Genomic DNA, 142,533 nt, shown 5'->3' with positions numbered 1-142,533 from the left:
ACACTTAGAGGAATTATTCATAAAATGTTCATAAAGATACATGCCATTTGTTTATTTACTTCTTCATCCAACAAATTTTTATTGAGCATTTTCTCTCAGCCAGTTGATGTAATGCCCAGGAGGCTTATTTGTGTGTCTATGCCTTAACCAAAACTAGAGATATAAAACCTGTTCCTAAGATATACCAGCAGAGCTGGAAGAAATAAGCCTACGTTTCTAAGATGCATGTTGGAGAGCTATACCACTAGAAACCTAACCATGTACCAGTGCATCCCAAGCTGGGAGTGCCCAAAGCTATGTGCCATGTCAGCTTTACAGCCATTTCAGTATTTTGAAAACTGTTTCAGCTATTTTAAAGGCTAGATGGTTAAATAAAATCTGGGCTTCCTTTTTTAAGGGGGCCAAACCTTGAACAGTCAGCACAGTAACGGGGATGGTTATTCTCTTTTTCATCTGAAGCTGAGGTTATCGGGGTTGTCTTTTAAGAAGTAGGAAACATAATTAGTACATAAAGTTTAGCAGATAAAAGATTTTAAAACATGAGGATCATAAGGTAAAAACTTAAAACAGAGCCTAAAGCAAAACCCACCTGACCAAATATGGCTTTCTTACATTGCTTCCAATTTAAGGAGCAGAGTAGGCAGCCCTGAAAATAAGAACCCTTTCTCTTAAGGCAGAGAGACCTTGTGTGGAGTGGGAGTGAGGAAGAAGGAAGCAAGTGCTTCCAGCCAGACCTTCATTCCAGTGAGCCTATCAGGGCCGATCACTGGCAGTGGAGAGCACAAAGAGTTCCAGTGGTCAGGTTACAACAGATGCCCCTTCCCCTCCCTGATGACAGAGGAGCCATGCCAATTAATTTATCATGATAAGATTTTTCAAAGAATCACTCTGAGCACAAGGGGGCCAGGGGCCAGTTGTCTTGTCTATAGATACAAGTGCCTATTGTGGATGAGAGGAGGCTGGATTGGGCAGAGGCCAGAGGCTTTCAATGGTCCCTTTTGCTCAACAGGAAGCTCAATCCAATAGCTGACAGAGAGTGACTGCTTTATGGCCTTGGTTGGAGTTATCTGATCAACGTACAAGGAAACATTGTGTTCCTTGTCTCCACCCTGGCCTTGAGGTAACCACCCAAAACGTGTGGACTCCCAGCTTTAAGAGAGGAAAAGTTCTCTTGGCACCTTTTGTCTCTTTGGGGAAGCACATCAGTCTGTGCCCTTTATACTATGGCTCTGCGGACCAGGAGAAAATGTCAGTAGCCAATCCATGGGCTTAGCAGAATCTGGGGGGGTCCTCAGAGAGGTCTCCTCACTTGGTTTCATCCCAGTGTTCATCCTGATTCTCTTTGACATTCTTGTAGGAAGTTGTCACTGATGTTCTGAATATACCAGGCACTCAGGGCCAGTGCCTCATGCATTTTTGTATTATTGGTGTCCCACAGAGTGACTGGCCTGAAGAAGGTGTCAGTGAATGTTTTATGAATGAATGCAGAAACAGGGCATCAGGGCATCACTGATGCTTTATACTTCTAGCTCTCTTCCCCTTTGCTGTCACCACATTGGCCAGAAGAAAGGGATATGGTGGAGTGCATTCACCAGCATAAAATCATTCATTGTATTCAATATTCTCTCTCCATCACCAGATCTCCTGTACTTCCTATGGGAAGTCATTCCAGAACCTCTCTGGGGAAACAGTGCTTCTGCCAGCTCCATCCCTCCTCCCTATTAAAAAAAAAGAAAGAAAGAAAGAAACAACTTTACTAATCTATGTCACTGATGACCTTAGATTACTGGGATGAAGGTCTTTTTGTTCTTACTAGAGAAGAAAGCCCCCAGTAGATACACTGAGCTAGCTGAGAATGAGCTGGCTGAATTTACAGATCTCCTCCATGTCAGTGGATGTCCAGTGCCTTAGATAGATGAGCAAAAAGAGAGAAGTGTCTCTGCACTTTCTCTGTAGGAAGACACATTCCCTGTCTGAGCCCCCTCGCCTGCCACAACATTATCAGGAAGCACTCCTGATCCACTTGGTTTATTTGTAGCCAAAGAGACCAAGGTCACAAAAACGTCCCAGAGTGGGCATGTTAGCTTCATGCTGTTCAGTCTTGACCAGTACTCCAAAAATACATATCCTTGGTCAAAACAGGGAATTGATGAGAAAGTATAAGTTTATTGATAGAATACCCCAAAAAAGGTCTTTTAAAATAGGTCCTGCACTCAAGTGTATGTTGAACACTTGCTATGTGCCAAGCCTCTTGCCAATTATTTGCATTAGTGTAATCGTATTAAATTCCAAAGGTTCTACAGTATCACATGTATGTACAAATAGCAACACTAATAATATAAAGAATTTTACATTTGGAAAGAACCTTTAGAGATCTTTGGCCTGTTGTCCTATATAACATAGAAATTCCCTTTATAGTCTCCCTGACAGTCATGAACCTCTACTTGAATACCTCACTGCTTCTCACGGCATCTCTTACATTGTGGGTCGTTTCTGACCTAGTAGAGCATTGTCTTTTATGACTGATTTAGGATAACTAAGTCAGATACTCATACCAACACTAGCAGGTGCTTTTCTGCTTTCTGTTATAGAGCCAACAAATTAGGACCTGGCAGCACAGCAGTTCTCACCCTAAGGCTTCTTATTCAGAGAACAAACAGATTTTGACTAGGAAACAGTCTTTTTATAAACCATTCTGCTAACACAATGTATGTATCTGGGGAGGAGCTGAGATCCTTAGCCAAGTTTAGAACCAATTGGAGCCTGGTGGATCCTGAAGAAAAATTGAGTCTTTTGGGGTTCAAGTTTGTTTATTGTTGGCAAAGCACGACTTCCTGTTTTTCAGAAGAAGTTTTTTTAAAGACTCATAAAAAGGTTCCTGAGGCTTCTTGGACATCAAATGGCTCTTACAAAACAATATTTTGATGAGTTAAGTGTAAATGAATCAGAAACATGTGGATTAAATTTCCCTTAAAATACACAGGGGCTTTGAAATTGGGAAAAAGATGTTTGGCAAAACATGGCCTGACTGTTACCGAACCCAAAAACTTTGAATTAGATTTGGAGAAAATGGACCAATCCAGTTTTCAAATACGTAGACTTTCACTGGAAATGGACATGGATTTCAAAGCATCATCCTCCCTTCCCTTTCCTAGTCTCCCAGCTTCACTGGAAATATTTCTAGAACAGGGACTGTTTTTCATCTATAAGTCAAGAGGCACCTCCCAATATGACACCCCTCACCTCTTACATCCATGATATTCCAATTCCAGCCCCCATCCTGACTCACTTCCTCCTCCTCCCATGGCAACACGGAGATGTCAGGCCGCAAAAGAACAGCCGGAAAGATGAACTCCAGATACAGGCCTTTTCTGCTAGTGAAAAAGTCTCACTGTGAGTGAGACATGGAGCAAGAGATGTTCTACCAGATAGAAAGGGGCATTAACGAGGAGAACCAAAAGCCACCTGGACTTGACGACATTAGAAGGTCAGCAATTGCCTCCAGGCCACACCTTCAATAAGACCCCATTTTCTTAGCGAGCAGATACTCCTCCAAGATTATTTTTCTGTCGGCAGAGAATGGAGATTCTTCAGGAATCTGGATTCTCAACATAGTACTTTCAGGTTGGTGCTGCATTCCCCAGCCAAGAATGTGTCTTCACAGCCAAAAGGCCTCTGCTTAATGTCCTTGCCCACCAGCCAAGCAGCAAAAAGGAATGACTGAGGGAGGTCTTCAGTGTCAGGTCCTCCCTGAGGAGGCTCCGTGAACCCTATGGGAGCCTCTGCGAGTTGGTATCTGAGCTGGCTTTCAGTGCTGGTTTGTCTCCCCCAGGGAACGATGGAAATGGAAATCAGACCACTGCCAAGCAGCTTGAAAAGATAGCTTTCCCTGAAGCAATGCTGTGATTTCAGGTCTCCCTCCTAACCAACACTTCCCCACATCCTGCCCTTCTCCTCTGTGGTCTCCAAGGGCTCATTCTGCCCTAACCCTGCAGAGGAGAAACTCATAAATGCAAGCATGCAGCTCTCTCCTCCTGGGCTGCTGGCCTTTGAGAAGGTTGTCTGATGATAGTTAGCAGAAGAGTTTACCACAGTCTGTGAAAATTGGTACCCTTACATGCCTATTTTCGCTCACACTTTAAAGCCTAGTTAATGGTGTCTTCCTCAGTTTTGCACACAACTTAAAGCCCACCAATGAAAATAGTTTGTGTTTTTTTAATGATGGTGGTAACAGCTTTCCTGATAGCTCAGTTGGTAAAGAATGCACCTGCAATGCAGGAGACCCTGGTCCAATTCCTGGGTCGGGAAGATCTGCTGGAGAAGGGATAGGCTACCCACTCCAGTCTTCTTGGGCTTCCCTCGCGGCTCAACTGGTAAAGAATCTGCCCGCAATGTGGGAGACCTGGGTTCTATCCCTGGTTTGGGAGGATCCCATGGAGAAGAGAAAGGCAACCCACTCCAGTATTCTGGCCTGGAGAATTCCATGGACTATGTAGTCCATGGGGTCACAAAGAGTCGAATACAATGCGACTTTCAATTTCAATAATGGTAAATGCTGACATCGTCTAGCACCATCTTTCTTCAGGTCTCTGATGACACAAGTCCACTCAAAATGAATTGGCATTTTCTTCTGATTGAATTCATTTGGCTCCAAAAGTTGGCTCACATGAGAAGAAGGACCAGAGGAGAAAAGACTAAATAGAAGGGTCATTTAATAATTTATCACTTAATAATTTTTCAGAATATCAGTGCATGCATCCAAAAAGCCTTGAATGCAATAATGTACCCTCCTACAGATGCAAGAAAAATCATCAGACACACAGCCAAAAGGATATACATTGGTAATTACTCTAGGCAAGTGGTTCCCAAACCAAACTCATCTGCCAAATATACTGAGAATTTTTTTTAAAAATATCGATTCTCAGACACAATCACAAATGGATTAAATAATGGAATGGGCCCTGAAAACTGAATTTTTTTAAATCTAAGTTATTGTGTTAACCTGATGTTGGTCACTCAACTCTTAATTAGCACCTTTAGAGGCACAGATGAGTGACTCAGGGGCTGAGGTGTGCTCTTTCTACAGAGAATGATATTTTCCTCTGGGCTCAGTTGACTTTGAGTTTCTTGGAACTCCTTCTTTGAAGGCAGGACCAGGCCATTTTTTCTATTTTCTCTCATTAACCCATCCAGAAGGGGACCTAAGGGACCCCTTAGAAACAAAGTCCTTTTTCCTACAAGAGAGAAGAAAATCATTGCAGTCTTGTTGATAATGCTAAAGGCTGTTGTGTACAAGCATGTATTTCCCTCAGGCTTCTGTACTGATTTAAAAGGATTCTGAAACAGTGAATAGTTTTATAATCATGGAGTAGATAAAACAGCAAAAGTAGAAATCAAAAAGGTCAATAAATTTGACTACCTAAATGTTTTTAATTTTTATACATCAGGGTGCAATGTAAACAAACTGAACTAGTCAAAGAAAACTGGGGGAAATTTTTCAATATACCTGAAAACAAAGGATCATTATCTTTAATAAATAAATAGTTTTTAAAAATCAATAGAAAAACAAGCAAAGGGCATGAACAGTCGGTTCACAAAGGAAGAAATGAAATGGCAAAGAGGCAAATAAGAAAAATACTGTGCCTCAGTGTGAATTTTTTAAAAATACAAATTAATACAACATTGAAATCCCATTATCACCTCTTGAGTTTGAGAGGTGATATTTTAAACCTTAAACTGTAACCTTTTAAAAGGTTATTATTAATATCTGATGTTCTTAGGAATATGTGGAAATGGGTGCTCTCACGCATAGGTGATCAGAGCAAATTGATGCAAGCTTTCTAGATAATATCAGTATTGTCAAAATGTATTAGTCAGGATAGGTGAGGTTATGCTGTGATAACAAAGGACCTGCAAATCTCCATGGCTTTCACTAAGAAAATGTATTTCTCTTGCACACTACTCATCTGTCACGGCTCAGCTGTAGCTCTGCTCCATTATCATCCTCATTCCAGATCAATAGAGCAGCCTTAATCAAGAACATTGTCAGACTTCTGGCAGAGGGAAGAGACATGGCAAAATATGAACTGCTTACTAAAGCCTCTGCCCAGAGGTTTTAACATGTCCACCCACGTTGCATTGACCAACACCAATCATGTGATCACTCAAGGCTCAACAGAGCAGGGACAAAAAAATCTTCCCACAGGGAGGAGCCCACACTGAGAATGAAGCAGCAGATTTGATGAGGAATCATGCACTGCATTCCCTTTGCCCTAGTGTTTGCAACTTCCAGTACTTTATCTATCTGAAATAATCATAATGTCCAAAAAGTTTATGTAAATAAAGTTCTTCATCACATAATTTATAATAGCAAAAAAATCAAAAACAACTATGTCCCCAAAGGAGGAGGCTAGTTAAAAAAATTTCTACGAATGAAGAACTTAGCATTCTTTTGTAAGTAGAAGAATATATAATACAATAACATGGCAGCATGTTGAATATGTTCATGAACTAAAAAAAAAAAATGCTAACAATGTGATCCCAATTATGTAAAAACTGAGAAATATATATGTATGTGTCAAAGAACTCAGTAAATATTTGTCAAATTATTAAACTAAAAATACTGGAAGGTTGTCAACCAAAATGTTATCATATTTTAAAACACTTGGATTATGGGGGACTTTTCTTTTTCTTCTCTGTGTTTCTCTATATTTTTCCTTTTTTTCCCAGTCAGCCTTCCATATTCAGAAAAAGATACTTTGTTTTCTAGAATTATTGTAATATATTTAAGCAAAAACAAAAGGCCTATGGTGGGAAGTGGGTATCTTCTTTGCAGGAAACCACAGTAGCAAGGCCCTTCTGTCTTTCAAAGTCCAGGATGGCCAAGAATCATGAAGTAAATGCCCTTTCCTGGGGTAGTCCTGTTCTGTGCAGCCCATAAATGATTTAGAAGCATCTAACAGACCACTGTTTTCATCTTTCCCTCTCTCTCTCTGGATATCAGCCACAACTATGTTCGAGGGTCCATTACACTTTTTATCATCAACTTGCACCGATCAAGAAAGAAAATCAAACTGGCCGGGACTCTCAGGGACAAGCTCGTGCATCAGTATCTGCTGCAGCCCTATGGACAGGAGGGCCTGAAGTCCAAGTAAGTGCCAGCCCAGAAACAGCTTAGGAGGGAGTGCAGTAGGAGCTGGGTGTGGAGGGAGTTGGATGGCCACTTTGCTGAGGGCACCAAGGTTGCTGCTAATTCACTCAGGGACTGCTTACTCCCTTTAGCACCCTGGACAAGCCCTTCCCAGCCCCTCCAGGCTTGGGGTCCCCAACAATAAACTCAAATGATGGACTAAATATATCTCAACAAGGGCATTCTTGGAATCTGGACTAGAGGACTCTGCATTATGCCAGATGATCACATTGCAAGCTATTTAGAATGCTTGGTCCCTACCCAATAAAAGCTAATAGTGCCCCCAGCCATGTAACAACCAGAAACAGTGGTAGTTAAGAACCACGTCCCTTCCAGGGGTAGCATTCTGTACTACTATAACTAATAGTCAACATCTACAAATCTTGTGGAGTAGAGCACCTCTAAAGGATAGAGCACTGGACAAAAATCAGAAGTTCAGAGATCAGGAGTCAGTTCTAATAAATTAAAAATTTGGATTTAACTAAAAGATTTATTTGGGGTTAATTTGGATTAATTTTTAATTTAATAAAAAATAAATGTGAATAAAAACCTGGAGAAAGAAATAAAATACTGTAAGAAAAAATAAAAGCCAGTTCTGCCCCAACTTTATAACTTTGGGCACTTCTCCTCTCTGGAACTGTTTCCTTATCTATTCTGGGAGCTCGGTAGTCTCTTCAAACTCTGTAATTATATGATTCTGTGACACTCTCTACTGCCTTCAGTCTCACCTAGAGACTCTGGCCTCTACCAACAGAAAGCAGCTCTAGGCCACCCCATCCTGGAGGGAGGCCTCCCAGGACGGACGTGAGTGCTGTACAGACTGGGAGCGCTCCCCATTCCACTTTTACTGTTTACCAAGTTTAACAAAGCTGTAAACTTGGAGCAGGTGGCTTGGACTCCCACAGCTGCCCACAACTATTTGCGCTGTAATTGTTCGCCATTTCACTGCAACCTTGGTGGCGTGCATTTGGTTTCCAACTGTATGGGATGGGAGCAAAACACAATCTGGGAAGTCACTTACTGAGTCTCTTAGCCCACCCTGCATTTGTTATTTGCAGTCTTGGTTCACAGACTGGCTCTCTTCTCTGGCTGCATGTTCATTACTCTCAAGCCTAACCTATCCCAGCAGAACTCTCGAGTATTTCATCCCCTCTCTCCATTTCCCAGTGGTTCACAACTGGTGTGCTGAGTTTCTGGTCTTCATTCTAGGCAGAAGACGCTGTTCTGGTTCACTTAATAACCTGGGCAAATCCTTTAGTCCTAATCCCTAGGCCTCAGTTTTCTCATCTGCAAAATTCAAGAGTTATATATATGGTAAAGTCCGTTCCAGCTCTGAAATTCTCATCCTGGTCTGATCTTCTGAGGCCTGTGTGCTTAAATCTTGCACTGCCTCATGACCTGCAAAGTCACATCCGCAGACAGGTGACTCCACAACAGTGACTGTGATAGTTCAAGGTCCTTTAGAACCCAAGATGATTAGGAGCTGAGCCTGCCCCGTGTCCGGAAGACCACGTGTACCGCATGGAAGAAACTAACCAAAGGCCTTAGTCTAACAGGCTAAGGTGTCAATCCCTGCTCTGCCACTTGCTGGCTGTATGTCCTGAGGCAAGTTACTTGATCTCTGTGAGCCTCAGTTTCTTGAGCTGTAAAACTTTTTCTGTGGAGAGGAGCAAGTGAAGTCTTCTATATAAATTTCGTGACACATGGTAAATGCTGAGTAAATACTCATTGCCTTCCTTTTCCTCACCTCAGACCTCTAGCCAGTTGAGGATGAAGAGAAGAATAACTGCTCTAAGGATGTTCTTCAAAAGTGGTATCGTCTTAGACTTTTAAGATAATATGTGGATAAGACATTTGTTAAGATTATGATTAAAAAAGAAACACAAAACCATGAAACATGAAGAAATGATGGCAAGTGGCATCATTTTTACGAGCTTGTTTCTCCATCACCCAAGGGCACAAACCTCTAACCCTATTTGCCCAACTCTACATTCCTGCCTCCAGGATTACAGCTCTGATGTTTGAACTGCCCACATCCTGGCTTCTGTCCTGCTTCTGTCTTTAAAGTGACTGAAGTGACTCTCAGTGGCTACTGATATGCTGCATTCCCAGTTATGCTGTCTTGTGCCTCACCTTGTCATCATATTGTTGAGGAGCTATGTAATGGCTTTATTAGATTGTCAGAGAGGGACAGGAAAAAGAGAATTTCATTACACAGAGGTCCTGAAGAGGAATTTGGTAACATCAACTGAAATTAAATAGTAGTGTCATGCAACTGGAAGAGGAGGGAGTTGGAACCAGGAAGTCTGGCTATAAATACAGCTGCTACCATTTACCTGTGTGACCTCAGCTTGCTCACCTGTCAGACGAGGTTATTGTGAGAATCAAGTTAGAGCATATGGGTGAAATGAAGCCTTCTACAAATAAAAATTTCACACATCCATGCATACAGATACATATATAACCACAGACACTCACATGATTATACATATATTGTATTGAAGAGAGTTTGGGATTGAAAGTCTACAGAACTGGATTCCAGCCCTAATCCTGCCACTGCTTCACTGTGGGACTTTGGGCCCTTCACTCACGTCTCCAAGCAGGTTCCTCTTCCCGTGAGCTACTGCTCATTTAACTCCTCTCTGATTCTAGAGAGAACATGCTGCACCATCTCTGACTGTAGGCGGCCAGACAGGGACTGCTGTGTACATGCTCAGGACCCACACCCTACTGTCCTGCTCAGTAACTGCTAATAAGAGCAGGAGCCCTCCGTGGTTCTGGGATGTGGGTCTCACAGGAAAGGTGCCGTTTAATTGCAGCAAGCTCTGCAGGAAAGGATGAAAGGAAATGCTAGGAAGTGATTTCAGCTCTTTGGTGTCTCCTTCTCTGTTTTATAAGCCTCTGGGGCCAGATTCTGTGTTCTTGGCCTGCTGATTCCTGCTGTCGCCTGAAGCCATGTTAGTTCAGAGCAGGGATGGAAAGCTCTGGGAGCCTGTAGCTGCTCCTGTCGGTAGCAACCAGGAAAAGGATATAAAGCAAAGCAGTGTGCCAGTCAGGCTACCAGTGGGGCCTTCTGGCCTGGGGCTTTAGGAGCAGGGAGATACTGGCAAACTTTTTCAATTAGTAGAGAACATGGGGTAATTCTCCTTCTCTTGGAATTGCCATCAAGGCTGGAAGTAGTTCAGATATTTGAAAGCATAGTGGCATGTGAACTTGGGGCACTGGGACGTCAGGTATTCTATAGGTAACACCCTTGAGGCCACTCAAAATGTGTAGTCCAGGCATCCAGGTTCTTAGCGAAGGTTCCTGTTTCTCATCTCTGTGAGCAAAGTAGTCAAGAGACCCACCACTCAAATCTCAACTCTTTAGGTAAGAGATTTTTCTCACTCTAGGAACCAGACAAAAAGTGAGTGCCCTGTACCCTATGGGATAGAAGCAGGGAAACTTAGAAAACTGTGGTGTGGATCAGAAAAGGGTGTTCTGTGTTTGGAGTATATATTCTTCAAGGATGACTGAAGAAAATGGGGAGATTTGATTTAGATAAGAAAAATAAGGTAACTTGTGAGGACTTTCTTTGGATATTCAAAGGACTGCTGAGTGAAAGGAAACAGATTTGGCCGAGGATCCTCTAAAATGACAGAAAACCAGGGACTACAATTTAAAAAAGAAAGAGCTCACCGCAAAATGAGCTCATTTTTCAAAGGCTTGCCTGGTTTAACTGGGGACAAGAGAGGCTTCCTTAGGAGGTAGACTATTAATCAAAGAAAGAGCAACATGGCCATCTCAGGGGTGCTTTAAGATTCCTTACTCAGTGGGAGGTTGAGGTGAAAGATTACTGCTTCCCATCAAACTCTAAGATTCTATTATTCTCTTCCATTCCCCTCCCCTCAACTCCCACTTCACTTTTGGAGCCTATATGGTCACCAGGAGAGTAGCTTCTTCAAGCCATCAAAAAGGCCACACAAAGAAACGATGCTATGAGAGAAAGAGGTGGTAATACCAGGCCAGTTCTTTTCATAAAAATCTCCAGCTGCAGGTCCTTCCCCTGTCATTTTCACTGCTTTCTCATCTTTCTGAAGGAAGGATTAGCCATTATACCTAAGACAGTAATAGTTCCCCCGCTAGGTAAGTCTAACAGCACCTTTGGCGCAGCTCTACCATCCACTAGGGAATCTGCCCAATGCCTCATGTGATCACAAATCAATGAACATCATCCTCTAGGGAATCATCTCTCCCAAGACATAAATATCTCCAATGCCTTTCAATAAACAGGAAGGCAACATAAAGTTGGGCCAAAGAAGGCAAGTTGTATCAAAAAACAGGAGGACTCAAACCAGGACTCTGTAACAACCTAGAGGAAGTAGGAAGAGGTGGGAGGTGGGGGTAGTTTCAAGAGGGAGGGGACATATGTATACCTATGGCTGATTCATGTTGATGTTTGGCAGAAACCAACACAATTCTGTAAAGCAATTATCCTTCAATTAAAAAGTAAATTAATTAAAAAAACAACAACAACAGGAGGACTCACTTTGTAGGGGAAAGTCAAACCAGGAACAGGTGTTTGGTCAGATCCCAGCATTTTTCCCTATGTGTCATATTCAGTTCCATTTGAAGGGAGAATGATCCAAAAATTGGAAAAGAAGGAAACAACTTTCATCACTCTGGCTCTTCTATTCTGACACATTGATGCTAAGAAACCTGGGGTGGGATAACATTTTGAGGTGGTCTGGTTTACTCCCCTGCCCTCAGTCTGTGACTAGGACATCTGGACCAGAAGATGCCCTATGTCTAAAGACCCCTAGGAAAGGAGTGCCCACAGTTTCAATCCTGTCTGAACATTTAATTTTATAAGAACACTGGGGCCATCTGTGCCTGTGACTGGGACTTTATAGATAATAAACAGCACCATGAAGCATTTTAGAGTTGAAGAAACTGAATTTTAGGGCCTTAAGTGATTTACTGAAGAGTGACACAACTAGTAACTGATAGAGCTAGAAAGTACCTCGTGTCCAGTTCTCCTGAGTCAACTGTACTTTCTTCAACACTGCACTACCGCAAAAGTCAAGTAGTGTAAAATTATAATGATATTGACAAATATACATCATTTACAAATATATCTATTTGTATATAAATATACAAATATATATACATGTACATTGACTAGCCAATCTCTGTCATGACACTGAGGTCATTCCATCTTTGACTTATGAATATAATATATTATGTATTCATGATACATTATGAGTTGATTCGAAAAGTGTTTGGTGAGCCATCAGTTTTCTCTCCTTTAGGCTAACTCATCCCAGTTCCATTCACTTTTCTTCAAAAATCCTAACTTCAGATCCTCATCAAAAGTTCTTCTCTGAGCTGTTTTTAAGATTCCATTTCCAAGTCACAAAATTTTAGAGAAAACCATTTTTTTCTCAACTAGATGGAAGAATTCCTTCTGTTTCTTCTGTGCTCTTCTCAAACAAAGATTACTGAATACCAGGAGTGACTGTAAGTTGGCTGGATTTGAGGTCTCTAAAAATCACTCTCAGCTTATTGTATTCTGACCCAGAGCACACAGACACTGCCAGCTCTCCTAAACCTAATGGAGCCCCTCCTCAGAGGGAAAGAAGCTGTCAGAGGAGGCTTCCCAGGGAAATGAGAGTACCTGTCCTCATCCACTCATCAATTTGGTTGAGATCCTACTTGTGCCAGACATAGCTGTCTCTCTTCAGCACTCTAACTTGCAGTGGCAACTAATCTGGCTAAATTCTTAATGAATGTGGTCCCATAACTAATAAGAACTGAGGAAACCCAAGTAGACAAATTAGAGGGAAAGTCTGAATGTAAAGTTTAATGTGATATTTCAGAATGGATTGTCTCTTGATTGCCTTAATGCCAGGCCACGTCATCACCTGACCTTCAAGAGCTGTTTAATAGGGACATTTGAGGGGAAGGGATTAAAGTTCAGCTCTATTATTAGAAACAAAAAACTAACAGGAAGCAGACTGTGGTGGTGCCATGAGAGAGGTACAGAATATTTCTGCTTTGAGGCTAATAAGTTTCATGTTAAATGATTAAATTTCATACCTGCATAAGCCTCTCCTTCAGCTGCCATAATTTTTAAATGAAAGAATTTCGAGCCTCCTTTTATGAACCAAGAATCTTTTTGCCTATTCTGCGAAGAGATGAACATACTTTTTTTCCTTTTTCTACATACTGCAATTTTTTCCATCTCTCTGGGATATAACTTATGCTTTGATTTCACCCTCATTAAATCCTATATCAAAGGAAAACATTGGCATCTAACCGCATGCCTTTAGAGAGGTGTCATTTGATGTTAGCCAAACAGAGTGGTTCTGAAAATACTGAAGTAACTCCCAGGTGCTAAGACGTTAAGAATATCCTCATGTCCCTGTTGGAACAGACCACATTAAGATACTTCATCTCTAAATTCAGAGTTTGGCTAGTATGAAAAGTCCTAAGGGCTGAACTGGCCACCGCCAGACCCACCACAGTTAACAGGAAGCATCACATTTATTTTGGGACGTGGACAGATATGGCAAAAGGAGCTTTGTGAAAAACCTCACCTTTAAGAATTCTCACTCAGAAACAAAACACAAAAACCTGTTTTCTGGGACTGAAGGGCCATTACTCCATACATCTCAGCAGACTCAAGACGTCTAAGTGTTTAAGTACTAGACTGCTGATATTAGTTGGTACTTGGAAATTTTGAACACTGGTCGACCAAATGTACTCCCTGCAGGTTTCCATTATCTTCATTTGTCTGGAATCATTTAGTTTCTTCTTGAAATAAACTATTCTGTGAAAGTTCTGCTGTTATTAAAAGATGACTTTAGAAAGGGGAATTCTGAAAGTACTCAGAGTACCAATTCTATAGCATCCCTGACAAAAAGCCTATCAGTTTCTGCTTTATGATACACTTCATCTCATGAATTGAGTTGAAAATGAGTTGGCCCACTTTAGAACTAGACAAGTCTGATTATAGGAAAGATCTTCCTTCAGTTCAGTTCAGTCGCTCAGTCACGTCCGACTCTTTGCAACCCCATGAATCACAGCACGCCAGTCCTCCCTGTCCGTCACCAGCTCCTGGAGTCTACCCAAACCCATGTCCATCAAGTCAATAATGCCATCCAGCCATCTCATCCTCTGTCGTCCCCTTCTCCTCCTGCCCCCAATCCTTCCCAGCATTAGGGTCTTTTCCAATGAGTCAACTCTTCGCATGAGGTGACCAAAGTATTGGAGTTTCAACTTCAACATCAGTCCTTCCAATGAACACCCAGGACCAATCTCCTTTGCTTGTGACCAAAGCTCATTTTCTTTCCATTTCTACCTTGCTTTAGAAAAATTAAGCATAGTAAATCTATGTCATCCTTATAACAATTTTCCATTATGTCTTCCCTTAGAGTTCGAGTCTCTCAGCTTTTTAACCATTCCTCAATGCATGTGTCCCAATCACTACTGTCTGTTCACCTTGGAATCCATTGAGTTATAGAACCTCAGTGTGTTAGTCGCTCAGTCATGTCCAACTCTTTGCAACCCAGTGGACTGTAACCTGCCAGGATCCTCTGTCCATGGGATTCTCCAGGCAAGAAAACTGGAGTGGGTTGTCATTTCCTCCTCCATACAGAACCTTATGTCTTATAATTAACTGTTCAATTTTCTTACCTCATACAAGCTTAGTTGTAGAGGTCTGAAAAGTAGGAAATATGAACATTATATTATTATAATTTACCTCAGCAATGCAGAACAGTAATATTCTAAAATCTTTTCCAACTTCATAATGAATAGTATTATTTTAAGTTGTATTCTTTAAGGATTAGTAAGGTTAAAATTTTTGTGTCTATTACTATTTTCTTGCTCTTGTGAATTTTCTACATCCCGTTTACTTATTTTTCTATTGAACTGTTATCCATTTTATTAATGATTTGCACATTTTTTCTAACCATGTATATCATGTGTTAACATATCTTCTTCAGCGTTTTGTTATTTTTCCAACTACTTCATTTTTAAGGTATTATCTTGACATGCAGAAGGTTCCCTTTTTATATAGTTAAATTTATCTTTTTCTTTTTGCTTCCTTCTGTTCCATTTATATGTTTATCTATTTATATTCCTGAAATCAGAAAAATATATATCTTTACCTTCTGTAGTTTCTTTTTTGTTTCATTTGTTATATTCATTTCTTTAATGCATTTGGAATTTGCTTTGATGGTTCTGTAAGAGGTAAGGAGCAACAATAGTGCTGTTGAAGCTAAGAGTATGTGAGGAAATCTGTTAACCTCTGCAGGGCTTCAGGTGCCAGTTTTAAAATGTCAGGGGAAAAAAAAAGAGGATAGAGACCTCTGTTTCCTGGAGGAAAAGGCCCTGCTGTTACAGATGGAACCACGTCGCCTGTAGCCCTTCTGAAAGGCCACTCAGAGGCCCTCGGGAAAACAGAGGAGACTCAGAGACAGGAGCACAGAGTGGTAAGAGAGACGCCTGGGGCTGGGGAGATTCATGAAATGGCTCTGAGTGAACAGAAAGGTAGTACTTCTAACCAGCAAAGTCCAAGCAGTGTTCCAGTTCAGGAAGTCTGAAACAGATGCTGCGAAAGTATAAATATAAATACACATGATATATGTAAGCCTCAGGGTCAGTCTGTAGAAAAAATAAAGAGAAGTAAATATACAGAGAAATAAGCCTTCCAAATTTTACTTAGTGAAAGCTTACTCATCAAAACAGAGGAGTTTGGATTCTTTTCACCCTTGTGCTCATTTGAGGGTGTTTGATGGCTCTTAAAGAGTTAGTAACTATAGCCAGTGGACACAGCATTATCTAAGTAAATCATTATATACATATCTGGAAAATACAGTGAGGGTACTGAATGATATATTTAACCCCCTTAATTCCTTCTACCTGAAGAGAGCTTGAGCCCACTCTTGGTCTGTGTGGAGTTCTCTGTGACACAGTCCAAGACCTGAGAGAAATCTAAATGACTTTAGAGACTTTGTCCTTCAAGCAGAGCAGTTTTTCTTTTCAGTGCTAAAGAAATGCAGTTTGTTATCTGTGCAAATGCTCCATCGGCTTTGGTCCTGAATTCCTGCTGTAAAGTCACACACGCATTTCCCTGGTCCATGCTGCGGAGCACGTTCATCCCACCAGAGAACTCACTACAGGGAAGACATTCAAATGAGGCTGTTCCGCAGAAATAGCAAAAGTGCCCACTTCAGACTATTCAACAAGAAATTTGCCTTTGAAAAGTTCACATCTTTGTTTTAGTTTTTAAAATGAGGCCTCTTACATGGTACTCCAAAAGAGTAAGAAAAGATCTGTTTATTCAAAATAAATTCAGAATGTAATGGTTAGAAAGCTATTTGATTCCCTGCCCCCCGCCAAACCCTGCCCCAGCTGGAAACATATTCCCACTGTTTCTTCATCAGCTCCTGCTGCTCAACCATGGCTGCGCTTTGAATTACCTGGGGAGCTTTAAAAACCCCAGTGCCCAAGCCGTCCCCAAGACCAATTAAACCAAAGTCTCTGGGCTGGGACCCAGACACCAGTATTTTTTTAAAGCTCCCAAGTTAATTCAAATATGTGGCCAAAGTTGAGAACTATTGTCCCTCTAGAAAATGCTGGAACAAGATTCCAACTGATTTGCATCTTTGATTTCACCCAGATTCTATTCTTCATTCAGGCACTAAGCCATTTTGCCAAAGGTGTGAACATGCCAGGAGGCCCTGGGAGCTTTCTATGACTAAGTGGAAAGATGTGTACGGCTCCCAAAGGTTTTACTGTTTGTTTTAACTCCTAGATTAGTAGTGTACAGATCACTGTGCAGATTAGAGGATTATAAAATGCTTTTATATTTTACAGTGACTTGACATCTTAAACCAAGATGCTTAGGAATCCAGTGTCTTCACTGTTGTTTTCTGAGAGATTTCATTTGTTCTCAGCTCCAGAACACATCTTCTTCCAGATCATTCCCAGCATCTGGAATCTCTCCACATAGCTGACTATCAATACTGTGGTGTCCCCACCCCAGCTCCACTCACGTGGGCACCCTCGTTGCAGGCAGAGATTTCCACTCTGTTCCGGATGACCCAAATGAAATCCTGGTGGATGAGCACTTCAGAGCAAAGCTAACATGTTTCTGAGCACTTGGTTCTACACTGAGGGGCAGGGAAGCGGAATACATAGGCAGTTCTGGTGGGCAGAGAAGTAAAGGTCCTTGTCTTCTCCTTTCTCCTCATCTTCCAGAGGCTCTGATTTAGGTGATAGACAAACATAAGCCTCAAGGAACTGAAAAGTCCTAAGCTACCTCATCCCTATGGCAGGACCAGGGCCTTGAGTCAGCATTTCTTTGGCTGCCAAGCATCAGGAGTCCACAACAGGATCTGGTTCATTCCAGACAAGGGGCTGGAGCACCAAGCTGTGGACCAGTTACCAAACACCAGCAAACACTTGGCAGCCTACATCTTCCCCAATGACCTTCTCAAGAATGACTCAGAGTCACCACACTCCTTGCACACTGACGTCCATGGGCCCTGGAGCAGAACACGTGCCACCTGAGACATCTTATTTTTCCCTTTTGAGGGTACGCCAGTGCACCTCATGCGCACTGAGGGAACACTGTCAAAATCTGATAAAACCGAGGTATTTATCCCGTTGGTTTAATATATTTGAATAGGTATCCAGGAAGCCGTGACTTTACAGTGTTGCTGTTGTTGTTGTCTAGTCACTAAGCTGTGTCCGACTCTCTGTGACTCCATGAGTCACAGAGACAGACTGCCAGGCTCCTCTGTCCATGGGATTTCCCAGGCAAGAATACTGGAGTGGGTTGCCATTTCCTTCTCCAAGGGATCTTCCCAACCCAGGGATTGAACCCACGTCTCCTTCTAGTGTTTGTGGCTCAGATGGTAAAACATCTGCCTGCAATGCAGGAGACCCGGGTTCGATCCCTAGGTCAGGAAGATACCCTGGAGAAGGAAACGGCAACCCACTCCAGTACTCCTGCCTGGAAAATTCCATGGATGGAGGATCTTGGTGCGATACAGTCCATGGGGTTGCAGAGTCAGACACGACTGAGTGACTTCACTTTCACTCTCCTGCTTGGAAGGCAGATTCTTTACCCCTGTGCCACCTGGGAAGCCCCCATGGTTTTTGTAGCTGGTTTCTCTCGTGGTTTGAGTGTGATATACCTATGATGTGGAGCTCTGAGATGGTCGCAAAATCAAACTTTCTTCCCGAAGTGCCCCCAAATGACTCCTTCTCATCTGATGGAAATGAACACTATCAGTATAAATCCAAGTTCCTTAGCTAGACTCTCATCTTCTCTGCCAAGTATGCTAAGTCATTTTAAACCACTAGAAGCAGATGGTAGGATCCCATGATGGTTTAGACCATTATTACACAGACTTGGATAAAACACAGATCAAATCATGACCCCCAAACCTAACTGCCAACAGGAAAAGCTTATATCCCTGACAACCTGCCTATAAAATCCTCAGCTCTGCTTGCATAAAGGAATCCGAGTGTTTTCCCTGTTCAGCGATATAAGAAGTTAGATCAACATTTCTCATTTCAATATGCTCTCAAAGAGTAGGACATAGGGAAAGTAATCTTATCAACATTAAACTGTTTAAGTGGCCAGGAATTTCATATATGATGAGGGCTTTTCGAGGGGTAAGGGGAACAGGAAGCATTCACCCCCATTTTTCACTTAGTCTCCTCTCTTTAACAACATCAGAGGAAGGGACTGGAGTGTCCAAGCAGCCACATGAGAATAGAGAGGCTGACTGAGTGGAACTGGACAAGAATTCATTTAAACTACTATCCTGGGCAAGAAGGCACTGAACCACGTGCCACTGAAGATTAAAAAAAAAAGAACAATTAGTTTAGCAGGTGAAATGACCGCAGCACAGAAAATAAATTTGAGATGTTGCATACTGAAAAGAAGCTGCCAAAAACGTGCCCCTCTTCCAGCTGGGGCTCTCAGATTAGGTTGGGGTGGAGGAGGCCACATCCAAGGGGGCCTGGAAGGAACATCAGGCTTTTTGACAGTCTACCAGATTTCAGGCAGAGCAAAAAGCACATAAGTCACCCTTGGGAGGAAATCATCTTCCCTGTGACCCCTGAGGAGTAGGCGCTCTCAGAGAGGGTCATGAGCATCCTGCTGCCTTTGCTCCAGCTGGGCAAGTGGGGACCAGGAGACACTAGGCTGCTGCAGCCACTTGTGAGCAGTCCTCCTCAGCGGGTAGCCTCTCACGGCCATTTCAAAGGAACCTCCCTCCTGTCTAAGCTACTCCAGATGCACAGCCTCTCCCGGAGAAGCAGGGGCACGGAGCGGAGCAAGGCCCCTTTGTCCTCAAACCCGGCCGAGCTCCCTCCCGGCTCTAACCTGCCCCTGACCTGGAGAAGGGCAGGGCAGCTGCACACACCAGCTTCCTAACTCAGCGAGGGGGCGTCCAAGGGCAGCGGGGCCTCGGGGCGGGGGGGTCTGTAAAGAGCACACAGGTGCGGCCGGCGGGAGGGCGGAGCGCCAGGACCCGGGCTGGAGAGCGGGGCGCCGGCAGCCCCGCACCTACGCGGACCTCTCCCTGCATGCCGGCGAGGAAGCCGCTCCCCCGGCAGGAATCGCTGCGGACTTCGCATGGTTCCTTAATATTAGCCACATGGCGGCACTGGGGGGTGGGGGGCGGTCAATGGACCGCAACGAAGTTTTTGCCGGGATTGGACTGATCCTGAGGTTTGTTGCTCCAAGAGGCCAAGCGCCGGGCCCGTCTCCGGGACTCCCCGGGACTGGAGAGCGGGCTGGAGGGGCAGAGGCAGGAGCTCCGCTGCCTGGGAGCCGCTGCGCGGGATCTCGGCACCGTTGTGAAGAGCAAGAGTGCCCTCTAGTGGCATGCGGGAGAGCACGCTGGCGCTAGAACTAGGAGGTTGTACGGGTTTTGCCCTCCAGGGTCCCCACCACCACTCAGATTCTTACACCTTCTCCTTTCTCTCCTCCTTCCTCCCTCTCTTCTGCTCCCTACTCCGTCTTTCCCCTCCTTCTCTCCCTGTCTCTCACTTAACAATCTAGAAACCCGAAACCAGAGTCAACTGTGACATTGCTAGACCTTCACGTGTCATGCTCAGAGTGTGAACTGTAACTCGAGTCTCTGTCCTCCCACCCTAGTGTCTTTTCCTTCCAGATTGTGATCATCTACCCACATATTTACATCTAGCCCTTCTTTTACTGAGCACCTACTGTGTGAATTGGTGAACGGGAGAGCGCAGGATGAGCAGGACCAACACAGGGTCTTCCTAACTAGGGGAGAGGCTGATAGGCAGTCAGCAATCCTGATACTGTGATGTGCGTGGAGACAGAGAAGTGCTCGGTGATCGGGAGTACTTTGCGGGTACCTGACCTGAAAGACAAGTAGGAGTTAGTAGGGAAAAGGAGGCTGGAAGCGGGGCGGGAGTACAGAGAAAGTTCCAGGCAAAATGACAACATGAACAAAAGCCCTGAGAGTAGAGTTTGTGACTGGAGGAAGCGTAACACATAATGAAAGGAGGGGGTGGATGGTCAGGAGCTTCAGTGGGCAGGAGCTCCAGGTTGCCTCTAAGGGCTGGGTAAGTAGGTAAATGGGCTCGCTTATGAGGTCTCGTAAGGCCCTTGGAGAATGTTCTAAGGCTAGCAGGAAATTACTGAACATTTAGACAGGTGAATATCATGATCATATTTCTACCTGTGCAGGATCACTGAATTTGGATTTAAACTCTGCTTCAAGCTAGCTATTAGACTGTGGGCAACCCACCTGAAAAGTATGGGAACTAGAAAGAATCTTAGGCTTCACCTAGTTTATCTTACAGACAGAGAAACCCAAGTTTAGAGAAAGCACATCACTTTCTTAAAGTGGTGGAGATGGAACTAGTTATCTCTGAGACCTTTCACCTCCCATTCAAGGCCCCAGATATACCAGCAGAAACCAGTCACTAGCTCCCCGGGCTGCTCCCGATAATACACAGGCTTCCCTTGCCTTTGCCCCTGCAAACGTCCACCCAGGGCCAGACCAACAAGTTATCTTCAAGACTGGCAGAGAACATGCTCACTAGACTTGCTTCCCTGAAACATCAGAAGAGCTGAAAGCTTACTTCAGTATCCACAGCTAGCAAGAACCTTAATGAGACCAGAGATTGCAGACAGGTGGTTGGGGGAGGATGTGACCCAGCCAAGGGGATCCCACAGAGACCCAGGGAGCAGAGGGCTTGACTCCAAATTGAGACACGGAATCCCATTTCAAATAGCATGCAGTGTAAAGAAAACAAGTTTAGGAATTGCAAAGCAACTCAGACTTTGAAAAAACAGATGGTGATAAAAAAAAAAAAAAAAAAAAAACGCAGTTGTCCTAATATTTGGATAATTTAAAAGCCCTCAGCAGCTAGGGAATTAAGAAAAATAGCTCCACGTAGGCTGGATCATTTAGCATCTGGTTTGAAAAGTCACAGGCTGGGAAAGAGGTCCCAGAATGTGATGAAAATATGATAAGAAAGGTTTTCAAAGAAAGAAACATGATCCTAGTGAGTGCCATGTGGAATTGGGGAACAACACAAATAGTAGAAACAGGTGTTAGGAGACCTGAATCCAAGACTAAGCTTAGCCACCTATTAGATGTGTGACCTTGCCCAGGCCGCCTAACCTCTCTGACCTCATCTCAACGGTGAAGTTAAAATAATAATAATACTTGCATATGTACCTCACTGGGCTCTTTAGCAGTCACAAGGGAGGCCAGATAGGACTGTGGTATAAGGCTGCAGGCACATCTCAGCTCCACCACTTAATGGCTGCATGACTTGGGTGAATCTTAGATCCCTCTAAATGTCGATGTCTTCATCTGCAGGGATGCTAACACCTGCCTCGGCTGGTAGTTGTGAGGACTTCATGCGATAGAGTAAATCACAGCATCTTGCCTTTGGCATAAACAGTGCTCAGTAATCAGTGATTTTTATCATTCACATGATATGTTTGCAAATTGTTCAGTGCATAAAAGTGAAAGATAATTGTGATATTTAGTGTGATATGACTTAACTGGGTAATAGGATAAATATTACAAAAAAAAAACATAAGCAGGAAAAATAGAATGGAAGTGGTATAGCAAACTGTCCATCATTATAATGAAGGAACTTTGTAAATAAGGATGTGTGAGGACTTAAAGTCTCACAAAATTAGCTCATGTTGGCTTAGCTAAGAGATGGTCATATAGATCTTTTTTAAGAATGAAAAGCCCTAGTGATGATCAATGGTCTGTGTCTGATCGGGATAAGGTATCTAGTGAGTGACTGTGAGAATCAGCGATAATTCAGGTCTTATCTAACATCTCCATAGCCATTGAGAGCAAGAGTAATTGGTACGTTAATGAAATCTGTAAAGACACTCAGCAAACCTCCAAGGGAGCCTCTTTGGAATTGGAGAAAATCAGCCCAGGAATACCAGAAATAATATGAAAGGGCCTCAAAAGTCCACTTGCTCATTCAGAAAATATCCCACCCCAGTTCTATGCCAAGAGCCTTGTTAGACACTGAGTATTCAGTGTGAAAAGCACCATTCCTTTCCTCACCAGCTCACAGCCCAGTGAGGGGTACAGGGGTAAGTCCTACCATTCAGTGAGGTGGTTGAGGGAAGTTTTGGGAACAAGAGAGCCCATAGTTGGGGCTGCTAACCCAGGGTTCAGAGAAGGTTCCCCCGGAGGGAACAACAAAAGAGCAGGCTTGGCAGGGACCCAGAACAGTTGACCCACAGAGGAGGAAGACTGACTGTGCTCCAGGTGGAGGGAGCACCACTCACAGTGACCCAGATCACACAGGGGCAAAAGGCATCCTCAAGTTCTGGGAATCCTTTGTGATGTCAACAGATGTCTATGGCCCTCCCACATTATATTAATTGTCCCTTTAATAATCTCTTGCTTGATAAAAGCACATGATGCCCCCTTCTTCCCAAAATACCTATTAGGAATTTGACAACAGTTTTAATTGAACTCATCCCTTATCCCAACAGTGTCTACAGGCATTTGCATTTGAAAAATATTTACTGTTCTTTTAAATGAACGCGTGTATTTTATTCCCAATAGGATCTACTGACATTTTCACTTGAGAAAGATCTACCTCATTTATGTACAAAGCTTAACTGTTTTTCATCAGGAACAGTCTGTTCATGCATACACTGATGATGTCCTTACAATAACTGCCAGCTCAGCCCAAACCCCCCAAGGTCTGTGATCTACAGTTAGCCCTGGAGTAAGGGGCAGCAGCAGCATCTGAAACTGGGGAGGTGGCCAGAGCTCGGCTTCATCATCCGGATTAAGGAAAGGGATGGCGTTGTTGGAGAGTTTGAAGCATGGACAGCCGCAGATGGCTTTCTCAGCAGTGTGGCCAGCATAGGGGATGAAGGCGAGGCCAGAGGCCAGAGACAGGTCACGGGGATGTTCTGAACTAAATAATAGCACTAAAGAAAGAGAAAGAAGCAGATTTGAAAAATATTAAAAGGTAGAATTGGTTGGATTTAGCAACTTCCCAGGTGGCTCAATGGTAAAGAATCCTCCTGCAATGCTAGAGACACAGGTGATGCAGGTTTGATCCCGGGGTCGGGAAGATCCCCTGGAGGAGGGAATGGCAACCCACTCCAGTGTTCTTGCCTGGAAAATTCCATGGACAGAGGAAGCTGGTGGGTTATAGTTCATAAGGTTGCAAAGAGTATAACACAACTTAGCAACGGAGCATGCATGCAGCAACTCCAGACCTGAGACCTGGAAGAGAAGACCCAGATGACTCTCAGCTTTCTGGCTTAGGTAATCCGATAGATGGTAGGACCAGCCCAGAGATTACAAAGTCAGAGATTTGAGGCGATCTTGATTTTGGACTCAATGACTTTTGAAGTTCCTTTGGGACAGTTAAGCAGAGATATGTAAATCCGAAGAAAGATGCAGGCTTCAGATACAGATTTGGATAGCATCATTGTGCAGATAGTAATTCAAGTCCTGTGTGTGGGTAACAGTATCCAGTGGAAATATGTAGTATGGAAAGCAGAGAGGTCCAAGGACCAAGCGCCAGGAACCCCAGCATCTGAGAGGCAGGTGTAAGGGAATAGTCCCCCTGAAAAGGAAATGACATGCAAAAATGAAGGAGAGAAACAGGAAGAGGGAGACACACAGACAGACGGGCTGCTACCGTGAGAGCCAAGTGAAGAGAGTTTTAGGAGAGGAGCCGTGAAACTCGCCATGTCACCGTACAAGGACCAAAAAGTTCACCTGCCCGGCATGACAATGAAAAGAATAACAACAGAAAACACTGTCTCCCACTTAATGGCTCACTATGCTTTCAAAGCCCTTTGACATTTATATTTCATTTCAATTCGTTCTACAGCCCATATAGCCTGTCTTCTCACAGATGCAAAACCGCAGGAAATGTGATGAAGAGATTTGCCACCGCCATCTAGGAAGTTAGTGGTCGGCTCCTGGAGTTAGAGATCAGTCCAGAATCTAGGTCATGCTCCCTGGTTCTGCTCACACCTGAGTCAGCTTTTTAACCAACCAATAAACCTGGTGGCTCATACAGTAAAGAATACGCTGTCTTCACCAGAGAGGGTTATAGAAAGTTCTTGCATTCTGATGAGGTCAACACTGCCCTTTATATCTCGATTCTCACACCCCTGCATCTTCCAGATGCAAGCCTGGCTCTCCATGCAGGAGATCCCTGTTTGTTCATTCATTCCTCAGTCATACCAACAAGAGGCGGGGCTGCCCCTGGCCCATCAGATCTGGACCAGGCCGGAACTGGTCCATATCAGGCTGGGCCTGGAGCTGCCACTCTGCCCAGCTCTTCCTGGGAGCAGTTTACATTGCACTTACGTCAGGGAGTTCACGGCTCTACTGAGCGGGGGGGTCTGATCATGAACCTCTAAACCCATCTGTTGTTCAGAGCACAGAAGGAATGCTAAACCAAGACCTCGTATCAGTTTCTACAGTTTTACTCTCTTCACAGCTCAGATGAAACCACTGCAATGTCACCACACTAGAGGCTGGGCAAGGCCCAAAGACAGTCGACACTATCATGTTGATTTTCTAAAAGTCACTTGCAGCCTTTATTTACAGCTAGTGGCCTGGTTCTGGCCTTTTCTACTTACCCAAAGAGCTGAGCTTTAGTCTGGGTGTGTGGCTTCCCAAGTCACATCAGAAACAGCTGGGAGCTTGTCTGGATTCTGTACCACAGACCCCAGATGGGTGATGAGCCATCTCCCTTTGCTGTCTAAGTCCTTCTCAGGGCCGAAGATGGCTGACACACAGGAGGGATGAAAGCAAACAGGATAGGTGAACTGGGGTCACAGTGCCTGCTTTATCACTTACTTCATGGTGTCCCTAAAGTGGAAACATCTTTTAAATATTAGACATGGAAACTCACGCTCAGAGTAGAGGAAGGTAGGTGGTTACATAGCCACTGTCCTCCTTTAGAACTGCCGGAGACAAGTGGCACAATGTCAGTTCTCTCATCTCTCAAGTAAACTAATGAAGATGCAGTTAAATAGGAACTTCTGAAGCCATCTTCAGCCTGTGTGTTATTTGACACTTCAGGTAGAAAAGTCCAGTTCAGTTCAGTTCAGTTCAATTGCTCAGTTGTGTCCAACTCTTTCCGACCCCATTGACTGCATGCAGCATGCCAGGCTTCCCCGTCCATCACCAACTCCCGGAGTTTACTCAAACTCATGTCCATTGAGTCGGTGATGCCATCCAACCATCTCATACTCTGTCATCCCCTTCTCCTCCCACCTTCAATCTTTCCCAGCATCAGGGTCTTTTCAAATGAGTCAGCTCTTCGCATCAGGTGGCCAAAGTACTGGAGTTTCAGCTTCAGCATCAGTTCTTCCAATGAATATTCAGGACTGATTTCTTTTAGGATAGGTTGGTTAGATCTCCTTGCAGTCCAAGAGATTCTCAAGAGACTTCTTCAACACCACCAACTGGACTGCTATTGTGGTTTTAAAACAATAGGCACCAGACACTTCCTCTTCTGCCTCAGAGACTTTTTATTTGCCTGAATAAATGATGCGTCTCTGGAACTGGACTACCTGTGTTCAAATCCTGGCTCCCAGGACTACAAGCTGTATAGCCTTGGGCAAGTCACTTAACCACACTAGGGGGAATGGGACAGGGACCATCTCTTCCTCAGAGCATTGCTGGGGTGTTCGCGTGCGTTGTGTGAGTGAAGCACCAGCTGAGATGCTGGGCAGAGCTGGTGTCAGTGAGTAGTCACTAGCGGGGCACGGTCAGCGGACAGGGGCAAGTTGAGGCTGCCAGGCTCCGCTGCCATGGCTTCCTTTCAAGGCATAACAAGTCCTGTGCTGTCTCTCCTCCCCGTAGGTCAGTGCAGCTGAACGGCCAGCCCCTGGTGATGGTGGACGATGGGACCCTCCCAGAACTGAAGCCCCGCCCCCTGCGGGCCGGCCGGACATTGGTCATCCCTCCAGTCACCATGGGCTTTTATGTGGTCAAGAACGTCAACGCTTTGGCCTGCCGCTACCGATAAATCCCCTTACACTCGCAAGTCACCAGCAGGCCTGCCAGACTACTTTCCACTCTTCTGCCCTAATGGTATCAGTATTTTTTCAGGCATCTTCTGAGCAACCAACCAGTCTCTGCCAGCCCATCCTGCTGGAATCAACACTGGCACACTCTCCAAAGAGACAAATACCCTAGCATGAGCTTAGCCTAGGTAGGTCACTCCCGCCCCAAGGGAAGAGGTGGACATCAGCGGTACCTGTGTTAGCACGAAGGCGTGTGTAAAGCTGTGTGCAGCCTTGTACATGCACCATGAGAACAAGCCGACGGTGCATGCCCAGAACAGATACAACAGCTCCCCACATCCTGCTCACATAGCAGTGTAACTACAGACCTTGGCCTGTGGCTGCTGCCCTCAGCAGATGAGGAAGGAGAAAACCCTGTGGACCTTCGGCAGCCCAGTCCTGCCTAACTCCTTTCCTTTGTCTGTTCCCTGCTGTTGCCTTGGGTTTCATGTCACCTCTCCTCCCGTAGGGGAGCAAGCGGGTGAGTCCGTGCTGGCCTGCTGGGCGAGCTGTTTATGTAATTTCCTGGCTGATGTATGAGTGTGTGCATCTGGGTTTCTGACAGTGGCATCAATCACTAGCTATTCCTCTGGGAAGCGGGTGCTTCTAAAGTAAAATTGCAATCATACTCCAGATTTTGTAAGAAGGTTCTATTCCTTTGTGAATCCAGATTCCCCCAGGGTTAGGACGGGAGTCAGGTAACAGTATTCATTGAGTGGAGAGCAATGTATTAGGCACCACGGAAAGCAATCATCATCTGTCATGTGGCTGCGAGGGAGAGTTTTAGAAAGAGAAAGCACACCCATCCACCAAACACAGACACAGACACAGACACACACACACACACACACACACACATATCCCCCAACTGAGCAAAGAAAATAGTTAGACCTATCTCAACTTTGAGAGAATATTAAGGGCTTGATAGGGTAAGCCCTTAATGGTTTGGTTGACCAAAACCATCTTTAAAAAAGGTACAAATCAAAGGTCATCAGAGCTGTAAGACATAACTGAATCTAACAACTTTCCACTGCTTCCCAAGTAGCTGTGTGCTCTCAAAGGCTTGTATTAGGCAGAAAACTAATGTGCTCATAAAAGATGACCAGGTCCATGCTCTTCAAGACCAGCTTATCTGAGCACTGAAAAACACTTTCAGGTCACCATGTTGGGGAAGGGAGATCTGGAGGCTGAGGTCTGGTGGGAAAACTGTGGAGGAACGGGAGATGGAAGATCCTCTGGGTTGGGCATTGGGGAGTGGAGTGGTTTAAATTTCACGATGAGGACCTTCTGTATGGTTCAAGAAGTCTGTGTGGGTCTTTGCAAACAAGTTACAACTGAAATGATTTTCTTTTCTGTGGATGTGATTTTCTTTTGCAGGATAAATGACACAAAGGATTTTTTTTAAGGAGGAGGTATTAGACAATGTTATAGGATTCCAATAGAGAGAGATACAACTTCTGCTGATGTGGAAGGATAGAAATTGAGGAGGGGGCAAGGTGGCTGAGGCCAGAGGTTGCAGAAACTGCCTGAGGAAGAGTTAAGGAGCAGGGCCAAGTCTTCAGAGTGAATGATTAAGGAAGATTAGACAAGAGAGGAGGAAGCAGACTCTCAGCGTGGAGAGCTGGAAATTGGGAGAGGGAGTGGAATTAGTTTCAACAAGCTTATTGTTAGGTAAGGAGGAACAGCACCAGGAGGTGTGAAGTGGGAAAGGGGAGACCGAGGACCAGGCTGGACCCGGTCAGGGCTGGTGGTGGCTGAGTGGTAGCTCAGGGCATCCCACTGATGCTTCAGATGTGGGAGCAGGAGAGAGAGAAGTCCCAACACTGGGGGTAGAAAGGCAGGGAAGAAGCAGCCAAGAAAAGTGAAGAAAAAGGAAAAGAGGAGTAAGAGACAAAGAGGTTGTTTCCCCCAGTTTAAAAAACTTGGTGCAAATATCACAGTCTTTTCTTTAATATATACTGGTGCAGGTACAGCTGCAAGCCCTCATAATAACAGGAGTGACCAGAGGTCCCTGTGGGCCAGCCCTGAGCTAGCTTGCTTTACTAACATAGCAGCCCTTCAGGGAGATACTATTCATATCTCCACTTTTCCTGTGAGGCCTGGAGTGGGCCTGTAGCTGCCCAGGGTCACCCAGGGAATGGGTTGCTGTGCTCAGAATAGTCCAGAGCCTGTTCATTTAAGCACCCAGCTCAGTGGCTGCCTGATTCACAGACTTACCTCTTTCCCTTTTCATAGGTTCCACTAAATCAATACAGCCAGGACCTCTGAAGCTCCACTCAGACACGCTTTCTGTAAATAAGTGTTGATTTTTCACTAAGACTCTAAATGTTGCAGGATACAGGCAGTCTCTGCTTATTTTGTCTTTATATATTAAATATTGCTCCTAAATTTTGGTTTGGGTTTTTTTCTTCTTTTTTAATTAATAAAAAGGGAGGAGGGAATCAACAGAGTTTATCTTTGGAGTCCTGCAATGCTAACTTTGCAACTGCCTCCTGGAAGAAGTATTTGCATAGTTCAAAATATACCAAGAAACTCACTATAACATCACATTCCATAGGGATTTTAGTGCAGGGCATCTGTCCTGGCTTTCTCATTTAGGAGTGAAGGGTAATTACTAAATCACTAGGGAGCCTCCTAATAAGGGATTTTCCTACTACACTCACCACAAAAGATGGATTGTGGCAGAACTCAGCATCACCCTGCACATTGACAGCTTGCACCCAGCTTGCCAGGCTGGGCCTGAGGACAAAAGAGCTCATCTACCAGCTTCCTCCCATCATTTTTTTCCTTCCCAAACAAGACATGGCCAAGACAGTCTTTTAAGACTTAAGAGCCGTTTTATTTTAAACCAAAGAATGGGCTTGCACAAATGCTTATTAGAAAGCATAATAATGTATAATGAGAAGTTTGTGCCTTTTGCTGAGATAATTTTCCGCCCCCCTCTCCTGCCTCTAGGAATGATTTTCTTTCTCCTTTCTTATCACAAAGGCTCAGAACAAATTCTCATTGTTCCTTGAAGAGAAAGTCTCAATTCTTCTAGTGCCCTGAAAAAGCTGCAAGTGTGCGATATTAATGTTATTTCCAGCTGGAGACAAGCTGGAGAACACCAGACCTGCGCTCCTGTGAGCCTGTGCCCGGGACCCCCAGAACCGCCAATCCCGAGGCCCGCTCGCCCTCTGTAGCCCTAGCCCCCGCCCCCAGTGAAAGCAGTCCCTGGGCAGATGAGCCCCAGCCTTGCACCCTCCAACATGGCAGAGGGTGTCGGCAGGTTCTGCCTGAGAGGCCTCCCCCACTCTGGCTCTCAACAGCAAGGACCCTCAGCAGTGGGGAGGATCCCCCAGGCCTATGAACTGCTGAGCGGCCATGGGGGCCGGGCCAGCCCAGCACTTGCACGTTCACCCTGCTACCTGTACCCAAGGCCCCTGTATGTGGGCTGGATGCAGCTGCAGGATTCACTTTGGAGACACAGTGAGAGCAGCTTCACATTGGTAAACAAAATGGAAAGTGTTTCATCTCTGCAAAAGCCAAGGCAAACCAGGTGTGTCACTCTGACCATAAAAACAATGGGACACAGAAAGACTCTAAACTTTTGAATTATCAATAGAGCAAACAAAAATAATAAAGCTGTGTATTGGAGAAGGCAAGGGAAGAGGGGGTGTAAACACGTCCCTGTCTCCAACCTCAGCACCACTGCCCACTGCTCTTTTCCACTACCTTCTATCCAGTTCCACAGCCTCACCTCTGCCAGCCACTCTATCTCCTATCCAGAGCCCAGGGAAATCCACTGTACTGAAAGGGAATTACATTTTGATAGTAGAATAGTCCACACGGTCTTTTCTTAAGAATTACCAGAATTACAAGTAAGAAGGTAAGGAATACTCAAAGAGAGGCAGTTATTATAAAGCTCAAGAGTATTAAAATCACTGCCTCTGAGTTCCACTAGCAGTCTCTGTAACTGCTATGCCCACTCCTGGTGGTGGTGACTAGTTAGGGTGTTTGGAAGGACCAGAGTGGCATAACTAGGACTTGAACCCAGATCGGTCAGAGTCCAAATTCTGCTCTCATTGTACTCTGCTCACTCTTGCTGGACTGGCTGTGGCCAACTTCCTCTCAAAAGGAAGTTTTTTTTCCTCTGCTGCCCACAGCTAGCTCTCTTAAGGTCCTTTGTGTGTCCACTCAGAACACTGGTGGTGCCTTCGCCCAGGAGAGTCGATCTCGGGGCGTGGAGGAACTGACCAGTAGCTCTGCTGAGTGGCGAGTTGAAGTGTGACCAACCTTGGATGTAGAATTTTGAATCCAGGCTCACCTTGGCCCTCCCGATGTGCTCCTCTTCTGTCTTTTCTGGAGAACAATTTAAAGGGCCATTTCTGCCACTGCTACCCACCGCAGGTGATGGCTTGGCATACTGAAGTCATGGAGGTAAGTGGCAGAGCTAGTCAGCACCTACACAGGTACTGCCTCAGCACTGCTCCTCCCCACCACCCAGAGCTTTGGAAGTTTCTCTTCACCTTCCCAGACTAAATAATAAATGCAGTAACTATAGCCCTCGGAGCAGTATTTGCAAATATCACTGTAAAACAAAAAAAGCCAAAATACACCAAACCAGCTGCTCTGGCATCCACTTCCTTCTAAACACCAGAGTAGCCCCAGGAGCCCAGGAAGCATTAGGGAGGAGCTGAGCAAGTTTCACAGGACTTGTTCGAGGGTGCATCCCACTGTCCTTTGCATCCAGCAGAGAAATGGGCCTCTGTACAGACCACCTCACGCATGCTATTTTCTAATTACTATTCATGAAAATACTCTCAGATGCTTTTCTCCTTGTAAATGTTATATAGTAAATTATACTTTTGGAAGAAGCAAAAAGAAGTCTTAGTTTTATTCATCTGGAAATAACAAAATAAGTGCAGGAACACCTCCCGGGGAAATGTTCTCTGTGTAGGGGGTTTGAACAGGGATTAATATTTTCTTCCAGGGAACAGATTATATTAAGGTTTGTATGAGCCTAGAAATGGCAGAGAGTTTGATTCCACAAGGTAGTTTATATTTTGAGGTAATGTTTTGTAAGTAATAAAATGTGGCTACTCTAACTTTCTGTTCTCAGGGTCTCAGGGTGTTCTGTGGGGAAAGGGAGGCCGATATTGTTCACGCTGCACCTTGACCTGAAGACTGATTGCTGATGAACTCAGATATGCTGGGGATCTTTGGTTTCATGCCGTGCTACCTTCCTCTACTTTTTTCCCCATAAATATTGCTTCATGCACTCCAAGTGGAAATTCAATTTTATTATTCCAATTAGATGTCATCGACTATGTTAAAGTAACTGTTAGCTGCAAACAGGTAAACCCTAACCTGTCAGAGGCCTAACACAATTAAAGTTTATTTCTTGCTAATAGATCATGTAAAGCTCAGTTGGTGGCGATGGATAAAGTGGGCAGTGTTTCTCTTCTCTGTAGTCCTTTAGAGATCCAGATTGACATAGGCTCTGTCATTTTCACTTGGCCTCCAAGGTCGCTATGGCATCAGTATGCAGTTGGAAGTCAAGGAAAGAGAGTATGCAGATCATATGAGAGTATTATGAGGGGTCTCACCTGGCATAAACTCCTCCCCCTGAATTCTTTAGGTCATAAGTCAGTCACATAGTCCCATCGGATGGGGGTCTAGAAAATGAAGTCCCTGGCTGGGCAGCCACTTCCCCACAACAATTATGTTTTGTTCCTATAGATTGGTTAAATCTCTATGTCCCTCCAGAATTCACAGGCTGAAATCTAATCCCCAACATGATAGTACTTGGAGGAAGGGCCTCTGGGAAGTGATTAGCTCATAAGGATGGAGCCCTCATGAATGGGAGTATAAAAGAGACCCCAGAGGGCCCCTCTGCACCTTCCACCATGTGAGGACATATCCAAAGAACACAGCCTATGAACCAGGAAGTAGGCTTTCACCAGACACTGAATCTGCCAGAACCTTGGTCTTGGACTTCCCAGCCTCCAGAACTATGAGGAATAAACTTCTGTTGTTTACAAGCCATCCAGTCTATAGTATTTTTGTTATAGCAGACTGAATGGACTAAAACATTTGTGAAAAAAGAGCACAAAACTTCGATGGACAGCTAGGAGGCCAGAGAATAAATCAACAATATTGGGTCCTTCCAGGTGATTTGCCATCAAGTGAGTGTTATACACTATGTGTGGTGCTATCTAAATTCAAAGGATTTTTTTTTTAAATGTACTTCATAATGACCTCAAGGAGCTTTCTCTTCCATCTCCCCCATTCCTTAAATCCCTCTTCTAGTATTTGGCTGAATTTTAGCAGAAAATACTTTGTGTTGTCCCACTGCCATCCAGTTAGGCTACTGGATACTGTGGCCAGTTATCTATTAGACACATCAAAAATACCATTTAGAGCCTCAAGTAGCAAAGTGGTTAATGGTTCACTGGCGAGTCATAGAGGCCTCAGCTATAGCCAAGATGGGTACCCATACCTGGAGATCCCACTGATTGAATCCATCTGAGGAGAGCAGGAACTCGAAGAAGGCTGCTCTGACAGAGACCTTGATTCTAGTCCCAGCTCTCAACCAACTGACTGTGAGATATCAGATAAGTGACTCAGCCTCTCTGGACTCAAGTGTCCTTCTCTGTAATATGAGGACTTTGGATTAAGTGAACCCTAGGGTCACCTGAAACTCCCCGTTTCCAAGCCTATGTTAGATGGTCCCTGTTCCAGCTGCTCTTGTCTTCCTGTATAATTTCATACATATTACATATGAGGAGAAAACAGTAAAATATACATACATATATATATATATATATATATACACTCAATTCATATATTAACTATATCTCTTTGAGAGTTTTCAAAACTAGCCTTAAAATTTTTGACACTATTTCTACATATATGCAAAGTGCTTCTCAGGATGCATGCATGCGAAGTTCAATACAACACATTTTGCTGATGGTTTCATTTTTCTGGAGACATTGTCATGATTTTTCTTTGCGTTAATTACGTGACTTCTTCCATCCAGTTTCTTCCAAGCAGTGATTAAGTGCAAATTTAATGTAGATGAAGCATGTCCCAAGGTACACTCACCTTGTTACTAGTTTTTATTTTTATTTTTATTTTTTTCCTGTTTCTGTCATGCTTTCTTTTTTTTTTTTTTTTTTATTATTTTTATTTTTTTTTTTTCCAGTGGGTTTTGTCATACATTGATATGAATCAGCCATGGATTTACATGTATTCCCAATCCTGATCCCCCTTCCCACCTCCCTCTCCACCCGATTCCTCTGGGTCTTCCCAGTGCACCAGGCCGGAGCACTTGTCTCGTGCATCCCACCTGGGCTGGTGATCTGTGTTACTAGTTTTTAAAAGAAAAAGATTGACCTCACTTTTAGAAATTAGTTAAATCAAACTTTAAGACACATGCATGGAATTACTACAGCAGCACCTGATGTAGCATAGTAGAATTTTATCACGGTGTGAACCTAATGTCCTAGAATTCAATTACAGGTGGCACAGCAGGAGGTGGGAAATTGGAGGGACAAAGAAAGGAAAGAAGGTGGGGGGGCGGGGAGAATGGATAATCACAAAAATGCTAAGGGAGATGCAGGAAAGAATGAAGAGCAACATAAAGGACAAATATATGGGGAAATCTAAATATAAAACAATAGCAATGTCTCATGAGATTTAATATAGAGAGAGAATTAAAAATGCATTACAGTAGTAGCATCCATATTAAAAGCAGGTAAATGGAAATTACTCTAATATTCTTTTACTTTTGAGGAAGAGGTAAAAGTACCAATTTATATTAAACTTTGATAAGTCAAGGATGCATATTTTAATCTCCAGGGTAACCACTAAAAGAATATTAAAAGAGGAATTACTTCTAAGTGAATGGTGGGGGAAGTGGGGAATCTTGATCTAAAATCAAGAAAGAAGAAAAAGACAACGAAGAACAGATGGGACTAATAGAAAGCAAACTGTAAAATGATTACTTTAACGCAAAATTATTTGTAATGTTATTGTCAATAGAACAAATGCTCCAATTAAAAAACAAAAGCTTTCAGATGAGATAAGAAACAAAAGTTCAACTAAATGCTGTTTGAAAAAATACCTAAAATATAAAAAGGTAAAACAATTAAGGAAAAGCTATATCATGCAACAAAAGGTAATTAGCTACATTGATATGAAACAACAAATGCTTTTGGAAAACAAAAAGCAGTGTTAATAATAGAAAGGGACATTTCATAAAGGAAGAAATTTGATTTAACAGTAAAAATACTAAATTTGCACGCACCTAATCCCCTGGAGAAGGAAATGGCAATCCACTCCAGTATTCTTGCCTGGAAAATCCCATGGACAGAGGAGGCTGACGGGCTACAGCCTATTAGGGTTGCAAAGAGTCGGACACAATCGAGCAACTAAGCACAATGAAGTATTCTATGTAAAGTAAAACCTCACAGAAATAATAGGAGAAATAGACAAATCCACAATTATAATAGATTTTTTTACGTCTCAGAAAATACAATGAACAAATTTCACCTAAGTAATATATATAGAACAGTGGAGCTAACAAATGAATACAGAATAATTTTTTCAAGAGTACATGGAAACATTTACAAAACCTTAACTACATGCTATGACATAAAGTTTCAAAAAAATTCAGAGAATGGTAACATATAAAATATTTCTCTGATAACAATGAATTACAGGTAGAAATTTTTAAAAAAGATAACTGGAATACCTACCTATGTTTGTGATTTAAGAAACAAATCTATAATAATCCATAAATCAAAAAAATCAGAAATCACAATAAAAAGAAAATATTTCAAACTCAGTGGAAAATACTACATGTTGTACTTTGCAAGAAGTTCCAACTTCTGGTAATTAACATTTACATTTTATCAGACTGACCCTTTTGCCAACAGCAATTCTAAACTCTCCACAAGATACCAAAAAAACTCCAGAAAACCACACACACACACACACACACACACACACACACACACACACACAGAGCTCTTTGAAGGCAATAGGGAACAGCTGAATGTCTAAAAGCAGGCATAAACTGCGGGAGCCATGACACTTGAATGACAGAAATCACACAGGGTAAGAACCACATTCATCTGGCTTTTCCCCTAAAGGAATTCCACCACTTCACAACAAAAAGGGAATTGAAGTTAAGCAGAAAGCAGCTGTATATTAGACTGTGGAGTAAGAAACTGGTTTTCAGGAATGACTGAGCAGCTGAAAATGGAAGGGAGTAGAAAAAGGAGAAACAATGAAAATGAAAGACGCTCAATCGTGTCTGACTCTTTGCGACCCCATGGACTGTAGGAATTCTCGGCCAGAATACTGGAGTGGGTAGCCTTTCCCTTCTGCAGGGGATCTTCCCAATCCAGGGATCGAACCCAGGTCCCACACTGCAGGCAGATTCTTTACCAGCTGAGCTACCAGTGAGGCCCAAGAATACTGGAGTAGGTAGACTAGCCCTTCTCGGTGGATCTTCCCAACCCAGGAATAGAACTGGGATCTCCTACATTGTAGGTGGATTCTTTACCAGCTGAGCTACCAGGTAAGCCCTGGAGAAGCAATAGGAGAAGCCCAAAAACGCTGGTGCCAAGTGCCCTCAAATATTTGACTGACTTCTGAACTGTGTATGTGCAGAGTGAGACTCCAAAACTCTAGCAGAAAAAGAGCCAGAAGACTGAGAGCAGCAGAGATAGAAACTGCTGCTCAGTGCTAGGGAGAGAGTTTGAGTTCAAGTCCTACCAAGTTAGGGGAACTTGGTAAACACTTCAGACTTCCCAGTAAAACCCCCAAAAGGCCACACCTTAAGAGTAAGGATCACACCCTCTTTAGGATTAAGGAAGAAAATGAAATAGCCATTCTAACAAAGCCTAAGATCAAGCCTCTACAATCAAAATGAACTACCATTGATTCAACTGCCTCGTAGACCAAAACTCAACACCTCAGTGGAAGAGAACAGAATTCAGAGTCTTTTCAACGCATCCTTTACAATGTCTAGTATAAAATATAAAATTAATAGACACACAAAGAAGCAGGAATATGTGACTCACAGTCAGTAATAGTGTTGTGTTGAGCGATATTGGAGCCTGAGGCAACAGGAAAAATCATAAGTAATGATCATGTTTATGTTTGAAATTTTGATATTTTATTCATCATGTGTTTTATATTAATTTTGACTTTTAAAAACATTAATTCATATAGTATGTATCTTGATTACCAATTTTTGACATCCCTTTAAATTTTGCATTCATGATGAGTATCACATTCTCACCTGAATCCTAGTCCTGAAGCCAGCAAAGGAGAGAATACAGAACCACAAAAACACCAATAGATTTCTTGAACAGGCATAAAAAGATGAAAGAAGAAACAAAGAACAGACAGGACAAGTAGAAAACAAATAACAAGATAACAGACTCATAAACTTAAACCATGTTAGTAATCACAGTAAGTTGGCTTAACATACAATCTGACAATTTAGTCTGGCAGAGATTGTCAGTCTGGATAAAAAATTAGATCTAACTATATGCTGGCTACCAAAATACACACGTTAGATATGAAAACAGAAGTATGTTAAATGTGAAGGGATGGAAAATTACATATGTAGGAGAGGGAAAGGGACTTCCCTGGTGGCTTAGCAGTGAAAAATCTGCCTGCAAAGCAGGAGACCCAAGTTTGATCCCTGGGTCGGGAAGATCCCCTGGAGGAGGGCATGGCAACTCCCCCCAGTATTCTTGCCTGGAGAATCCCATGGACAGAGCCTGATGGGCTACAGCCCATGGGTCACAAAGAGTCACAACTGAAACAACTGAGCAAAGCACAGGGGAGGTAAAATTTCCCCCCAACCCTCTGAAGATTTCTGGCTGGGACTGACATAAACGGATTAACAGGAGAAAGGCATACAGCTTTTATTTAGTAATTTTTTCACATGCACATGGAAGCTCCCACAAGGAAAATGAAGACCCAGAGGAGTGGCAGGGTCAATGTGCTAATATACTAGGTTCAACAGAGTGTGGCAATTGTGAAAAAGTAACTAAACTATTTGAGGAGACTACAGAAAGCTAAGAATTTTTTTTAACAAAGTCTGTTTGTACAGATTTCTCTCCGCCTGGACTCCTCATTTCTGGAGACAAGGATGTTTCTTTTCTCCTGATAGGAGGAGGGTGTCTTTCACACAGGAATTTAGTTTCATGCCCTGCTTTTAGGAAGACAAGGGAAGTGCATCTGCTGTTTTTTCGAGTGCCTTTAGCTCAAAATAATCAATATACCAAAATGGCATGTCGTGAACTTTACATGCCATGTTAACACTAATCAAAAGAAAGCTGTGATAGCTATACTATTCTCAGACAAAGTAGATTTAGTGCAACAAGTATTACCAGAGATTAAAAGATAATTTCATAATAGTATGGGAATTAGCACATTGATAATAATGTACTAACATAATTATTATAATTATTATAACATAATAATTATAAACTGAAAGTCGCTCAGTCGTGTCTGACTCTTTGTGACCCCATGGACTGTACAGTCCATGGAATTCTCTAGACCAGAATACTGGAGTGGGTAGCCTTTCCCTTGCAGGCAGATTCTTTACCAGCTGAGCCACAAGGGAAGCCCAAGAATACTGGAGTGGATAGCCTATCCCTTCTCCAGTGGATCTTCCTGACCCAGGAATTGAACCAGGGTCTCCTGCATTGCAGGCAGATTCTTTACCAACTAAGCTATCATAATGCTCTCATAAATATAATAATAATAATGATAAACACTTATGCATCAAATAACAGAGCTTCAAAATAATATGAAACAAAAGATGACATAACTACAGGGAGAAATAGACAAATCCACAATTATGATTAGAGTTCAAAACCACTCACTCAATATTTGATACAGTAAGTTCACAGAACACCATTAAGGATATAGAAAACTTGAATACTGCTATCAGTCAACTTAATCTATTTAACATTTATAGATCCCTCAACCCAGCAAAACAAGAAACCATATTCTTTTCAAGTATACATGGAACATTTGCCAAGACAGACCATACGCTAGACTATCAATAAATGTTTTGATAAAAGTATTGAAATCACACAGAGTATATTATCTTATGAAAGTGAATTGAAATAGAAACTAATAACAGAAAGATATGTGGAAAACCTCCAAATATTTGGAAATTAATAACACTTTTCAATAACTCATTGGTGAAAATATCAAAACAAAAATTAGAAAGCATTTTGAACTAATGAGAAATGAAAAGACAACATATCAAAAGTTGTGGAGGCTGAGAAAGCAGTACAATGGGGGAAATTTATAGCAGTAAACTTTTTTTTTTTTTAGCAGTAAACTCTTTAGCTATAAAAATAAAACCTCTCAGATCAATGGTTCAGTTTCTACCTTAAGAAACTATTTTTAAAAAATAGCAAATTAAATCCAAAGTAAACAAAAGAAAGAGTAAATATCAACATAGAAATTGGTGAAATAAAAACCAGACAACCAATGAAAGCTGATGAAACCAATAGCTGTTTTCTTCGAGAAAAATCAGTAAAATCCTTAGTGTGACCTGAATCCTTCTAAATTTATTGAACGGAATAGAGCCCATAAATATATCCACACATGTATGGTCATCTGATTTGAGACAAATGTGTCAAAGTTAATTCAGTGATGAAAAGATACTTTTTCAGCAAACGATGTTAGAAAAACTGCACATTTGCAAAAACAAAAAAACCAAACCCTTCCTTTACACCACCTACAAAAATCAATTCAAAATGGATCATTGACCTAAATGCAAATCCTAAAACTAAAAAACTTCTGGAAGAAAACACAGGATAAAATCTCTGTTACCCTAGCTTCAGTTCAGTCACTCAATCGTGTCGGACTCTTTGCGACACCATAGACTGCAGCATGCCAGACCTCCCTGTCCATCACCAACTCCCAGAGTCTACTCAAACTCATGTCCATTGTGTCAGTGATGCCATCCAACCATCTCATCCTCTGTCGTCCCCTTCTCCTCCTGCCTTCAATCTTTCCCAGCATCAGGGTCTTTTCAAATGAGTCAGTTCTTCGCATCAGGTGGCCAAAGTATTGGAGTTTCAGCTTCAACATCAGTCCTTCCAAAGAATATTCAGGACTAATTTCCTTTAGAATGGACTGGTTGGAGCTCCTTGCAGTCCAAGGGACTCTCAAGAGTCTTCTCCAACACCACAGTTCAAAAGCATCAGTTCTTTGGCACTCAGCTTTCTTTATAGTCCAACTCTCACATCCATAGATGACTACTGGAAAAACCATAGCTTTGACCGTATGGACCTTTGTTGGCAAACTAATGTCTCTGCTTTTTAATAAGCTGTCTAGCTTGGTTATAACTTTTCTTCCAAGGATCTAGCGTCTTTTAATTTCATGGCTGAAGTTTACCACCTGCAGTGATTTTGGAGCCCCCAAAATAAAATCTGTCACTGTTTCCACTGTTTCCCCATCTATTTGCCATGAAGTGATGGGACTGGATGCCATGATCTTAGTTTTCTGAATGTTGAGTTTTAAGCCAACTTTTTCCACTCTCCTCTTTCACTTTCATCAAGAGGCTCTTAAGTTCTTCTTCGCTTTCTGCCGTAAGGGTGGTGTCATCTGCATATCTGAGGTTATTGATATTTCTCCTGGCAATCTTGATTCCAGCTTGTGCTTCCTCCAGTCCAGCATTTCTCATGATGTATTCCGCATATAAGTTGAATAAGTAGGGTGACAATATACAGCCTTGACGTACTCCTTTCCTGATTTGGAACCAGTCTGTTGTTCCATGTCCAGTTCTAACTATTGCTTCTTAACCTGAATACAGATTTCTCAGGAGGCAGGTCAGGTGGTCTGGTATGCCCATCTCTTTAAGAATTTTCCACAGTTTGTTGTGATCCACACAGTCAAAGGCTTTGGCATAGTTAATAAAGCAGTAGATGCTTTTCTGGACCCTAGCTTAGGTGAAGACTTTTTAAATAGGACACAAAAAAGCACAAAGATTTCTGTTCTTCAAAAGCCACCATAAAGGGAACAAAAAAACAAAAAGACAGATTGGCTAAAACAAGTAAATAAATAATAATAATGCAAAACAGATACCTGATAGTTTGTATCTAAAAAATAAATCATAGAAATAATAACAAAAATGATCCAGTTTAAAAATGAGCAAATGATTTGAATGCTTCACCAGAGAAGAGATAGAGATGGCATATAAGCACATGAAAAGGTCAATGTCATTAGTCCATTTTCCAGGAAAATGGAAATCAAAACCACAATGAGATACCACTGTATACCTACTTGAATGACTAACGTTAGAAAAGGGCAATATCAAGTGCTAAGGAGGCTACAGAGCAACTAAACTCTTAGTCTTGCTAGAGGGAATGTAAAATGGTGCACACACTTTTGGAAACAGTTCAGCAGGATAATATAAACATACACTTACTATACAGCCCAGCCACCCCACTCCTAGGTATTTACCCATGTAAAATAGAAATTTATCTTGATACCAAAACTTGGACAAAATACAAATATTAGTAGGTAAACTGAATTACAACAAAATTGAAAATTTTTGTGCCACAAGTGATAACATTAAGAAAGTGAAACGACAACCACATAACGAGAGGACATCTTTGCAAATTTTATATCTAAAAAAGGTACTTGAGTGCAGAATATATAAAAGACACTTAGGACTAGATAATAAAAGGACAATATCAAAACAAGCAAAGAATTTGCATAAACATTTCCCCAAGAAAATAGCCAAAAATCACATGAAAATATGCTAAATATCAAAATTAGTCTCAGCATCAAATCTAAATCACAATGAGCTATCAGTTCACACCCACTGAAAAGTTAAAACAAAAGTCATTCAGTCCTGTGTCTGACTCTTTGGGACCCCATGGACTGTAGCCTGCCAGGCTCCATGGAATTCTCCAAGCCAGAATACAGGAGCAGGTAGAAGCTCCCTTCTCCAGGGGATCCAACCCACGAATCAAACAGGGATCTCCTGCATTGCAGGCGGATTCTTTACCAGCTGAGCTACCAGAGATGGCTAAATTAAAATAGACAATAACAGGTGTTGGTGAAGATGTGGACAAACTAGGATGCTGATATGTGGCTGATGGGAATGAAAACTACTAGTAGCAGAAGTAAGAAACAGCAGCACATTCACTTGATGGAATTTATTCAGCCATTGAAATTCATGCTCAGGAAACGTCTGACAGAGAGAAACATGAGTGAAAAGAGCAGGATATAGAGGGCGCAGCCAGAATGACCTCAACTGTGGGCTGCAGAGAGAGATGCCTGCAGCGGGGCTATGGCTGTAAATGGAGAACTGGAAGATCTGGGGCTTACGGTGGGCTGGGAGGGGCGGGCGCCGTGGAGTGGAGAGTGATACTCCCCTGGTGGAGGCATTAATTCTTGGCCCCGGCCTTGTCCCAAGTGGTGCTCAAGCTGCTGTACCCCAGCCAGTCCTCACAACTCATTGCTTGCTGGGCTGTGCTTAAAGCTCCCAGCGGGCACCGGGGCATTAGGTGATTTGCGTGGGAATTTCGACCCTGCCGTAATCTTCGTCACTTTTCCCAACCTTCAACCAATAAAAACATACACAATTTTAAGAGACTCTAGCAAACACAGGTTCAAAACAAAGACCCTAATGTCCACCCCATCCCCCAAATGAATTGAGAACCCTTATAAAGAAAGTCTAGTGTTGGAACTCTGGGGATAACTGGGTCCTTCTGCAGATTGCGTCTCTTCCAAGGAAACCAGGAAAGCAGTCCTTACCCTAGAACTGTGGTTCAGCGCGCGCACACACACACACACACACACACACACACACACACACAAAGAGGGTGAGGAAGAGACCAGCGGGGAGCCAGGACACCTGCATTCTGATACTAACTCTGCCCTCAACAAGTGATTTCTCTCTGGGCCTCAGTTTTCGCTTCTGTAAAATAGGGACCTTCCCAGAACCTAGGTGGGGAGTGGCTTGCGCTTAGGCAGGTGGGGGGGCCCAGCGCAGTGGCCGATGCAGCGGGGGCCTCTGACGGCTGCCGGGGAAGCCCGCACACTGTGGGCCTCGCCGCCCTCCTCGTTGACCGGAGGGCCGTAGCCACTGTCCCGCAGGAAGTGAGGGTCGCAGTCAGGGGTCGACGGTCCCTGTTACTTAGCGGGAGCAAACTGCATGGCGGCGGGCAGAAGCCTAAAAGCCAGGCAGAGGCGGAGCGAGCTTCCAATCCGGCCCCAGGCGGTCACGTGGGCGGTCACGTGACCACACCCGGAAGTGCGGCGCGGACTCCTGGCAGGTCGGTAGGTGTTTGGCTACGACTCGGTGCGCACAGTCCGAGGGCCTCGGTGGGCGACGGGGCTTCCTCCGGGACGCCGACGCGGCCCTCCCGGAAGCAGAGTCCCCACCGCCAGCCTCACCCACCCGGCGTGGAAACGTGGGCGGGTCGCTTCACTTCTGGTAGCCAGAGTTTCTGCAGCTACGAAGTGGGGCGGTTGCCACGCTGAGGTTCGGGGAATTGGGGGGTGAAACTTCTGCATAAACTGTAAAGTGCAAGGCAAACAAGAAGGCTGCCAGTGGGCAGGTTTTACTGCTGCGTCCTCCAGCCCTTCAGGGGCGGCGGTCATAGGGGCAGTTTGGGGGGAGAATGGTGAAAATGAGTGTTGGGAGGTGCGGGGGGAGAGAAGGGGCAGACAGGTTCCCCAAGTTGCCCCGGCTCCATCTAAAGCTCCACTGAGTCCCTCCTTAGAGCAGAGAGCAGGGAAACCACAAAGTAACAACAGTGAGGTCCTCTTTCGAACAGACCTTTTGAAACAAAAGCAGAACTTAATGTCCACTAGAGAGTATTTCCATGTTAATGGAAAGATGGCTTAAGGTCAGTCATAGCAGTGATGTAGTAGTTAAGTCTCCTGTTGCAAAGATGCTGAGCCCTTCACAGCCCTTCTTGCCTTTTGTTTGCTTACAATATTTGGCTTCCTGATTAAGGTAAAGCTTTATATTGTTCCTGCTTTTTATCATCAAAATAGGAGTGGTTCTGGAACTAGTTTAGTTCACCCTGTTTTTGAGGAGGGGAGCTGGGAAATAAGCATAGTGACTCTCCCACCTCACCTCTCCGTGTGAGAAGAGCTTTCCAGGTGGCACAGTGGTGAAGACTCTGCCTGCCAGCGCAGGAGACACAAGAGATGTGGCTTCAATCCATGGGTGGGAAAGATCCCTTGGAGAAGGAAGTGGTAACCCATTCCAGTATTCCTGCGTGGGAAATACCATGGACAGAGGAGCCTGGTGGGCTACAGTCCATAGCGTTGCAAAGAGTAGCACATGATTGAGCACACACCTCTGTAAGAAAGTAGTTTGCTAAGGATGTGACTGCCTGGTTGCTCCCTGACTCATTAGAACCCTGGAGGGAGATGGAACCAGAGGTTGAGCCCAGAGAGGTGTAAGTGCCTTGGCAAAGCCAGAACTAGAACCAGGTCTCCCATGCCTGTTGTATTGGTTTACTGCCATTCATTGGAGCATCCTGGGATATTTCCTGTCTTCCAGGACTGAGTCTCTGTCTCCCTGGGATGTACTGTGCTATTTCCCAATAGTCACTCATAGCAGGCTCCCTGGGGGTGCTCAGGGTAGGCTTGCTGACCACACCATGGTTCAGAGTGACCCACAGGGAAGTGAGAGCGCTCAGGAGGAAACAGTAGATGAGAATTACTGTTTGCGGCCACCTGCTATGTCCAAAGGACTGTGCTTGCCGGGTCCATGTTCTCCATTGTGGGAAGGCAGGGGTGAGCAGTATGCGGAGCACTGGGACACCTCCTGGCAGTGGGGAGTGTGTTCTGAGCAGACTGCCCAAGAGCCAGAGAGAGACCTTTGACCACTCAGTCCTCCACCATCCCCAGAATGGGCAGCAGTTGAAATGAGAGCCTCTGCTTACTCTTACGCGCCCCCCACCGTGTTTTAAGTAGGTCGTGGAATGCTATGCTGCTCTCCATGAGCTGGTTGCCGAGTCTGTCTGCTGCAGCCCTTTCTGAGCCTTCGGCTGTCAGGAAGCTCTGCTGTGCTCCTTGCCACGGTAGGTGATTCTGCCTGAGATGGAGGCAGGCGGCACCCACCCTGGGGCTGCTCGGACTATGGGAGGTCGACAGGGTGAGGAAGGCAGAGGACTAAACACTCTCAGGCTCTGCAGAACTGTCTCAGCCCCATCCCCTGCCTGTCCCAGCTCTGCATCCTCATGTCACCTTTGCCTGTTCTGTTCTTCCTCCCTGGCATCTAGGTGATCATCACAGCCTGTTGTTGTTTAGTTGCTAAGTCATGTCCAACTCTTTTGTGACCCCATGGACTGTAGCCCACCAGGCTCCGCTGTCCATGGGATTTCCCAGGCAAGAATACTGGAGTGGGTTGCCTTTTCTATCTCCAGGGGATCTTCCTGACCCAGGGATCGAACCCACCTCTCCTCCATTGGCAGGTGGATTCTTTACCACTGAGCCATCTGGGAAACCCCATCACTGTCTACCAGACCTCTAAGCTACACCTTCTGAATCAGCCCCTTCTTCCTCTGGCCTTCAGCAAGGAGTGGACCCACATTACCCCATACCAGGATAACTGGCCTCCATAACCTTGACCCCAGCCATCCATGGCACACACCCTTACCAGCCTATAGGGACTCTCTGTTCACAATAGTACAGCCCATTATTCTCCAACCCACCCACTTCCTTCCCATCAGGCCAGCCCCTGGAGTCCCGAACTTTGCCAGGCTCATCTGGGAGTCCCAGGGCAGCCTCTTTCGGGCCCACCTGCCCTCACGCAGCAACCTTTCCTTTCACGCCCCATTGCTTTCCTGGTCTGTGCTTTGTGAGTAACAATTCCGTGGGAGTAGGCTACGTTCTCTGTTTTTCACTGTGCTGGAAACACTGTGAAGTTACGTGCTCGGAGTTAAAGTTGATAATCCAACTGGAGACTGGGGAGGAACTCCGTAAGTATCACCAAGTTGGTCACCTAGGGGATCCTGAAGAGTATAACTGAGTCTGAGACCTCGAGATAACAACGGTCCTTCTGAGGAAACTGGACGTCCACCCATGGCAGAGTTAAGAGCAGGGCTTCCTCATCACTGTCGTGTCTTAGCACACGTGTAATGTGCTCGTGTCCGTGTGACATGCTGAGGTACAGCAGAATATCTGAAGCCCCTGCCTGGGGCAAGCAGCTGGCCCAAGAGCTCTGGCTTCACCAGACGTGGCCAGGCTGCCCCAGGAGTTGAGAAGGTCAATGTCTCACTGTACCTCAGGAGGCCAAGGCCCAGAGTAGGAAGCTGTGGATTAAAAATCTACCCTGGTGAATAAGAAAGCACATTTTACATAATCAAGCATTGTGTGTTGCAGAGAGGGTACATGTGTGGGTGATGGGGAAGGAGGTCTGAAAGGGCAGAGGATGCTGGTGGAGGTGGCCGAGGAAGCAGCAGCTAAGCAGGGGTGAGGAGAACTGTGGCCAAGGTCACACAGCCTCTGTGTCCACCAGGGCAGGAGGAACTTGTGATTGAAACTCCCATAATGCTGGACCCACTGCCTGTGGGCTTTGGAGCTGATACTCTGGAGCTGTTTTTGACTTGAGTAGAAGTACTGGACCACCCAGAGTCAGGTGCACTAGCCCCCCAGTGTTCCAGACGAGGCCCTGACTGCCTGCCTCCCTTGTGCAGTCGACCCCGTGTCCAGATCATGAGCTGGGTCCTTCTTCACGCTTGGCCCCGGTAGGCTGGTAGTGTGTCTGATGCTGTGTTTAGAGAGCCTGGATAACACAGGAAAGGGCCCAGCCTTGGCATTCAGTTCAGTTCAGTTCAGTTCAGTTCAGTCGCTCAGTCGTGTTTGACTCTTTGGAGCCCCATGAGCTGCAGCACGCCAGGCCTCCCTGTCCGTCACCAACTCCCAGAGTTTACCCAGACTCATGTCCGTTGAGTTGGTGATGCCATCCAACCATCTCATCCTCTGTCATTCCCTTCTCCTGCCCTCAATCTTTCCCAGTATCAGGGTCTTTTCAGATGAGTCAGCTCTTCGCATCAGGTGGCCAAAGTGTTGGAGTTTCACCTTCAACATCAGTCCTTCCAATGGACATGCAGGACTGATCTCCTTTAGGATGGACTGGTTGTATCTCCTTGCAGTCCAAGGGACTCTCAAGAGTCTTCTCCAACACCACAGTTCAAAAGCATCAGTTCTTTGGCACTCAGCTTTCTTTATAGTCCAACTCTCACATCCATACATGACTACTGGAAAAACCATAGCCTTGACTAAACAGACCTTTTTTGGCAAAGTAATGTCTGCTTTTTAATATGCTGTCTAGGTTGGTCATAACTTTCCTTCCAAGGAGTAAGCGTCTTTTAATTTTCATGGCTGCAGTCACCATCTGCAGTGATTTTGGAGCCCCCAAAAATAAAGTCAGCCACTGTTTCCACTGTTTCCCCATCTATTTGCCATGAAGTGATGGGACCAGATGCTGTGATCTTAGTTTTCTGAATGAATGTTGAGCTTTAAGCCAACTTTTCCACTCTCCTCTTTCACTTTCATCAAGAGGCTCTTTAGTTCTTCTTCACTTTCTGCCATAAGGGTGGTGTCATCTGCATATGTGAGGTTATTGATATTTCTCCTGGCATTCTTGATTCCAGCTTGTGCTTCTTCCAGCCCAGCGTTTTTCATGATGTACTCTGCATATAAGTTAAATAAGCAGGGTGACAATATACGTACTCCTTTTCCTATTTGGAACCAGTCTGTTGTTCCATGTCCAGTTCTAACTGTTGCTTCCTGACCTGCATACAGGTTTCTCAAGAGGCAGGTCAGGTGGTCTGGTACTCCTCTCTTTCAGAATTTTCCACAGTTTATTGTGATCCACACAGTCAAAGGCTTTGGCATAGTCAATAAAGCAAAAATAGGTATTTTTCTGGAACTCTCTTGCTTTTTCGAAGAGCCAGCAGATGTTGGCAATTTGATCTCTGGTTCCTCGGCCTTTTCTAAATCCAGCTTGAACATCTGGAAGTTCACGGTTCACATATTGCTGAAGCCCAGCTTGGAGAATTTTGAGCATTACTTTACTAGCGTGTGAAATGAGTGCAATTGTGTGGTAGTTTGAGCATTCTTTGGCATTGTCTTTCTTTGGGATTGGAATGAAAACTGACCTTTTCCAGTCCTGTGGCCACTGCTGAGTTAAAAATAGGAGTAACTGAAGATTCCTGCTTTGCTGTGAGGGTGCTGTGAAGTAACACCAGGAAGGCCCTCGTGGTAGTGCCCAGCACACAGTAAAGTCCAGTAAGTATTTGCTGGGATTATAATTTCTTTTGTTACTCAGGCTGAGTCTGTGGGTGTGGTGCTGGAGGGGACCTTCACCTTGCTTCTCCTTGTTAGATGAAGTGCGTCTTGGTGGCCACAGAGGGTGCGGAGGTCCTCTTCCACTGGACAGATGGGGAGTTTGAAGAGAGTCTGCGCCTGAAGTTTGGACAGACAGAGAATGAGGGAGAAAAGGTGAGTGCAGGGCAGGAGGGTCAGACAGGAGGGACGAGCACAGCACTGTCGGGAGGCAGGGGAGCCTGCCCACCCGCCCTGGCCCAGGGGTGAGCAAGGCTGCCTGTGTCCTGGCGCCTCTCAGACCCACACATCCTCAGAGATTAGCCCCTGATGCTCTGGAGGGCCGTGACCCACCCTCACCCCATGAGATTTTGAGCATCTTGTCATGTGCTTATTTTCCACTTTATATCTTCATTAATGAAGTGTCTCTTCAGGTCTTTGGCCTACTTTTTGTTGCATTGATTGTTTCTTATTATTCTTACCAAGTTTTGAAAGTTTCCTAGGTGTTATGGGTATGTCCTTTAGTAGATACATGTTCTGCAGATATTTTCTTCCAGTCTGTGTCTTGTCTTCATATCTACTGCACAATATCTTTCAAAACAGATATTTTTAATATGATAACTCCATGTTATCCACTTTTTGCTTTTATGGATCATACTTTTGCTGTCATATCTAAGAAACCTTTGCCCAACCCAAGATCACAAAGAATTTTCCCCAAATTTTCTCCTGGAAGTTTTCTAGTTTTAGGTTTTATATTAGGTCTGATGATCCACTTTGAATTTTTGTATGTAGTGTATAGATTGAAGTTTATTTCTTTGCATATAGATATCCAGTTTAATACTTTAATGTGACAACTTGACGATAGTTGTCCTTTTCATTTAGATAAATTCTACTGTACATTCTAAAGGAATAATTTATTTTGAAATTTTTTCCAGATTAATTTTGTATTGAACACTTTGTTATTGAGGATCCAGTAGAGAGTCCTTGCATTTCTGCAGCCACACAGACTGGTTGCCTCTCAGTGTCCTTCCTGGTCCAGTGGGCCTGGTCATCAGCTGAACCAGTGCCATGTCAGCAAGTTAGTTCACCTCAACATCACTGATACTCTTTAGGAATAATACAACGTATCAGAAATCATAGACATTTAAGTGATTTTATTTAAGCTAAAAACAGGTCTATCTGTTAGGCTCCTTTATTTTTTAGTAGTCAATATACATAATTTTTAAATTAAGAATTTTTAAGTATTTTAGTTCTTAAACCATTGTATCAATATGGTTTAAAAATTTAAGAGGCAGATGATTTGACAGTGTTTCTCTTCCTCTTTTTAAAAACCTCAGAAAGGAACAAATTCTGATTTTTCAGTTCCTAAATGACTAGCATAAAGAAAAAAAGTCTTCAAAGTTTTGTTTCTCTTGGATAAAACACTTTTTTCTCCTGGTCCTATAAATAACATGACTTAATTGTAGGAAATTTGGGAAGTAACACAGAAATAGTTTTTAAATGACCCATAATTCTTCTACCTCAAGCTATTAGCTCTTCAATATATTTTCTTTGGGTCTTTATCTTTTACAAATAGTTGAGATCATACCACACTTACAGTTTTAATTCCTGTGTTTTTTTCACTTGCCATTATAGCAGAAGCATTATTCCATTTTGTTAAATATTGTCAAAAGCATAAATCTTAATAGAAACATTATATTCAGTATATGAATAAATATAGCATCATTTATTTAGCCATTTCCCTGGTACTTGGCATGTATATTGCTTCTAGTTTGCTATAGCTATTGCTGTTGGGAACATTTGTGCTTGAATTTTATCCCACATCTCATTATTTCCTTAGGATAAATTCCTAAAAAAGAATCATTGATTCAAAAGCCATTCAAAGATATTGTACCACTATATAACCACAGCACATATCAATAATACAAGAGAATTCTCTTTACACCCTAACTACACCAAAGATTATCATTCCCCCACCACGCCACCAAAACAAAAGAATTCCTGTCACACCTGTATACCTAGTGAAAGCTACTACTTTTAAAATGAGTTGCTGTATACCATCTAGGTTTTTAAGTCACATTTCTATTAATGTGATTGATTCATGACAGTTCCAGAAAATTATGGTACATGAATAATTCAACCAGCATTTCCCTATGTGAAGGGATATTTATTCAACAAATACTAATCGAGAATCCACTATTCGCCAGCCTCTCGGGGCCAAAGCAGTGAATGTAGCAACATGACCCTGCACTCGCAGAATTTAGAGGGTAAAGATGAACCAGATGGCAGATACTGTGGGTTTTTTTTTAACCAGAGTGTGGGATGGGGCAGGCTGGGGTGGGGTGGGCCTGAGGATGGTCAGGAGAGGAGCCACCTGAGCTAAGTGACTGGCAGCCCCTGCAATAGTGGACACAGGCCTGGGTTCCTGAATGTCCAGTCTGTGGGAGGAAATTACGCCCCACATGCCGTAGCCCCCTTTGTATTTCAAGTGCCGCACAGTACCCCTGGCCGCTTGCCTGTTTTTCTTTTCAAGGCCAGGTCTTACTCAGCTCCTTGTAGCCAAGTTAAAACTAGGACTCTGCTTCCTCCCTGTTTCAGTCAAGGCCCCTGAGATCAGCATGGGGAAGGTCAGCTGTGCCCTTGTACCTGTTCATTCTTGTGTCAAGAACTTGACTTATTACCATTCGCCCTGACCTTATTCCATTTTCATTCACAGATCTTCAGCACATCTGTCCAGTTTCTTCTTGGTTTTGTTCTGTTCTTTATTTGGAAGGCAGGGGGAATGGATGAGGGAAGAGATTATAAAAGTAAAGGCATGCTTGTCACCGAACTAGGAAAGTATAGAAAAATATAAAAACTAGGGGGAGAAATCATTCCTAATCCTCCTGTTCAGAAGCAATCACTTTAATGATGTTGAATTTTTAAATATTTTTCAATACTTTGTTTTTCTGTGCGTTTGAAAGTACAGAGCATTCACAACCTTTTTTTTAAAAACCTGACACTGTATCGTAGGAATTTTCCACGTCACTGAGGTGCTCTGATATTTTAAGTGCTTTGTATCTTCTCATTTTTCAGATGTACTGTTGTATATTTAACTCTTTCCCTGGTACTAGACATTTACATTCTCTCCAGTTTCTTCTGCTATAAATGATGCTGCAGGGAGCATTCTTGTGCCTGTATCTCTGCCCTGTTTCTGATTGTTTTCCTGAGGATGCTTTCCCTAAAGGAGACTTACTGCAACAAGGGGCCTGGACTTTGGTGCACATGTCAAACTTTCCTAGAGTTGGCTTCCTCTGTGGAAGCGTGGCCTAATTCCTTACCTTTCCTTCCAGAATTAAGGCCTGAACAATGCAATTAGCTGCCTAACCTTTCCCAGTCTTCCTGACCCAAGATTTGGGGCAGGGTCTCCCTGTCAGGACAGTGACAGTCTCCTGGGTGTGTCTAGAACTGTGGAGCCCTTGACGTCAAGTTCCGGGTCTTGTCCATTCCTTCGGCCCCAGTGTCTGGCCCCCTGAGCAGTGTTGTTCTCTGCCCTTGCTTGCAGCCTCCCGCCCTGGAGGACCAGCTTAGCACCCTCCTGGCCCCGGTCATCATCTCCTCTGTGACCATGATGGAGAAGCTCTCCGACACATACACCTGCTTCTCGACGGAAAATGACAATTATCTGTATGTCCTTCACCTGGTGAGTGTGCCGCTGTGGGGCCCGTGTTCCTCTGCCCCTTGGTTCCTCAGACAGTCCACACGCCTCTTCCTCATCTTGAACCGCAGACTCCTTTAGAAGGCAGATGCTGCAGCTTAGCAAAATCCCCTCGGAACTGACCGCCCCCCTGCCCCCTCTCCCATCTCTGTCCCTGGGGGCTGGCTAACATCAGCTGATTTCTGTGCCTGAAGTTTGGAGAATGCCTATTCATTGCCATCAATGGAGACCGCACAGAGGGCGAAGGGGACCTGCGGCAGAAGCTGTGCATGCTCAAGTACCTGTTCGAGGTGCACTTTGGGCTGGTGACCGTGGACGGACAGCTCATCCGAAAGGAGTGAGTCCTGGGGTGCTGTGCTGAGCCCCTCTCAAGGCATTGGTGAAGCTGCTGGTCCCACTCTGCCCCTGCTCCTTCCTGGCACCTCCCTGGGTCTCTCTAGCTGACGTTTGTCATATATGTGTGAGCGAGAGGCTGAGAAGTGAGGTGAGTTGCTCAGGCACCTGCCTCCCGGTTCCACCCCCGTCCCACTCTGCTCCATGGCAAGAGCGCAGCCAGATGCACCCCCACTGTGTATGGGTTCCCCGGTTATGCTGTGTGGCCCCTCCAGGTGTGCTGTGGAACCCCCCCCCAGGTGTGCTGTGGGACTCCCCCACCCAGGTGTGCTGTGGAACTCCCCCCCAGGTGTACTGTGTGGCTTCCCCAGGTGTGCTGTGTGGCTTCCCCAGGTGTGCTGTGCAGTTCCCCCCAGGTGTGCTGTGCGGTTCCCCCCAGGTGTGCCGTGTGGTTCCCCCCAGGTGTGCTGTGTGGTTCCCCAGGTGTGCCGTGTGGTTCCCCAGGTGTGCTGTGTGGTTCCCCAGGTGTGCTGTGTGACTACCCCCCCAGGTGTACTGTGTGACTCCCCCCAAGTGTGCTGTGTGGCTTCCCCAGGTGTGTTGTGCAGTTCCCCCCAGGTGTGCTGTGTGGTTCCCCAGGTGTGCTGTGTGACTCCCCACCAGGTGTGCTGTGTGGCTTCCCCCGGTGTGCTGTGTGGTTCCCCAGGTGTGCTGCATGGCCCCCCAGGTGTGCTGTGTGACTCCCCCCCAGGTGTGCTGTGTGGGTCCCCCAGGTGTGCTGTGTGGCTTCCCCAGGTGTGCTGTGTGGTTCCCCAGGTGTGCTGTGTGACTCCCCCCCAGGTGTGCTGTGTGGTTCCCCAGGTGTGCTGTGTGACTCCCCCCCAGGTGTGCTGTGTGACTCCCCCCCAGGTGTGCTGTGTGGTTCTACTCCCCCGCAGGTGTGCTGTGTGACTCCCCCCCAGGTGTGCTGTGTGATTCTACTCCCCCCCCAGGTGTGCTGTGTGACTCCCCCCCAGGTGTGCTGTGTGGTTCCCCCCAGGTGTGCTTTGTGGTTCCCCAGGTGTGCTGTGTGACTCCCCCCAGGTGTGCTGTGTGGTTCCCCCCAGGTGTGCTGTGTGGTTCCCCAGGTGTGCTATGTGACTCCCCCCCAGGTGTGCTGTATGGTTCCCCCCGAGGTGTGCTGTGTGGCTTCCCCAGGTGTGCCCTGTGGCTTCCCCAGGTGTGCTGTGTGGTTCCCCAGGTGTGCTGTGTGACTCCCCCCCAGGTGTGCTGTGTGGTTCCCCAGGTGTGCTGTGTGACTCCCCCCCAGGTGTGCTGTGTGGTTCCCCAGGTGTGCTGTGTGACTCCCCCCCAGGTGTGCTGTGTGACTCCCCCCCAGGTGTGCTGTGTGGTTCTACTCCCCCGCAGGTGTGCTGTGTGACTCCCCCCCAGGTGTGCTGTGTGATTCTACTCCCCCCCCCAGGTGTGCTGTGTGACTCCCCCCCAGGTGTGCTGTGTGGTTCCCCCCAGGTGTGCTGTGTGGTTCCCCAGGTGTGCTGTGTGACTCCCCCCCAGGTGTGCTGTGTGGTTCCCCAGGTGTGCTGTGTGACTCCCCCCCAGGTGTGCTGTGTGGTTCCCCAGGTGTGCTGTGTGACTCCCCCCCAGGTGTGCTGTGTGACTCCCCCCCAGGTGTGCTGTGTGGTTCTACTCCCCCGCAGGTGTGCTGTGTGACTCCCCCCTAGGTGTGCTGTGTGATTCTACTCCCCCCCCAGGTGTGCTGTGTGACTCCCCCCGAGGTGTGCTGTGTGACTCCCCCCCAGGTGTGCTGTGTGGTTCTACTCCCCCCCCAGGTGTGCTGTGTGACTCCCCCCCAGGTGTGCTGTGTGGTTCCCCCCAGGTGTGCTTTGTGGTTCCCCAGGTGTGCTGTGTGACTCCCCCCAGGTGTGCTGTGTGGTTCCCCAGGTGTGCTATGTGACTCCCCCCCAGGTGTGCTGTATGGTTCCCCCCGAGGTGTGCTGTGTGGCTTCCCCAGGTGTGCCCTGTGGCTTCCCCAGGTGTGCTGTGTGGTTCCCCAGGTGTGCTGTGTGGTTCCCCCCAGGTGTGCTGTGTGGCTTCCCCAGGTGTGCTGTGTGACTCCCCCCCAGGTGTGCTGTGTGGTTCCCCCCAGGTGTGCTGTGTGGCCCCCCAGCTGTGCCATGTGGTCCCCTGGGTGTTTGTCACGGGAGCTTGCCCAGCTCTTGACAGTGAGCTCAGGCTGCTCCTTTGGTTAAAGCTGGGGACACCACTTTTTTGTGGGTCTCCCTCGCTCTGCCCCAGGCTGCGGCCCCCGGCCTTGGAGCAGCGTGAGCAGGTGTGGGAACGCTTCCAGAGCCTGCTGTGGACCTACAGCCGCCTGCGGGACCAGGAGCAGTGCTTCGCTGTAGAGGTGACTACTGGGTGTGGGAGTCCTCGGGCCACGGAAGTGTCAGGCCACAGGGCCCGGGCAGCATTGAGACCATGCTTTGACATCTGCCCCCCACCCCAGTGAGTGAGGGCACCGGCAGCCCCCCAAGCTCATGCATTTCAGAGGGTTGCTCTTTCTGGCCTCACAGTTAGGCACTCTGATGGGCCTCCCTACAATAACACGGCTAGACTTTGGGTAAAAGAGACTTCTTAGTGCAGTTTTTGGGCTGTCAGTAAATTATGGAAATTTCTGAAGTTAGCTCCCTCGCCTCTGATTCCTTCCCCCAAATTATATTGAGCTGAAACTAGAGTAGAAAGTAGTAAAAAGTAAGCAGCACTAAAGTCAAGATTGCCTGAGTGCAAATGATGGTACCAACCTACAGCCAGCGAACTACGCCTCGGGCCAGCAGTGGCAGGGAAGCTGAGCCTCAACTCCTACTTAAGCGCAGATCTGAGGAGTAGGCTGGTCATCAGTAGCACCCCCTTGCTCCCTATTGTAGACAAACACAGATTCTCTGTAGATCAGAGAATTGGTTCTCCTCTTTGTATGCATCAGAACCATCTAGAGGACTTTTAGGTGCCTGGGCTTCACTTTCTCAGTCAGTTAGGCATTGAGGGTGGGAGGCTCTATAATTTGCATTTGAACAAGTTCCCAGGTGACGCTGCTTATGCTGGTCTGGGAACTACATGTTGAAAGCCACTGATTTAGAGGAGAGATGAAGAGCAGCAAGTGTGAGCTCACCGTTAATAGTCAGGTTCACAGGAGAACGAGCCATGAGCAAGTGTCAGGGGAAGCAGCCCCCGACAGATGTAGACCCCCAGGAGCTTGATACACTGGTACAGACCGAGCCCCTCAAGGGCACAGCCTGTATCGGTCTGAGCCTCTGTGCTCCCAAGCTTCTGGCACATGGCATGCGCTTACTGTGGCCCGAGTGAATGTATCACTAGACTTTGGCTGGGACAGGAGGAATTGGGGTGACATGGCTTCCATCCCCCTCCCTGCGTGCCCAGGCCGTGGAGCGGCTGATCCACCCTCAGCTCTGTAAGCTGTGCATCGAGGCGCTGGAGCGGCACGTCATCCAGGCCGTCAACTCCAGCCCCGGGCGGGCCGGCGAGGAGGCCCTGCACGCCTTCCTGCTCGTGCACTCCAAGTTGCTGGCTTTCTACTCCAGGTGAGCCCCAAGACCCCTCACATTCACCCTTTCTTCCAACCCCTTCCTGAAAAGCACCACCTCCTGGGCCAGGGAAACCTTCCAGACCCATCACTTCCAGGAAGCGTTGCTTCTTAGATTCTTAGTTCTTCATCCCCCTCAGTTCACTCCCCTCTCTGATTTATTCCTTCCTGGAATACTGTCTCAGAGTCTGAATTTAGGGTTTCCTGATACGCCGTTCCTGGTCCCTGGTGGTTTTCCACTGGTCATTGTTTTTTTTTTTCAACACAGCCAAGTTTTATTTTTAAAACTGAATGAGTTCATTAATTTTGTATATTCCATGTCTTTCTCAGAAGAGGAAAAAGTCAGCTGGCATGTTTATAAACTGTGGAGGGCAGGGATCCTGCCCCAGACCCCCTTACCTGCCTTCTCCCATCCACTGCCACCTGTGGGCAGGAGCAGTGGGCACATGCTGACCGGCTGCCTGTCCTCTCCACAGCCACGGTGCCAGCTCCTTGCGCCCAGCCGACCTCCTGGCCCTCATCCTCCTGGTGCAGGATCTCTACCCCAGCAAGAGCACAGCGGAGGACAGCGACCCCCAGGTCTCTCTCGGGGCAGCTCTCTGGGCAGTGGGAGGCCGCCAGAAAGGCGACTCGGATGGCCAGTCTGGAGAGCACTGGGCAGGCAGCTGGGGAGACTGGTTTCTAAGTCTCAGTCCTGAATGTGTGGTTGGGCATGACTTTTCTAGCTGCTTTCAGGTGCAGGGAATTCTAGAAGGCAGGTGGATTAGTGGGTTAAAAGTGCAGGTTTCTGGAGTCACGTAGTCCCAGCTCCGCCACTTAGCTGTTTGCTGTGCAAGTACTCACTCCATCGGAGCCTCAATTTCCTCATCTGTGCAATGGGACAACCATGGCATCTGCTTCTCAGGGTTGTCATGAGGAATAAAGGTGGCAGTTTACTTGGAGCCCAGCGGTGCCTGGGGCATAGTGAAACGCTCAGTAAGTACTGGCCAGCGTGGTTGCCACACCGTCCTCCTCATCAATGGCAGTGTGGCAGTGATTTGGATGCCAGTTTGTTGGACTTTGTAGAATTTCTGTGGTTCTGGAGAAAGACTAGAACTGAAACATCCCTGGGAAGTGAGGGCGCGCACTCAGGGCTGTGCAGTGGAGTGGGCGCAGAGGCTGGTGAGTCCCCCCGAGGGCTGTGCCGTGAAGCTCTGGGAGGAAGAGAAGCCAGTCAGGCAGCTTTAACCAGCATTCGCTGGCCTGTCCTGTCACAGCCTTCCCCACGGAGGCCCCGCCGCAGCGAGAGCATCCCCGTGCAGCAGGCCTGGAGCTCTTGTTCTGCAGACCCAACCAGGAATTCAGGGACCGTATGTGCTTTGTACTGCGGGGAGGGGCCAGGAGGGAAGAGGAGGGGAAGGTCTGCCTCTCCTCGGAGAGCAGGGCCCAGGGCTGGGCCCCCTGGGAGAGCCTCCCTAAGCCCTCAGCCCAGGTGCCCCTTCTCTCTCCCAGGAGACAGACAGCTTCTCCCCCGTTGAGGAGTACTTCACACCAGCTCCTTCCCCCGGGGAGCAGAGTTCAGGTGAGACCTACAGTGGAGGAGGGAGCCTGGACGGTGAGGGGGAGGAGGTGGGTGCCAACTGGGAGCCCTGGGAATCTGTCCTAGGGGTCAGTGGATCCCAACGCCTTGTAAGAGCCCAGGCACAGACACCCACATTCCTAGAGCCCAGGACGCTGTCTGCTGCAGCCTGTCTGTCTGTCTTGCCAGCTCCAGCTTGAATTCAAGGACTATTGAGGCCACTTCAGTGATCCATAAAACTTTTTATGACAAGTCGATTTCATTTAAAAGTTCAACTCACATATGTGTGCTCTCACCGCCTTCTCTTTCTTTTTTGTAGTTAATAAGTAATCAGCTAATTAATAGTTTATTTCCAGCACAATGGTTTAAAATATCAGTATTCAATCTGTATAGTTAATACTTTACTTCCAAAGTATGTGGACAAACAATTAAAAAAATACCCCAAAAATGTTTGAAATATTATTAACAAAGCAAAAAAGGAGCCTGGGACCTCTGAGGCCACGTGTCAGCTCATCTCTGCTTGTCCACTTCTCCACGGCCAAGGTCACAGCTCTCCTGGGTTTTGTAAGCTTGCCACGAGCCCAAACACATCAGAAAACACTACTTTGGGGTGATGGCTGAAGTTCCATTTTCTTCTCACTGCTTCCTCCCCTTGTTCCTCCTCCTGACCCCTTTCTCTCAGAAAGAGTTTTTTCATGCCTCAAAGCTGTAAATAATTCCTGTTCCACAGTGCACAGAAATCACAGCTTACAAACAGCTTGAGTTGCTTTCATCCATTTTAAGTCAGGTGTTTGAAACACAGATACAGGCTTTCCCCAAGAAACGTGATTATAAATGATGGTTTTTTGCAGTGAAATATACAAGAGAACACAATTAGTACAAAGCTATAATATTTCAAATATGTACTTGGTTCAGTAGTTTTTGTGAGCTATCCTAGGAAAGGAAATCTAGTTCAGTTCCCAGCACAGAGTAGGTGCTTCAGTAAAAGTTTGCTGATTGACTAAATGAGCGGGGAACTGTAGACGGTTTGTGCTGCCTCCCAGGGAAGAGTGAAGAGGCACTGTTATAGCCAGGGAGGGGCTCACAGGGGCAGAGAGGACAGAGACAGGGAGGGGATTGGGGGCTGAGGAGGGGTCTGAGGGACCTGCCCCACCACTGCAAGGTCCAGGGACGGGAGCTCGTGCCCAGCAGCCAGCTTGGGGGTGGGGAGGCAGGGGGGCGGGCAGGGGTGCCTTTCTTCCCCAGCCCAGGCTGCCCTAGCTGTGGTTCCACGGAGGGAGCTTGCCCTGCACTCGCCACCTTGGGGTAGAATGAGAAGGGGAAGGCTCTCCAGTTTACACTGAGGTGCTCAGCCCAGTGAAGTGCTGTGAGCTGCCAGCGGGGGAAGGGCCTCTGTTCCATCCTCCCCTGCTGGCAGGCTGTTGGGCCAGTATTTACATTTTCCCACTGTTTCTGTCATCCTGTTATCATCTACGGTCTGTCTGCAGGTAGCACCATCTGGCTGGATGGGGGCACCCCACCTACTGACTCTCCCCACATCCAGGTGAGTTTTTCCTGGGGGCCCAGGGTGCTTGGCCAGGGTACCAGCTGATCCGAGATGCTGCAGTGGGCCCTGGGGACTCTGAGGGCTTCTCCTGGGGTGACTCTCCAGCCATGCCGGTCTTCCTGGTACTGTCTCACGGCTGTCCAGCCAGTGCAGGGGACAGAACTCAGCCCAGAGGTGAGGGCCGGGGGTAGGGTGAGGAGTGGTGGGTGAGGGTGGCCTTCTCCCTCCCTCCACCCCTCCCCCAGACACACAGCCTCCACTTCTGAGAAATCACCACCCTCACTGTTCTTGGGAGTGAAAGTCTAACTTAATTTTTAATGGTTTTTGTTTTTTTTTTTTTAATGAGAGAGTAAATATGTTCACTGTAGAAAAATTGGGGAAAACAGAAGTAAAATATGGAAAAGGAATAAAAATCACTCAGTCCCAACCCCAGATGTTAGCTTCTGTTGGACACTTTTGGAGTGTTTCCTTCGAGGCTTTCCTGTGACTTTATAAATGTATTTATACACACACACACACACACATATTTATTTTTTCTTTTACCCAATTTGAATCTTAACGCTCTTCATTATTTTTTGTTTTGAGCATTTTCCCATTCACGAGGCACTCCTTGGCAATGTGGTTTTTAACGAGACTATTCAGAGTGCATCGCCTGCATTATGTTATTATTTACTTAGCAAATTCTTGGAACAGCCAGTGCGTTGCATCCAGTCCTTTGCTGTCGTCGTAAGACTACCATGACTTACTTACAAAGAAGCTTTTGTGGTATCCCTAATGATTCCCTTAATTTTCCGCTTCTGCCCACTGAAGACTCTTACTCAGAGCCCTCCTGAGGCTGGAGTCTTCTCACTTAGTCCTGGAAGCCCTCACTTGTACCCTTAGAATGACTTTCGGAGGTCTGGAAGGCAGTCAAATGATCAACTGTTAATAGGCTTTAAACCATTTGTGTACTTGAAGTTGGGGAGGAGCCTCCCCCCCAGCTCATGCCATCCCATCTGCTTTTCCCACTTTGCTTTCTTCCTTTTCCCCTTTCTTACTACCCACCACCTCTGTGTGGCGTCCAGTCCTGACTGTACAGAAGGGCCCCGAAGATGCTGAGAGAGACAGACAGACAGCAGGACGGGAGCTGCCAGGGGAACCTCAGCAGAAGGCCAGCATTTAGGAACTGGGACTTTGGGGGCTAGAAGAGTTTGTCCCTCGAGGTTCCGAGGGAGACAGCAAGTGGGCAGCTGCAGGGGGAACCCAGCCTGGGGAGGATGCCTGACGACTGCCCCTCCTCTCCCACTGACAGCTCCTCTTCCTCCCCAGATGGCTGAAGACACCCTCCAGACGCTGATCCCTCCCTCCCCAGGACCCTCTGGCCCCCGAAGGATTTTCCTGGATGCCAGCGTGAAAGACAGCTACTGCCCCATGGTGCCACACACCATGTACTGCCTGCCCCTGTGGCCGGGCATCAGCTTGGTGCTCCTGACCAAGGTATCAGCGCCCCCGCCTGCCCTGGGGCCATCCTGGCCTGGACGCCTGCCCCACGGCCACCCTGCGCGTCTCCCCACAGTGCCCCAGCACGCCCCTGGCCCTGGCCCTGTACCAGCTGTTGGATGGGTTTTCTCAACTGGAGAAGAAGCTGAAGGAGGGGCAAGAGGCTGGGAGTGCCTTGCGGTCCCACCCCATCATGGTGGACCTCCGCCAGAGGATGGACAAGTTTGTCAAGAATCGAGGGGGCCAAGAACTTCAGGTGAGACGCAGGCCCCGGACGCCCTACCTCGGGGAGGGGAGGCAGGGCCTGTTCTCGTCACACCGGAGGGGCCAAGGCTTAGGGGAGGGGGCCAGCCTCTGCCCCACCCCCACCAGAGGACCGTGCTCCTGATCCCCTGCAATGCAGCAGTGCCATTGATATTTCCTAAACATTCTTGTGTGACTTTGGCAGAACACGGGTTCCAGCTCCCGTGATTCAGATGAGGAAACCAGGGCGGGACGCAGATAAACGGTGATCCAGCCAGAGTTACCAGACGGGGGAGCAGTGGAGGAAGAGCCCAGCTGGAGGGCTCAGTAATGGCCAGTGGTCGGCCCACCTTGCCCCTCACCACGGGGCTGGGCTCACAGGCTGCAGGACACAGGGAGACCATTCCACCCACAGGGGCTTAGAGCCCAGGTGGGGTCATGAGGCCCAGACACAGGGACAGTATCTGAACAGAGGAGGAAACCAGGCACAATCCAGGCAGGAGCCGAGGAGGGACTCGCCAGAGGAGAACCCTGGGCTGAGATCGGAGGCCGTTCATGTAGCTGGCAGGGCTTGGGTCTGTTTGAGGAACTGAGATTCATTGCGGCTGAAGTTTGCTCTGGTTTGAAAATAAGCAGGGGATTAGATGAGGCAGAGCAGGCGGCCGAAGCCCAGTCAGTCCACAGCACCCCGTGTCTCTTGGTGCCCGGCATGCCCCAGTGAGGTCTCAGGAGGCAAAGATCCCTGAAGGGGATCAGCACCCCCGCCCTTGTTTGCAGCCACCCCACCCTCGAAGCACTGACCTGTCTGTCCGACAGCACTGGTTTACATGTCTGCCAGCGAGGCCAAGAGCCTGGGATTCTAACCCACAAGCTGCTCTTTAAGTAAAAGCCTGCTGAGTGACTGGACCACGGTGTACAGTGGGCTGCAGCCTGCTGGGGGCCCTGCCAGAGACCCAGCCTGGCTGTGGACAGCAGCTGTGTGCTGGGCCTAAATAAACCATGGAGATGGGGAGCCTTCTAGAGCCCGACATCAGAGCTCCCCTGGACCTCACTGTGGGAACACTGTTAGGAAGACACCTGTCACTTGTCTGCTTACAGAGAACCTGGCTGGAGTTCAAGACCAAGGCCTTCTCCAAAAGTGAGCCCGGCTCATCCTGGGAGTGAGTGGTGGGCTCTGAGGTCAAGGAGGGCATCGTTTGGACAAGGGGGCAGGTTTCCTCCAGGTCCAGGAGGAAAAGATGCTTGGACAGAGGGGGTCCTGGGAGGGCAGGTCCAACCCCCACGATGCTGAGGGGAGGCTGGGGGCAGAGAAGACAGAAGTTGAAGAGCAGGGCCTGAGGACCCAACACCACTAGCAGAGACCCAGCTTCCGCATGGACCCAGCGTGACCTTGGGCAAATCACTGCGCCTTGTTTCTCCATAAAATAAACCAGAAGGTTGGCGGTGATTTGAGTTTCTCAGAGCCCCATGCTGGGGGAACATGAAAGCTGACTCCCAGCTCAGTGAGGGCCAGGGTGTAGTTCATCAGCTGCGTCCATCAGTCCAGGAGGAGGGTGACCACAGGGATGGGGCACCGTTCTGGGTGTGCCCTCCAGGATCCTTCCCTCTGTGACAGTTCATCTCTGGCCCCCAGGCTGCTCCAGGCGTGCAGGAAGGTGAAGCGGCAGCTATGCGTTGTCTATCGGTTCAGCTTCCTGACCATGACCCCTGGCTGTGGGTGCCCCCACCTGCCCCAGCACCTGCAGGACCAAGTCCAGACGCTCATGCAGTAAGTGGTGTGAGCCCTTGACGGCTGGGGCGGGAGCCGGGCACGCCTCACCTTCCTGTTCCCCTGCTCCCTTGGCAGGGAAAAGCTGGCAGACTGGAAGGACTTCGTGCTGGTGAAGAGCAGGAGGAACGTCACCATGGTGTCATATCCTGATCCCCGGCCCTGGGCTGCTGCCTCCTCTGCCCACTCACTTGAAGGACCGCCACTTTAGGGAAAGAGAGCACATAGTTCGCATCTCAGCTTCCTTTTGCTGAAGAAAGTGAGGAGACTTTAGTGTCCTGGAAGTGTCCTATCTGTAGGAATGCTCTGAGGCTGGAATTTCGGAAATCCCTGGTGTCCCACGATGACTTCATAGAGATCATCTGTGTAGGTGTTGTCCAGCCAGCAAAGTGGCAGTAGATCTCCCAGGAGGGACAGGGGCCTGGGATCAGGTAGGTTTGAGGGGCTGAGTCCCCCCTCCTTAGATGCTACAGTACAGTGGAGTATGAAGGCTCTGAGAAGGCCAGCAATAAATGTGTTTGTTGGTCCCTGTTTAAAAGCCATCTTTAAGATTTACCCTTTTATTAGAAAACTACTTTTATCAAATACTGGTCTTCCCTGAAACTTTATATGAAGAATCTTTTTCAGTATTAAAATTTCCTGAGACTTCGGTCTTCAGCGTGCAGGTAGAAGGGGTGACAGAGGGCCTTGCCAGCCACCAGCCACTGCCCGTCCTCTCAAAGGACCCTTCCAGCTCAAGATGAGGCGTAGAGATGAAGAGCACTATGGCGAGGCATGTGGGTGGCGGCCAGTGGGGCTCACTCTCAGCTCTGTAGCTCTGCTCACCCTGGCCTCACCATGTGTGTCATTTAAACCCATTCAGCCTGAAGATGGTAAAACATAAACATGCTGTGTTCCTTGGGAGCAGAACTCCCAGCGTTCAATGTGCCAGAGCCAGAGATATATTGTACTTGCATCTTAGACCTTCTCAGGGTTGGGAGTTCAAAGGGAAAGTGAGACCTGGGAAAGACGGTATCCTGGGAGGGTGGCTGAAAAGGAAGCCTATGGGGTGAGGGGGTCAGTGCTTGAGGGAAGCCTAGGTGGATGGAGGAGCTCCTTCCCTGGTTCTGGCTTCAAAAGCACCTTAACTCAGCCCCTTACCTTCCTGGAAGACTTCCCAGGCCTGGTGCATTTCATCTACGTGGACCGCACCACTGGTCGGATGGTGGCCCCTTCCCTCAGCAGCAATGAAAGGACTTCATCAGAGCTGGGCAGGGGGCCTCTGGCCACCTTCATCAGAACCAAGGTAACCTGGCCCAGCCCAGGCCCTCTCCCTGCGTGTCAGACAAGGTGTTCCTCAACCCCTGCCTAGGAGGGCTAGTCCCCGCCCTCAAGCCCCCGGGAAACTCCAAGCACCCCCATGGGAACCCTTACTGCATTCTTCCTACCTCTGCGTCTAGCTTTGTAGGCTCCTAAGAGAACGGTCCTGTCTTTGTCACCCTAGGGCCCTGGCCAGTGTGTGGGGCCACCTCCTCAGATGTGTTAATGTTCCTGGAGCAACAGAGTCTGGGTAGTGAGGCCAGGGGTGGGAATGGCCGGGTCCCAGTAAGGGTTTGTTGAGTTCACTAAGACAGAAAGAGGACACACAGGTTAATGGATTTGAGTATCAGGATGTAAAAGTAGGTTTCTACAGAGGAAACAGTCTCCAGGCCTCCTTTTATTTTCTTTGATTCATCTTCATGGCAAACTAGTATTTTTGCTGGGGAGGCCTCTGCCACTTTATAAAAAACTATATTTTATACATTAATTATACATATTAGGTTACTATGTATTATACATGTTACATATATTTTACATTATTATATATGTATATTTTATATGTCCAAGTAAAGTGTGTCCATATGGTGAAAACAAGGTCACTGACAGCCCATTGGAGACCCAGCTCTGCCCCTCACTAGTTGTGTGGCCTGGGGCGGTAGGGAGTCTTAAGTTTCAGTGGCCTCCTCTATAAAAGAGAATAGTAACACCAGTAACGTCGTGGAGTTAGTGCACAGATTACAGATGCACACACACGGTGATGCGCAGCATGTGGCACCGAGCGTAGTTGGGGTTGGTTGAGCATTTCCTGGGACCATCCACACTGGCATCTTCATCTCCTTCCGGGGTAGCTGGGGTTATCTTGGTATATTTCACTCCGTCGTTTTCCTGTGCAGTTTGTTGTAGTTGAGGTCATCCTTCATATGCAGTGTGTTTCCCGCATTTTTACTTCACTTTGTATCTGGTGCATTTCCTCATGTCATTAATTCTTTATCAACATGATTCTCATCAGCTCCACAGCAGTCCATCATGGGAACGCAGCATCATGTACTTAGCCATTTCCCCAGTGTTGAACACTGAGATTGTTCGCAGATTCTATCATAAATAATTCTGGGGCACACACCTCTAAGCATTTATCCTTGTCCTCATCTCTGATTATTTTCTCAATATGGGTTCCCAGAAATGGAATTATGAAGTCAAGTGGGAGGAATTGTTTTTAAGGTTATTGATATACGTTGTCAAATTGCTTTCCTGAAAAATAGAGCAAGTATTTGTTTGCATTTAATTAGATGCTGTGTGTGATCAGGTTGGGAGTGGCTTGTGTACACCGGTCACTAAGCGTCTTGGTCAGAGTGCAGCAGGCCTTGGCCAGCCCTGGGAGGTGGGGGGTGGGGGCAGAGGTGCCCCCAGCTGCCAGCTCCTCTCAGGCAGCACACAGGCAGCAGCAGAAGTCCTTGAATCAGGGAGGAGAGACTCGAAGAGAGGACCTGAGGCATGTTGACCCTCGGTCACTGTGTTCCCATCAGTGCCCTTGGTGAGCCCTCGTTCAGACTTCACCTCAGAGCAGGGGAGGTCCCAGGGCCAGGGCACTGTGCATCCAAACACTTTTCTAGCACTTTCCTGGCATAGAGCCACGCCAGAGATCCTCAGCCCTGAGGGGATCCATGTGAGCCCTCGACATCAGAAGTGTTCCAGGTGGCCACCCTCTCGTCTCTGCTTGCGTCCCTGGCTCTGTTCTGGCCTGAAAGATGAATTTGCTACTTTATAGCTTGTGTATATAGTGAAGATTCATAAAGTGTTGATATGTATGTTTTGTCCTTGCAGGAGTGAGAGGGATAGGTAGTCCGTCCATCCATCCATTGTCCATTTATTACTAAGCTCCTGCTCTGAGCCAGGGCTGGGCCCAGGCACCAAGGAGGAAGATGAGCAGGAGAGGCCCCTGGCCTTCCAGGAGCTCCTCCTCCAAGTGCTTTTCTTCACTGGGATTTGAGAGCCGGAGCCCAGCCCCCGGCGTGGGGCGAGGGCCGCCCTCAGGCTGCAGACACAAGCACCGTCCCCTCCCCCAGGTCTGGTCTCTGATCCGGCTGGCGCGCAGATACCTGCAGAAGGGCTACACCACGCTGCTGTTCCACGAGGGGGATTTCTGCTGCTCCTACTTCCTGTGGTTCGAGAACGACATGGTGGGTGTGGCTGGCCCGGGCAGGGCAGTCCTGCAATTCTCCCTTTCTCCTGGATTCTGTTCAGTCTGTCTCTCCAGCTGTTCTTGTCACCAGCGGGACTGACAGCGAAGCCCAGCTGGTTGGGACCCAGAGCTCAGGTCTGCCTTTGCAGTCAGGCTCTGTGACCCCTGTCCCCAGTTCTCTGAAAAACTTATGCTGTTGTTCAAGAGGCATCCAGGTGACACATGAACAGACTGCCATGCCCCATGTGAACAAGGATGCTCAGCCCGCACTTTCTGTGGTACAAAGCCTCGCTTCCTCTTCCCATTGCTGAGACAGTAAATGGAGGCAGAGAGCAATTAAGCAACCTGCCCAGGGCAAAGCTCACACCTCGCATGCCCTGTCTCTGCCTCGCATGCCCTGTCTCTGCCCCTGGCAGCATGCCCTCCTTCCCCTCAGCCTGAGGTCGCGGCATCCCTTTCCATGGTGCAGTGTGGCTGTTGGGGTCTCACCGCTCTCACAGCCTCACACCTATACAGCCCATGTGTTGGTTGGGATGAGTGTCTCCTATCCCATTTTGCAGATGGTGGAACTGAGGCCCTGAGATCAAACACCACGGCCAGGGCACCGAGGTCCTAAGTGATGACGTCAGAACCCAGGCTTGGCTTCCTGACCTGCAGGCTCCCATCTTTGCTCTGTGCCCTCCTTAGAGGTGCCCAGGACCTGGGGCTGAGCATCACCTCAGCCTCTAGGGAGAGACAAGGCTCTCTGTGTGTGTGGTTGGCCTCATGGGGTAATAGGCGGGCCTCACCGTCCCGGTGGGCACAGGACTGCAGGAACCCCATGACTCCGCCTGGCACATGGTGGGAGCCCAGCAGAGCCTGAGTCGCTACCCCGGCGTGTCCTACCCTGGGATTCCCAGTCCTTGCAGGGAGAGACTTAGCCTTTGGTTACACTTTGCTCTAACTGACACCTCCCCAGTCGCCGTCCCTCACAATGAGCCAGGTGCAGTGGTTGGTGGGAATGAGAGCTACCACCGTGGTGCCCGCTATGGCCCCGGGAACTTTGTTCATCACATCTAATATTCTTGGGAGTTTATTCTTACCCCAGTTCACAGATGAGAAGAGAGGGTAGAAAGAGGTCAGTGCATTTTCCCAGCACCAAGCACTTGCTAATCAGGGCTGAGCCGGGCCTCAGACCCACTGTGTCTGACTCAGGCCCATGGTCTTCCCACCATGCCGACCGCCTCCCCACTCATGAGGCTCCTCCTCCTCCCCCAGGGACACAAACTCCAGATCATGGAGGTGCCTGTGCTGTCTGATGACTCAGCTCCCGTCGGCATGCTGGGAGGAGACTACTACAGGTGACGCTGACCCAGAGGGCCGCTGGGGACAGAGGGGGACAGATGACAGATGATAAGTGCCCGTCTCAGCAGAGGGAGCACCCCTCCTTCAGGACTGTTTCCTTGCCCCCCACCCCCGCCCCGAGCCCGCCCCCCTTGTTAGAAGCTCCTCACGGCCCAGCACTCAGAGGAAGAGAGTGGGGTGCTCTTGGGGTTCCTCCCCTCCTGTTGCACACCGAGACAGCATTTGCAGCTGTCTCTGCTGGGCTCCTGGGACCTTCCCTAGCTGGCTCTGTGGCCCCATAGCTAGGGCCCTGTTGTCCAGGGTTGGGATTCCAGGGGGTGGGCCATGGCGGCCTGGGGCTGAGCCTCAAAAATGGGGAGTCAGCAAGGAGCAAGGAAGTCCTTTCCAGCCTGGTGCTGGAGTCCAGTGAGGGACCTCATGCCCATGTGGTGCTGGGAGAGGCCCCTGGCCCGGCTCCCTCCTAAACGCTGTCCTCCTCCCCCTCTCCCCCAGGAAGCTCCTGCGGTATTACAGCAAGGGCCACCCGGCCGAGGCTGTCGGCTGCCACGAGCTGCTGACCCTCCACCTGTCGGTTGTACCCACGGACGTGCTGGTGCAGCAGGCCGGCGAGCTGGCCCGGCGCCTGGGCGAGGCCTCCCACGTCCCCCTGCTCTAGAACCAGGAGGGCTGCCCCATGCATCGGCCTGTGCCCCGGTTCCCCAGGCCTGCCTGGCTCACAGACATCGCCATGGCAAGAGCCTCCTCCTGTCCACGGCGGCCCCGGGGATGGCACTGTCCCCAGGGCAGCCCCAGGGTGTCTTAAAGAAACTCACTTAGAGCCACCTCCATTGCGGGTAATGAGCAAACCCCCAAAGCCTTCCTTCTGGAGAAAGAAGAGGGCCAGTCTCCTTAGAGCAGCTGTGAATGTGGGCTTAGACCCAGGGCCACCCCACTTTGGCAACCACCTCTGCATTCACCCCAGGAGACCGACAGGGAGTGCCCAGCTCTTGGAGTGCAGAGAGCGCCTCAGGAAGCTGTCTCCTCCCCGCGTGAAAGGTGTTCCCCTGGCTTGGTTGAGCTCTGGCTCTGCTTTGTCCTCACTGTGGCTCTGGACGGGTGTCCCCCACCTCTGAGCCTGTCTCCCCACACGCAGTGTGACTGCGCCCCCGTCAGGACAGTCATGGGGCTGCAGGACGGGCGGCAGGCACGCAATAAATTCTGGTCACAGTTACTGTTGTGGTCCCAGCCCCTGGCCCGTCTTGGTGGCCTCTTTGTTCCCTTCTTGGTTCTCGGCTCCTGCCCCAGCCCTGCCCCAGAGGTCCATGTCACTCAGTCCCACGGATCCCAGGCTGTGAGGCTTCTCAGAGCTTCCCGGGGGCGGGCGGGGTGGGGGTGGTCCTGGTGTGCCCTGGATTGAGAGCACCGCCCTGGGTGCAGCCCCCCACCTGAGAACAGACACAAGGACAAGAGGCCGGCAGGGCCTGGGGCCTGGGAGCGCCTACTACTTGGGCTGAGAGGCCACGGCCGGGACAGAGGGAAGAGAGGAGGAGAAAGCGGGCACGGCGCAGTGAAGCCGAGGGTTCACATGTGACACCAGATGAGAGCCGAATTTCACGCAAAGACTGTTCTTTCCCTTTAAGTGAGAAGCTTGCGGGGTCATGGGTACTGAAAAGCTAGAACCACACCTTGGGTTAAAGGCCTCAGAAGGTGGCAGTGAGGGACAGTCAGGCGGTGACGGGGACTGCCTTCCTCCTTAATGTCCTGACTTCACCAATGGGAATTGCCACATGATTGTGGAAAATACAGAAGAGCAAAAGGGGAAGAACTAAAGCCTAGATTCCACTCTTGTCACCTGCTATTTTCCCTTACCTGTTAACCGCTATGTGATGTGGCAAGTCCAGTTTAACCAGTCTTTTTAGTTTTTCAGTATTATAAATAACACTGAGGAGAAGGTCCTGACTTGTGTTTTAGCAGAGACACACAGAGTGTAAATTTTCCGTGGCATGTGGAGGGATGTCTGAGTTGAGAGTAGAAATGTCCCCAGAAGTCCCTCTTACCCAGAGGCAATTTTCCACATTTTCTCCTAATTGTGAAATGCACTTCTAATAGTGGGTTTCTAGAAGGCTGACAGATGTCAGAGGTGTACAGAGACTCCCAACCCCTAGGGTGCTTTTATCCTACATGGGGAATGGCCTAACCAGTGGGCAGGGAGCAGAGGGGCCCCTAATTCAGGACAGGGCACAGGAGAGTGAGCACTTAGCTGAACATTTTTACAGATGTGGTCTTTAAATCCTTGAGGATTCTTGGGAAATGAGACAGGTACCAAAATACGCAAGAGAAATGTTCAGACCTTCAAAAGAAAAAGGCAGACCCCAGAATCACAGAGAACTGAACTAGCCCCCCAAACCTTTCCAGCTTTGTGAAAGCCTGTGAAGCAGATGTCATTAAAGCATTTGGGCAAGGACACGGGGCTCTCCGGATGTCCCTGGGGCAGATTGCCCCCCTCCCCCTGCAGTGTTGCAGAGACCCTGGTCCTTCAGGCAGTGGGTCCCTGAGCCTGCTGCAGGCATAGAGCAACTCCCTGTTACAAGCTGGAAGGACAGGAAGTTGGACCAGAGTCCATCTCTTTACTTGGATTCCCACCCCCAGCTCATCCTGGACATTGAATTCCTTAATGAGAAGCAGGACAGCGCAGGGGAGGGAACGGCCCTTTGGAACACACATGTACACGCGCGCGCACACACTCGTCTGAGCCTCAGTGCTCCCCGTCTGGGGCCCACATGAGGGGTTGCACGACTGGTCGGCACAGCGCCTGGCACAGCAGAGCCCTGGAGAATGAGCAGCACAGTGATCGCTCTGGAGGTCTGGAGGCGCGGGACCTCTGCCAGGTCAACAGGTGACCGCCCATGACTCTGCCCCGGGTAGACAGGCCAGGCCGCGGGCAACTCAGTGTCCCCATTTAGTCGTGGCCCAGGGCCAAATACGGCAGCTGGGCTCCAGCTCCTCCTCTTCCTCCTTCTCCCTGCTCCTCCCCCTGCCTGGAGAGGCACAAAAGGCTGCTTGCAAGCAAATTCCCAGCCTAGTCCTAGGCAGAAATGACCGCATATGGCCGAGGGCTCAGCAGGGCCATGGGTGCCTCTCCCCACCGCGCGTGGAGACGAGCTCTCTCGGACACCAGGGGACGCCTGAAGCCTGAGTACGATGCAGTGGTGGTAGGCGCAGGTAAAGCGGGCTGGGCTGGAGTTGAGGGGCCAGAGGGCAGCCTGCTCAGAATCCTGGTCAGGGGTGGGGGGCATCCACGCCCCTGGCTTCTCACTGCTTTGGCACAGGCTGGCCAGGATTTGGGGTGAGAGCAAGTGCTAGGGTGAAAACTCCACCGGTCTGCGAGCAGGTGCCAGGATTCTGGAGCTGGCTCTGCCGTCGATGTGCTGTGTGGCCTGGAGCAGATTTTCGCCCTCCATGGGCTTGAGTCTTCCCATCCAAGATGACCAGGGGGGCTAAGTGAGCTCAGGAGTCTCCATGTATCTCCTGTGAAATTAGCTAGTTGCTGCCACATTCTTGGAAAGCAAATGGTAGATAAGGCTTGCAAGGAAGGAGCCCTGGTACAACAGACCTGTGAAATCCTGCCAGCCCAAGTGTTCTGGGGCTTCCCTGGTGGCTCAGATGGTAAAGAATCTGCCTGCAGTGCAGACCTGGATTTAATCCCTGGGTTGGAAGATCCCCTGGAGAAGGAAATGGCAACCCACTCCAGTGTTCTTGCCTGGAGAATCCCATGGATAGAGGAACCTGGCAGGCTACAGTCCACGGGGTCACAAACAGACACGACTAACTAGTGTGAACAGTTAACACAAGTGACCTGAGTTCTGGTCACCAGCACCTGACCACTGAGGCCATCCTGAAGACACTATAGTCATTCCGTCAAGGGGAGTTAGGGAAAAGTGACACGAGTCCCAGAGGTCCTCCCGCCTATCTGCAGAAGTGACAGCCCCCACTGCCTTGCCCAACTGGGTTGTACAGGACCCGCTGCAGTGATCCTGCTGCGCTTTGCTGAGCCCCAGGCTGCAGGGCACTGGTTCCACCTTGAGCCTGTGAGGTACCAGGCCAGGACCAGGCTCCTTTTCTCGGGGCCTTCCACTCACAGGGAGCCTCAAATTCTGCTTCTGACATTTCCAACTGGGTTTATACAGAAAGGGGATGACAGGCCTGCAAAGACCTGCTCATCACACAGCTTTAAAGCTGCATCCCTTTTTGCGCCTTTCTTCATTTTCATCCCTACAGAGAGCTGTCCTGTGCTGGTAAGTGCTTACCAGTAACCTCTCCAGGGGAGAATGTATGCATATATATCCATACATAAGTTTATTGTAAATACTGAAGTCAAAGAAATGTAGCACAGTTTTGCAGATAAAATATACAATACTCTAAATTCCAGGCAGCCAGTCCACTCTTAGCAAGTGCTTGTGACTTTTGCCAAACTCAGTAACCAACCTACGGCTGCAATTAGACAAATGAAAATAGTTCTGAAGGAAACATTGTTTGATATTTTTATTTTCTTTAAAGAGCAGAAGGAAAGTGAAACAAAGATTTATGTCAGAACTTCTCTCCTCCTTCAACAGTTGGAATGATCTTGCTCAGTCAGATAATATTTTGCAAACAGGAGAAGAACAATTCCTCAACTGTTTGCTCTGTTTCACAATGTAACTGCTATGGGCACAACTCTCAGTTAAGTTTAATTTGCATTATTAGCATTTTCTCCATCACTTTCTTAAGTCTAACAACCAAAAAAAAAAAAACCCCAGGCCCTGGTGTGTAGTGTTCGTGGATTTCCATGGTATGAATACTCCCACTGCAGCCTTTTTCTAAGTTACCAACGTGATGTCTCTGGATGTGAATTTGGGAGAGAGATGCAGCCAGGCATCATCAGGTAGCGTCGCCCCTGTATGTGTCCATGGATGTAAATAACCGTGAAGGCATAGACAACAGGAAAATATAGTAAAACAATTAGGAAGTGACAAGCTTTGAGCGAGATTACCTTTGTTTTTAATATCATTATTTCATTATGTAATAATATCATTATTACATTATATGTAAGTTTATATAATTTTTATCAGGGGCTGTGTTTGACAACTGTCTCACCAACTTCCAGGGCTGGGGGACTCCAGCTCCAGTGCCCACTGACTGGGCTCAGTAAACGGAAGTTACTCCCCCTTTTCTGCCCTTGGAGACAACCCACCCCTGCTGTCTCTTGGCAGAGAGAGTTGATCCTAGGTCCCCAAGTACCTAGGTGAATGGCTCACAAGTGTGCGTCCCAGATGTGAATTTTTCTTCAATGTTGCTTCTCTGATTGCCAAGCAAGGCAGGAAACCTGGTTTGAAGGCTTATCCAACCTGAGTGAGGAGCACAGCAGCATCTTCTGAGATGCAGATCATCTCTGCTCCCTGAAGTAACACCAGTAACATGGGCATCACCCTGATTCAGTTATTTGACCAAATTTGCCTAAAGGATGACCCAAGGAGCTTGTTAAAATGCAGTTCAAGGGCTCCCTACCTGGTGATTAGGGTTCTGAGGGGATCATCACACCTAACCAGCTCTTGGAGTGGATCTGATGTGGCGCCTGCAGCCTACACATTCGGGAACCCACGTTCAGCACACGCCTCCCCCGCATCCCTCTGTGCCTACTGCCTAAGGAACCCTGCATTCAGGCCTGGAGATTAGCTGAGCCCGCAGATTAAGACTCCTTCCAGGGGAAGAGAGAGGTCACCAGAAGCCGCAGGACAAAGTTTCAGCCACAGCTAGAGTGGGGGAGTGGTGGAGGGAGGAGGAACTTGGGCTGTTGGATCCCTGCCCTTTGCCATTTGAGGTCTGTGTGTTTGCGGGCTTACATGTGATGACTGAACTGGACCCCGTTGCCTGGAAGCCTTTATTAGTTTTCCAGGATTTATGATCAGCACTGATTATGGGTCCGCTAAGGCACAAGTGCTTTAGGTATATTACTGGTCATCCTCCCTGCGACACTGCAAGCCCAGCAGGCCCTCTGTTTACACATGAAAAAGACGGCAGACACCAGGGTGAGCCCAGGACAGTCTGCCTTTAATCCACTGTATGTGTTTGAGAGCATGACTTTTCAGACTTCAGATTGCAATTCATTCATAATTCCCATCCATCACACTTTTTTAACTTTCTTAAGAAAATTATCAAAAGCAGGTAAAACCAGTACTATATCAACCAGCATTTTTAAATGAAATATAATCAAATAGATCATGACATGCTTATCACATGATGATTCAATATTAGTTCATAAAACACGTGCTAGGCCTGTGGGTCTGAGACCACCTACATCTGAATGACCAGGGAGCTTCTGTGAAGTCCATCCTAGTCCCTGCCCCCAACCTGCCCAGTCGATTCTGGGGAGGGCTCCAGGAATCAGTGATGACACACGTTTTCAAGTGATCCTGAAGCTTCTCAGAGCTGGAGGGGCACTTGCTAGCCATGGACTTGGTGTGGGACATGGGACCCCAAACCAAGTTCAGGGCTTGCACCCCAGAGGCTGCCTGCCTAAAATTTTTGAAAAGAAACTTTATACCAGACAAATCTGCCCAATCGTCTAGCACCCTGAAGCACACTCAGCAATTATAGCAAATGTTGAGGTTGTATATGTTGAGTTCATTTTGAGCTCTTCTGTCTCGGGAACACTGGAAACTGACAAAGATTCCCCTTCTGGAGCAGTTGTGCGGCCTGCCTGGGCAAAGCAAGCCCTGCTTGGCAGCAGCTGTCCACATGACCAGCACTCACCTGGATGACCAGGGACACCGGCCTCAGAGCACAATCATGCCTCCCTCTCTTCCCCTAGGTCAACTCTGACACTCCCTCCTACAGTCATCTTCTCATCCTCCCTTGCTGGAAGCCCAGCAAGGCTTTGTGGGGTCGCTTTCATCTGATGCCTGTGGGTTCCCCTTGTCCCTACTCCAGCATGAGCCATCGGCCAAGCCAAGGTGACAGGACTTTTTTCAATTCAGGGCAAGAACCAGGGTTTTGTGACTCCCCGAAGACCAGGTGTCTTACAGTATCAAGCTAGATGCTGTTCCAACATCCAGGTACAGGTGAGGGGTCCCCCAAGTTCTGCTATCTCGTCAGGATCTTCATGGGCATGGGGACAGGGGTGGGTGGCCACACTCCTCAAGCAATGTATCTGCGCACTGACCAGTGTCACTTTCCTCCCCTCTCCTCTGTCTCGTTGCAGGACACAACGGGCTGGTGGCTGTGAGTCCCTCCCCCTCCACCCCATTTCACTGGCCCCTGGGTGTGTGGCTCCCAGCAGGAGTATGAGGAAGCTGGTAGGATGAGGGTCACTGGGGAGAAGCAAAGGTCGGCCGGTCCCCTCACCCTGGTGCTGACTAGTGACTGGCTCAAGTGGACATCCACAGTCCTTAAAGACGATATAGGATTGCTTGCCTCTCCTTAATGCTCATAGGTTTCCCCCTTGACCTTTCAAAACCAAGGTGATAAACGGCTGGGAAAGTGTGTAACAGACATAACACGGGAGGCAGGTTGGAACCTTAGGGAGCAGGTAACTGGGGCTGGGGGCCCTGTGACCCCAGATGGTGGGCTGTCCTTGTACATAGAGCCAGTGTTCCCCAGCTAGGTCTAGGCCAGGCACCACCTTGGGGAACATGCAGCTACACATGGTCCAAGGTGCACCCTGGAAACAGTGAGGGAGCCAATCCAGCAGAGGAGGCAGGGCCCTGCCCCGGCACAGTTGGCGCCTGGGTCCCAGGCTGACCGCAGGCCAGGGTGACCCTGAGGCTGTGCTTCTCAAACCAGAGTCCATGTACCCCTCGGAGGCCATAGTGTGTGATGGAGGTTCAGGCCTCAAGATTCACACAGAACATTCTCCTGAGCAGCGTCTGCTCTAGAATATGAGTGCAGGGGACTCAACAATGTGGAGAGCCAGGAGACCTGTGTTACGTCTTAATACTTTCCCCCAGTATAGCAGTTTTATTCGAACATGTTACAGGGGACATTATTTAACTCAAGTGAAAGTGAAAGTCACCCAGTCGTGTCCAACTCTTTGCGACCCGATGGACTATACACTCCGTGGAATTCTCCAGGCCAGAATACTGGAGTGCGTAGCCTTTCCCTTCTCCAGGGGATTCTCCCAACCCTGGGATTGAACCCAGGTCTCCCACATTGTAGGTGGATTCTTTACCAGCTGAGCCACAAGGGAAGCCTAAGAATACTGGAGTGGGTAGATTATCGCTTCACCAGCTTATATTCCCGACCCAGGAATCAAACCAGGGCGTCCTGCATTGCAGGCAGATTCTTTACCAACTGAGCTATCAGAGAAGCCCCCTATTTAACTCAAGTGATCAATGATTTAAAACACTGATTTTTATATTAATATGAACATGGGTTTGTCTCCCAGCTCAGCTACTTTCCACCTGTGAAGGTTAAGGCCAGTCAGCTTATCTCTCTGACCCATGATAAAATGAGAATTAAAATGCCCACCCTCACTGAATTGAGGGGAAGGGAAATAGATGATGTGCCCTGAGAGCCCGGCTCAAGAAGCCTTGCACAAAAGGTGACCTTGGGGCATCCCAGGATGAAAGGATATAGGAAGAACTTACTCTAGGTTGTGCACTTCGCTGGATGATTTGGGGACAGCCTCAGAAAGTAGGGAGTTGGCCCTAGATTGGTTACTGTCGGGGGGGGGGGGGCATTTCTAAACCGTGTCTGCAGGGAGGGGAGATGGCATGCAGAGAGCAGTCACCACGCACGCATAGCATCGTGCATCTTGGCCAGGAGAGCCAGTGTTTGGGATCTTGAGGTGATCCACAGACCCTGTCTCGTCTTTGCTAAGACACAATTGTGAAGTGGCCCTGCTCTGTCACATGTATCGTGGTCTCAGACCACCTCTGTCTGTGGTCATCACTGTGGGACTGTTGACGTCTAATGGGAGAAACATGGCTCACCTCTGAGGCCAGGCCAGTTTCCGAATGTGACACGGAGGCTCCTCTTCCTCCTTTCTCGTGAGGGTGTGTCAGGAGCGTAGATTCTGTGTACAGACCGGGTTCAGTTCCCACACCTCTCCTCATCAGTTCTGTGAACTTGAGCTGTTAGCCTCACTGAGCCTCACTTTCCTCCTCTGTGAAATGGGAGAATCACGGTGCCTGCCTCTAAGGTGGATCATATGAGACGATGCTTGCACAGCATCTGGCATAGCAGTCACCAAAAGTCTACCTTCTGAGCTACACCATCCGTGTTATCACCTTGGTTGTGGTGATGGTGGGAGGGCCAGCATTTTAGGTCAGTAGATGCAGGACTAGTTTGGTTCAACAAATATTTATTGCTTTTCCACCAAGTGCTAGAGAAAAATTAATATTCTCCCTTGAAACATTTGTTCCCCCAAATGACACCGTATTATAATCATAGCTTCCTTGACTGAACATGTCCCCATGTGCCAAGGGGACCCCTGTTTAAGTTCCTTCTAGGAACCAGCTCAGAGAATTCTCACAGCAGCCCTGTGAAGCAGGAAAAGTGGCTGCTGCTATCATCAGCCCCATTTTTGCACAGGGGGAAATTGAGGCCAGATGGATCAGGTACTGAGGTCGCCCCAGCAGGAAAGGAGGGGAGTGGAACGGTGTCAGTGCTCACATGACATGCCCCCCCGGGCTGCTTGCCGCCACCCCGCCCAGGAGATGGGCATGAGCTCACAGAGGCTCCAGGCCTTGCAGGAGGGAAGGTCACCTGGTGCTGGGAAGTGGAGGGGCGTGAGCAGTCATGTCAGGTCTCAGAGGACATCTGAGGAGGTGGGCATTTAAGGAAGGGCGGGGGAAGGGCATCTCAGAGGAAGGGACAGCTTGAGCCAGCCCTGTGGTGAGGTCCCTGAGACTGCGGGTCGACCCCAGAAATAAAGGGAAGGCCTGTGTGCCTCGTCCCAGGCGGCATACCTGCAGAGATTTGGGGTGAACACGGCGGTCTTCGAGAGACGCCACGTGATCGGGGGTGCGGCTGTTACAGAGGAGATAATCCCAGGTGAGCCAAAGAGGTGGGTGAGGGATGTGGGGGTGACCACTGGTGATCACTGTGACTGTCTTCATCCAATTCATCTTCAGGGTTCAAGTTCTCCAGAGCGTCCTACCTCCTCAGCCTGCTACGACCGCAGATTTACTCTGAATTGGAGCTGAAGGTAAGAATGTGTGTGTGTATACATGTGTGTGTCCATCCACCTGCTCCGTGGCCTGGGGGCTGGGAAAGTGGGCAGCTGCTACTCTTCCCTCTGAGGGTGTGTCTTCTCCCATGCTCTCCTTGATGCCTGCCCACAGATGGGCTTCGTCTGGCTCACCTGTTGTCTTAAAGATTGAGAAATTTCACACACAAATCAAACGTCTCAAAGCCCATGTTCCTAGATGCTGCAGCAGCTGACCCCTTACACGAATGCCATCCTGGCTGTGCTTTGTCCATCACTCCCTGGGGCCCTGTCCAGCCCGCAGAGGAGCCCTTGGGCACCCGGGCACCTGTTTGCAAAGCTGCCTTAGGTCCTAGGCCCACCTGCTGCCCTCCTTAGACTTGGGAGCCAGTCACCATCCCCGCAGCTTGAGCAAGAAGTCAGACTTTCAGCTCTTCAGGCTCCTGAGCCATTGTAGGGTATCCTGGGAACTCCCAGTCTGCCCCTGTTGACTCCTCTTAGCCTTACCTTAGTCCGCAGCCTTGCCCCCGCTCTTTCGGTTTCCTTTTACCCCTCGCTGCCTTTTTGACAAACACAGTCGTGTGTTCCCGGAGCCACTTAGCTGCTGGGTGCCTCTGTCACCCACCGCTCAGAGAGGGTCCTGGGTGCCATCTGTGTATGATGCTGACAGCACTTCAGCACCAACTCTGCGCTGAGTTTGAAATTAATAAGACATTAAGCCATGGTCACCCATGAAAGAAATGATTCTTTGAGTCCCCGAGACAGCGAGCACACCTGTCACCAGCCAGGATCAGGTGAAATCCTGCCAAGGCCTGGGGAGGGGTCTCTGTCCCCAGACAAACCAGCCTACTGCTGAAGGCAATTTTCAGACATGCTAGATATGCACGGTGGCAAGTGCATGGGTAGGAGCCCCCATTTTATGGGGGAACTCAGGGGGTTAAGCTCACACACAAGGAAAAGACTGAGGAGCCAAGTCTAGCCGACTCCTCCCCCTTGTTCTGAGCTCTGATGTGCCGCCGCCAAGGGCATCTTGGTAGCCACCCTGCTCAGCCTCGTGCACTTTGCTGGTGGCCGTGGGTCAGGTCTCAGATGTGAGCTCTCAGGACCGACCTCTGTCCTGGGGAGAGCACAGGGCTGCCATTTCAGCCTCTAGAACCTAACTGTTCAGTTTTGAATCCCTGCTCTGCCATTAGCAGCTGTGTGACTTAGCCTTGAGGTGCCTTGTCTTCTGTATCTGTAAGATAGGGGTGTAATCTTACCAGCCTCAGAAGGCTATTGTATCATCACTGTGGGACTGTTGACGTCTAATGGGAGAAACATGGCTCACCTCTGAGGCCAGGCCAGTTTCCGAATGTGACACGGAGGCTCCTCTTCCTCCTTTCTCGTGAGGCTATTGTAGTAGTTGGTGTTCACTCATCATTAGCACAGTGCCCAGGACAGCCAGCTGGGGCTCCAATGCTTTGGCCACCTGATGTGAAAACCCGACTCGTTGGAAAAGACCCTAATGCTGGGAAAGAGTGAGGGCAGGAGAAGGGGGCGACAGAGGATGAGATGGTTGGATGGTATCATCGACTCAATGGACGTGAGTTTGAGCAAACTCCAGGAGATAGTGAAGGACAGGGAAGCCTGGCGTGCTGAAGTCCATGGGGTCACAAGGAGTCAGACATGACAGTCACTCTCTTTATGGGAGAAAGTCCGGGAATCAGAGAAATAAATGAACCATGTTCAACTACTTAGACCTGAAGCAAACTCTGGGTTCTTCTTGGATCCCTTTTTGGGGGTTTATTGATTCATTCATTCAGCAAATGTTTTTGAGCATCTGCCCTGTGCCAGGCCCTGGGAGAGACATGTGGACCGAAGGTGGTGAGGGAGGGTGGCGAGGCTGAGCTGTTAGTGAGAGAACTTCAGGTGGAGGTAAGCACACCTGTAGAAAGGAAAATAAGGCAACACGACAATGAGGGCCTGGAGGCCCAGCCTGGACTGGTGACCAGGAAAACCTCCCTTGGGGGGGGGGGGGGGGGGGGACATTGGAGCTGACATTCAAATGCCAAGAAGTCACCAGCACTGTGGACATTTGAGGGGAGAGTATTCCAGTCCGAAGGAAGTGGGAGTGGACAGGCCTAAGGGAAAGGAAGGTCAAGTGGCCGGAGCAGAAGCACCAGGCAGAGGGGCAGCAGACAGTATGGGAGAGGGGCAGGGCCAGAGGAGCCTGGGCCTGTGGGCTGCAAGGAAGGGCCTGCGTTTTATCTGAGCACAGCAGGGAGACAGAGGAGGTGCTGAATTGGGAAGCGAGGTGATGGGGTTCATGACTTTATGAAAGATCAGTCCTCCTGCTGGATGGCGTGGATTGTGGTGGAAGTGGTTGCAGGGTGGCTCAGAAGGTGCCAGCTGACCTGAGGCGGGGCAGGGGGATGGGGAGATGTAGACAAGGTCTGGAGGCTGAGCTCTGAGACTTGGTGATGGATGGGAGGTCAAGGGTGAGAGACTCAGAGGAACTGAGGGTGCCTCCTGCATGGTAGAGAGTTCACTGTATCAAGAGGAGCCAAGCTGGAAATTCCTCCAGTTCGTAATCAAAGAAATTCCCCATCTCAGCATTAGGAAGGATCCAGTAGCTTTCCCAGCCCCACCCCTTCCAACACTCAAACTCACCCCCACAATGCTCAGTCATGGAGATCCTGCAGTCTGGAATGCCCATGGTTGGGGGAGACTTCTGCTGTAATTTTGGAAAGGCCTCTTTGGGTTTCTGTGTGTTTTCCTAGCACTTCTGCTCACAGATCTCGTTTCTGTCCTCCTGGGTGGTGCCCTGTCTGCAGCAGTGCATTTAGTCAATAGACTGTGTATTGATCACATGGTGTCTAGATGCTGCAGATACAGCGCTGAGCAAAAGAGACTAGCCCCTGAGTTCACAGAGCTCACATTCTACCTGGGTAGACAGAGGAAAACTAAGTATGTCATTGACCAGGTGGTGATAAGTGCTTTGGAGAAAAATAAAGCAGAGCCAAAGAGTCAGGGGGAGCTGAGCATGCTGCTCAGGTAACATCTGAGCAAAGACCTCAAAGAGGTGGGAGCAGACCAAAGTGTATCTGGGGGAAGAAGTCTCTAGAGGCCAAATCTGTCAAGTTGCATACCTTAAATACATACAGCTCCTTGTATGTCAATCACGTGTCAAAAAAGTGGTTTAGGAAAAAAGTCTCTAGAGGAAACAGGAAGTCTTATTTGTAGTGGTAGCACAGGCCCCTTTTATCTCCACCTTCTCTGAGGAAGTAAATGTGCTCTTGGAAGGTTCTGTGTGCTAATCAAATATTTGTAAATCAAATATTTTAAATGCATCAAGGGACCTTCCATTTAAAGTGACCGTGGAGTAAATGAGTCTGCAAAGTAAATAAAAGGGTTTTTTTTTTTATGTGAATAATTTATCTACCTTGTAAGTATGGATTTTCACATAACTGTGGCTTTATTGTGTCTTTCTCAGTTTTAATTATTTCTGAAATGGGAGCATTTAAAGACTACTGCTGAGAACCAGGACTTTGGAGTCACAGGGATGTGGTTTGAAACCTGGATCCGCCTCCCTGTGCGACCTTGAACACGTTATTTCACTTCTCTGAGCCTCTGCTATTGCATTTGTACAGTGAGGATGATATACTAACAGAGCCATTGTGATGTAACCATTGTAAGCCCTAGTACAGTCCCTGGCACTGGGTAATGTGGCATAGCATGGCGGGGTAGGTATGTGTGGCATCGCATGGTGTGGTATGGTCTGCCAGAGTGTGCCTGGGCAAGAGAGCTTTTTATGTGCTTATATCAAAGATAGGAACCAGGACCACATCCCTTGGGAAACTACATGTATATGTTCGTGCTAAGTCACTTCAGTCATGTCCAACTCTCTGTTACACCATGGACTGTAGCCCTCCAGGCTCCTTGGCACATGGGATCCTCCAGGCAAGAATACTGGAATATATTGCCATTCCCTTCTCCAGGGGATCTTCCTGACCCAGGGATTGAACCCACGTCTCTTATGTCTCCTGCATTGGCAGGCGGGTTCTTTACCACTGGCGCCACCTGGGAATCCCCTGGGTACCTGCATACAGGTACCTAAATACATACAACTCAGTTCAGTTCAGTTCAGTTGCTCAGTCGAGTCGGACTCTTTGTGAACCCATGGACCACAGCACGCCAGGCCTCCCTGTCCATCACCAACTCCCAGAGTCTACTCAAACTCCATCGAGTTGGTGATGCCTTCCAACGATCTCATCCTCTGCCATCCCCTTCTCCTCCTGCCGTCAATCTTCCCAGCATCAGGGTCTTTTCAAATGAGTCAGCTCTTCGCATCAGGTGGCCAAAGTACTGGAGCTTCAGCTTCAACGTCAGTCCTTCCAATGAACACTCAGGACTGATCTCCTTTAGGATGGACTGGTTGGATCTCCTTGCAGTCCAAGGGACTCTCAAGAGTCTTCTCCAACACCACAGTTCAAAAGCATCAATTCTTCAGCGCTCAGCTTTCTTTATAGTCCAACTCTCACATCCATACATGACTACTGGAAAAACCATAGCCTTGACGAGACAGAATTTTGTGAGCAAGGTATTATCTCTACTTTTTAATATGCTGTCTAGGTTCGTCATAACTTTCCTTCCAAGGAGTAAGTGTCTTTTAATTTCATGGTTGCAGTCACCATCTGCAGTGATTTTGGAGCCCAAAAAAATACAGGTCACCCAAGCACAATCAGAGAAGGGTCATGGGCAGATCCCTTCAAATGTTTACCTGTACTGTCTGTGTTCTGCAGAAACATGGGCTGAGGCTTCATCTTCGAAACCCCTACTCCTTCACCCCCATGCTGGAAGAGGGCGCAGGGGGCAAGGTGCCCCGGTCTCTTCTGCTGGGCACAGACATGGCGGAAAATCAGAAACAGATCGCCCAGTTCTCAAGGAAGGATGCCCAGGTAGGGAAAGTTACCACTGATAGATATTCTCCTCCATCTCAGCCTGGAGGCTGCTCTTTTTTCTTTTTAAACATTATTTGCTGAGAGATGGGCTCTTTTTTAAATTTTTTTTTTATTTGACTGCCCCAGGTCTTATGGTTGCAGTATGTAGGATATTTAGTTGCAGCATGTGAAAACTAGATCCCTGACCAGGGATTGAACCTGGGCCCCCTGCATTGGAAGTGCAGAATCTTAGCCACTGGACCCCCAGCGAAGTCCTTTGGAGGCCACTATTGAAAGGAAATGGGCCTGGTTGGAATTCTCCTAGGGCAGGTTTTCCAAGGCCACAAGGGTGTGGACAGGCCACCCCATCTGCCCTACGAGGGCTCCAGTCTGTGCCAGCCTTTGATCTTAGGCACTGCAAAGAGAAGGGGTGGAGAACAGTGGCTAAGACCAGTGGACACGGGAGACCCTCAAACCCGTTTGTGTTCAGCATGAAGCCACTGTTCAAGTTTCAAAAGGGAATCCACTGATATGTCCTTATACCTCTCCTTCTTTCAGACAGAATTCCAAGTGGTTATCCACATTAAAGCACGTGAAGGTCAAAAAGAAAAAAGGACGAATCAGAGACAGTTAAGGATAGAACAAACTGGATCAGGAATTTAGGATAAGAGAGTTACAATAAATATTCATCTATTTTGGCATCATTCCCTGGCAGCCCAAGGCAAGAATGTATCCGTGATGATGAGCAGGTCTGATGCAGAAGGCACAGTTTTTCCCTTGGGACTGCACTGCGAGGAGTTTGTTGGGTAGCTTTGTCTAGATGAGTCATTGAATGTAATGGGTCTGGTGTGATTGGTGTTACAGACAGAAAAAGATTCTCTGAATGGCCATTTGTCGTACCAAGCCTAGATACAAGCCAGTGGCATAGCATTAACTCATATCTTGGTGGAGACATTTTTCTAAGAAGAACCTGGGTTAAGCAATCCATGCGGGATGACTTTTGTTGTTTTAATCTACTATCGGGTAAAACCAAGAAAACCACGGATCCAGCCTCTCTCTTTAACCAGTGGTTTCCTAACCTGGTGGACAATCAGGTCACTTGGGGAGCTTTGCTTTTTTTTTTTTTTTTTCTTTTTAAGTGCTTTTCACATGAGTCTTTTGTACAGTTGCACTCTGTAGGTTGCACTCCCTACACTCTCTCCTCCAAGTCCTACCCATCTCAGATGCACTGGAGAGGATTCAGGACAAGACTGGATCCCTGGGCTACAGGACAGTGGCCGTAGCCATGGCTGGTGACCACAGGAATGGGAGGCAGAGGCCACATCTCAGTGTGGAAAGTCAGGACCAGAATTCTGGTTTTGTCTTTGCACGTTGTCACATTGAAGACCTGTTGCAGAGAAAGCTGTTTTACCTTCATTTTAATCAAGAGTCTCCAGTGCAATTCAACACAGAGCTTTTCTTAATGTAACAGGTGTTAGAATTCCATGGGTATATCCAAGGGTTCTAGAACCAAAAATTAAAAGCTCTGGGCTAAGAAGTAAGATAGGGCCTCAGGTGGCATAGATGTCCATCCCTGCTCCTGTGACCCATCCAGGGAAGAGGGGTCATAACCAGGCTGTCATATGCATTCTGTTGTAGGAGATTGTGGGGTGAAGGGAGGCAGGGTTCTGTTCCTGCTGATGATGAAAGGATGTGCGGGGTGGGGTTTGCAGACCAGGAAGGAACAGTCAACATGCTGGGGTACAGAGCATGAGATCTTACTTCTACCAGTAAGACATAGAAAGACAGGACAGAGAGAAGAAACTTTTAAGTGGTCTTTGGTTTATCACAGAGACCATGTCCTAGGGTGTTTGAGTTTTCCATGGCTGACAACTGGCCAGCCTTAGACCTTGTCCCTGCCACCCCCTGGTGACCTCCTTCTATTACTATGCAGGCTCTCTCTCACCGCCCCTAGTGCTGACACAGTGCACAGACCTAGAACTGGGGGTAACTCTGCACGGCCAAGAGGAGTCATGCTTGGCAGGGCGTGGGGCCTGAGGAATCATCAAGGCTTGGCTGGGGGGCAGCAGGCCAGGTGGTCTGGAGGGCAGATCATGGGGACAGGGTCCTGTAGAGTTCTAGGCAGTGGGACCTTGACTCAGAGCCCTGTTCCAGGCCTTTCCCAAATATGAGGCATTCATGGATCGCTTGGCATTGGCCATTGACCCTCTGCTGGACTCAGCCCCGGTGGACCTGGAGGCCTTCCAGCGGGGTTCCCTGCTACAAAGGCTCAAGTCGCTGTCCACCCTCAAGCCCCTGTGGCAGGCAGGTAAGTCCAAGGGCGGGTATCAGTGCATGATGAATGCCTTCATGTGGCTGAGCCCAATTTCTCCATGATTGGACATAAGCCTGAACCTCTGAGGCAGCCTGCCAACTGCTGTCAATTAACAGGGGCTGCCTAGAGCACTGTAAGTGAGACAGTCTTATCTTAGGCTGGCATGCTCTAAAAAGGGAGCCTGAACCAAAGGCTTACGTTCAAGTAGTTCATTTTGAAGGGGGATCCTAGGGAAAGGAGGAGGAATGGGAAAGAGGGAGAGTCAGTACCAGGGTGCGTTACTGAACTGGCCACCACTGTGAGTGATAACGTCCTGCCTGGACCTTCTGAGGAGCCTTAGGGAATGCATGTGACAACGTGCCCAGGAGAAGAAAGGGGAAACATTTACCCACTGTGTTCTGTTCCCCAGCATTCAGAGGTTGCCCCCATGGGTATTAACTCCCACATGAGGCACTAACTTCTGGGTTGTGCATCTATGGGTGCCAAGCGAGTCCCATGGGTATTCTGTCATGGTGTCAGAGAGGCCCCAGGGAAGAAATGAAGAAGAAGCGCATCTTACAGGCCTGAGGTGAGATAAGGTCAGGTTGCACTGAGTGCAGCTGGCCGGAGCCTGCATATAACTCATCACCATAGCCATCGCTGGGGTAGGCTGAGAGAGATGGGGCCAAGAGAGTTTGAAGAGATGCCCCCATACAAGAAGGATGCTAGATGATTGGACTCAGCAGGAAAATGTCTGTGGCGAATTAGTGATGTCTGCCGTGAGTATGAGAAGGGAAGTTTCACCAAGCCTGCTATTATTTTCTACCACTCCTCTAGGGTACAAGGTGTACCCAAACTGTTGTGCTGGAGAAGACTCTTGAGAGTCCCTTGAACAGCAAGGAGATCAAAGCAGTCAATCCTAAAGGAAATCAACCCTGAATATTCATTGGAAGGACTGATGCTGAAGCTAAAGCTCCAATACTTGGGCCACCTGATGTGAAGAGCCGACTCACTGGAAAAGACCCTGATGCTGAGAAAGATTGAAGGCAGGAGGAGAAGGGAATGACAGAGGATGAGATGGTTGGATGGCATCACTGACTCAATGGACATGAGTTTGAGCAGACTCCGGGAGATAGTGAAGGACAGGGAAGCCTGGTGTGCTGCAGTTCATGGGGTCACAAAGGGTTGGATACGACTGAGCAATTGAACGACAAACAACAAGGATACAAAGACCAGACCGTCTATATTTTACAAAAATACTGAGCCAGTTAGCTGTGGTCACAAAGTTGCCACATAACAAACTACAACATTCCAGTGGCATGTAAAAATAAACCCTTATTTCTCGTGTGTCTGCATGGTTTAGCCAGTCCCAACTGGGCTGAGCTGGTCTCATCTGGTCTCATGCATGCATCTGTGGCTGGGGCAGCCCTGCTCCAGGTGCCTCTCATCCTCTTCTTGGAAAATGCAGGCTCGTCCAGGCATGACCTTCTTATATCAATGACAAAAGTGCAGACGGCAAACCCCGAGGTGCAGGCCAGTTTCAAGCCCCTGATTGCATCAATTTGGCAAACACTCCAATGGCCAAGCAAATCATGTGAGCCCAGAATCAGGAAGTAAGGCAGGTCCACTCAGCTAGGGTGGGAGGCAGTGCAGTTACAGGGCAAAGTGTGTGGACACGGGGAGGGTGAAGGAGCCAAGCTAGTAGAATCTATCACAAATGTCAAGAGCAGACATTGCCTCCCACATCACCAGTCCAAGGAACCTCATGCAATAAAAATGCATCAAGCATTCACATAGTAAACATTTATTGAGCAACTGCTATGTGCCAGACAGCAATCTCGGCACTGGGGCAAAATACCTAGAGTTCATGACCTCTACCTTCAAGGTTCTAGTGCCCAGTTACTCTCTGAGCTAGTTTAAATCAGTGTCAGAGAAATGGGTTAGCCAAACCACTGCCTCCCAGGGTACAGCCTTAGAGAATTCAAAGAGAGTAAGATACAAATTTAAAATGGCCCCAAAATAATTCTAACAGTTAAAATGTATTAAGTGCCTATAGATTCAGAAATGCTTTACCTACCTCATTTAATCCTCACAATAGCTTTTAAGGGTAGAAAATATGACTCTCATTTTATAGATAAAGAAACAGGTGCAGAGCCATTAGGATCAAAGTGCTCCCTTCTTGCCTGTCTCGGTTTACATTTTATGAATCTCTTCTTTCAGGTTGCATCCTGGGAGCCCAGCTGCCCCAGTATTACCAGGTCCTCACAGCTCCAGCCGCCAAGGTGAGTGGTGCCCCAGCCTCAGGCTGGACCTCACCATGATGGGGCCTCTGCTCCCCAGGTAAGCCCTTCTCCCTGCCACTCTGCTTTCCCAGGTGCTGGATCAGTGGTTTGAGTCTGAGCCTCTAAAAGCCACTCTAGCAACGGATGCAGTGATTGGAGCCATGACAAATCCTTACATTCCAGGAAGTGGGTGAGTGTGGAAGGTGAGGTGGGGCAGTGGGAGGGGCGCAGATACCCCCGCAAGAGCGAAAACTATCACTCATTGAACTCACCCGATGAACCAGGCAGGCGCCAACTACTTCACACAGGATTCATTTAACCCTCAAGGCAACACTGGAGAGCTGTGGTTCAGAGAAGGGATATATCCTTCCCAAAGTCACCCAGCTAGTAAGGGCAGAGCTGATTTCCAGCCCGACTTGTCTGACCCCCGCACCGCTGCCAAGTCTTCCTTCTTAGCCACTGCTCCCCACTGCTGCAGTAGAAGAGCCTCGGTCCTGTCTCCTGCTGTGATGTCTCAACATGAGTATCTTCTCTCTATCTATGCATCATCTATCCATCTACCTATCTATCTATCCTCTCTCCCCTTCCCACGAAGCCCCGTTGCCTGCCCCTCTCCCGCAGGCCCTTTCCCTGGGTTCCAGGATGCGCGCACACACACACAAACACACCTTCACATGGATGGGACGCTGCCTTTCCCTTTGTGAGTGGGAGGTGTGCTGACAGCCTCATCCGAGAGGGGGCAGTCAGACACAGTGAAGTGTGCATTTGTGGTATGACTGAATGAGCCCTGTAGGAGCAGGAATGGAGGGTGTGTGTGTGTGTGTGTGTGTGTGTGTGTGTGTGTGTGTGTGTGTAGGGATAGAGGATGCTGCCAAGTCTTGGGCCATTTCCAGGGCACCAGAAGATGCAGCTAGAAACTGTCAATGTGGCTTATCTCTCGAGGGATAAGAGCATCCCTCGGAAGTCGTTTTTCAACACACAGTAAGCCAGCCCCAAATTTCCCAGGGCCATGGAAAAGGCGGGGGTGCGTTGGCAAGTGCTTGCAACACCTTGACCAAGATCAACCAGCCAATTAGGATTTTCTAGCTGGGGCCTCCGGGTCCTTTTCTCTGTGGGTGTCCAGGAGGCTTTGCCACTGCCCAGCTTGTGAAATGGGCCTTTAAGACATTTTTTTTTTCCTGTTAATTCTTCCAATAAATATGGATGGAGCAGTTGCCTGCACTAGGTGCTGAAGACACCGCAGTGAATGGAGCTGAAATCCCCATGGGAGAGGCAGATATAGAATGTGGAGTGGAGAACTATTTACTGTGGGCATTGTGATGGGAAAACAAGGCAGGGGGGCAGTGTGGTCCAGGCTCAGAGATGCCCCCATGAGGAAGAGATATTTCATCTGAAACTCTAGAGACAGGAGGAATTAGCCAGACAAAAGAAGAGGGAGGAAGGGGGTTCTAGATTCCAGAACAGCATGTGCAGATGTAGAACTGCAAGTGAATTATGTGGTCCATTCAAGGCACTGAGAGAGAAAGAATATTTGCACCTAGAATTCTGGGGAGATTAAACCCCATCTCCAGCCACTGATTCTGATTATCTGTCTTCAGGTATGTGCTACTCCATCATGTGATGGGAAGTCTGGAGGGGATTCGGGGGGCCTGGGGCTATGTCCAGGGTGGCATGGGTGCCCTCTCTGATGCCATCGCAAGCTCAGCCACCGCTCACGGAGTCAGCATCTTCACCGAAAAGGTGAACAGCCCCTTGACACCCACCCCGATTTTTGGCAAGTATCTTAGAATAGAACACAGTCTCAGATTCAGAGGGTCCTTAGTTTACTGATGGACAAGGCTGGGTTTGGGCTCTGCACACTGTCACTGGCTGAGCAGCTATGACCCAGGCCTGTCTCCTTTTGAATTTGCACTACTATCGCACATTTGGGGTGAGCCTTTGCATTGGGGAGTGGGCTGACGCCTCACCAGGATCTGCAGGAAATCGGCAGGGGATGAGAAGGCTGTGAGTGCCTAGGAGCAGCACAAACAGTGGAAATCCCCCAAGAGCCAACCCTTGTTTCCCTCCCCGGGGGTCCTGGGGGCTCCTGCCGGTGGCCCTAGATGGTGGCTAAGGTGCAGGTGAGCAGTGGCGGGCGCGTTCAAGGAGTCGTGCTGCAAGACGGCTCGGAGGTGAGAAGCAAAGTGGTGCTGTCCAACGCGTCGCCACAGATCACCTTCCTGAAGTTGACGCCACAGGTGAGGCTGGGGAGGAGGTGAGGCATCTCCCAGCACAGGCGGGGCTGGGGGTTGGAACCTGGGGGTTCAGGGGGCTGCATCAGGGTGGGAGATGTGAATGCCAAGTCTCCCCACACTTGGGGAAGCCTGTCCTTCTCCACTTATCTAACAGGCAGGTAGCAACAAGCCTCACAGGTGAGGGAAAGGTCCAGGGAGGTGAGGTGACCGAGCCCAGGCAGTTGGCGATTGGCAGAGCCACAGCTAGAACCCAAGTCTGATTTTCAACCCAGAGTTGTTTCTACAGCTTTCCTGCTGTTCTGATTTTTCCCCTCTAACCAGCTCTGATTCCACTGTTTATGTCAATAACCCATCATCACATGAATGTTGCATAATAACCACACAACTGCTGGGCATATCACAAGAGTTATGGATTAGTACACGGAGCAGGAGGAATCAGTTGATATTGACTGAGTTCAGCTGATCTGGGCTCACCCACACATCTTCCAGCAGCTGAGGGGCACTCGAGGGCCCTGCTAAGGGCTGTGGCTAATCCAGGGGTCTCAGTCAGAGTGTCTGGGATGACTCAGCTCTGCTCCATGTGTTTCTTATCCCCCAGTGCAATAGTCCAGACATGTCCTCAGGATCTGGCGCACAGCAAAATGGAGCAAACTCAATCACGCAAGTGCTTCTGTTTGCTTCCTATTTGCTAACATTAGCCTTGTCTCATGACCAAGCTCAAGAGTCACAGTGGGAGGGCAATAGAAAGGGGTGTCTGTATAGGGAGGGGTGGGGACTTGGAATAGCTTTTGCAATTGACCACATGTGCCCTGTCCCCCAAAGATGTGCTAATATGTGTATGAGCATGGAGTTCCCAATGACGTGGGGTTTATTCTTGGGGACAAGGCATCATTTTTCTGAGTGATTCCACTAATAAAATTCAGCAAGCACCAGTTTCAAAAGCATCTTAAGACAATTTTGAGATCATCAAGACTTCCAAGAGCTTAGAGGCCAGAGGAGAAAGAGGCTGCAGCTCTTGGGCCACATCCATAGCAGGAGCTGGTCTGGGCCGCTTACCGCCAGGACGCTGGCAAAGTACACAGGCAGAAGTGGTTAATACTGAGTGGGAGGAGTCCAGGAGGGCCTCACAGAGGAGGTGTTTTGGCTAACTCTGAGGGAGGGAGAGGATCTCCTGCAGCAGAGGTTGAGGGACCAGTCTGAGTAAAGCAGGAAGGCAGCCCCCTTGGGGCTTCAGCCACCCCTAGGGTGGAACCTTCTCTTTTCAGGAGTGGCTTCCTGAGGAGTTCGTGGCGAGAATCGCCCAACTGGACACCCAGTCGCCTGTTACCAAGATCAATGGTAAGAGGCACAGCAGACTGCAGAACTGTCTCTTCTGAGATTTTCTGAGTGAGAAATTTCCGTGTCTGGGAAAGACTGACCTGTCTCTATTCCTGCCCCCTGTTTGAAGGTGAAACACTTTTTCATGCTTCTTGTTTCCAGCCCACCAGGTCAGGGAGCAGGTGCTGGGCAGAGAAGGAGGGCCCTGGAGGGGCTGAGGACCCAGGCCGCTGGGCCCTGACCCTCCCTTTTGGTCTCTCAGTGGCTGTGAACAGGCTGCCTGACTTCCTGGCAGCCCCCAACACTCCCAGCGGCCAGCCATTGCCCCATCACCAGTGCTCCATCCACCTGAACTGTGAGGACACCCTCCTTGTCCACCGGGCCTTTGAAGACGCCCTGGATGGCCTGCCTTCCGAGAGGTGGGGGACCTGGAGACGCTCGAGCCCCTGGTTAGATCACAGGGTGTGTGTGGGGGGGAGCAGGGCCCACTGCACATTCACCTCCCTGGGCCGGCTGGGACCCGAGAGCCTGGAGCCTGGAGGTCTGGCTGAGTCAGGGACCTGGGGATGAGAGAGCTCCCCGTGGGTGGTCTGGACTGTCCTACTGGTCACCAAGCCCGTGCAGGCAAACACCACCATAGCCTTACGGAGATGATCCATCCGGCCCCAGCATCCCCAGCTCAGGTCTTCATTTTGTCCCGTCATGTCAGGATGGCTCCACAGCCCCTTTCCTCAGGCAGGCGTTGCTCTTCAGGCCCTGCCCTCTCTCCTCCCCTGTCGTACACAGACCTCTGATTGAGCTCTGCATCCCTTCCTCGCTGGACCCCACCCTGGCCCCCCCTGGCTGCCACGTCATCTCCCTCTTCACTCAGTACACACCCTACACGCTGGCTGGAGGCAAGGCCTGGGACGAGCAGCAGAGAAACGCTTACGCAGACAGAGGTAAGGAGAGCTAGACCGTCAGGTCTCCATAGTGACAGCTGGCTGAGTGGCCTGAATGGACCCCTCTCCTCCTGATGGCCCCACTCCAGATTAACACCTGCAAGGCCTGTGCCAAGGAGAGGGGAATACCCAAGAAAACCAAAATCAACACAGTGAGTGCCTGCTGGGGCCAGGCTGTGGGCCAAGAAAGCCAGAAAGACATAGTTCTTGCCCTCAGGTTGCTCACAGTCCAATGGGGGAGAATAATAAACCAATCTTACAGTCAACAGGCTGTGTGAACCAAAGGAGGAGCCACAAGCCAGAGTGACAGGAAAGCTTTCCAGAGAAAGGGACATTTGAGCTGGGTTTTAAAGGGTGAATAGGAGTTGACCAGGCAGCAAAGGGCATTCCAAGCAAAAGAAATAACTTGAGTGAATCAATGAGGTGAAGAAATTTTTGCATATTCAAGGGGAGACAGAGTTTAGAGTTGGAGTATAAAGGTGGGAAAGAGTGGGAGGCTGGAATAATCTGAGACCCACAGGCCTTCATAAAGAATTGTTTATTTGCTGGTGGACTATGTTGTTTGTTTTGTTGTTGTTTTGCTTATTGAGGTATAATTTGCATATAAAAATATTCATTTTAAATGTAGAGTTTAATGAATTTAGTAAACTTGCCAAATTGTATAATCATAAGCCTCTTCTTTTTCATAACGCTGTCTCATTTCCCTGTTTGGCACCCAGTGTTTGATTGCATCGAGGCCTACGCACCCGGCTTCAAGGGCTCCGTGGTGGGCAGAGACATCCTCACACCCCCTGACTTGGAGAGAGTCTTTGGGCTTCCTGGGGGGGTGAGTTCGTATAGGATGGGAGGCTTTCATCACACTCTCCCTTCATTCTCTTTGCACCTCCACTCCCTGACATGCCCACTTGGTTTTATCTTGGCCCTCCACACCCAGCCTTAGGCAGGAAGGGAGGACAGGGGCAGAGACCACAGCGGACAGAGGACAGAGACATGGTCAGTTGTAGGCAGTGGGGGAGGAGAGAGGAGACATAGACGGGAGAGGCAGCGCCCACTGGGCAAGTCACCAGAACTGTGGGATTTCTACCCGGACGTCCGTGTCAGCATCCCCCATCTGCCTTTCTCCAGAGGGACCTCCCCTCCCCCAGACAGCTTGATCTCACACTTCTCTTCAATTTATCAACGACTCACTCACTGAGCCTGGAGGCAAGGAGTGGGTAGGACACCAGGACCAACACAGCAGCGACTAGCTGCGATTGGCTATTGAGTACTTAGATGTGGCCAGGCCAACATGAGATGTGTTTCAATATAAAATGCACCCCAGATGGCAAAGACCAAAAAAATGCAGCAAGGCTCATCAATAATTTTAATATCGACCACATGTTGAAATGATATTTTGGTTAAATTAAACATATTATTTAATTGGGTTAAATTAAATATATTATTAACATTAATTTCACCAGTTTCTTTTTAAATGTTCATGTGGCTAATGGAAACTTTAAAAGTATATGTGTAGCTCCAATTATATTTTTACTGGACAGCATAGGCTGGCTAGAGAGTGAGGGAGGCCAGGCAGTGGAGAGGGAAGGGAAAAAGGGTTGAGGTGGAAAGCTTGGAGCAGGTGGATTGAGACATCTTGATAAATGCATGTGTAGAGATGGGGGTGGAGGGAACGTAAAGGGTCCACCTGGAGGCCGAGGAGGGGGAGGTGATGCCATCCATCTGTCGAGGAGGAAACTCCAGGGAAGAGAACAAGCTCAGCTGGGGACACACTGAAGGGGCAGGTGATGGTGACCTCCACCATGATTTCCAGCAGATGTTGGTCTTCTTGTCAGACCTACCCCTCGGGTGTGATCTTCCCCTTCCCCCACACCCCTCCCTCCTCAGCTGGTCTGACCCAGGCCATTGGAGTAGAACCACACTTGGGTCCCAGCACCCTGGTCTGCCACTCACTGTGACCTTGGATCCTGGGGCCCAGGCTCAGATGAGTGTCTTGGCCAAAGAAAAACACATTAGCAGTCAAAATAAATCAAATTCCTCTGCTTTTCTCTCCCATTCAGTTTCCTCACCCTCTGAAGATGCACCCAACCCTTCTTCCTTCTTGAAAAATGCCTCTAGGAAAATTCACCCCCAGCCCTGGGACATGTGCCTGTTCCCTCTCTTCCTCTTCTCATTCTGCATCACGAGAGCCCAAAAACATCCTGGAAGAAGAAGAACCTTCCTTGGAGAACAGGGGAGGGGAAGGCGGTGGAGACTGTAACACTCCTATGTTAACGACTATGGCCCTGCCTCTGCAGAACGTGTTCCACTGCGCCATGAGCCTGGACCAGCTGTACTTTGCGCGTCCTGTGCCCCTGCACTCCGGCTACCACAGCCCCCTCTGTGGCCTGTACCTCTGTGGCAGTGGGGCCCATCCTGGTGAGTGAGCCTCGGTCCCACTACCCTGGGTGGGTGGTGAGGGCTGGCCAGACATCAGAAGCTTGCAGACAGAGGGGAAGGTGAACAAGGCAGGAGATGAGAGGGAGGGGAGCAGGGAACTCCCAGGAGAACAAGCCCTCCCCTGCATTGACAATTCTCCAGCCAGAACCCTCAGGTTCGCTCACCCCCTCTTCGTGAGGCCTGGGGACACGTCCTAGTGGAGGCATCTCTCCAGTTCCCACCGGGGGTTGTGAGGGACCCATGTGTCTAAATTCTGCGTCCATATTTGAGACCAGTAAGGATCAGCACAGTCCAGTTTCTCAATTTTAAAATTCTTCCCTGCTCCCATCCCAGGCCTAACTGACCCCATGGAGGCTCATCTCATATGGGTGCTTCCTCTGAGCTACGTGGGCCTCGGCCTCCCAGATGGGCCTGTACCGCCAGGTCTTCCCCTCAACCCCTGGTCCCACATTCTAGTTTCGTGCCCTGGGAGTCTTGCCATCTGGCCCATCAGCTCTCAGGCTGGGAAGGGCAAAGGGGGACACTTGCTTGGACCAGGCACTGGCCCTTCCTGCATGGATTCAGGAAGCCTGGAGGGGTGTCCAGGATCTGTCTTGATAATCGTCCCAGTGGTTCTGTTACCCATGCCCAGCACCACCCTTTAGTCTTCCCTGTTCTGCTTTGTGGCTGGTGCCTTGGCAATCCCATGGGGGGATAGAAGGGTGGGAGGGGGTGAGCACAGCTTTGGCTCATGGGAGGCTCCCTTCCAGGAGGAGGTGTCATGGGAGCCGCTGGACGCAATGCAGCCCACGTGGTCTTCAGGGACCTCAGGAGCATGTGACCTCAAACTACCTCTGACCCAGAAAGAAGAATTCACCCTTGAGATGTCAGTTTCCCAGGATATGGCCTGAGGCAAGCAAGTCCTCAAGGCCCAAGCCACTGTTCTAGAAGAAACATACAAGTCACACGGGGTCCTGGTTAACCTCTCATCCAAGGCTTCATGAATAAACTGGTTTTGCTTTATATAGATAGTTTGCATTTTTTCTGCGTATTAGTGGAATAGGTAATATGTAATAACCACATGGGGTAGACTTGTCTGGGATACTCAGTAATCTCACAGCATCAGCTCCAAACAATCCATGTGACCAACAAGCACCCTCTTCTCACTGCCAGGCCCCCACTACCAGCTGATCAGAGGACTGCCCTGGGGAGGCCCAGTCTACTGCCGTCACACTTCTGGCAAACTGTATAAGAAGGGACCCAATTCCCCAGCGCCCCACAGTTACCCACGGGGCCACTGCCTGGAGCAATGTGTGGCCTCTCCAGCCATCAAAACCTCCAGAATTGGGCAAACAGCAGGTGGGGTGAGTGCAAAGTGGGTGCAACTGAGGGTCATCTGGGGGCCCACACTCCCAGTCTAGAGACTCAGCCTCTCACTTGCCATGAGCAATCCATGCCTGTCACATTACTGAGATCTTTCCTTACGAACTTGCGTTATTCTAAAGTGAGTTGGGTTGTCACTCTTGGTCTGAAAGAGTCCCACAGATGTCCCCATAGTAACGCACCTCTCCCAGCCAGCCCCTTCCATCCTAACAACCAAGGCCATGGTGCAGAGGCCCCAGAGCAGAGCAGGTGGAAGTTTCCCTGGGGCCTCTCCTCCCACCATGAAATTTATACAGAGTAACATAGATCTGCCTTATTACCAGGAGAAATATCAACAACCTCAGATATGCAGATGATACCTCTCAAATGGCAGAAAGGGAAGAGGAACTAAAGAGCCTCTTGATGAGAATGAAAGAAGAGTGTGAAAAAGCTGACTTGAAACTCAGCATTCAAAAAAATTAAGATCATGGTATCTGGTCCTATCACTTCATGGCAAATACAAGGGGAAAAAGTGGAAGCAGGGACAGACTTTATTTTCTTGGGCTCCAAAATCACTGCAGATGGTGACTGCAGCCATGAAATTTAAAAATGTCTGATCATTTGAAGGAAAGCCATGACAAACCTAGATAGTGTATTAAAAAACAGAGATATCCCTTTGCTGGCAAAAGTTCATATAATCAAAGCTATGATTTTTCCAGTAGCCATGTACATACATGAGAGTTGGACCATAAAGAAGGCTGAACACTGAAGAATTTATGCTTTTGAATCATGGTGCTGGAGAAGACTCTTGAGAGTCCCCTGGACTGCAAGGAGATCAAACCAGTCAATCCTAAAGGAAATCAACCCTGAATATTCATTGAAAGGACTGATCCTGAAGCTGAAGCTTCAGTATTTTGGCCATGTGATGTGAAGAGCCAACTCATTGGAAAAGACCATGATGCTGGGGAAGAGTGAAGGCAAAAGAAGAGCATGGCAGAGGATGCGATGGTTAGAGAGCATCGCCAACTCAGTGAACGTGAATTTAAGCAAACTCCAGGAGATAGTGGAGGACAAGGAAGCCTGTCATGCTGCAGTCCACGGGGTCGCAAAGTGTCAGATACAACTTAGCAACGGAACAACAAGAAGCCTTATTATATAACTTCAATAAACCCAGATTTCTCACCTGTAAAGAGTTGTTTTAAAGATCAAATTGTTGCAGGAAGGGGGACCCCTTCCAGGGCCCGAAACTGGGCTCTTGTCTAATGAAGAAGGAATTCATAGGGCCTGGACTCCATCTCAGGCCTGTCCGTGCTGGTCGTGCTCAGCTGCCTCTCCAGTGGACTCTGAACTCTCTGCTTAGTGCCTGTGGGAACGATAATGGAAGGCTAAGACACCCTCCAGACAGGGGAATCTTGAAGATCACATCCAGGTTACTCATTGCCTAAGAGGAAGCATACCGTAATCACCCCTGTCTCCGGACAGGTCATAAACTCTTTCCGTATCTATCAGGATGTAATCACAGGCTTATCGATTATTAACTGGTTGGAATCTAACTGCAGGCTTATTGATTATTGACTGTTTGAACACATAACACGTACACATGGGGTAGGTGGTGGGTTTGGACACGTACACATGAGGTAGGTGGTGGGTTTGGACACGTACACATGGGGTAGGTGGTTGGTTTGGACACGTACGCATAGGGTATAAAAGATTTTCACAAATGCTGGACAGGGTCCTTGGCTAAGAGGAGACTCTGCCTTGGGCCCGCCGGCGTAATAAACTGCACTCCACTATCTGCATTGTCCTTCTGAGTGAGTCTGTTTCCCGGAAAGCGTGGCTATAACACTAACACTCGGAAATGAATTGTCCGAGGAGACACATGCTGACAAAGCAAGAGATTTTATTGGGAAAGGGCACCCGGGTGGAGAGCAGTAGGTAAGGTAACCCAGGAGAACTGGTTTGCCGCGTGGCTCGCAGTCTTGAGTTTTATGGTGATGGGATTAGTTTCCGGGTGGTCTTTGGCCAATCATTCTAATTCAGAGTCTTTCCTGGTGGCACACGCATCGCTCAGCCAAGATGGATGCTAGCAAGAGGGATTCTGAGAAGTGGACGGACAGGCAGTGTCTCCTCTCGACCTTTCCTGAACTCTTCCGGTTGGTGGTGGCTTATTAGTTCGGTATTCCTTATCAGGATCTCCTGTCATAAAACAACTCATGCAAATGGTTACTATGGTGCCTGGCCGGGGTGGGCGGTTTCAATCAGTGTGCTTCCCCTAACAAAATAAAACAATAGATCACTATCTGTCATAGGATAATTTGGTTCACGGTGGTGCTCTTGCTGCTAATATTGTGGCTGGAGATATTATTGTCATTTCTAGATTCTGCAGAAGGCAGTCTTTTCAACATCCTTTTTAACCTGGCACCAGATTGAAACCAGCCTGCTAGAAGCAGTGTGACCAGAGAAGAGCAGAGAAATCTTTGGGTCCACCAAGCTTTTCCCACAAGAAGGGCTGTCAACCTTGTCCTGTCCCCCTGCTCCATGCACCATTGGAACAGCTAAAATTTTGAACTTGTTAAAAATTTGGTTTTAGCCTGTGTTCCAAGATTTGCCTTCCTCAAAAGACTTACCAGGGTGCAAGGAGGAGGGAAGGAAGAAAGAAAGAAGGAAGGGAGGGAGGGAGGCCTCAGGGTGAGGGCAAGCACTTCCTCTTAACACTTAGGTAAGGAGAGCAGAACTGAGTAACAAATAGGAACTTGTGAGATCCCAGGGGCGTGGGGCGGATTGCATCAGACTTGGTCTTTCAAAATACTATTTTTTGTAAATAAAAGTTGCAGATGCTTATTGTGGGAAAATTTTAAAATATAATAAGAAAGAACATAAAACTCAAACCTAATCTTACTTGCAGAAATCATCACAATCACCATTTTACAATGGTAATTTCCAGCAATTTTATATAATTGGGATCATATTTTATATTCTATAGGTGGGTTTTGCACCTTTCTTTCCTTCATTTTACTTCATGTCACAAGCATTTTTCAGTCTCATAAAAATTTTTGGAAAACATTATTTTTAATGGCTGCTTGATATTCTCTTGTAAGGATTATGCAGGACTTATTTTAGGACATTGAGAGTAGCCTTGGCCTTGACTGCTAATTAACCTCCCTTTCATCACGTCCACTCTAACTTACATGATTCGCTCTCACCCCTAAGAGGGTGCTGCTGCTGTCCTGGCAAACATTCCCTCTGAAGGAGGAAGAACTTGGAGGAGGGGCCAGGGGAAGCCAAAGAGCAGTGGTAGCAGTGAGAGGAAGAATTTCCCACTGTTCAGTGACTTCCTGTCTCTGTCTCACATCTCTGGAAGATAACATTTGGTTTCCACTTATCAGGGGCCAGCCCTGTGGGGTGCCTGGATTCCTGCAGTCCCCAGCATGCCACCAGCCAAGCAAAGGGGATGGCGCTTTCCCAAGATAATGACTGCAAATTGGCCGTGGATCAGCGATGGGTCCCTTGCTGACTTCAGAATATAAAACTCTTATAAGGATAAATAAGTCAGTGCCACGCTGTTCCCTGATTTACAGTTGCCTATTTCCCCAAAGCAGTAGGAAACACTTCCTCTGAGGCACAGCCGTGCACATGTGAACCTCACCTGGTTAAGTCATCAGAGTCGGCCCCTCCTGCTCTGACGGTCCCTGGGTGATGGTCCAGAGTCTGAGTGAGATGGAAGGTTTGCAGGTCTGGGAGGGATTCGGGCATCCTAGCTGGAGGAGTGACAGATGTGGCTGGCCAAGCCACCTGCGGCCCTTATGAGCGTGCATTTTTCTGACTCACGTTCTCTTTGCAAAGTGCTTGACTCCGCTGAGTTCTGTGGGACACTGAGAAGGCTCCCGTGGTCAAGGCAGGAGCACGGCAGGGAAGAGGCTGGCCCAAGCACACGGTGACATTCTGTGGGAGTGGGAGACACGTGATAGAGCACAAAAGGCAAAATAGGGAGCAACGTGAATGGACAGCAAGTCTGACAAAGTATATAACCTCACCAGGAATCAAAGTCAAGCAACTGTGTTTTACCTATAAAATTGAGAAAGATCATTTATAGTAGAAAATTACCAGGGTGGTCAGAAAAGACACTCTTTTATGCACTGGCAGCAGCGTAAATTTGATTTTAATAATGAGATTCAAGAGCCAACATTCAAAAGCCAACCCATTTGGTAGGTTATTCAGCATCTTGTCATTTAGCCTGAGGAAAATGTCAGAGATGTCCCCCGGGAGTTAGGTACAATCATATTCATGCAGTGTTATTGACAAATGGCAAAATATTGGAAAGAGTTTAAATATCTTGAAATACAGAATTAATTACATTAATCATGGTAACTAAACTGCATTGATGGAATATCAAAGTGCAATATTTTCATTTATTTGTTTATTTTTGGCTGCCCTGGTTCTTCATTGCTGCTCACGGATTACTCTCTAGTTGCATTACACAGGCTTCTCATTGCAGTGGCTCCTCTTGTTTCAGAGCATGGGCTCTTGGGCACATGGGCCTCAGTAGTTGTGGCTCACAGTTTTTGTTGCCTCATGGCACATGGGATCTTCCTGGACCAGGGATCTAACCCATGTTCCCTACATTAGCAGGCAGATTCTTAACCACTTGACAACCAGGGAATCCCAAACAGCAATATTTTAAAAATCATGCTTTTGAAGTAACTTTTTTAGTCACACTGGAAAAAATGCGACTTCCCTGGTGGTCTAGTGGCTAAGGCTCTGTGCCCCCAGTGTAAGGGTCTAGGTTAAATCCCTGGTCAGGTAACTAGATCCCACATACTGCAACTAATACCCAGTACAGCCAAATAAATAAAAATAATTTTTTAAAAAGGTAAGATACAATGGAATCCCAATTTTTTCATATCATAAAGATATAAAGATAGACATCTTTCTGTCACTCTCTAATATATAGGAAAGTGAAAGTGTTAGTTGCTGAGTTGTATCCGACTCTTTGCGCACTGTAGCCCGCCAGGCTACTCTGTCCATGGAATTCTCCAGGCAAGATTACTGGAGTGGGTAGCCAATCCCTTCTCCAAGGGGTCTGTCCCATCTAGGGATCAAACCAGAGTCTCCTGCATTGCAGGCAGATTCTTTACCATCTAAGCCACCATATATTTATCTATGAGATATGTGTATATGGGAGATATATGATTGGATGTATATCATCCATACACATAGAAAGAGAGAGAGAGAGAGAGAGAGATGGGGATGGAGAAGAACAGAAGCAGAAAAAGGGGAAAGGCCTGAGACGCTCATATGTCAGCAATAGTCTGAAGTCTTTCTGGCCACATGGTGGCAGCTTAGAAGGCGTTCCTTTCTGTTTACATGTGACCTATCTTCAGTTCAGTTCAGTTCAGTCACTCAGTCGTGTCCAACTCTTTGTGACCCCATGGACTGCAGCACACCAGGCCTCCCTGTCCATCACCATCTCCTGGAGTTTACCCAAACTCATGTCCATTGAGTCGGTGATGCCATCCAGCCATCTCATCCTCTGTCATCCCCTTCTCCTGCCTTCAATCTTTCCTAGCATCAGGGTCTTTTCAAATGAGTCAGCTCTTCGCATCAGGTAGCCAAAGTATTGGAGTTTCAGCTTCAATATGTTTCAGGCCCTCCAGTGAACACCCAGGACTGATCTCCTTTAGGATGGACTGGTTGGATCTCCTTGAAGTCCAAGGGACTCCCAAGAGTCTTCTTCAACACCACAGTTCAAAAGCATCAATTCTTTGGCACTCAGCTTTCTTTATAGTCCAACTCTCACATCCATACATGACTACTGGAAAAACCATAGCCTTAACTAGACGGACCTTTGTTGGCAAAGTAATGTCTCTGCTTTTTAATATGTTGTCTAGGTTGGTCATAACTTTCCTTCCAAGGAGTAAGCGTCTTTTAAGTTCATGGCTGCAGTCACCATCTGCAGTGATTTTGGAGCCCAAAAAAATAAAGTCAGCCACTGTTTCCACTGTTTCCCATCTATTTGCCATGAAGTGATGGGGCTGGGTGCCATGATCTTAGTTTTCTGAATGTTGAGCTTTAAGCCAACTTTTTCACTCTCTTCTTTCACTTTCGTCAAGAGGCTCTTTAGTTCTTCTTCACTTTCTGCCATAATGGTGGGTGTCATTTGCATATCTGAGGTTATTGATATTTCTCCTGGCAATCTTGATTCCAGCTTGTGCTTCTTCCAGCCCAGCATTTCTCATGATGTACTCTGCATATAAGTTAAATAAGCAGGGTGACAATATACAGCCTTGATGTACTCCTTTTCCTATTTGGAACCAGTCTGTTGTTCCATGTCCAGTTCTAACTGTTGCTTCCTGCCCTGCATACAGATTTCTCAAGAGGCAGGTCAGGTGGTCTGGTATACCCATCTCTTTCAGAATTTTCCACAGTTTATTGTGATCCACACAGTCAAAGTCTTTGGCATAGTCAATAAAGCAGAAATAGATGTTTTTCTGGAACTCTCTTGCTTTTTTGATGATCCAGTGGATGTTGGCAATTTGATCTCTGATTACAGATCAGACAGTGAGCAAGTGACATTCACTTGGTAGCTTGCTCTGTAGAAATCTTCCAAAATAATGAGTCTCTTAAGAAAAAGTAATAAAGAGGGTTGTCAATAGTGAAAAAGCATTAGAACCAGACCTACACTTCCTCCACTGGGGCTTGGCTTCTGCCTGATCTCTCAGGAGCTCTGGAGGAAGTGCAGGTCTGGCTCATAGGCTGGCATGCATAAAGGGGCTGACAATGTCTTCCTCACAGAGGGGATGTGAAGATTCTACATATAAACACAGTCCATAGAAACACACCCACCCTACAACCCAACAGTGACACTCCCAATATACATCAGACAAAAGTGCTTACAAGCGTTCACCAAAAGACACATAATACACTGCTCATAGCAGCACTATTTGTGATACCTCCAAACTGGTGGCAACACAGTGCCCATCAACATATAAGCAAGTTATAGCATATTCATACAAGGGAATCCTGGTCAGCAACGAGAATGAACAATCTGGAACTGCATGCCGCAGCACTAAAGCACTGACAACTGGTCATCTGTTTGCCACAGGCCTGAGCCTGGAGTCTGCCATCACTGAGGTCATTTCTCAGAAACTCCAGGGTATGGACCCTGGTTCTACTACCAGCTGACCTTGGGAAAACTCCTTAACTCCTCTGACTCTCAGTTTCTTTTGGCTAATGGGGTAATGATCTTTTCCCTGGTGCAAGGCACACAGCAGAGACTAGATTTCTTCTTGCCTTGCAAAATGACATGTTACTGCACTCAGAGACAGAAGGTTCAAACAGACTGAGAGGCACTGTGAAACATTCTGGGCCCACAAGAGGAATGAAATTAAAGCCACTACATGAAGAAATGGAGCAGGAGACCTTCTAGTGTCAGGTTTGAAAATCGCTCGGACGGAAGGCCCCCAAGCCAGGAGCTTCCATCCTGGGACAGCAGCACACACACACACACACACACACACACACACACACACACCCCTCAACAATAAAGCACCAACTCACACACACAGATCAATTTATCAGGTCAAGAGAGAAAGAAGTAGGTAGGGCAGTTTGCCAAAGATGGAGTCTGTGTGTGGGCTGTTGAGCTGTATTTCGGGTCCAATGAATCAATCTGCCTTGAAAGAGCTCTTCCAAGTCCCTGACTGTAATCAGAGCTGCCTTCTTCAGGGTCTGTTTGTTACTTTCAAGGTCAGGTGACAAATACAGATCTTCAGAGTCACATACAGTCACTCTTCACCTGCCTCTGGAAAAACACTGCAATATCTGGAGAATCAGCTAAGAACTAGTCTGACTGCAGGTGGTTCAGAAATAGGGTTGAGTTTACCTCTAATTTCTCTCCTTGTTGGATCTCCAAGCCTCACTTCAACGTTGCCTCTACAATGCCTCCCCTAAAACCAAGATCTCCATTCACTCAATTGTTGAGTCTTACTGTAGCAGAGATACCTGGGCATCAGACCAAAAAAGAATCAGGTAATAATAATGGCTGCTGTTTACTGAGACCTGATTTGGTGCCAGCCAATGCACCAGCCATGCGTTTCACATGTGTTACTTTGTTTAAATTCACAGCAAACCAAGAAGCCAATTACACTGGGTGTCTGTTTTCACAGGTGAGAAATAGCCCAATGAAGTTAAATAGCTTGCCGAAGGTCATAAAGCTCAGAGTTGACACAGTCAAGATTAGAAGTGAGGTCTTTCAGACATCAAAAGTCACTTTCAAAGCAAGAAGCTACACTCTGGATCCAACTAGTAGATAACTGGTTGTGCTATCATCAAGTCCCATCCCACTCATTACTGGCCTTCTGCTGTGAAGGGTTCTGCATGAACGTGAAGTCGCTTGTCTCACAGCATTCACAGGATTGTGGGGGGAGGGGGAGGGAAGCAGAGAACACGTATGTCAAGATTAACATCTCCAGGGCCAGATGAACCTGTACAGAGCATACTTGTGGAACCTGATGGAGAGATGAGCTGCCTGTGAGTACATAGGGTCACAGAGTATTTCTTCCAGCAGAGGCTCCCTGAGCTAGAGTGAGATCACTCCAGACTTGCTGGGTGAAAAGGATGAAGAGGGCATTCTAGTTCTCCCAGGGCGCCATGCAGCAAAGGCAGGGAGTTAGCAATGGGCAGAGAGCTCAGGATAATTTTGAATGTGCTTTTAAATTGGTGTGTGTACTGAAATATATGGCTTTCCCAATGGCTCAGTGGCAAAGAATCTGCTTGCAGGAGATACAAGAGACGCGGGTTCAATCACCTGGAATCGGAAATGGCAACCTACTCCTGTATTCTTGCCTGGGAAATCCCATGGACAGAGGGAACCTGGTGGGCTACAGTCCATGGGGTCACAAAAAGTTGGACACAACTGAGCAACTGAGAACACACACACACACTTACACACAAGGATGGGAAATAGGCAAGACAAAAGACTCAAACCTGGCTGAAGGCTGGCTTCATTCAACAGCCAACATAGTTTATCTGAGAAGACACTGGGGATTGTATACAAGCTGGAAGGTCACCAGTCCCTTCATTTGTTTAAGGGATCACATTCACAGTGTTAGCAGAAACCCTCCGAGGCAAGTTCATAGGTTGTCTTCTCTTGGCTTCTTCAAAGGCACCCAACTGAAATGGAAGTGAGTTAGGAATAGGACAGTGTCTCCAGAAGGTTAGAACCAGATCTTCAGACCACTACCCCCACTGTCTTCTCAGAGCAGGAGCTCAATGTGGGGGTGTCCAAAGGAGGCCAGCAGAGATCCTTCTGGTCTCGATAGAAGAGACCTGTCACCAGCAGCCTCAATGCCAATGGTTCCTTGCTCACTTCTGCCACAAGAAAAGGGAGAGACCCTGGCCAGAACTTTATTTGGGAAGCTTCAATAGGAATCCCCTACTTTGTAGAGATGTTTGCAAAACCTGGTAAGTAGTGGGCCCATAAGCCCTTTATTCCAGGAGCAGCCCAGATGCATCAGTCATTGAGTACCTGTTTTGGGACGGTGTAAGCAACTTGCATTTCATCAAGGATGGAGGTGGGTGAGAACCCAGGGTCTGGGTTTGTCCTAGAGAAGGTGGTGTGAGTCATCTGCACACTGTCTAAACTGGAGCAGCCTGTATTTGGAGTTGGGAAGTTTAATAATAGTAAACAAACTTCCTTGGAAAGGGGTGGCCTGAAGGAGAACCATTTATTAGGAGGAAAAAAAAAAAACCAACACTACTAACCCTCCTCAGTCTATAATGAGAAAACCTCTCTCCTGTATAAACCACCTCCTAACATGAGTCACCCCAAGACCCAGCTCCCAACCCTCAGCCCAGGAAGCAGGGCACAGAGAAGCAGTCAGGTATAAATTACAGGAGCCCTTCAAGGCAGGAAGCAAGGTGAGTTATAATGGTAGAGTAAATTAATTTCACATAAGTGGGATTAGCAGTTAAATAAATAGCAGTCCCACCACTAGCCCTGTCTGGAATGCTGAATATCTGTCCCCTGGCGGGGGACAGAAAAACCTTACAGCTGAGCAGAAATCAGGTCACAACACGGTCGCCTACCCGCACTTAAGGACACGTCCTCCAGAAATGTAGGGCAGAAAAATATTTGTATTTGAAAAGACATTCCAAACTGAGAAGAGATGTATGTTGGGGGGGGAAGCAGCCACGTTTCATGGTGGCCACGATGCCCCAGGAGCCAAGGGAGGCCTAAACGCAACTGAAACAGCAGGGCAGGAGCCGCCCAGTGCTTGGGGTGAAGTGAGCATGGCAGTGAGTTATAAGGACGGGCCCCTCAGCAGCTTTCATGCCAGGATGAGGATGTGTTCGTTTTGTTTTCATATTGTCAACCTCTTGTTTGTTTGGGCTTTTTAAGTCCTCTGCTCCTTTCACAGTTTGAGAGCAATCTCTGCTCAAGTGAGTGGAGCACTGGGTTCTTTGTGACCCCAGGGTTTGAGGTACCTCGGGCCAAGAAAGTAGGTTCCTCATCTACAAAGTCAGGTCAATCACACTTCACAGAGCTGCTGTGAGGGTGAAAGTAAATTAAGTCAGAAGCAAAAAGCCCCTTATCCGAGCTCTGCCATGCTGAAGGTGACACATCAATAAATAGCAGCTCTCTCCCCACTCCCCACTCCCCGCTTCCCATAAAGCAGAGGATCTGTACTGGACACTCTCCAAGGAGGCTGTCTAAGTATTAAAATCTACCTAAGGTGGCAAGAATTACCCTCACTTTGGGTAATTCTCGGTCACACCTGCAGGGAAGCTTCGCAAGGCTGTGGTCCTCGCTCTGCATTTGTCGGGAACCTTGAGCTAAGTCAAGGTGGATCTGCAACCCGAGGCTACAGTGCAGTGGCAACAGGAGGAATGTTACTCTGTGTCCCTTACCCAGGGGTTCCTAAACTTTTTGGCTATACCTCCTTAGGCAACTCCAAAGAACACCCAGTTCATGCCTATTTATTCCATGCCTCTCTTGCATAATTAGGGCAATGAGCTTTTAGGGAGGGCAGTGAGAATCATAGAGGAACCCAATGAATTTGTTGCACTAAACTTGCTGAACATGGGACACTGGAATCACTTCTTGTTTGTGTTAAAGGAGAAGAGCCTGACATACACTGGGCTTTACATAGTGAGTGCTCTCCAGTCTCAAAAATAACCCTACTTCATTTTGTTACACTAACCTCAGTTGTGAGATGCAAGTTACTAGAGTAGCATAAAACCACAGGCAAGCAAGCCACTAAGCCAGTGTCCCTACAGGAGAGTCTGACCAGTGGTGCCAGGTTGCCCAGATTTCCCCACTTTAACATTGGAAGTTCCACATCCTGGCAACTCTCTCAGTCCTGGGCAGGCTGGAATGGCTGGTCACTCGACAATCCAAGCAAACTGTAAGGGACTGTACGTCCATCTCTTCAAGCGATTGGGATCTGTATGGATTTAATTCCTTAATTACATTCATTTATTCCCACATCTGAGGAGAAGGCAATGGCAACCCACTCCAGTGTTCTTGCCTGGAGAATCCCAGGGATGGCGGAGCCTGGTGGGCTGCCGTCTATGGGGTCACACAGAGTCGGACACGACTGAAGCGACTTAGCAGCAGCAGCAGCATACCCACATCTGAATGATGAACAATTTATAGGACCAAAATACTCACCACAGGACAAACCCAAAGTCTCCTATCAGACTGAAATGGATGATGAGGGCATAAAACCAATAGCAATTTATAAATAAAACATATGAATAAGAGCTATTGGAAAGGATAACAATTCAAAACAAATGCCAATCAACTAACTAAAAAGTCTCCTTCCAAAATCTGGAGTAATCCTGCCTGTATATAGCATGGAATAACAAATTTGAATCCTTGGTGAACCCTGTGGACACTAATTTTGGCTTATGAATACCAAATTTTTGAGAATCCCTGGCAAGTAGCCTTTAACTGTACCTGAGAAGCAACATGTGTGAGTCACCTGCAGAAGTTAGGAGAGAGACTGGTATTCCTGGGTCATTCATAGTCATCAAAACAACACTTAGTTCCCACCAGTGTCAAGGCTGACACCTTCAAAGGCAATGCATTAGCTCATTAAATGGTAGCTCAGCTGGCAAAAAATCTGCCTCCAATGCAGGAGACCCCAGTTTGATTCCTGGGTTGGGAAGTTCCCCTGGAGAAGGGATAAGCTACCCACTCCAGTATTCTTGCCTGGAGAATCCCCACGGACAGAGGAGCCTGGAGGGATACAGTCCATGGGATCGCAAAGAATCAGACACGGCTGACTGACTTAGCACAGCACAAGGCCCAGAGAAGGTGAATGACCTTTCCAAAGCTGTAATTGTCACAAAGACACCAAAAAGAGTTTGAGTGTTATAAGAGATGTGTTAGGAAACAGAGTTGTAGGAGTGTTAGATACTCAACCTGTCCTATTTATTTAATCACTCCCTCCAGGTATACTGAAAGAGTGAAAGAGGATGATGGATCCCATTGGTCCCTAAAAAAGACATGTCATGGTTCTAAACCCCAGTATCCTTATTGGTGTTGCAGGGAAAGTCAATTCTGACTTCATGTTGAAACTGTTTCTTTGACTTACTTTTTATGGCTTTTGTTATATTGTTGTTGTTCTGTTGTTCAATTGCTCAGTTATGTCTGACTCTTTGTGACCCCGTGGACTGCAGCACACCAGGCTTCCCTATCCTTCACTGTCTCTGGGAGTTTACTCAAACACATGTCCATTGAGTCAACAATGCCATCCAACCATCTCATCCTGTCACTCCCTTCTCCTCCTGCCCACAATCTTTCCCAGCATCAGGGTCTTTTCCAATGAATCAACTCTTCACATCGGGTAGCCAAAGTATTGGAACTTCAGCTTTAGCATCAGACCTTCTAATGAATATTCAATGTTGATAACCTTTAGGGTTGACTGGTTTGATCTCCTTGCTGTCCAAGGGACTCTCAAGAGTCTTCTCCAGCACCACAGTTTGAAAGCATTAATTCTTTGGCACTCAGCCTTCTTTACATCCGTACATAACTACTGAAAAAACCATACCTTTGACAATAGGACCTTTGTCAGCACATAATGGCCTGCTTCAGAGAATCTTGCCCCTCTGCCTGACTGTTAAACTAAAGTGCCTTTGTTCAGGACCCTGTCCACCTAGAACTGACAGGAAGAAGTTAAAACATCCCCTGCCCTTAAACTGACCATTCTAGGAGATATATGCAAGACTAATGGCCTTTTTACATTGTTTCCTCACCTCCCCCCAGCTCTGATCTATAAAAGAACCTGGCACCCAGACCCCGATCATATGGTTATTTTGAGACATTACACTGCCGTTGGTCATATTCTTTGCATCAGCACCTCGTCTCTCGGAGTCCTGCGGTGAGCAAAGCAAGCTTGGTCTCAGTAACACTGGGAAATAGGGTCTGAGCAGACATAAACAGGTTAAGATGTGGTCATTAGGGTGGGTCCTGATGCAGTGTGACAGAGAGAGACTGTAGAGGCACAGTCTGGAGAACATCATGTGGAGACATAGACACAGAGGGAAGACAGCCACGTGAAGACAGAGGCAGAGCTCTGAGTTATGCTGCCATAAGCCAAGGGACAGCTGGGACTTCCAGAAGCAGGAGGCAAGGAAGGATCTTCCCCCAGAAGCTTCACACCTGGATTTCCAACTTCTAGTCTCCAGAATAATGAGACAAGAAATTCCTGATTTTGTTGGTTTGTGGTACTTAATTTGCGGCTGCTCCAGAAAACTAATGGCTTCCCAGGTAGCTCAGTGGAAAAGAATCTGCCTACAATACAAGAGACAGGGGTTCGATCCCTGAGTCAGGAAGATCCTCTGGAGAAGGAAATGGCAACCCACTCCAGTATTCTTGCCTGGGAAATCCCATGAACAGAGGAGCCTGGTGAGCTATAGTTCATGGGATCCCAAAAGAGTAGGACATGATTTAGCAAGTAAACAACATGAACAGGAAGAGGCCTCTAGTAGCTCACAGCCCCAGAGACTAGATACCTTGCAAACACAGGGGGAGTGGCAGTTCCTCACCAGTGTCTTCACTATTTCTGTGTCTTTCCTATTTCTGTGATAGCAGCATCCAAGCACTTTAGAGCTTCCCTCCCCCATGTAGGGGGCACACAACCCAGACCTGGAGAGGGTGGATGATGTCTGGGCACCAGGAGGTTGGGGGGACATGGCAGTCACCCTCTCCTCCTCTCTGGGGGTGCTGTTCTTGGTCGGGTGCCTCTAGCAGGACCACTTGACATTTTCCTGCCCACACACCATTTGGCAAGGGCATGGGATTTGATGAGCCGTCCTGCCCTTTGCTGTTTTTTTTCTAGGACAAAAGCAAATTGCTCATCAGATTATCAGGGGAGGGATACATCTGTGGAAAATGAGAAGATTACACATTATTTCAATTTCAGGTTTAACATTTTGTAAAGCACTGTGCAGGACTTGATTGAGTTACAAACTGCTCTGTGATCTGACTGCCTGTGAACTTCCACCCAAAGGAGGGAGGAGGCTTCCCCATCGCGACAATGGTACCAGCCAGTGTGAGGTCAGTCGTTATAGATGTTCACCAGATGCAGAGTATGACTCTAATTCTATACAATAAATGTACTTATGAATCTATCTGTATATGAAAATGCCTAGAAAGGAAACACCAAAGTGTTCTCTCTCCAGGGTAGAATTATAAATGTTTTTATTTTACTTTTATCACTTTTCTAATATTGCTGCAATAAACTAGTAGGAATGAAGTAATAAAACTAACAAAAGGAAAACCACCCATGGTTACAGCTCTTGAGCACAAATATCGTAATTATTTTGATGCCTGATGGACAGATGAAAACAGGAGAGAGCTATAATAATGTATGCAACTACACATAATATGTAACATTAACCCTTTCTTACTCTATAAAGGAATAAAGAGGGCTTTTTCCAGTGTAGCACTTTTCTTCCTAGTTGTAAACACATTTCCCAAGTTCAAAACTTTGTGGTTTCACTTGAAGTCATCACAAGCATCTTCCCGTGCTTCTTCATTCTTAATAATCATGATATAACAGGTGCATAATCATTAAGTACATAATCCTTCATTTACTCAGTCTCTATAGTTGGACATTCTAATCTTAGGTTTGGAATTTTAAACTTACGAATTTTGTGTTTCACTTCTAACATCAAAAATTCAGAGCACTAGACAATTTACAGGTTGTATTATCCCCTTTATAATCCCATTGGTTTGTTTTTATTAATGAGCAGTAATTTATAACTCTCTGTGGCTCATATGCATGTGTTTGTTTGTATCTCATCAAAGTGTTATCCCCTTTTCTTTAAATTACAGCTTTTTAAATGTCCCCAGCATTCTGTGTCCCCAGATGCAAGTTGATTTGCTCTCCCTCATGGGATGGCAACTTCCCTTCTCCTGAAGCTGAGAGAAGGCCTGCAGAAATCAGTTTAGAGCTGCTGACATGTCTGCTCCATGAAGTTGGATGCACCTGGTCCAAGGGAGGAGGATCTTTGCTGCTCTGCCATCACCTTGTGCTCCCACCAACACTCATGAGCTGAAAATCAGCCGAGCTGCTACTTTAGCTGTTTGACGGGAGTTTGGATTTGAGACTGTTTTGCTCCATACCAGCCAGGTGCCATTCATGCCACTATTTTTCACTGTGCTACTAGTCTTGTTGGAATGAAAGTGATTTTGAATGTCAATTGATACTGAATAAAAGGATACTATTTCTGCCACCATGTCTCCACTTTCCTGAAACACCAGGGCTATTTTTGAATCCTGCCCTCCCTTCACCCACAGGACCCCCTCACTTTCTGCAAGGAGCCATATATGTGACAATATCACTCTCATCTTGTGCCTGTGGTCAGATCACCAAATGGTCACTACGTTCTTTCTGGCAAAGCCTGGACACAGCACTGGTTGGCAAGACACCTGAGGGAGAAAACCGTATGATCCTTGGACCCAGTGATGCTTCATGTCTGTTTCAGTGACGGTATTCTGTGAACCTTTATCCAAATCTTTCCTCTTTCCCCTTTTTAACTTAAAATCTGGATTGTGTAGGATTTCAAACCGAATATAAGAAGTCTCTGCAGTGACACAAGTCCTGATCCTGCTGCAGGGAGTGGAACCTCCCTAGACCACACAGTGAGGGGCAGAAGCAGCCTGGAAGCTGAAGGCAGAGGATCCGTGAGTGGTACACAGATAATAAACGCAGACGAGGTGAAAACAGAGACATTCCCTTAATGGTACTCAGCTAAGGATTTTCACCAATCCTTGGTGAGGAGTGATTGGAAATTAACGTCAGAATCCCACAGTATCACTGTATAGTTCATAATATGTAATTAGGCTTAAGTTTACTTTACAGTGAGCTGTCTGTGATTCTCATTTCAGAATGAAGTTTCAGGTGGTCTCAAACAATTCCTTTGCTCTCTTTAGATGTTCTACAGTAAAAATGCTATTGGATGTCATTATAATTATAAATCTAATAGAGGGTCCCCTAGTGACGTCCAAACAAGATTCTAACTCCCAAAGTGAGACCATCAGCTTAACAGAACCCTTATCAGAATTCTGCTTTCATGATGCTTAGATTCTACTTGCATCTACAAGAGATACTATTTGTCACAGCAGTGTCAGAGGGCTTATCCATGCAGGCAGGCCCTCGCTTCACAAGCATGTATTGAGCACTTCTGATGAGGCAGGTACTGCGCTTGGTGTTAGGGATACAGCCAAAAATAAAACAGTCCATAACCTCAGGAAGCCTCTGGGAATTAAGTAAGCAATAAAGACATGAGTAGGAATAGGATTTTAAGAAGGGATCTGGAATACTCACTAAGGGAAAAGGATTTTGAAATCAATGAGAAAATAGTAAAAAAAGACTGATGTTAAGACCAAGCCCATCTTGTGACAGACCAGGTCCATGGAATCTGTATGGAACACTGAAGATGAGATGAGAGGACTGCTTTCTGTCTCATGCTCTGAGGGCATACATAGCACAAGCAGATAGATTTTGAAGGATTTGGATAGCTTTGAATATCAAGATGTCAGGTGGCAAGTATCCTGTAGTGTGTGCAGATGGCTTGAAGTGGGGTGTGTGAGCGAGGGGAGGAATTCACGTCCCCCTGGAGTAGGGGGAGATGAAGCTATTAGGGAGAGATGGCTGAAATGCTGATTTTGGAGCACAGCTGCAGGAAGCCTGGCCAGCGAGATCCATGCAGGTGATGGAAAAGGGAGCATTTTATCAGGTTCCAGCCTTGCCTGATGCCAAGGGGAGGAAGGGAGGATGAGAGGCAAGGAAGGGAGTCTGGAGGCAACCCAGCTTTGTTAATGCTCAACCTCAAGAAGTTTAATTGCCCTGAAGGCTTTAGTACTTGGGTTCTCAACAAAGGAGACAGAGCTTAAATCAGAGCTTCTAAAGTGACTGTTGGAATTTGTAAGTCTGCTCTCAGGCCTTTTGGCCTTGGGATGTGTCATGGAGTCTAGCAAAACCTCACCTATTTGCAGCACTTGACCTTGAGAAGAAACTGACGGTCTAGATGACTGCCCTCCAAGCTCCCACCCTCGACTCCTCAAAACCTCCCCTCAGTTACTGTGGTTTCTAGCTGCGTTTCCTGCCTCTGTCCACTTATCCGAGTGGCCTGGCTTCTCTTGATAATAATGAAAATTATAGAAATGCCTCTTTGTATCTGTGTATAGCTCACAGCTTACAAATTCTGACAGTTTTTACTTCATTTGCTAGAACGACATGTAGACTGAAGCAGAGTACATGTTATATCTCCTCAATTTACAGCTGAACAAACTGAGGCTCAGAGAGTAGATGGGTATTTTCTCAGAGTATCATAGCTGGTAAGTGGTGTTAGATGTCCAACTCAAGTTGTTTGACAATAAAGCGTTATGACTGAGTGGTCTTTATAAGACAGTTGTGTCTGCACCGTCAACTGTGAGCAGCTGATTGGTCTTCAGTCTTAGCTCCGGATCTTCAGTTTTCAAATGAGGACTAATTTCTGAGAGAAGAAACACTCCCTCCCAGCAGCCAGGATTGGAGGATAGATAGAAGGAGATGGTGGTAATGATGGCAGCAGCCCCAATGACAAGAGTAAGACTCAATGGGTAGGACCCTGCCGCAGCCCTAATCCAGTTTGGGGTGGCCAGGATCTTAGTCCCCAGCACCTGGAAATTTTGGCATAGTAGTTTATTTGTTGTTTGGGCACTCAGCATCCATCTGACTTCATTTGCTAACAGCACATAGAGAGCTAGATATTTATCTGTGCCCCGCCCCCACCCCACCGCTCCACGGGTACCATCTTGGGGCTCTTCTCAGTCCTGGCTTAGGACACACAAATGGTCCTGATACAACCAGTCAGGCTCTATCCTGGGACTTTGACAATTCCTCAAAGTGAGACAGAAATTGTTAGAGCAAATTTATCTCAGGGCAGTGCCCCAAGGCAGCTATTAATTCATTTCTCCTGCACAGACCCCAGACAGACTCTAGTTCATGTCCCTTTCAAAGTCCTGTTCTTGGACATGTCACTGGGTTCTGAAAGCCACCTGGTGCCCCTCTGAAAAACTCCCCTGGATGTGAGTTTCTGTCGCTTGCAACCAGAGACCACCTCTACCTCCCTTCCCTTCCCCACATCCTTCTTCTCCTCTATCTCCCTCTTAGGGGAAGCAGAACAGCAAAGAGAAAAGAGCCTTAGAATCAAAGTAAAAATCTGAGTTTTAATCTAATCTCTGCCAAGGCCTAGATTTAACATCAAATTAACAGAGATTTACATGCACATGGGACACTTCTAGTGGTGCTTTTATCAATAGATCATGAGACATCAGGTCAATTAAAAACAGTTTCTAAGATTCTAACAGATTCTAAGTTTCTAAGACTAAGGAAGTAATTCATAAAGCTGAGGGGAGAACTGTTTATCCTGAGGCAAGGTGCGGAACCGGAACAGGATCCACAGGCCTCTCTCCATCTCTGAGGGGAGCTTTGTCCTAGATACTGTGGGAAAGAGGACAGGCTTGAAATATCCTCTACAAAGAAGAGTAAACATGCCGGGGAACCAGGGCACCAAGTGCCACAACCATCCCTTTTCACTTGGGATAAAGAGGGCACTGAGCCGGCGATGGCGCCAGTGAGAGTCGGAAATTGTGGCCACGTCAGGCTGGCACCGACTCAGGAGGTGTGTCTGGGCGCCTGGACAGCCCTTCCCTGTTGTGCATCACCTCCTGTTTCACGCCACATGTGGAAAGGTGGGGTGGGGGGGTGTCATCGGGGCTGTGTGCGGGCCTCCCTGCCTTACCCAGAGGAACATGTGGGTCCCCAGGCTGTAATTAGGCTTCAGGAAGTCAACAGACAGCTAAAACATCAGGGTCTGACTCAGGACTTTGAAATGTGGAGCGAAGTCCAGGGCTACTGTGCTTCAGTCCCTCCTGTTTCAGTTGCCGTGAGCCGTTCCCGCTCTGTACTCATCACTCTGAGTCTCTTTCTGTCCAACTTAAAAGCAGCATTTTTGGGTGTTTTTTTTTTTAAAATTTGGTTCCACACAGCTTCCACCAGCCCTGGAGGCTGAAGCATCTCCTGCAGGAATGGCAGAAGTCCCTCTGGGCTGCCCACTGGCCCCGCCTTTGTTTGGAGTCAGAATTCAGTTCAGTTCCCTCAAGTGATGGGTGTGCCTGTTGGACGACCGTGCCCAAGTAAGCGCTCCAGGGTGGGCCCCACCCATGGGCCTCCTGGGGGTTCCTATCAGATGAGGGCTATGGGAACTAGGCCCTCGGCGTGGCCCATCGAGAGTTGAGTCTCTAACCTGGAACTTTCGAAGTTGTTAAAACCTGTGTCTGTGAGCCCTCAGAGAGTTGAGCCTGTAGTTGGACAGGGCAGGAAAGAAGAGGTCTCTTTCGGTGACCTCCCTGCAGGGGCATCAGCTCCAGGACGCTGATCCTAGAGGGCACATTACTTCCCTTCTCCCTCCTTTTTCTCATCACCTCCAGGGATGAGGATGGAGAATCCCACTGCTGTGGACTAATGTCTGCCTAGAGAGAGGCTGTGCCCTCTCAGGTGAGGATCTACTTGGTAGCTCCCTTCAGGTGTTTGATTGAGGTGGACTTCTGTGTGGTCTCATGGCATGTTTTCACTGTCATTAATTTGTATTACTCTCCAGGGTGGAGGTGGGGGGAGGTTGCCCCCAGCTCCCCAGCTGCATGGGTTTGAATCTCTATCCCAATATTTGCTAACTGCATGGACAAGTGACTCAGTATCTCTGAGTGACGCTTCGTCATCCCTAAATGGAGATACTAGTGCTTCGAGAACTGTGGTGATTAAATAAGATAAAGTAGGAAGCATTTGGCAGAGTCCCTGGCATATAGTAAGGGTCTATAAATGTTAGTTCCCTTTCTGTGGTTGATGGTAGCAATGGCCACCATCTGTTCCCTGGGATCAAGGCAGGTCAGTATGAAAGAACACCCTGATTGATTAGTGAGATCTGCATGAGCATTGGACTGGCAGCCTCCTGCAGGTATTTATCATCTTTGGGCTGCTACTGCTGCTGTGCTCTGTTCAGTCATGTCCAACTCTTAGTGACCCCATGGACTGCAGCCTGCCGGCGCCTCTGTCCATAGATTTTTTTCCAGACAAGAATAGTGGAGTGGGTTGACATTTCTTCCTCCAGGCAAACTTTCCGACCCAGGAATTGAACCCACATCTCCTTGAGTCTCCTGCTTGGCAGGTGGATTCTTTACTACTGAGCCATCAGGGAAGCCCACCATTTTCAGGCTAGATAATATTTAAAATCTCTTTGGTTTTTAATGGTCCATGACTAACGGCATTTGTTTTAAGACACAGCCATGCCACCCAGAGTCCAAGTTACTTAAGGTGGTCATAGGAGAAGGAAGATGGGTATTAAAAATTTCTTGTCTAGGTTTTTCACCCAGAAAACTGAAAATTGGTTAGTATGGTCTAAAGTCCTGCCCACTGCAAACATGTTGGCCACTATGGCCCAAACAAGCAAACAACTAGAAACCTTAGAAAACAATAGATGGAAAGAAAAGTGGAGGAAGGATTAACATAAAATTCAGTTTCCTTTGGGAGGAGAGAAGGCAGTTCCACTGGGGTGAGTAATATTCTTGGTAATATTCTATTTTTTAAGCTGGCTATTAAGTACTTGGGTGTGTAGTATTGAATATTTTTGGGATATTCACAAAGTTGTGCAACCATCACCACGATCAATTTTAGAAAAATTTCATCACCCCCAGAAGAAACCCCATAACCATGTCTCTCTAAGCCTCCCAGTGCTAAACAACAAGTAATCTACTTTCTCTCTGTAGGAATATACCTATTCTGAACTTTTCATATAAGTGCAGTCATCCAATGTGATATTTCATGGTTGGCTTCTTTCTCTTAGCACATTTTCAAAGATCATCCTTTTGGTAGCATATATCAGTACTTCACTCCTTTCTAGTGCTGAATAATATTCCTTTATGTGAATAGACCACATTTTATTTATCCATTTATCAATTGATAGACATTTGGGTTGTTTCCACTTTCTGGTTGTTATGAATAATACCACTATGAATATTTATGTACAAGTATTTGTGTCCACATGTGTTTTTACTTCTCCTGGGCAAATATCTAGGAATGGATTTGCTCAGTTATATGATACATCAGTGTCTAACATTTTGAGAAACTGGCAAACTCCTTCTCAAAGTAACTGTACTGTTTTATATTCCCAGTGTATACAGCAAGGTATAAAGGGCTGGATTTCTTCACATCCATGCCAACACTTGTTACTGTCTTTTTTAATACAGCCATCCTAGTCAGGATAGAGTGGTATTTCAATGTGTTTTTGATTTGCATTTCCCTCATGGCCGGTGATATTGAGCATCTTTTCATGTGCTTTGAGGCCATGTGTATATCTTCTTTGGAGAAAGGCCTTTTCAGATCCTTTGTACATTTATTTGTCTTTTTATTATTGAGCTATATGTGTTCTTTATATATTCTAGATACAAGACCCTTATCAAATACAATTTGCAAAATTTTTCTCCCATTTTTGGGAGAAAATTTTTTTATTTTACACTTCTTGATCAAGACTTTGGTCTTTTTTTTTTAAATGTATTTATTTATTTATTTGGATACGTTGAGTCTTAGTTGAGGCACACCTTTGTCAACCTTTGTCAAAGATTGTCAACCTTTATTGCGGCATGAGGGATCTTTTTTCTTTTTTAAGTTGTGGCATATGGGACCTAGTTCCTTGACCAGGGGTTGAACCTGGGCACCCTGCATTGGAACCTTGGAGTCTTAGCCACTGGACCACCAGGGAAATCCCAAGACTTTGGTCTTGAAACACAGAAATTTTTAGTTTTGATGGCATCAGTTTATCCACTTTTTTTCTTTTGTGTGTGTGTGTTTTTGATGTCATATCTAAGAAACCATTGCCTAATCCAAGGTCATAAAGATTTTCCTGTGCTGCTTCTGAGAGTTTTATAGTTCTAGTTCTTACATTCAGGTATTTGATCCATTTTTTACTAAATTCTTTGCATATGGTATGAGATAAAGATCCAACCTCATTCATTTGCATATGGATACAATGTATTTATGACCTAATCTCAGAAGTGACTTCCATTATTTCTGCCATATTCTATAAACCACACAGGCCAGTCCTCTTACAATATGGAGAGACTACACATCCCCCTCTAGTCATGAAGACTATGAGTCACAGGACATAATCTTAGAAGCTGGTTACCATACCACAGACTTTCAATATTCATAAATTAGAGAAATCCCTTGATATTATCTTTACTGAATAACAAAAACGAGATTACAGAATACTCCCTCAGCTATAAATGATAGCTAACCTCTTCCTTTATTATTGATTTTCTTTCTTGTATATCCTGGTAATATTAACATTTATCATTTCTTGGTCAACTATTTGGTTCCAGTCAATATTCCTAACCATTATTTCTAGTCCCCACCTATTACTGGTTACTACAAGCAAGGGACTTTTTTTAAATAGACTTTTAAAATAATTAATCTTAATTTTGGCTGTGCTGGGTCTTCATTGCTGCGTACAGGTTGCTCTAGTTGTGGAGAGAGGAGCTACTCTCTAATTGTGTTGCGCCGGCTTCTCATTGTGGTGAATTCTCTTCTTGCAGAGCACAGGCTTCAGGAGTGGTGGCACACAGGCTTAGTTGTCCTGTGGCATGTGGAAACTTCCAAGACCAGGGATCAAACCCGTGTCCCCTGCATTGGCAGGCGGATTCTTATCCACTGTACCACCAGGAATGTCTTTTATACCCATTAATTGAGAAAGGAAATGAAGAAGGGGTTAAATGGCTTGTCCAAGATCACCCACCCAGCCAGGAAGTGGTAGTCAAGTTCTAAAACCTTGACTTATGAGGCTTCAGAGTCCTTCCTTCCTCCCTCCCCAACTGCTGCCCAAAAGGCCCCTCTGAGGGCACATCAGGTCTGTTTCTGCCCGCTTCTCTGCTCCCTCCATGCCACTTCAACCTGCTCATTCTTAAAATCGGCCTCCTCAGAATGCTCAGACATGGATGCTGAGGTGTCCTCGGCATTAGTTTGCATTAGATCAAGCTGCAAGGTCTGGAGAGTGGGTGCCGTGTTGGTGCTGGGTCCCGGGGGGCCTGCTCAGTTCAGCTGCCGTTCTTGTTGCCACAGCAGATTTCCAAGGTGCGTGCCAAAGTTCAAATAGAATCCAAGTACATTTTTATTTGCATTTTATAGTTTATTTTGAATAGCCGAGCTCCTTAATAGTTATCCAAAGTGTATTATTTTCCTTTAAAAGCACACTTTAAAATGTTTCAAAGCATCAAATACAATTTTATTACATCTTAGAATCAAAGTGTTTTCTAAAATTAATGTCTGATTTTATGACTCAAGACTAAGGGAAAATAAGCTGAGTTACACATTCAAAAATTACATTACTGGATACTTCTATGTGTAGGGGGTGAGATGTGTTCCCCACTTTCTTTCCTGCATTTCAGGGAGAGTCAGAGACTAGCCAATGGACATACAGACTACAGGACTATTTTTGATTCCCAAAGAAACTGAAAGCCATTTCCAAACATTAAATTCCTTGTACCTTTTTGAAAAGATGAGATATTGCAATGATATGTTTTTCACTGCATTTGCCAGTGAAAAAAAAAAAAAAAAAAAAACAAACAGCTGATGTTTCTCTCCTTTAAAACACACACAGTAAAACACAGGCAGGGATTCTCGTTGTGCTCTGGTCCCTCCCAGCTCACCTCCCAACCCCTGGGGATTTTATGTTTCCAGGGAGGGGCAGTATATTGGAGATCTAATTCACCCAACAAACTTCAGAAAAAAAAAAAAGTGGGTTTTTTAATAGCCATAAAATGGCTCATTCATTTTGCTGTATTTAGTTGCTTCATGGCCCTCAGATGACTCTCAAGTCCTCCCAGGTCACAAAAACAAGCTTGTCGTTTCAGAGGGATGCCTGCAGCTGCAGAGGGCATTCTGAAATGAAGACACTCCTTGTTTGTCATTGTTGTTGTTCAGTAGCTCAGTTGTGTCCGACTCTTTGCAACCCCATGGACTGCAGCACACCAGGCTTCCCTGTCCTTCACCATTTCCTAGAGTTTGCTCAGACTCACGTCCATTGAGTCGGTGATGCCATCCAACCATCTCATCCTCTGCCGTCCCCTTTACAAGAGATCCTTGATGAGGCTGGAGGGCAGCAGCTTGCTGAGATCACTGCAGGAGCCTCCCAGCTGGCCTTCCTGCCTCCCAGTCTCCCTAACTCTGCCCAGATTCCACTTTACAGAGAGCCCTGCTGGAAAAGCCCAGTGTTTCTCTTCCCAGCATAAAATCATTCTGATGCCAAGAAGGGAGAAAATTGGGCATTACTGAAACTGATTGGTGTCATTTCCAGGGCTCCGAAGAGCTCTGGCACGGTAGTTCTTTATGTCTTCGTGCAGAGAAGAATTCAGCGAGAGCAAAGTGGTAGATAAGAGGTGATTTATAAGAATAAGACACTTGGGAGGTTTACAAGCAGGTGAGTGAGAAATGCTGCACCCCCAAGAACTTAGTGGCTACACTTTTATAAACAAAGGAAAAATGGAGAAGGGGAGAAGAACTTCTTTGTCTTTCTCGAGAAGACGTCACATTTCCATCACCAGTTCTACCCCCATATAGAGCAGGGAAGTTTATTTGTCCCTCCCTATATGGTCAGGCGAGGACTGTCATAACACTTTGGAAAAATATTTTTGTCTCAGTACAATGAGAGTCTTTCATTTTGAAAAGTTACCTTCCCATAAATGATTGTTTTTTGTGTGCACAGAGCCTATTTTGGTTGTCATTATCCTGATGACATCATTGGACAGGTTGTAGGCCTTATTTTCTACAACTGTTTTATTGTTTGGGGGCATTGTGCAAAGAACATGTCCTAGGGGATAAACAGCGTGTTTTGGAGGTTACTAACTCACTGAGCTATTTCAAATCCTGAAAGATGATGCTGTGAAAGTGCTGCACTCAATATGCCAGCAAATTTGGAAAACTCAGCAGTGGCCACAGGACTGGAAAAGGTCAGTTTTCATTCCAATCCCTAAGAAAGGCAATCCCAAAGAATGCTCAAACTACCGCACAATTGCACTCATCTCACACGCTAGTAGAGTAATGCTCAAAATTCTCCAAGCCAGGCTTCAGCAATACGTGAACCGTGAACTTCCAGATGTTCAAGCTGGTTTTAGAAAAGGCCGAGGAACCAGAGATCAAATTGCCAATATCCGCTGGATCATCGAAAAAACAAGAGAGTTCCAGAAAAACATTTATTTCTGCTTTTTTGACTATGCCAAAGCCTTTGACTGTGTGGATCACAATAAACTGTGGAAAATTCTGAAAGAGATGGGAGTACCAGACCACCTGACCTGCCTCTTGAGAAACCTGCATGCAGGTCAGGAAGCAACAGTTAGAATTGGACATGGAACAACAGACTGGTTCCAAATAGCAAAAGGAGTACATCAAGGCTGTATATTGTCACCCTGCTTATTTAACTTATATGCAGAGTACATCATGAGAAACATCGGGCTGGAAGAAGCACAAGCTGGAATCAAGATTGCCGGGAGAAATATCAATAACCTCAGATATGCAGATGACACCACCCTTATGGCAGAATGTGAAGAAGAACTAAAGAGCCTCTTGATGAAAGTGAAAGAGAAGAGTGAAAAAGTTGGCTTAAAGCTCAACATTCAGAAAACTAAGATCATGGCATCTGGTCCCATCACCTCATGGGAAATAGATGGGGAGACAGTGGAAACAGTGTCAGACTTCATTTTTTTGGGCTCCAAAATCACTGCAGATGGTGACTGCAGCCATGAAATTAAAAGACGCTTACTCCTTTGAAGGAAAGTTATGACCAACCTAGATAGCATATTAAAAAGAAGAGACATTATTTTGCCAACAAAGATCCGTCTGGTCAAGGCTATGGTTTTTCCAGTGGTCCTGTATGGATGTGAGAGTTGGACTGTGAAGAAAGCTGAGTGCCGAAAAATTGATGCTTTTGAACTGTAGTGTTGGAGAAGACTCTTGAGAGTCCCTTGGACTGCAAGGAGATCCAACCAGTCCATCCTGAAGGAGATAAGTCCTGGGTGTTCATTGGAAGGACTGATGCTGAAGCTGAAACTCCAATACTTTGACCACCTCATGTGAAGAGTTGACTCATTGGAAAAGACCTTGATGCTGGGAGGGATTGGGTGCAGGAGGAGAAGGGGATGACAGAGGATGAGATGGCTGGATGGCATCACCAACTCGATGGGCATGAGTTTGAGTAAACTCCGGGAGTTGGTGATGGACAGGGGGGCCTGGCGTCCTGCGATTCATAGGGTTGCAAAGAGTCAGACACGACTGAGTGACTGAACTGAACTGAACTGAACTGAACTCACTGAATTCACTGGGCAGGATATAGGTCTCATGTTCAGTTCAGTCGCTCAGTAGTGTCCGACTCTTTGCAACCCCATGGACTGCAGCATGCCAAGCCTCCTGTCTATCACCAATTCCTGGAGTTTACCCAAACTCTTGTCTATTGAGTTGGTGATGCCAGCCAACCGTCTCATCCTCTATCGTCCCCTTCTCCTCCTCCCCTTAATCTTTCCCAGCATCAGGGTCTTTTCAAATGAGTCAGCTCTTCGCATCAGGTGGCCAATGTATTGGAGTTTCAGCTTCAACATCAGTGCTTCCAATGAACGCCCAGGACTGATTTCCTTCAGGATGGACTGGTTGGATCTCCTTGCAGTCCAAGGGACTCTCAAGAGTCTTCTTCAACACCACAGTTCAAAAGCATCAATTCTTCAGTGCTCAGCTTTCTTCACAGTCCAACTCTCACATCCATACATGACTACTGGGAAAACCATGGCCTTGACTAGACGGACCTTTGTTGGCAAAGTAATGTCTCTTCTTTTTAATATGCTATCTAGGTTGGTCATAACTTTCCTTCAAAGGAGTAAGCGTCTTTTAATTTCATGGCTGCAGTCACCATCTGCAGTGATTTTGGAGCCCAAAAAATAAAGTCAGCCACTATTTCCACTATTTCTCCATCTATTTGCTATGAAGTGATGGGACCAGATGCCATGATCTTAGTTTTCTGAATGTTGAGCTTTAAGCCAACTCTTTCACTCTTCTCTTTCACTTTCATCAAGAGGCTCTTTAGTTCTTCTTCACATTCTGCCATAAGGGTGGTGTCATCTGCATATCTGAGGTTATTGATATTTCTCCCGGCAATCTTGATTCCAGCTTGTACTTCTTCCAGCCCAGCGTTTCTCATGATGTACTCTGCATATAAGTTAAATAAGCAGGGTGACAGCATACAGCCTTGACATACTCCTTTTCCTATTTGGAACCAGTCTGTCTCATGTTACCATTGTTTTATTGTTTTGGGGGCATGGCTTATGTTTCTGTTGCTTGGTTTTGTTGTTAAGCAAAGCCTGCTTGTTTTATTGGTTAAGCAAACCTGTTTTCTCGAGTAATTATTAACTTACTAGAGTCTCCCATATATTTCTACTTAAAATCCCCTAGTGGGATTAATTATTTAATCACCTATTTAGTCTCTTTATTCTGTCCCTATCATTATGGCCCTCCTGAAGTAGTCTGGGGGATGAGGGGAGAATCAAACCTGAATCTGATGACAATTCTAGCTCTAGCTCCTAATTTACAGGAGACACAGATAGACGCATGCGTTAAATGACACCAGGGACATGCAAAATTCAGACTGTAGAAACTCTATAGGGTAAATGACCAGTGTGAAATGAAATATTTCCTGCCATGTTGGTGGGCAAAACTTTGTCACAGCTATCCACGATTCTAGCCCTTCAAATATGAATTTCTGAGCCATGCCAGCAAGGGGTGCCACTTCCTGCATGAAGAACTGAAGGATGTCACAATCATCAGCAATTACAGCCCTCCAGTGTGAGCCGGAAGGCCCTACGGAAATTCAAGAAAGAGAAAAATATCTCTTGAAATATGCAAGATGCTAGCCCCAAAGAGCTGAGATACATATGAAAGGAAAGACTTCAATAATCCCAGACTCTTGTATCTTCCTATGCATAAAAGAATACTAAATTCTTTAACCTGATATCTGGTTTTCCTTAATTAGCAATAATCTTTGATGTTCAGACTGCCTGCTCCCGTGTTTATAGCCTGACTCCCTTTCCCACCTCCTCGGAACAGTTTCTCAGAGCTACTGAGATGCTGTCTCCCAGGCTTGGAGTCCTTAACTTTCCCACCAAATGAAATAACTCTCTAATTTTAGATTGTGACTAATTTTTTAGTTGACACCAAGTTTCTTCAACAAAAATTGGAAGAGCATGAAAAAAGAGAAAGAAATGAAGGGGGAGCCTATGATTTAAAAGAGACTATAAAGACCAGTTTACGAACTGTATCTAGATACCTAATCAAAGAAACAAACTGTTAATAAAAGTAGGCAAATGTGAGCACTTGACTGTATAGACGATATTAAGGAAATATTGTTAAACATTTTAGAGGACTTAAGTTTGGGAGTTTGTTTTTTTCCCAAGAATCTTCATCTTTTAGAGACACATATTGAATGTTTACCGTTGAAACAATATAATGTCTGGAATTCATGTCAAATTAATTCAGGAGAGTGGGAAGGGATGGAGGAATAGCTGAAATAAGACTGGCCATGAGTTGGTCATCACTGAAGGAGGGCATTTTGAGTCTGTTATATTGTGTCCATTATTTTTGGTATATTTGGAAAATCTCTGTAATAAATAATTTTATAAATGACCTGATGGGTCCCTTTTGGTCTAGATCAGCAGTGAGGGATCTCACTGAGACTCTGATTAAAATATAGGGAGTCTCCCTTTTAAAAAATGCGTGTACACTCAGCTATTTCCATACAATCTGGGAGATCAGATTCCTCCTACCCCTACACTGAATGTCAAGTTTGAGTATTAACCGGTACTCTTTGCGGTCTGGTCCCAACTACTTCTCCAGGTTCTCGCCACCACCTGCCGCAGGCTACCCACACCTGCTCCTCCACAGCTCTTCTGTCTGAAAACTCTCCTAGGAAGGCCCTCGTCAAATCTCCCTCCTTTCTGCGGTTCTCCTTCACCAGCAGCCACCCAATGCATGCCAGAATTCTCCAGCACCCTGCCCTCCAGCGGGTGGCTTATTCGCTCGTTCCCACCAGCCCTGTACTAGAAGCCTGGGCTAGCAGGTTTGTTACTGTTATACCACGGGCTCTCCAGGGCCAATTCACTGTTTGCTTTTCTGTGCTGAGCCCAGAGCTTTGCACACAGCCAATAAATGTTGGTTAAAATGAATTCAGTGGAAAATGTAAAGCCCCAGGGTCAGGGGAGAGCTAATGAGATCTCACAGCTCAAATACTACTTGTCGGAGCAGGAGAATAAAACGCTGAGCTCACTGAGAGCTGATGAGCCAGTCTCGGTGGCATTTGTCAAATGCGAAGTCTGTGTCCCAGGGTAGCAGGGGTGGAGGTGGGGGCCGGCAGGGCCTCAGCCTACAGGGATTCTGCTCTTGACTTCAGCCAAAAGGTGAAGACAGAAAGAGATTCACTCAGTCGTGTCCGCCTCTTTGCGACCCCAGACTGTAGCCTGCCAGGTTCCTCCATCCATGGAGTTCTCCAAGCAAGAATACTGGAGTGGGTTGCTGTTCTCTTCTCCAGGGGATCTTCCTAACCCAGCCAAAAGGTGAAGGCTGCCTAAGTCTGGGAGCCAATTTGAGTCCCATGACCAGTGCTTCATTCTCCCCCTTGAGTCCAGGGAGAATGTGTCGGTGGTTGAGGAAGGGGCCCTTGGGCAGGGTGCAGTCATGCTGCTCCTTACGGTGTATGCTGGCCTGCAAACCTGGTGACCATACACCCAGTCCTGCACACCCACTGCCACAGCCCTCAGCCCTCCCATCCTCCTGAGCTGCAAATATATGCATGAGCTCAGCCTCATTAGCCCCTCCGTGTAAATTAGTGCAATTTACTGGGCTGAGGTGAGATGGAGGACTGAATGATGCACATTCAGAAGATAGCCCGAGACCCAAGACTTCTGGGACTGCAGAAGCAGGATGTCAAAGAAGAGTTCAGAGAGCTGGGGGAGGTTTCATCTAGGGCAGGCAGAGTGGCTGAAACTTGGAAAGAAGCCACCAAGGGCATGAGCGCAGGGCTCCATCAGGATGAGACCCGGCCAATGACAGGGCCCAAAGGTGGATCTCAGGGGCTCAGATCCCCACCCACCCATCATGGCATTCGCCTGGCACTTGGTATTTCTTTTAAACAGTTAACCTTTCCTGCTTTTCAAAGGTACCTCTGGACTTGAAACAGATGGGAGTGGGCCAAAGGAAAATGGTGACTTCTCTGAGTTTGTCTCAATGGCTAAATCACAGTGTTAGGTACAGTCTAGGCTACTGCAAACAAAGATTCCCTTCACCTTAGTTTCCCTGAATGCACTGGGAAGGAACTGTTTTATTGAGCACAGTACTGAGGTGTAGCCCTGGGCGCTGCACCTGTTATCTTCGGAAATCTTCTTGATCATCCTTTGGAGGACATAATGTCATTCCCCCTTTATGGCTGAGAACACTGAATCTCAGCAAGTAAACTAAGTAGTTAAGTCCCTTTCCAAGGAGACATGGTTAGCAGGTAGAGGCACCAGGATCAGAAGTCAGGTCTGACATGCTTAGACACCCAGGGCCAGTCACACCATCATTTTCCAACTGTGGTTGTTGCCTTTCAGGCAATGCGACTCCAACCTTCTTCAGGGAACTTTCTATGCCTTGAGAATCACTCCCTCAGCTCTCACCACCAACAGTTTTGTGGCTCAAACACCAGCTGGTATTAAATACCAATTCCCACAAATGTAGCTTAGTACGGACAAGGAACTGTCCATCCAAGCTGGAAGGGGAGCCAGCAGGGAAGCTGAGCCCAGGAGCTGAGTGGGGCCACGCTTACCACTAGAAGCTTGGCCAGGGTTTGCTCTCTCTGAGCAATGAGGCGAGAATTGCTAGGAGGCAGTTCTTTGATATCTGTTCCAGAAGTGGATCTTCCCCTCCAGGGCCTCTCAGTCCCTAGGCAAGGTTTCTGATCCCCAAATCCTTCTCTTCCCCTTCTGTCACCAGCATCTTAGGAGGGACACCCAAATTGTGTTTCGGTCTTAGTCACACTCACATTTTCTGACAGATCTGGAAATTGCTCTTATTAATCTCTCATTATCTCACCAGCCATGTGGTCTCAGCTTGCCCCGTTTTGTCCTTCAAAGCTGTATGCCGCCCCTCCCTCCTTCCCAGGGTGCAAGAAAGGATGTAATGAAGAATGTACTCAGGAGGAGGGCTGGGGTCATTTCCTGCCCTCCTGTTCTTGTCTGCAGAACTTTAATTCTCGTTATTCATTCCCACATTTTTTCTTTAATCATAGATCTCCGTAGCCTGACGTGCATACTTACCATTTTTTTTTCTTTGCTCTTTGAAGACATTCATGATCACTTCCCAAGTCTCCTGAGCCTGTTCCGCCCAGAGCTCGTCCTGTGTGTATTTTCTATGATTTCCTTTGCTGCAATTTTAACTCTTCTATAGCAATTCCAACATCTGGAGCAGAGCCCACCTTTCTAGCCTCTGTACCTGATCCTTCTCCCTGGAAAATGGCCCCAAACTCCAAAACCTCTGCTTCTTCATGGGTCTTACTAACAATGCCACCTGCCATTGCACAGTTGTGTTACAATTTTCAAAGCCTGTTTGCTGTCCCAGGTAATCCTCCCAGTAACCCCATGTCTGTTTCACAGAAGGGAAACTGAGCTTCAGTGACCATGGGAGGTTGCACAGCTGTAGGAAGAGGCGACCCTTCAGGGTCAAACAAGTAGGACCTGGGAGAGCCCAGTTCCCACAGCGAGATAACCCTCCCTGGCATGAGATTCCCCCAGCACGGTCTGTCCTCTTGCCCTGGAACCTGCCCAAGCAGTCGGAACACACGAAGTGTGTGTCTTGTTGGGGGAAGGGCAGGACTGGGAGACCTTTCTGTGGGTGTGACTGACGCAGGAAGTAGCCCAGGGGAACGTGGCTCCAAGACAGTCTCCAGCAGAGCCGGGATGGAGGCTGAAGCTGTGGGTCTGAGAGGTAGTGATGTGTCTTAAACCAAGGGCTATGGTGAAGGGCAAAGGGGAACTGGCAGAAGTCTTAGCAGACAGCTTTGGATTTAAAAGCAGGGAAGTTAAGGAAATGAAATCTCCAAACAATAGCCATCCTATTCATAGCTTTTCCCACCTCTCCCCTTTTTTTCCTTTCTGGTCTGGCGCTGTTTATCTTGAATTAACTACAGATTCAGAGGAAGTTTCAAAGATAGTACAAAGATAAATGAAGCTTCATTTTGCAGATCTTCATATCAAAAGATAGCACAAAATGTCACCCAGTTTCTCCCAGTGGTTGTACAACTAGAGAACAACATCAAAACCAGGAAACTGACACCGGGACAATGCGTGTCTACAGCTCTGTGCCATTTTCTCACGTGTAGATTTAAGTAACCACCACCACAATCAAGTTACAAAACTACCCCATCAATGCAAAGAATATAGCTTCTCTTTTGTTTCAATTGCTGTTCTAAGCATCATCTCCTTTACTTCCTGTAACACCCACCCTACCAGACAGTGACAATAATTATCTCCATTTCTCACATCAGAAGACTGAGGCTCAAGATGGTCAGGTTCCTCACCCAGGGTCTCACCGCGAGCAAGCAGCAGAGAGAGAGAACTCGAGTGGGGTCTCTGTGTCCCCATCACGTAGCCAACCATGTGGTAGCTTCCCTGGGCACAGGTCATGAGGCCCCTTTAGTCTAAAGTCAGCTGGGAGTCAAGTGAGCTTGAACTTGACTTGGGACTCAGGGACCAAGCAGAACATCATCTGGGTCTGCCTTGTTTGATTCATCACCAGAACTTGATGTTCTTCTGGTTCACATTAACAAAACTTCAGTGAGGAAAGTGGTTGGTGGGAGATAGTGGAAGAACTATACAATTTAAGAAGTCTGTACCATCAACTCTAAATCAGAGAATGAATTTTTAAGGGACAGAATTTCTCCTGGAGAATAAGGAAGGGCAAGCGTTAGAAGAGGTGTGAGCCAGAGGCTGTAATGAAACAAGGATGGGCCTAGCAGCATTGAGGTTGGGAGGGGGCATTGCCTAAAGTCTCTAGGGGCAGGACAGGAGTGCTGGAGCTCCTATAATGCTTGTTCAGGCAGGAGCCATTGACACACAAGTTCCTGCAAATCTGAATCTCTTTCCTCCCATGGCAGCAGTGGTCCTGCTCAGAGCAGACGCTTGGAGTACTTGCCCTAATTTCTGCCTCAACAACTTTATTTTGTAAAAGAAGAACTTTTCCACCTGCATCATCAACTGACTTGGAGGTATCAAAACTTGATGCCATGTTTCACCACTACTGGGTCTAACCAGGCAAAACAGACAAAGGACCATGAACTGGGAGCAATTCTAGTGTGCTGGACCTAAAAGAAGACTCTCCTGAACAGTAAAAAGTGGGATTTAAGTCATCATGTATGGACTTATGGATTCATCATATATTTCATAGTATACACTCATGGTTTCATATAATAGCATGGATACGGATTCTCTCATATGGACTTATGGATTTATTCCACCCTACCCAAGCTGCAGGGCTTCCCAGGTGACTCAGAGTAAAGAATCCACCTGCAATGCAGGAGACATGGGTTCGATCCCTAGATCAGGAAGATCCCCTAGAAACGGAAATGGCAACCCACTCCAGTATTCTTACCTGGGAAATCCCTTGGACAGAGGAGCCTGGTGGGCTACAGTCCAGGGGTAGCAAAAGAGTTGCTAAGACATGACTTAGCAACTAAAACAATAACAACAACCCAAGTTACAAGCTTTAGTCCTTAATTAGCACAACCAGAATGCAACTCCCTTTTCTTGAACATAAAATCCCTAGGCCATTAGCCATCCTAGACCCGTTTGATGAACTTCTTCCATTGTGTGAGTTCCCTCATAAGGCAAGCAGATTTTTTCTCATTTAGTTGATCCCTATTGTGGCCTTCGTTTCCCCTTTAATAACTCCTTTTTCTCTCCCTCCAGGAAATCAATTCAAAATATAAGTGAAATGATGAGAAATCCCAGATATATTTTCTCTTTTTCTTCCCAGCATGAATTCTTTACTTTTGAAACAAATGAGTTGCAACCCGTCACACCTGATTATGACAATGTAGTTTGAGAACCAACCAACCTCCATTATTTTTCTTGCAGTATGGGTCACTATTTTTTAACATCAAATGCAAGGGTATCAGAGACTCTAGTACGCTAACTGTGATCAGAATCTCTGTGTAGTTAGTGTGGCTGCTGGCAGAACATCACTAATTTTGCGATGCCTTTACGGCAGTTTCTACCTTCTGCTTCCCTGGTGACTCAGGTGGTAAAGAATCTGCCTGCAATGTGGGAGACGTGGATTCAATTCCTGGGTCGGGAAGATCCCCGGAGGAGGGCGTGGCAACCCACTTCAGTATTCTTGCCTGGAGAATCCCCATGGACAGAGGAGTCTGGCAGGCTACAGCCCATGGGGTCACAAAGTGTTGGACACAACTGAGCGACTACGCACACAGCACAAAACAAGATGATGCTGTTTGGTGAGACGGGGCTTGTGGAAGTGGCTCGATATGGCCGTTCACACAGCCATTACTTACACTTAATTTCTTTCCCTTCTCTTTTTATGGCTGCAACATTTTATAGTTACATGTTAATCACATTTTCCCTTCTCCACTAAGCTCAGCCCAGGCAGTGATCTGTTTAAGGGCCTCCTCTCAGCATGAAGCAAGGATGCCTGAATTCTTGGTTGACAGCCTCTTGTAGACTTGGAAGCATTCCCTCTGTTATCCTGGAGAATGTGGGCTTGTTTGAGGTCAGGATGCGGGAAGTGTCTGTGTTGGCCAGACCTGCTGGGTCCCTGGGGAGCCATACTTCAACAGCAAGAAAAATGTACAGCTCTCACTCTTACTAGCACATCCAGATGTGCACACTCTGATGAGACAGCATGCTGAGACGTGTTCAAGGCCAGCACTCAGGACAGCTGCTCTTCAGAAGCGAGGTCTGCAATTTGGCAACAGGCACACTCTCCTGCTGTTTGTCTGGAATTGACATTGCCGTTCATTGTGTTTTGAGATAAACAGTAAATCTCTCCTGCCTCTGATTTGATCTAACAAGCTGCTGACGCTTATGGGTCGAGCAGGTAGGTTGGCTCCGCAGTGGGGGACCTCCAGCTGTCTTTCAGGGGGTGGCCTCAGGGAATGAATTATAGCCCCCCGGCCATGAGTGTTACCTGGAAATTGTGCACGTGGAATCATGACCTATGTCTGCAGGTCTCAGGAGGGCCGGAGAATGTGAATGTTCTCAGCAGACTGGTTGATTGACTTAGCTGTGATTCCAAAATTCTACAGAGAGGTGCACACAAAGGCTTCTTGGCTGTGGATGTCAGGAGAGGCTGGCGTTGGGAGACAATGCATACTCTTCCTCCAACCCAAAGGGTAGCTGATAAACAAGTGGGAACTTCAAGTTCAATGTCCAGAGGGAGTGGTCTTGATAGGGGCAGGTGGTTTATATCATGGCTGTTGTTTTTTCTTCTAAGTAATCTCACCAAGAGATGCTCTTGCCTCAAGATGAAGGTATCTTCCTTTAGATCTAACATTTTCTAAGGTAAAGTTTTACTGTGTCCCATATACCCTATGTATGACTTCTCCTTCCTCACAATAGATTTCCATGGTAGGTGTTGAGATCACTGAGGCTCAGAGAGAAAAAAACAATGTGCCAAGGTCCTCCCGGTAGCAGGTGGCAGAACTGAGGTTCAAATAATGCTTTATTCTTGAAGGTACTTTACCTCTAAGAGGGTGTATTCATCTGCTTGGTCTGCTATAACAAAATACCACAGTGGCTTAAACAACACAAACTTACTTTCTCAGAATTCTAGAAGGTGGGAATTGCAAGATCACGGTGCTTGTCTGATTCAGTTGCTAGTGAGGACTGTCTTCCTGGCTTGTAGATACCTACCTTCTTGCTGCTGTGTCTTCACATGGAAGAGAGAAAGAGCAAACTTCAGTGTCTCTTCTCATAAGGACTAATACTCTTGGATCAGGGCTCCACACTTATGACCTCATTTAACCTTAACCACTGTTGTTTAAGAGGTCCCATCTCCACATATAGCCATACTGGAAGTTAGGGTTTCAACACATGAATTTTTGTGGAGTACAAACATGTAATCCATGAGGAATACCAAATCCCACTTGGTATGAATGTTTTGAAGTTAAATGCATGGAAAGCCTTCTTATGAAGTAAATAGCTGTCTTGCTTATACGAAAGGAGAACAAGTGGAGAGCTGCACTTAGGAAGGTCTGATGGGAGGAGGTGACTGAGGATTGGGATGACCAGAGTGGAGGACTAGACTTAGGCTGTGTGACCCAGTGAGAGGCATAGATCGGGCTGGAGAAGGAGCATGTGAACCACAGGTTGTTCTGAGTTGGGTGTGGGTGGTGTCTGAGGTTCCCCAAGGGGGACCAGGGATTTTGGATAAAAAAAGATTCTCAACAAAGCAAAATTGCAGAGGTTCCCATATCTTCCCCTTCTTCCCCTGAGCCCCTTTCCTTTCCCTATGATTTTATATTATTTATTTATATTGGGCTTTGCCTCTGGAGCCTTATAGGCAGAATTAAATAGGGCCATGGATGCCATTTTATATCCTATCCAGTATCATAGTAATCCACCTACAACATTAGTGCCACAGATCCATCCAGCTTCTTCTTAAATATCTCTTCTGGCGAGAAACTCATGCCTCCTGGGCCAGCCCATTTTCAAATACCTTAACTAAAACATGCTCCATCTCTTGGCAGGTCCCTGTTTACCTTCTGGGACAATCCAGAAAGGGTCAGTCCTCTAGGAGACATTTAGTACAAATCTTTCCCCTCTCAAAATTCACAGTTCTCTTACCTGTTCTTCAGGCTCAGTGTGTCCATCCATATTTCCATCTTTAAGATGATCTGGTCACTTTCTAAGATATATTTTTGCTTCTACACCAGCAGCAGGGTCTAGTTAAATTAGCATGCATTCACAGGAATTAAGCCCATTTAACTACTCCCTCCACTGCTTCCCCTTGAGCCAGAAAGCTGTCATTCTGCTACTCCAAGACTACTTAATGCCATTATCGATGTACCGAGACCACCCAAGGCATGAGAGTTACAGCTCTGAGGTACAACGTTCAGAATTCCTGCTCTCATTGAGCTTTGAGACTAATGGAGGAAAGAGGTAATAAACAGACAAACAAGAATGTCAGGTACAAAATGCCATGAAATAATAGCATTTCCTTTTGCAATCAAACTGCAGTTCTAAAGTCTAGTGAGCACTTATTTTAAGCAAGGTACTTTGTTAATTATAGAGCTAATAATCTTGTATGCAAGGATTTTTAAAAAATAAGCTTCATAGAATTTTACACTCTTTGATCCTCACAAGAATCTCATAAGGTAAGCAGAACGGGTATTGTTTTTGATTATTAAGCCCATTGTGCAGACAAGGAAACAGACTTATTCCAGCAACAAGTCAGCCAGTGAGTGCATGAAAACTCGAAGGCCTTGACACTTTTGCTGGCCCAAATCTTGGCCTTCTCTGCCCACAGAAGCCAAAAAAAAAAAGATATGGAGGCAGAGTTTGGAGGAAATAGAAAGGTGGCTTTAATTCTCAGCTGGCAGAGAGGGGAACACGGGAGGCTTATGCCTCAAGAACTGTTCCCTGCCTCCATGAGTAGTCTAGGGGCTTACATATGCAAGGGCTCGCAGTCAGGAGTTGGTGATGAAGAACAAAGGTGATAGGATCTTGATTTCTTCCTCTTGCATTGTTTCAAATAGTCATAAACTGGCATCAGTAACCCAGTAATTGAGTCTGGCAGTTCGGTGGTGGTGGCTCTGCAGCCTTCTTTCTGATAGGTAACTACAAGCGGAAGGGTGCTGTAAGGGAAAACACCACATGGGGTCATATTTAGCATAGAGTCAAAGGAGAAATTGTGAACTGTCTCTCCTGCAGAGTTAGGGGGCAGAAAAGCAAACTTAGTAACAGACATGCAGAGTTAGGAGCAGTTAAAGCAGAAAAAAAAAAAAAAAACTAAACTAAGAATGTTCAGGCCTGCTCACTGTTTTTATCTTCTTTGTTCTCAGGAAAAAGGAAAGGAAAACTCATTCCTCTCTTTTACTTTTCACTGCAACAACACCAGCACTCTCTTCATGGTGTCTGTCTGCCACAAATTAACAAGTTTGCTGGTAGCTCATCTGATTTTCCCCAGCCAGCTCTGATTCAGTCATTAGCAGTATTGTGTGCCAGTTCTTGACAAACATGTGCATTCTTATACTTACGTAGTGCCTTTGGTGGTTTGAAAATGTATCTTGCATCTCCCTGTCATAATCAGCCTTTGTAGGGAGGACCCTGATATAGAGAGCCGGGAACAGGCTTGCCAGGATCAAGAGACACCACCGCAGAGCAAGAAGGCTGGTTTCTGAGTCAGGAAGTGCAGGCTGAGATATGTGGGGAGATCAAGCAGTACTTGTTCAATAGCCAGGACTCTGGGGCAGGTGGAGCGCCCCAGGCAGGCAGGGCACAGCTGCAGGGGAATAACCGAGCTGGGTTTGCAGATTGTTGGGGCCATGGGGATGAGCGTCTCCCAACACTGAGGAGGTGGCCGCCTTTGGAAGTCTGTTAAATGAGGTGGCAAAAAGCACTCTGGCTCCCATTCTGAGTACTCAGCTTTTCTGGGACTCAGCATTTCCTCCCTCCTTTTGCTCGCTCAAAAAAGGACAACCCAAAACAATGTGCCCATCTTTCTTTGGTTTTCTCATTAAAAAAAAAAAAAAAAAAAAAACAACCAACACAGGACATGTTTTATTCATTCTCGGATTGGTTCTGTAATCATTTTGCTATGTAGCCTTTCTATGACATACACACACACAGAGCTATATATCAGTCCCTCGTATTTGCAGGTACAGATCAGTTAGCTGAACCAGCACCCAATGAGGAAACTTAGGTAGATTTGCCATTAAGATGGGGCCAAGCTCTGTCAAAGACAGGAAGCAAGCTCCATGCAGGAAACCAGACAGAATGGAAAGAGACTTGCCCTTGGGCAAGGGAGAGCAAGGTGATTCTGCAGACATGGGGGAGCAGAGACTTTTCATTTTTTCCCTGCTGACTTGGCCAGTTGGATGCAGACCCTGCAGAAGATCATCCTTGCCAAAGTAGCCGGGTCAGAGCATCAGAGAGTCAAGGGGCCTGAGCTACAGTAATTATCATTATACTAGGGCTTCCCTGGTGTCTTAGTGGTAAAGACTCTGCCTGCAGTGCAGAGGACCTGGGTTCCATTCCTGGATTGGGAAGATCACCTGGAGGAGGGCATGGCTACCCGCTTCAGTAGTCTTGTCTGGAGAATCCCATGGACAGAGGAGTCTAGCAGGCTACAGTCCATGGGATCACAAAAACTTCGGACACAACTGAGCATGCACAGCAGCAGCAGGAAGATAGGAGGTCTGTGAGCTGCTGAGAGAGCTTTCAGTCATGCATTCAGTAAATGGTTAGACCCTGCTTTTCTATAGCAATCAGGATGTCCTGAAACTAACACGTGGCATGAAAATAAAATGTAAACTAAGGGAGTAAAAAACAAAGCAAACCATTAATTTAGGAGAGCCTAGTGCTGACAACCTTTGATCAGTTTGATGCCTTTTGATAAGTTGTTTAATTAGCTGCAGGAGTCTCTTGAGCCCACTTCTTATCCTAGAACAGTACAGGAAAGGGTCAGAGGAACTCCAAGATCCCTCCATCTCAGAGATACTGAGTTCTTGGGAATAAAATTGCAGGACAAATGAAGGGACAGAAGAAAACTCATCAAGAATTCTTCAAGGACACCAAATGCATTCAAATCTTGCTAATTTGCCTTCTCTCTGCATTGTCACATTTCACCGTGTACAGTGTTTTCACATATATTAACTCCCTCATTAAATCCTCACATTGACTGGAGACCTCCTTGTTTCACTGATGATGATGGCTCAGTGGGTGGAAATAACTGAGTTACCCAAAGGGGCGTGCGTCACAGAGCAGTGCACACACAAACCCAGGGAGTCTGACTTGGTCGCCCTTGCTCGGTGAATCCATCCAATGATCCTACTTTGCTGTCCATGCCTTCATCTGTTCTTCATTTTATACACTCTCAGATTCTTACCCTGACTCCTGCCTACAGCTCATATTCCTGCCTGCTCCCTGACTTCCATTCCCGTCCTTGGGGTGCATTTGTTATTGTCCATCCAGGCAATCCTCAGTTCAGACCCTGAGGCTTACCCTGGTTACCTGCATAAAGCAAGAGAGTCTTTCCGCCACATCTCTGAACAAGAAAATCAATTCAACACATATTTATTGAGCACTTACTCTGTGCAAGGCACGGTCTGTATATTAAAAAGAAAAATGGTATGGCCTTGAGGTGGTGGGAAAAATAAAAACATGATTCAACTAATTTGTAAATGTCTGGGACAATACAGGGAGCAAGGCAGGCTCTATAAAGTGCTTGTCCAATCAGGCTAATATCTTGATTTGTTCCAGAATATGAATAATGACATCTTGAAGGATATGTCATTCTTTTAGGTGGCAGTATGACTTCTGCTCCAGACACCAAACAAGAAGCTACATCAGGGAGTGTTCTGTGCCCGAGCTGAGTGGGGGTTCAAAAAACAAGGGCCCCGAAGCCAGAAGGGCACACACATGGAGTGGAGTTCGAACAAAGTGGCTTCTAGGGTTGAAGGTGATATTAGCAGGGAATGTTGTGCTATTTGCATCTCCTTACCCACTTTCCTGGCATCCTGGGTGCCATAGACAATAAAGAATCTGCCTGCAGCACAGGAGACCCGGGTTCGATCCCTGGGTTGGGACGATCCCCTGGAGAAGGGAATGGCTACCCACTCCAGCATACTTGCCTGGGGAATTCCATGGACGGAAGAGCCTGGCAGGCTATAGTCCATGGTGTCGGAAAAAGCTGGACACAGCTGAGCAACTTCCACTTTTTTTTTAAGCCACTTTTCCAGAATCTTTCCTTCTTTCCAATTTAGTACTCAATTTGGCTCTATGTGCATCTTATACATCCTTTTTTCCCCTCACAGAGGGATCATCATCCATAAACTTCTTGGCACATGAAACTAAGAGATTAATTCAAGGCTTCTAGGAAAGTGTTTGACTAATAGAAATTGGAAGTAGAAATAAAAGGAAGCAGACAGTGACTAAGACCCCTGGAGAATATCTTCTTAGCAGTCAGGCTTAAAAAAACACAAAATCCTGCCCTCTGGTGCACCACATGGAATCACAGAACTGCAGGGACATTGAGGCATGTGACTCAAGTCCTTGACATCACTTCCAGCAGAGGGCCCCCAGCCTCAGTCCGAACACCTGCCCTGGTCATCAACACCCTTGCTGGCCAACTGGACAATCCTCCGGCAGCTCTGCTTATGCAAACTCCCTCTTACAACTCACTTCCTCAATCACTTCCACTCTGTGATCACAGCGTCTGCCCCTCGAGGCCATAACGAACAAGCATAATCACTCAACTTTTCAGTGTCTAGGACTCTAACACAAGATGAAGAGCCCCTAGTGTGTAGGTACCAAATTAAACATTTGAGATCCTTTCAAAATCATAAAAGAAATACAGCTCACTGTAGAAAACTCCAACCACACAGTAAAAAACACTAAGGTCTCCCTGTACCCCTTCCCCAGAAATACCCACTATGAACAGTTTGATAGGTGTGCTTCCAGACATTTGTTAGCGTTTCTATTCACCAAGAGTGTGACTTAGTCCAGTTTCCACTTTTGAAAAGCTCTCTCTGGCTGCAGGATGGAGAATGGATAACTGGAGGAGCCTCCAGTGAAAACAGGAAGTCCACTTAGAGGAGGTGAAAAATAATGACTTCCTGGACAAATATTGCAGCAAAGGAGATGGAGTCAAGTGGGCAGATCCAACGTATTTTAGAACCAGTAAATAATTGTTGAGTGACTCACTGAACAAATGTTTGAGGTGACCTTCCTTTGCTGTGCTCCTCTTTTGTCCACCTTCTCCCTGGCAACAGTCAAAGAACCAGAAATCTTTAAAAATAGACCTGAGCGTCCCCTCACCTGCCATCTAAACCAGGTCCTTGGATAGCGGGGTAAACACCAGCGCAGGGAACTGTCACCACTGGACATGGAGGAAACTTTCCTTCTAAATCTCTATTTTTAGAAACACTAAAAGCTTACTAGAAAGTGACCCTCCAATATGCACGTATATTTGGTTCATGACAGTTTCTGACCCAAGAGCAGAATTTGAAGAGGTCAGATATTTTGGGGAAATAACCAACTCATGCCACCTTTTGAATTGCCCGCCCAACCCCCACCCCCACCCCCACCCCCACCCCAGGGCTATCCCTGGTGAATGAGCCTATTTGCAGATTTCTTTTTGTCTTCCCACTTGTTTTCAAGTTGCTGAGTCGTCCCTATACATAGCTAAGGAAGAGGCTGGCTTAGCCATGAAAATAGCTGCTTAGAGAAACAGAGCAATTTGGAATGAGCAAAAATAGCTCTTTGTGGTCACTTGAGTGTCTCATTTTCAATACTGATTTCCGTGCCCTCTCCAGTGTGGTTTTTGGAATCGCCATGTGGAGGCAGGTGACGGCACCACCCTTGTTTATTTCCTGGTCCACACAACACTCAGGGGCTCTCTGGTCACATATGTTTAGAATGCTGAAATAAGCCCAGGGAGCAGACTTATTTCCATGGGTGTTCATAAGGTAGGTACCACATTTGTGATGCTCCGTGGATGTCTTATAATGTGGTTCAGACACTGCCGAGCATCTCATTTTTTTCTATGAAATATTATTCTTACCACCAGGTTCTGCTGAATTCCTCCCATTTTGCTTTAGTGTTCACTGCCCACAGGACTTCTGGAAATTTGTGGTATTCCTTGAGAACAGTGGTCTTCAACCACATCACACCTTAGACCTATGAACCCCTGGGAATGAGGTCTAGGTACTTATCATGTGAAAAGGCTGCCTGGTTTGTGCCCTTGAAATCCTGCTGCTTTTGAGCCATCTGTACTTGCATGCTATTGTGACACAGGGAGCACCTAAGTGCTCAGAATGCAAGCGTTAGAAACCCCAGCAGCTGTGAGTGTACACCTATAAACCCAGCCCAGACATTAAGAAGGCACTCCACTGGCCCACATCTCTCACCTGGAAATACTTTGTCCATCATGTGTGGAAAAAGGGATGAAACACCCAAAACAAGTCAATAATAAACAGGATGGATGAATCTCAAAATAATTATGCTGAGTAAAAGAAGCCAGACCAAAAAAAAAACCAAGTGCATATGGCAGGATTCCATTTATAAGAATTCTAGAAAATGCAAGCTAATCTCTAGTGACAGTGATCACTCTTTGCTGGGCAACAAGGAAAGAGGAGGAGGGGTGGATTATAAAAGGGCACAAAGAAACTTTTGGAGTGATGGGTATGTTCATTATCTTGATTGTGTTGATGGTTCCATGGACATATACATATGTCAAAACTTATCAAATTGTATACTTTTAAGTATGTGCAGTTTATCGTATGTCAATTATATGTCAAAAAAATGGAAGGAAAAACAAAAGACTGCTTCAAAAGAATGAGATGGGGAGTGCTTTTTCTGAGCCATAGGAAGTGCATTAGACTACAATAACATTTCATCTTCAATACCACTCCAGATCAGTGCAAAGTCTTCACATGCATTATCTCATTTAATCCTCATAACAGACCCAAGAGGAAAAGGAGGTGTAGAAACAATGAGTTGTTTGCTCAAATTCCCCCTGTGAGTGAGTGATAGAGGTGGGATTAGACCCACATCAAACAATTCCACAGCCCAAACCCTAAAGTCCAAAGAAGTACTTAGTCCTGGCTCTGCCAACAAACAGCCATGGGACTGAGCTGAGAGGGTCCCCAGCAAGTATTCTTTTGGGGACCTGAACATCCTCCAAGTGATATCTCTTTATAGTAAAGATTTTCCTTTTTTGGTGGGGTTACCAATTGTCCTTCAAGTTAGTCAGAGCCTGTTAAGTCTTAAGTAAAAAACTAGCTGATTCCATTTTATTATAATATGGCAGTCTGAATGTAGGAGACACAATACTTTTGAAATGTAAAAGTCCATCTTACTTGTAGCTCGATCCTTTTAAAGCATGGTGGGTTCCTCATGCCTGGGCAGCCCAGCCATCCAATGTGAGTCCCTGAGGGCCATGTTTCTGGGGCAGCTGAGGTAACAGATCATCTGTGTTTGATGCTGCTGATGCTGGACTTCTGGGCCCCACAGACAGAAGGGCTGCTCCCCTCCGCACTAGAGAGGAGGAAGTACAAGAATCTTAGAGCCCTTTGGCCCTTCTCTACACCCTAGTGCGCCAACCTGTTGGAGAAGGGATTCAAAACTTTTCTGTCTTATTGGATCTCATACTTGTTTTGCCCACACTTACAAATCTCCAGTGTTCTCCAAGTCACAATTTTCTCCATTTATTGGGAAAAGAGACTGTTGATAATTGTCCTTCAAAACTAAAAAACTATCCCTTCCTCAGACTAATGCCGTGACCTTGAGCAAGTCACTTTAGCCTTTTCTGAACGAGTGTCTTCAGATGTAATAAAAACAAGAACTAACTAAGGCAATGACCTTGGGCAAATCTTCTAACCTCTTTGTGCCTATTTTCCTCATCTGCAAAATGGGAATAAAAATATTTGCCCTCCTATGGTTAGACATGTGATTGTTGTAAAGATTAAATGAAATAATGGAAGTGCTCAGAACAGAGCAGAACACATAACTGTTCATTGTGGCTGAAATGCTGTTTACTTTGCCTTTTACAGAGAGCTTTCAGTGTTGCTTTTACACCCACTTTATAGAAAAGTGGGCCCTAATGGTCAGGAAGGTTAGTGAGTGAGTACAGTTAGAACTGGACATGGAACAACAGACTGGTTCCAAATAGCAAAAGGAGTACATCAAGGCTGTATATTGTCACCCTGCTTATTTAACTTATATACAGAGTACATCATGAGAAACCCTGGGCTGGAAGAAGCACAAGCTGGAATCAAGATTGCCAGGAGAAATATCAATAACCTCAGATATGCAGATGACACCACCCTTATGGCAGAGAGTGAAGAGGAACTTAAAAAGCCTCTTGATGAAAGTGAAAAAGGAGAGTGAAAAAGTTGGCTTAAAGCTCAACATTCAGAAAACTAAGATCATGGTATCTGGTCCCATCACCTCATGGGAAATAGATGGGAAGACAGTGGAAACAGTGTCAGACTTTATTTTTTGGGGCTCCAAAATCACTGTGGATGGTGGCTGCAGCCATGAAATTAAAAGACACTTACTCCTTGGAAGGAAAGTTATGTCCAACCTAGACAGCATATTAAAAAGCAGAGACATTATTTTGCCAACAAAGGTCCATCTGGTCAAGGCTATGGTTTTTCCAGTGGTCATGTATGGATGTGAGAGTTGGACTGTGAAGAAAGCTGAGTGCCGAAAAATTGATGCTTTTGAACTGTAGTGTTGGAGAAGACTCTTGAGAGTCCCTTGGACTGCAAGGAGATCCAACCAGTCCATCCTGAAGGAGATCAGTCCTGGGTGTTCAGTGGAAGGACTGATGTTGAAGCTGAAACTCCAATATTTTGGCCACCTCATGTGAAGAGTTGACTCATTGGAAAAGACCCTGATGCTTGGAGGGATTGGGGGCAGGAGGAGAAGGGGACGACAGAGGATGAGATGGCTGGATGGCATCACTGACTCGATGGGCATGAGTTTGAGTAAACTCTGGGAGTTGGTGATGGACAGGGAGGCCTGGCGTGTTGCGATTCATGGGGTCGCAAAGAGTCGGACACGACTGAGTGACTGAACTGAACTGAACAGTTAGAATTTGAGCCGGGAACTGCCTAGATGATGAGAAAGTTCCCTCCTGCTCTAGCACTGGGTGGTTTTTCTTCTTTTTTTTGACATCAGTGAGGTTAACTTTGCAATATCCTTCCTAAATGGTATCCCAAGTCACTAACAATTCTTGGATGGTATGGGAGAGGGGTGGGATTGGGGGAAGAGGAGAGTGAGCTGGGGGTACACTGTCATCTGTTGGCAAGTCAGCTAACCCTGAGGAGTTTCTTTGGTTAGCAGTCGGCTTCTGCTTGCTTGGAGTCCACTGCTTCCTATAAAGGGGATTAATTTTTACCTCTGAAATTATCTTCTGCTAGTGAGTTTGCAAACTTTTTCTCGTGTGAACTCTGAAGTTATTTGGAACTGGATGTAAGGCACCCCTGGTAATCTTGAATCAACAGTAATCCCGAAGGACACTCAGACCCTTGATTTAGAAGGCATCTTTGTGAAGCAGAGTACAAATCGAGAGTAGTTATGCCAGAACTATAACTTCTGATTCTTCTTTATTTACTGCCGCAAAATCCCAAACCTTATCTGGCAATTTAGTGGTCTAGTTAAGAGGAACATTTTTCAGGGACAAAAATGGTGAGCTGAGTTGGCCTTCAAAATTGAAAGAAAAAAAATAAAAAACTAGTGTCTGCTCATTGTCAATGCTTTCATACTCAGCGTTCTGGCTTCTGGGTGCAAGAAGCAGAAAGCCATTTGGGTAATTTAATTTAAACAGTAATGGAAAGAGCAAGGGATATCTAAAGGCCACAAGTTTATATACTCACATCCACATCCTTTTTCTTAAAGAGGACTCCCAAGCTGTAAGAGCCTCAGGCTCCACACAAGCCCTTCCTGTGCTCTTTGGCTCTCTCTGCAGACTGCTGTCCTCTGCTGGCCTGCCCACCCGTGTGCGGTGGCTGCCACATCATTCAGACCAAACCCCAGGTTTGTCGCCTAGAGTCTACCACCTTCGGCTCAATTCTTTGATAGAAAGAACTCAACAATCTCACCAGTTGATGGCCAACCAG

At 47.0% G+C, this 142,533-nt stretch overlaps 3 protein-coding genes across 20 annotated transcripts in view; all 3 read left to right on the top strand.

The window, feature by feature from the left end:
• Positions 1 to 29,141, top strand: part of HPSE2 (heparanase 2 (inactive)) — a 676,642-nt gene extending 647,501 nt beyond the window's left edge. Inside the window, exons 11-13 of one of the 3 annotated variants that reach the window (XR_009696126.1) lie at positions 7,004 to 7,150; positions 26,569 to 27,252; positions 29,007 to 29,099. Coding sequence is in view for 2 of the 3 variants with exons in the window: in XM_061162357.1 (XP_061018340.1) it covers positions 7,004 to 7,150; positions 26,569 to 26,734 (313 nt within the window). In the remaining variant the exon portion in view is untranslated. Of the gene's footprint in view, positions 1 to 7,003; positions 7,151 to 26,568 lie in introns of all 3 variants that reach the window. The other 2 variants (XM_061162357.1, XM_061162356.1) reach the window with 2 other exon arrangements.
• A 13,860-nt stretch (positions 29,142 to 43,001) lies between these two features.
• On the top strand, positions 43,002 to 68,352 carry HPS1 (HPS1 biogenesis of lysosomal organelles complex 3 subunit 1). 14 transcript variants are annotated; one of them, XM_061162341.1, is made up of 21 exons: positions 43,002 to 43,087; positions 44,745 to 44,851; positions 47,945 to 48,065; positions 48,162 to 48,278; positions 51,646 to 51,783; positions 51,993 to 52,135; positions 54,427 to 54,535; positions 55,564 to 55,724; positions 56,203 to 56,305; positions 56,983 to 57,075; positions 57,218 to 57,287; positions 58,772 to 58,827; positions 60,139 to 60,306; positions 60,386 to 60,565; positions 61,651 to 61,712; positions 62,186 to 62,320; positions 62,399 to 62,464; positions 63,461 to 63,605; positions 65,683 to 65,796; positions 67,056 to 67,138; positions 67,635 to 68,352. In XM_061162341.1, exons 4-21 carry the CDS (start codon positions 48,162 to 48,164, stop codon positions 67,795 to 67,797), a joined length of 2,106 nt encoding a protein of 701 aa, XP_061018324.1. In that variant the 5' UTR covers positions 43,002 to 43,087; positions 44,745 to 44,851; positions 47,945 to 48,065; the 3' UTR covers positions 67,798 to 68,352. The 14 variants fall into 14 exon arrangements, 12 of the variants coding, with proteins under 12 accessions (XP_061018324.1, XP_061018332.1, XP_061018331.1 ...); XR_009696124.1 differs by having other exon boundaries at positions 43,053 to 43,091; positions 66,359 to 67,138; positions 67,635 to 67,700; XM_061162340.1 differs by having other exon boundaries at positions 43,053 to 43,091.
• A 1,356-nt stretch (positions 68,353 to 69,708) lies between these two features.
• PYROXD2 (pyridine nucleotide-disulphide oxidoreductase domain 2) lies at positions 69,709 to 94,728 on the top strand. 3 transcript variants are annotated; one of them, XM_061162354.1, is made up of 17 exons: positions 69,709 to 70,017; positions 74,135 to 74,212; positions 74,359 to 74,378; positions 77,057 to 77,150; positions 77,231 to 77,304; positions 82,086 to 82,241; positions 84,378 to 84,531; positions 86,737 to 86,798; positions 86,891 to 86,988; positions 88,397 to 88,538; positions 88,901 to 89,035; positions 90,298 to 90,370; positions 90,612 to 90,768; positions 91,136 to 91,290; positions 92,010 to 92,116; positions 93,585 to 93,705; positions 94,476 to 94,728. In XM_061162354.1, exons 2-17 carry the CDS (start codon positions 74,194 to 74,196, stop codon positions 94,544 to 94,546), a joined length of 1,638 nt encoding a protein of 545 aa, XP_061018337.1. In that variant the 5' UTR covers positions 69,709 to 70,017; positions 74,135 to 74,193; the 3' UTR covers positions 94,547 to 94,728. The 3 variants fall into 3 exon arrangements, with proteins under 3 accessions (XP_061018337.1, XP_061018338.1, XP_061018336.1); XM_061162353.1 differs by lacking the exons at positions 69,709 to 70,017; positions 74,135 to 74,212 and adding an exon at positions 70,071 to 70,343; XM_061162355.1 differs by lacking the exons at positions 69,709 to 70,017; positions 74,135 to 74,212; positions 82,086 to 82,241 and adding an exon at positions 70,070 to 70,343.
• The last annotated feature ends 47,805 nt before the right edge of the window (positions 94,729 to 142,533 follow it).

Source organism: Dama dama, chromosome 15 (genome assembly GCF_033118175.1).
Source record: "Dama dama isolate Ldn47 chromosome 15, ASM3311817v1, whole genome shotgun sequence".
In the NCBI taxonomy this organism is placed as follows: domain Eukaryota; kingdom Metazoa; phylum Chordata; class Mammalia; order Artiodactyla; family Cervidae; genus Dama; species Dama dama.
This window is presented reverse-complemented; position numbering and strand designations above follow the sequence as displayed.

Excerpts from the sequence above, each read along its gene's own strand:
- HPS1 (XM_061162341.1), top strand. The coding sequence starts at position 48,162 with ATGAAGTGCGTCTTGGTGGCCACAGAGGGTGCGGAGGTCCTCTTCCAC. Across the intron at positions 54,536-55,563 it reads AGCAGTGCTTCGCTGTAGAG|GCCGTGGAGCGGCTGATCCA; the intron begins GTGACTACTGGG and ends CTGCGTGCCCAG. Across the intron at positions 57,076-57,217 it reads CAACCAGGAATTCAGGGACC|GAGACAGACAGCTTCTCCCC; the intron begins GTATGTGCTTTG and ends TCTCTCTCCCAG.
- PYROXD2 (XM_061162353.1), top strand. The coding sequence starts at position 70,217 with ATGACCGCATATGGCCGAGGGCTCAGCAGGGCCATGGGTGCCTCTCCC. Across the intron at positions 74,379-77,056 it reads GACACAACGGGCTGGTGGCT|GCGGCATACCTGCAGAGATT; the intron begins GTGAGTCCCTCC and ends GCCTCGTCCCAG. Across the intron at positions 93,706-94,475 it reads TGGCAGTGGGGCCCATCCTG|GAGGAGGTGTCATGGGAGCC; the intron begins GTGAGTGAGCCT and ends GCTCCCTTCCAG.